This window comes from Brachyistius frenatus, unplaced genomic scaffold, assembly GCF_029030835.1.
Source record: "Brachyistius frenatus isolate BFR_SWC_R1_liver_20210118 unplaced genomic scaffold, ASM2903083v1 Contig_1, whole genome shotgun sequence".
Taxonomy (NCBI): domain Eukaryota; kingdom Metazoa; phylum Chordata; class Actinopteri; family Embiotocidae; genus Brachyistius; species Brachyistius frenatus.
The window spans coordinates 8,871,751-9,015,929 of record NW_027210600.1 but is presented as its reverse complement, the minus strand read 5'-3'; the positions used below and the strand labels follow the sequence as shown (position 1 = coordinate 9,015,929).

At 40.9% G+C, this 144,179-nt stretch overlaps 4 protein-coding genes across 5 annotated transcripts; 1 reads left to right on the top strand and 3 right to left on the bottom strand.

Moving 5' to 3' along the window:
- Window positions 1–10,447: 10,447 nt before the first annotated feature.
- Window positions 10,448–19,981, top strand: fzd4 (frizzled class receptor 4). The gene is made up of 6 exons (XM_069688894.1): window positions 10,448–11,068; window positions 14,372–14,509; window positions 14,713–15,099; window positions 15,228–15,373; window positions 15,994–16,241; window positions 16,457–19,981. The coding sequence occupies exons 1-6, from the start codon at window positions 10,805–10,807 to the stop codon at window positions 16,873–16,875; spliced, it is 1,602 nt and encodes a 533-aa protein (XP_069544995.1). The 5' UTR covers window positions 10,448–10,804; the 3' UTR covers window positions 16,876–19,981.
- Window positions 19,982–46,649: 26,668 nt separating this feature from the next.
- On the bottom strand, window positions 46,650–54,065 carry rab38a (RAB38a, member RAS oncogene family). Its single transcript, XM_069689149.1, has 3 exons — window positions 53,728–54,065; window positions 50,091–50,371; window positions 46,650–46,945 (listed from the first exon to the last, which is right to left on the bottom strand). Exons 1-3 carry the CDS (start codon window positions 53,927–53,929, stop codon window positions 46,790–46,792), a joined length of 639 nt encoding a protein of 212 aa, XP_069545250.1. The 5' UTR covers window positions 53,930–54,065; the 3' UTR covers window positions 46,650–46,789.
- Window positions 54,066–54,825: 760 nt separating this feature from the next.
- On the bottom strand, window positions 54,826–64,590 carry ctsc (cathepsin C). Its single transcript, XM_069688879.1, has 8 exons — window positions 63,949–64,590; window positions 63,223–63,368; window positions 62,388–62,542; window positions 60,546–60,701; window positions 59,960–60,078; window positions 57,987–58,118; window positions 57,356–57,588; window positions 54,826–56,614 (listed from the first exon to the last, which is right to left on the bottom strand). Exons 1-8 carry the CDS (start codon window positions 64,106–64,108, stop codon window positions 56,348–56,350), a joined length of 1,368 nt encoding a protein of 455 aa, XP_069544980.1. The 5' UTR covers window positions 64,109–64,590; the 3' UTR covers window positions 54,826–56,347.
- Window positions 64,591–76,899: 12,309 nt separating this feature from the next.
- Window positions 76,900–139,562, bottom strand: grm5b (glutamate receptor, metabotropic 5b). Of its 2 annotated transcripts, none has more exons than XM_069688977.1 (18): window positions 139,445–139,562; window positions 132,387–132,774; window positions 131,237–131,674; window positions 130,923–131,037; window positions 121,346–121,420; window positions 120,601–120,775; window positions 94,399–94,634; window positions 93,545–93,666; window positions 92,031–92,155; window positions 91,732–91,900; window positions 90,940–91,066; window positions 87,638–87,755; window positions 87,262–87,448; window positions 86,530–86,688; window positions 85,324–85,449; window positions 84,473–84,655; window positions 83,138–83,304; window positions 76,900–81,122 (listed from the first exon to the last, which is right to left on the bottom strand). In XM_069688977.1, exons 2-18 carry the CDS (start codon window positions 132,540–132,542, stop codon window positions 80,057–80,059), a joined length of 3,744 nt encoding a protein of 1,247 aa, XP_069545078.1. In that variant the 5' UTR covers window positions 132,543–132,774; window positions 139,445–139,562; the 3' UTR covers window positions 76,900–80,056. The 2 variants fall into 2 exon arrangements, with proteins under 2 accessions (XP_069545078.1, XP_069545087.1); XM_069688986.1 differs by lacking the exon at window positions 139,445–139,562 and adding an exon at window positions 137,183–137,350.
- Between the last annotated feature and the right edge of the window lie 4,617 nt (window positions 139,563–144,179).

The following is a 144,179-nucleotide window of genomic DNA, read 5'->3' as shown; positions in this document are numbered from 1 at the left end:
AACAGACATGCATCTTTTACCAGCTTCACTATCATACTTTAGTAAAGTAAAATCATGGTAGTGTCCACTACATGTGAAATGAAGTAACTAAAAATGTTCTTGGTGTGACTGTTAAAGTGTGGCTACGATGGTGGGATAATTTTCCAAGGGTTTGTGCATGCATGTGCATTCTTTTGAGGCTATTCTTGTCCAGAAGCTCTGAATGAGCGGCAAGAAAACAGGAATCTGAGTGTTGAATGAAAAGTGTTTGTGTGTATGTGAGAGCAGCAAAAAAAAAAAAGGGAGGGGACTGTGTCTAACAGACACACAACAGTGTGTGTGTGTGTGTGTGTGTGTGTGTGTGTGTGTGTGTGTGTGTGTGTGTGTGTGTGTGTGTGTGTGTGTGTGTGTGTGTGTGTGTGTGTGTGTGTGTGTGTGTGTGTGTGTGTGTGTGATTCTGGTCATGCATATATAAGACAAATGCCTGCTCTAAGCAGTTAAAACAGTGCATTCAAATACACTACACACTGTTGGACATATTCACTTTGACATTTACAATAATGTAGAACGCTTATAGTGAACATCAACAATCACCCTGATGGAAAATATAAAACCCATTTATTTTGGACTGGTTTCTCTGGATTTATGGACCTGCTTGCTCTCTGAGTGTTTTCATTGGACGCCATGCAGGCTGCTGGTTCAGTTCTCACGAGCTCTGAACAGCTCCTGCTAATGGACCCTGCAGGCTAGTCTGGGCTGGCATGACCTGATTGGCTGAACATGAACACTAACCTTAATATGAATTTCTTTTACACTTATTTTATACGAATCCTACCAAATTTCATGATAATCATGTCATCCTGGATATCATTCCATTTTAATTTGTAGATAATAATTATACATTATATTGTGGTCCGTTCATAACAAAGCACTCAATGGAAAAAAAAAATAACTTACACATACATTTTTATTTTTGCTTTTAAGATTTTACGTTTAATGCAGAAATTATCAGGGAGAGCAGTTTTAGACCAGCTGTATTAAACCAGCTGATTCTGAGCCCCATTCAATGAAGGCATTGTCTTTTTAATTGCCCGCAGACTTTGCATTTATGGCTCTGAGCTGTGTTGGGCCTTAGTATACCTGCTTGCAAGTTTGGTTTTAAGGAGTGACAAATCTCAACAATAATACAACAAAACCACTAAGGCTCCAGTACCAAGTATAATATCTACCTGTCGTATTTTTAATCTGACAGAAACACACTTAATGTTACACTGGTTATGCAGGTTACTTTAACTTAATTGTGTTGACTTTAAGGACTGCAGGATTTGTTCTGAGGCATGAGCTGAATTTGTGTTGCTTTAATCGGTTCAGGCCATTTAATCAGATTTCTGTCTTTTCATAGATTGCCACATCTGAATATTAATCAACTCTGAAAGATGAATATTTTTCAATAACATCAGCTAAAGACAGGCCCCAGACTTGTCCTCTGTGGTCACAAGTCCAGTATATTACTATAGAGATATGTGTGCGTGCGTGCGCCTGTGTGCGTGTGGGCGTGTGGGTGTGTGTGTGTGTGTGTGTGTGTGTGTGTGTGTGTGTGTGTGTGTGTGTGTGTGTGTGTGTGTGTGTGTGTGTGTGTGTGTGTGTGTGTGTGTCTGTGCTGGTCTATATTCCCACGGCAGGGCCAGTGTTTACTCTTCCTCTGGAGACATGAATTCTATTTAAGGGAGTGGAGCAACAAGACGGGGAAGAGACAGGTGCCAAGGAAGTCAGCACAGAGGTCTACGAATACCAAACTGAAGGAGAATCAGATGATGGTGTGTTTGCAATGGAAAGCAAAACACTAAGCGCACCCAACAAGGAAAACAATGATTCATTTTTGACTTTGTGACAGTTTCTCTTTCAGACAGTTCAAATAAGAAAGTATTCACTCTTCTTTTCTCCTGTAGTCTATCTTTGAGTGAACAGTCCCATCCCTTTACAACTTTATGTCTCTTTCCTCTCCACATATCTCTCACTGTATCGGAAAAAAACAAGTGCCCACCTCCCTTTTCTAAGTACAGTAAATCATTCTCTCCCTTGCTCTCTCTCTCTTTCTCTCTCCTTCCTGATGCACAGCTGCATGTTGGATGTCAGCCCTTCACATTTTCAACACAGCAGTTGACAGAACATTTCCACCTCATTGTCAGAAAGCACACGCATGCACTCGCACTTATAACATATTTTTCCCAACTTCTGTGCATGCGTGAGCCGAGAGCATTTAAACCACTCACTATTCCCTCAATGAAAAATGTCAATATTCAGGCTGAAAACAACACGTGCACGAATTAAACACACAAATTGTTATACATTCATAATGTGTATGTATGTGCTCCAACAAGCAGCTCCAAATTCTCATCTTATGGATAACATGGTGGTTCTGCAGAGCACACTCATGTTCAACTGGTTCCCAGACATTGTGTGTCAAGTGATGATCTTACTCGTCAAGTATACACACTTAAATGATAAGGTTTAGTATCCTGGCTTTGTGTGATGCACAGAGAAAACTTGGATTGTAGAAACAAATAGTGACGGCTAAAATTGTCAAAAAATGCCATACGATTAAAATGATCATTTTGGGGTGGGTAATATGGCCCTAAAAAAGTGTCACAACAACAACATTCTTGAGGACAAAATACAGAAAATGTTTGACTATTAATTTTTTATCAAATACAACTTAAGTAGTATAAAATAAGTCTCATAGTTTCATGTGCCAGCATACAGAAACAGTTTGCCTTCAAATATTCAGATAAACTAAACAAAATGATCATGAAAGATTTTCTTTAGTTTGTAAACAACAACTAACTCAGTGAAAAGTCGTACAATTACGGTGCGTAACGGTATGATGTCATTACGTGAGCAGGTCGGAGTATTGCCATTATCACAGATATTAATTTTTGTATCATGTTTAAGCATTTACATAACAAGAACTGTAGCAACAAAATGTAGCAATTGCACATCTTCATTTTAACTCTACTACTATAAAAACTATATAAATGCTGCAGGTACTTTTATTGATCAGATGTGTGCTTTTTGAGGTGTCCCCCTAATCCCTCTCAGGCAACACTGAAGGCTACAATTAAATAATTTACATTAACAAATCCACACTGCTCAGTGCCCTGAAAGGCATGCGCTCATATATCAAATACCGTACTCAGATAGCGAATGCATGCACACCCACCCACCCACATGCAAATACAGCAGGCAGGGATATAAATCAGTCTGTGAGCAGGGCTTCAGAGATCCATATTATGTGGTTACTTAGTTACAGCACATTAATAAAACTCGTCCCAGTCACCAGTCAACGGAGAGGAGAAACAGCTGTCGGCAGAAGGTCAGGAGGAGGAGGTGGACTACTTCCTAATTCTCAGTGAGCATGAATATGTGTGTATGTGTGAATTAAGCTTTTACACAATACATATCCCCTCTGATTAATTGTGATTAATGACCGCAGAGCCACACAGTAATAGCACAAAGAAACACATTCAGCAGCTCCAACAGCTCTAATATACTTAATTGGTTTGCCCAGACTTCTTTGACCTCAGTACGTTCTGCTCCCATATAGCTTTTCATCCATTAAACATGACATTTCTATAATGACAGGAAGCTGCCTTCAGCTGCTGGTGCAGATGTTCGAAGGATGGGAGGCGATTTTATTTTGCTATTTTGTCTTTTGTGAGCCAACTTCTCACCCACGCAGTCATATGCAGCAATGGGGACATTTTTACGCAGCGAGCACATCCGTCCGCCTCTCGACTGGACCGCTACCACCTGCTCATCAGATTTCTGGGAAAAGCTCATCAGCTGCCCTGGGCTGTGAGAGAGGAGTCTGCTGTTACAGACGAGCAGGGTTACAGGGGTTAACTCTCCAACAAGAGGCCGATTTACAGCCACAGACAGGAACCATCTATCAGCACTCTGTTGCCTGTCACCAAACAGGCCAGTGAGAGCCGCCTTGGGCCAAAGTCACCACTCGAAAAAGTGCCTTATAGAATTAAAAATGAATAGACTGGTGCACGGTGCTATCCTGCCAATGACAGCAAACTAATCATGCTAAAGTTATTGAAGGTATTATCTGTGGGATGTTAATCATGCTGACAAGACAATTTTGGGAGATTTCTTTCATTAGGCTGTTAAAAATCAACAACAACTAAATTTCAAGATTTCATCAAGTTATTCTTTCAGAGAACTTCAATCTGCAGATCACTGAACTTTCATGTTGTGTTAAGTGGTGTACAACAACCTAGTCTGGCTCCACCGGACTGTTGCTCACAGCTTTAGTTTTGTGCTGTGATTATAGTCTGGAAACGCTACTCATATTAGTGTTTGCTCAGAGAGGTGGACCAATCAGCGATCAGTGTTAGTGGTTAAGCTTGTTTGTCCCACCCCTCCTTTACTGTGATTGGAGGGCTGGGTAAAAATGTACAGTGACAAGTGCAGCCTTTTACCCAAAGTTGAAAATTTTTAAACTTTAGGTGACCAGAAAAAAAAACCCTGAATGCTCCGCGCACAATAAATGCTCAACACCTCGTCACACTGCAGCCATTTGGAGAAAAAAAAAAAAAAAAAACGGCACTCAAATTAACAAGCATTTAGAAAATACACTGTCTACAAGTGTTGGCCCTGTGATAGACTGGCGACCTGTCCAGGGTGTACCCTTCACCCAAAGTGAGCTGGGATAGGCTCCAGCCCCCCCCCGTGACCCTGTTCAGGATAAAGCAGCTATAGATAATGGATGGATGGATGGATGGATGGATGGACTTTGGTGGATACAGGTACTTGCAGTGGTGGCAGAGTTTTGGCCGGTTTTGGTGCATGCTGACTGGTTAATTAACCAGAGGTTGTGTGAATTTATGGGTCTGGGTATGCCAGGCTAGCAACAACTCAAAAGCAGAGTGGTTAGGGCACATCACATGGGCACAAATGCGAACAACAGTGTGTGCCCAGTTTCATTCCCAACCGCTGGGACCTTTACTGCATGTCATTGTCCTGCATGTCATTGCCCTGCTCTCTTCCCCCACTCTGTCTATACTTCTCTGTGGAAATAAATGTAAAAAAAGCCCCTAAAAAAAGTTATCGATAATGATTATCCGCTGTTTGTGGCTGGGAGAGGCAGTTAGAAACAAGGCCAAACACAATGGAAGCCAGGAGAGTAAAGGGTCTCTAGACAATAATAAAATAAAAAGTAATATTTACAGTACTTTATAAATACAAAGGGACCAAACAGTCATACTGGTTGACTATTGCTTCATTACAATGAACTTGGCCACTGTTCATAAGCTTCACTTCATTCATTATAATTAATTAATTATGTGATGTGGAACTAAGAGTAGCACTGACAATGAACATTAAACATTAAACCCATTGGTATCTGGCTGAGCTTATTTCTGGTGAACAGGCATGAGTAACAGCAAGCGGTCCCGGTGTTTAAAAAAGCAGAAATAAGAGATTGTTAAGGGCAGAGGTTTATAGATTTTTGAAAAGGAGTGAGGGGAAGAGGAGGAGGCCAGAGGTCCTGAAGAGAGGGCAAGTTTAAAGTTGAAGAAATGTATAGTGACACTAACATTCTTGTGGTGATATGGATTTCTTGCCACAAGAAGAAATACAACTTCAGTTCAGCCAGTTATCATGTCAGAGAACTCTTTTAAAGTGTTGCAGCAGAACTACACTGCTAACATTTTTTGAGGTACCTCAACATCTACGCCCTAACCTCTGCAATATCTGGTTGTTTATGTCACGGTTTGTTTAAAAAAGAATTCTAATTAGCAGTACAAAAATTGGATTGGCACTAGTTCACTCCATCCATGTAATGTGCTTAATATCAAAAATATTTGAGTGAACATTTTGATGTATGAACTGCTCATATTAACATCACCTATCAACAAAATGTCTACATTTAAGCAACAACTTTTGTGAAAAGTTAAAGCATCCCTGAGCATCTGAAATTTCTGAGATTCAAATCCTGAGATTTATTTTAGTTGCAGTTTGGACTCTGTAAGCTGCACAACTGCATTGAGTGAAACACGAGAAGCAGATGATTGACAGCTCAAAAAGGAGGCTGGGAGTGGCAATGAGGGAGTGAAAGTAAAGTAGACAAGAGATGGGAGTCAGAGAGCAGACGGTGACAGAGGAGAGTTAAAGAAAGAGAGTGTGAGGAGGTGGAGTAATGTGAGCCAACTGTCCCACAGGGGACAGATCACCTGTAGAAACCTTCCAACCCCACAATGACATCAGCTCTTACTCCCACTCAAGCACATTCAACCCCACAAACACCTATCCTACACCCACATTTGCATGCAGAGAAGTTCAAAACACCAAATTCAAGAAAGTAAAAGCCACACAGCGTTAGAAACACAGATGTATGCAAACCATTCACAGTTATGCACACTCACACCATTCCAAGGAATTGGCAGGCCTATTAATACCGCACTTCAAGGACTCAGGGATTGGGCATCGAGCCATAAGATGCTATCTGGTGACAGATACACACTTGTGTCTCCCTTTCTGTCCTCAGGGTACTGCCTTTCACTCTGCCTGCCAAGCTGAAAGGTTAGAATGGTTACATTCCCACAGCAATACCGAGTTGGACTTAGCAGTGCAGCGTCCAAACTAACACGTTTATTACTCATTTAAAGAAGAGGCAGTGAACTCAACATGAAAGACATCCATGTGCTCTGAATAAGGAGTTGCACGATGACAGCGTCCCTTAAAAGCATCATAATTCAGCAGAGAGTGAGTTTTGTGGTGTTTTAAAAAAAGTTTAATATGATATTGTTGCACATCTTTCGGCAAAATTAAATTAAGAGAAGGTTTTTTTATGACAAAACCACCATACAAAATGTATGTGTCAAAATCAACAGTACTTCCACCACTAGAGGAAATAAAAAAAATGAAAAAAAAAAAAATCTAAATTAATTCTGAGCAGCTGGTATGAAATCATTAAGGACAGATGCAGGTGCCCTGCCCACTCTAGTACTGCAGCTGATTTTAGCAGCTGTCTGCCCAAGTGAGGCTACATTATTAATAATCGTAAATCAACTCCTCCACATTGGTGTGTTCATTTTGAACCAGCAGTCATGCCAACAGAAGCTGAAGAGACTGAACTCTGTCAGGACATAAATTTCTTTAACTTGCCCCTTTGCGCCAAATCCTCCCTTCCTAGCTGAAGACTAAAACTGAATTAAACAATAAAGGTGGTGTTCGCTTATTATATTTGTCCAGCCAGTCTACCTCATGTGGTACCTATAATTCTGCACATGTATTATTTGTCACTGTGGAAGTAACAAAGGTGGCAGTGGTGCAGAGTAGGGATTAGGGAAGTTAAGACTCTAGTGAGGTTTGAACCCAGGCCAGCCGGGGCACATGTCCTTCCAAACACAGGACTCATAAGCATTAAACCATCAAAATGTTAGCAAGAGTGGGTTTTTTTGGGAAGGAAAACCACACGATTGAGTCTTTTCTGCTGGCATCAACATGCAAAAAGAATCACATGAACGCTGTGTTGCAGAAAACTGTGTGGCATAGATAATTAGAAAGCCCTGACTATTTTTGCTTGGCCTCGAGCAGTGGAAATCAGCACTGCTGGACTGCAAAACAGACTCCCACACAGACCCATGCTACATGTCCTCTATGTTCCAAAATCAATAAGAAAAAAACTAAAATGTACAAACATGCTGTCATTGTACTGCCGCCGTCGGTGACCTGCATGGCTGAAATTCCTCAACCTCTCACCTACACACAATCTTTTTAATACATTTTGGATATACAGTGTCCATGGCCCACCTCTGCAGAGGTCAAAGGCTGTTTTCCATACAGTCACCATCAATTAACTAGTCAATGTAAATGTTTACGTTTTGCTTGAGCTAACCCAAATATTGAAAGCCTGTTTTCCCTCTCCAGCTGATTGCTGGTTTGGTCAGAAAGTGGTCTGTGCATAGAAGTGGGCTGGCCAGAAAAATACCCTCCATGTGGATTCAAGAAAACCACTATCAAAGTACTAAAAATAATGTATCGTGAGCAGCAACAGATGCACAGAACATCTGCGTTCCATGCACTGTATCAGCTTTATTAACATGTGTACATGTGTGACTTTAACTGTGTGTTATGTAGCTACAAACAGATTCGTTCACTTCTCTTTGCTCAGCGGGAAATTGTCAATTCAGCAGTTCCAGTGTTAATGCAGACAGTCTGTTCTCTTATTATGAACTTAGAGGTTGTATGGCTTAAAGAGTAACTGTGGTCATTATGCACTCAGCGTGATGGTCATTAGTCTGTCAATTCCAACACATTGCATGCTCACCCCTGCTATTCACACTCTTCTGTGAAAGTAAACAGAGGGGACCGAGTGGGCTGTGGGCTGCAAGCGTTCTGCTGCAGCTTCTACTGCTTTCACAGGTATTTTAAAATACTCACAAGTCCTTAAATCAAGCTTTGGTCCCAATTTCTCTCCATTTCACATTCCCATCCATTCACTCCTTTCTTTGTCATGCATGTGCGCACGCACACACACACACACACACACACACACACACACACACACACACACACACACACACACACACACACACACACACACACACACACACACACACACACACACACACACACACACACACACACACACACACACACACACACACACACACACACAGACACCACTCCCCTGATAACCATCAGCTCCAAGGCACACTCTATTGTTTCAGCTCAGTGCTAATTACTTCAAGTCTTGACCCCAGTTTCTGCCAAAGAGCAGCAGAGGGGGGATGGTGTGTATGTGAATATGTGCATGAGAGTGTGTGCTGAGAGAAGATTGCGTGTTGGGGGTTGGGGGTGGCTTGGTGGATAGGTCATTGCTGCTGCCAATCAATTGTCACAGTGGATTTGCCTAAACATCACAGTGTAATCCTGGAGGGAGAACACAGCAGCACAATGAGCCCGGCCAACTGATGTGTTCATGTTTGAAACATTTAGAAAACTCTCTTATCAACAACAACTCCCATTAAAAAAAAAAAAAAAAAAAAAAAAAAAAAAAAAATCCTGATAGAAACATGCCAGGAGACAGAAGGCTGGGTACTTGCTCCAAATTATTTGTAGTTCAGTTGATTTTTACAACCCAACTTTGCCAACTTTTTCTTGACCATTTTTAGGTTTTAATTACAGAAGAAGAATCACTATTAAGTCACATAGAAACGATGTTGCTGTCTGCCTCTGTATTGGTTCGGTATGTCTGTCTGCTTTGTGTCAGCAGATAACAGATCGGGTTTGAGATTAAATAGGCACATATTTTTGGGGTCGGGATGAACTTCTATGTCTGAGAATGACGGAGTGCATATTCAGTGATTTCGACAGGTCAAACACTTTAGTAAATGATGCTTGGTGTTTGGATAAATGGAATCATTTCAGAATGATACAGAGAAGTAATTAAACACAGGAATCTCTTCACATGCGTCTCTCTGTTGGTCTGAGACCGCATCTCATTTGAAACTCGGGCAAAGTAACATCTAAATATGGGTTCAGGTATTTGTATTGCGTGGAGTTCTTCAGTTGAGTCTGATTACACCTGGCAGATGTTTTAAGAGTCTCAGAATTGTACAAATTACATGGAGGAAAACACAAATCAAGTGTTCCTTTAGCTGTCTTCCTCCCAAAATATTTGCAACAAAATCAAGTACTTTCTCACCCAAGTCCACTTACAACACTGAAAAGCCAAAACAACACTCTTCACTGCAAGTTTCATGCTGTGAAAAAGAAACCTTCTCCCAGGGTGTCACCGGCAAACAAAACCTGTCCAGTATGAGCATTCATTGCAATGCAAAACAGATTTCCAATGCTTCAGCATCACTTAAGGCCCTACTTTCAATTACAATGTCACGAGCACTTAGAGCTGACGGGCCTTTAGAGAAGGGGAGTGGAACCTGTGGTGAAGTTCCAGGCGGCCTTAAAAGACCATTAGGGACTTTAAATTTAAAATAAAAACACACTCCCACACACAAATACTCACTGCATAATCCACTTCTTTCAGATGTGAATTTTTCTGAAAATACAGCCAATGAAAATAAACACGAGCCACATTAGCTGGTGTAAATACAGGTTCTGGATATTGTCAGAATTAGTTGGGGAATGGTTACTGATTTTCTTTGCAGAAGGAGGGGAGGGGAGGGCAAAAAGGATGAAAAAGGAAAAGGTAAAATGCTGAAGGAGAGGGGAGAAGGGGAGAGAGAACAGGGGGGGTGAGGGGTGTAGATGAGACTCCCAAGTCTATTTTTCTCTTGGATCCCGCCCTCCTGGCCTGGGGTTGGTCAGGGAAACCCAACTCCCGTGCATGGATTGGTCGGCTCTTCCCTGGACGGGGAAAATAGTCTCTCCTCACAGACACAATAAAGTTTAGAGCTGGAAGCTTGCAGGCAGTAGGCGCAAAACCAGACCTGCAATACATCTCGTCGCTGCGTTGGAGTTACAAACGGGAACCAACACAAGAAGGCGTTCAGGATTTATCAAAATGTTGGATTTTTTTTTTTAACGGCAGATGCACACATTACTTTGATTGAGAAAACGCTTTTAATTACGCACAGATCTCGCAACGCTTCACTGCTGCTTTCTGGATATTTGAAATCATTGAATGGCTCAGAGTGGGATACTGTGAACGTACGGGACTACACGCGCTCCACCTTTGCGGGACTATAAACACGCGCTGCGGTTTCCAGGGCGACCTAACCAAACTGTGGTTAAGGAGATAATTACGGTGGCAACATTTACAGAGGGCAGCCGCTCACTAATCAGGGTGACCATGCCCGGGACGGTGTTGTCGCTCACCGGGGCAGCCTTGCTGCTCTTGTCCGGATTGATCGGTCCGCTCTGCGTGGTGGAGGCTTTCGGCGATGAGGTGGAGGAAATGACCTGCGACCCGATCCGGATCAGCATGTGCCAGGGTCTCGGTTACAACGTCACCAAGATGCCCAATCTGGTCGGCAACGTGCTGCAGTCGGACGCAGAGCTGCAGCTGACCACGTTCACACCGCTCATACAGTACGGCTGCTCCAGTCAACTCAAGGTAACTGGACCTGTGTGGTAGGCAGCCAGCACATACCGGCATTACATTAGAGTAGAATAGCCGGTATGTTATTAAAAGTACACACTGAAGGTGTTACGCACATGCGCAAATTTAGCAGCGGTCCCGGTCCTAAAAAAAGCACTGCTGGATCTAGAAAGTCTGCTATATCTGTTAGTGTGTGTGTGTGCGTGCGTGCGTGCGTGCGTGTGTGTGTGTGCGTGCGTAAAGAGAGTCAGAGGAGCAGTGTGGTCCCAGAGCACATGACAGGGAGCTACTAGCAAAGACGGGACTATTCAGTGAGCTGTTCAGACTGATGGTGCCAGTGATAATGAGGAGCAGAATATATAGGTTGATTCCCATGGAGAGTTAAAATAAGTGAAGGGCTCCCTGCCTTCCCTCCCTCCTTCCTGTTGTGTCAGTCTGTCATGCTAATTTCATTGAAAATGCCGCCTCTGTCTGTTGACATTCGGAGTTCATGCCCCACACAGCAACAGCTGAATCTTCAGTGCTATATGCTGTACTGTCCTCCTGTTAACAATGGTGCCCTCAGTGTCCCCGGACAAATGCAGCTTGTTTGACTCCTGCACCATGTAAGAGAAAATAAATTGGTTCTGCGATTTTACTTTAGACCACAATTGGAAAGACTGGTGAAACAACAGAGACGATTTTTTTTTGATTTTTGTTTTGTTTTTTTGTCGGAGACAGAAAACAATGTGGATTAATGGCGTTTACTTTTACAGACGGGAAAACACTTTCTCCAGTGCTCTTCTCAGTCATTCTTTTAAGGAAGTTGTCTTTGCAAGTCCACTATCTTGTCCAGAGTGGTATGTGATTTAAAAAAAATATATATATATATATATATATATATATATATATATATATATATATATATATATATATATATTATAGATACAGTGAATTATTGGTGTGTGTGCAGCTGTTTGAAAAAAGAGGTAAAAATATTTTGACATTATAAATTAATGCAGTGCTTAAGAGACATGTGTGAGACAACCAGATAGAACGATGAGCAACTGCAGCATAAAAACCAAACTGTTCTCCAGTTGTAAATTGTCCTGTAAGTTTAGCTGACATCTCTCTCTCTCTCTCTCTCTCTCTCTCTCTCTCTCTCTCTCACACACACACACACACACACACACACACACACACACACACACACACACACACACACACACACACACACACACACACACACACACACACACACACTAAAGAGGGGGAAAGAGGATCCTATCGCCTAACATTTGCTCTAATGGGAGGCTTCCTGACTTGTAACCGGAGCAGCTTTTAGCAGTGAAGTGACAGCACTCAGGTTACCAACGGTCGGGGAAAACACCCAGTGTGTGTTACATTTTTTTGTCACTGGTCGAGTATGTATAACTCACTGTGTGAAATTTCTGAAATTGTACAGCATGAAATTCAATATCATCTGCCTCTATAAACTTTGATGAAGAGCCGGCACATAAAAGCGACCCACACAACCGTACACAGGTCAACTTTGTTCATTTTTAAATGCTGATTTAATTTCATCAGGTCACAAATTACTCAGGACAACTTGCCTATAGTAAATCTCTGAAACAAAGATTATTTATTTGTGGTGAGAAACTTAATACTGCCTCCAGATCAGGCAGTCTGCTCAGTTTGCAGAGATAAAGCTGCACTGCAATCCAGATATTGATCAGAGAACAGTGTGACACACTGACTTTAAAGGAAGTTCTCTGTGACTCAGACAACTGATTTTGACGTTACATAGTTCCTCACAGTCTGTAACAAGTCGTCTTTTTGCTCACGTTATTGGCCTCTAGGTGTGGAACTGAACAGTAGCTCAGTGATTACATTTATTTGTTGTAGTTGTATTGTTTTTTTTTTTTTTTTTATGTCAAACATAATGTGGTGTACAGGTGCACAACTTTTACCTTGTAAATTAATGCTCACAGACAGTAAGAGTAGTATAACATTTCCGTTTATTTATTTCCCAGCCTTGACACCATCTTGGATTCGGGTTTCATTTGGGCTCCATTCAAGGGCTGATTTCAAGCTGGGAATTTAACTATCGCTGGATCAAAGCTGCAGGCCTATAACATTTATGACCCAATACATAATTTTTTTTGTATTTTTGAAATGAAAAACAGCAGCTAACTCTTGACTCAAACACACTTTTGAGCTATCACAGAGTCCAAAGGCCTGGAGCGTATGTTTGTTCCCTTTATCTCAAGGTAGCTGAGTGAGATGTACTTTCTGCTTCTATGTATTTTCATATCGGGAGCCTTGCACAATTTTACACTCTTGGCTTTGCACAGATTTCACTGTAAATGCATGAAATCGCTTAAAATTGCTACCTCCTGTAACCCCAGAGGACCTTTTCTCTCTCATCACCATTCCAACAGTCAAATGTGATTTCAGACAGTTCACTATCTTTATAACCAATGACCAATGATATCTATTTCAAAACCATTGCCATGGGATAGAGAAAACTGAGCCTTGGATTAGGGGGATTATGCAGCATTACATGGCACATGCCCTCAGTGTTGTTAAATCCACAGATTGTTTTTAAAGATGCAGAGTTGTATGTGTAACCTTGGAGCACGTTAGCGTTGGCTCTGATGTCTTCACTCAAGTTGTGAAGTTTCTTATTAGAAGGGAAAATAAAGCCCTACCAACAGAAGAGGTGATGCAATGTATTGAAAGTTAAGGTGGGGGGAAAAGCAGCAGGATGGTGAGAGGTATATGCAAGTAGATGGAGGAGCCATGTGTGGGAGTGCAGGGCGTAGCCATCTACCAGCTGTAATCCTGTTGTAATATACCGAAAGATTGGCCCACAGGGTGCTCCCAACACTGTTTCCACTGCTTTAACAAGCACGACACCGCCGACACAATTCACCTCCTGCTTCACAGTTTGATTTAACTCAAGCGGATCAAAGTCAATGAAGCACAACATATCATACAACTGTTACTCTCTTTCTACACTTTCAGTGTCTAAACTAAAATTGGTTTTACTATATGGTTATGTTTCGATCCTCTTACATAACTCCTCAGTATGTTTCTTCCTATTATTTGTATATATACACATACACACCACATCTCTTATAATAATTCAACAATCTACGCCAATCTACACTCTTTTTATGATTTTTTTTTAAATTTTTAAAATTTATTTATCAATACATGCTTTAGAGTCACTCTTTACTTTATGCTACAAACTCTCCCCACAGAATGCATAGTTTGCACACTTTTGTTAAACATACTAAGAGCAAAATCTAATTCTTTATGTCCATTTTTCTCCAGTTCTTCCTCTGCTCGGTTTATGTGCCCATGTGCACCGACAAGGTTCCCATCCCCATCGGTCCATGTGGCAGCATGTGTCTGTCTGTCAAGAAGAAATGCCTCCCAGTGCTCATTGAGTTTGGCTTCATATGGCCTGAGGTGAGTCCTATCATCATCATAAAAGCATCCTGTATATACCGACAAACATGACTTCAGGATATGTTAGAGTGACGTAGAAAATGGACAGGATATACGAGAACAAAGTATTATGTCAAAATGTATGTTGAAAATGCTGTCAATAGTATCCATTACTGCCATAGTGAGCAACCAAAATGCCTTTCCCCATCATGTTTCCTCTCCAGGTGCTCAACTGCAGCCTCTTTCCACCTCAAAACGACCACAACCACATGTGTATGGAGGGTCCGGGGGATGAGGACCAGCCCTACCAGCCTGTCCGCATTCCTCCCCACCAGGAGGAGTGTCAGGCCCTTGGTTCTGAACCCGACCAGTACACCTGGCTGAAACAGACTGAGAGCTGCACTCTCCAGTGTGGCTATGACAGCGGGCTCTACCGACGAGGGGCCAAAGTCTTCACGGACGCGTGGATGGCGGTGTGGGCCGTGCTGTGCTTCCTGTCGACCACTCTGACGGTCCTGACCTTTCTCTTGGACTCACAGCGTTTCTCCTATCCTGAAAGGCCCATCATCTTTCTCTCCATGTGCTGTAATCTGTACAGTGTTGCCTACCTGGTGAGTAGAGAATTGAATAATGTTCTGGTTGTAATAAGAAAAAAAGATGATGCTTGTTTTTGTCGTTTTCCGGGTATTAATTCAGCCGCGCATTCTTTCCCTTTTTGTTCTTTTGTGTCATTTTGCAGGTACGACTGACTCTCGGGAGGGAGCGGGTATCCTGTGACCTGGATGCTGCAGCGGTGCCAATCCTCGTACAAGAAGGATTAAAGAGCACCGGCTGTGCCATAGTCTTCCTCCTGCTCTATTTCTTTGGCATGGCCTCCTCACTCTGGTAAGCACAAAGAGACACACACCTTATTCTCATGTCAACCCTTCACCACTTTGTCTCAGTTTGACTATTGTCATCTGTTGTAGTTAATGGCCTTTGCTGGAACAATTGGAACATGAGACTTGCATCCTGTTTTCTTTAAAATCAACTTTCCTGTCTCATAACCTCTGGACTAGTTGGATTAGTTTCCACACATACAAAAGGTAAAAGTGCCACTTTTCAGATATGTGCTGCCCTGAGGTTGCAGTGGAAACACTGCTGTCACAGCTCTTTTTCTTCCTTTTCACTTGGCACATGGTTTCCTGTTCCTCCTCACTCTTCCTCTTTGGAGAAGCAGCAGACCAAGGATTTCTCTCTCCTAAAATATGATCATAACCCTCACTTATGCAACTCATGACTATCTGGTGTCATGATAATCTAATTACAACCGAGTACTGTACGTATCCTTCTGATTGGCAATGAAATAGTTACATGAAAGTCTAAGTTTTGAGAAGGTCTTCCAGTAATCAGTAGCCCAAGGTTTGCCTCGATGTCTTGTTTCCTGGACACACATGAAAGACAACCAAAAAATTGTCACAAGGAGGATTTTCCTCTTATCTCACTTTTCTTGCTTCCTTCTGCAGGTGGGTGATCCTGACCCTCACATGGTTCTTGGCTGCTGGACTGAAGTGGGGCCACGAGGCCATTGAAATGCACAGTTCCTACTTCCACATCGCGGCCTGGGCCATCCCAGCTGTGAAAACCATCGTCATCCTCATTATGAGACTTGTGGATGCAGATGACCTGACTGGGCTGTGTTACGTTGGCAACCAGCAGCAGGAGGCACTCACGGGCTTTGTTGTGGCACCACTGGCCACATATCTTCTCATAGGTAATTACAACCCAGTAATACAATTCATGTATCTATTTATATGGGATTTTTACCACATTCAACTAAGAATAGTGTGCTTATATGTATATTTCATATACACAGATCATTATTTCAACAACAACAATCAGTCAGTTCTTTCATTGCTTTATCACGAACGTGACGTTTTCTGTATCCGATGGTCCTTACATGACAGCTGTTTCGTTTCCGCCCTCCAGGCACTCTGTTCATCTGTGCAGGCCTGGTGGCTCTTTTCAAGATCCGCTCCAATCTGCAGAAGGACGGAGCCAAAACAGACAAGCTGGAGCGTTTAATGGTGAAGATTGGAGTGTTTTCTGTTCTTTACACTGTTCCGGCTTCCACGGTCATCGGCTGTTACCTCTACCAGCTCTCTCACTGGGGGGAGTTCAGGGCCAGCATGCGGGACTCATATGTGGCATCAGAGATGCTTCGAATCTTCATGTCACTGCTTGTGGGCATTACGTCAGGCATGTGGATCTGGTCAGCAAAAACTCTCCACACCTGGCAGCGCTGCTCTGCCCGCCTGCTCAGAGACAGCAGGGCCAGCCGAGGCGGCAAGAGGGCACCGGGCGAGGGCTGGATCAAACCAGGGAAAGGCAACGAGACAGTGGTGTGAGGAGAAAGAAAGAAAGAGAGAAAGAGAGAACAGACATGAACGGAGTTCTACTCACTTTTCTCCCACGTACAGAAACTCGCTCTGCCAAAACGAAGGATGGAGAGGCCAGAGATTCAAGGGAGGAGAGGGAGATAAAAAATGTGACACGTAGCAGGACTTTCTCCAAAAAAAGCCACTGGATGTAACGGCATCTCACAAGCTCCCGGATAGTCCCTGACTCTGTGCCTCTAACTGGGGCGAAAGAGAAATGAGGAGAACTGAATACATAAGTAGCCACAGTAGCCTCTCTACCTCTGTTACACTTCCTTTGCCCCGAGGTGGAGAAAGCAAAACAAATAAGGAAAAAGAGAGACGGAAAAGGCAGAACAGATGCACCAATATGCAGACCCGACAACAGCAATTAAGCTGAACAGCACCACGTCTACCTCTCTGTCTCTCTTTTCTCCAGAGCCTCCAGCACAAGAGACTGAACCTGCTGGATACAGTAAACCCTGATGCCGTTGTGTCTTTTTAGGGTCTTTTGAAGTTTAAAATTTTTACACTGGAGCAGATATACAGATGGAAGCTGAAGTTTCCCCAAAGCATCCGACACCTTGAGAGCCCCTTCTATGTTAAAATGAACAATTAGACAATGAAATAGCAGACCAAATGTAAAGGAAATCTTGAATATTGCCTTATATTTGCAATTTGTTCACATTTGAACTTTATTCTTATTGTACAATATAAAAGAGCAGGTCATGTTGTTGCTCTGGATTTTTGGGAAATAAGCTCTAAGCTGTTATAATGCACTATAATTATACAATATGTGAAGTGTCGGGACAGCAGTGGGGTGACTGATAGCAAATCATTATGCAGCATTCATGCATGCAGAGCGTTTAACAGGGAGAGTTTTGGTTAGTTGCCATTATGAAAACTGCAGACGAAATAATCCCGTTCTTACGACCACTGTTAAGACCACTGTTAAGACAACAGAACGGGAGGTTGTTGTGTTTGAGGTAGTCGCAATGAATTCTGGGAGTACCAACCGTGCCTTTTATTGCCTCATAAAATTTGGAAGCGCTAAGGCTTCTGGGAAATTGAGGTCTTCGTGTTTTACTTCAGCAGTCTATGAGAAACCGAGCTAACCTCCAATGATGTGTGCAGTATTCGTGGAAACCCTGTACTGTATACGCTCTGGAGTTACCATGAAATCCAGGAAATTGAGTTATTCTCTCTACCCTTCTCCAAACATTGGAGCCGAGGCAGGTGAAAGAATTAGAAGTTATTAGACAATCACTCGCCAAGATACACATTTTGAAGCAGCAAGGGGCTGTCACAGGCACACGCATGTGCACATCCAGTACTGTGAAAAAAGTTTTTATATAAAAGTAAAGTGAGGATAAAAAGAATAATGCCACAAATGTTTTTTTTATTTATCACTTGATATAAAGTGCAGTAAACAAAACAAAAACAAAAACATTTGGTGTCCATCTTTAAAACAGCACCAATTCTCTAAACTATACAAACTAAACAGTTTATTTTAAAATTACTTGGCAGGTGTTGGTTCATCTATGGATTTAGACTCAGTTACTTCTGTCTGTTCATATAATCTCAGACTGACTCTGATGTTGATCAGGGCTCTTGTCATTGAAGTTAGTTTGGGGTCACTGTCATGCTGCAGAAGGAATTCCTGACTGTTCAGACAAACTAACCTAAGCTGATATTGTGTGATGGAAATGAATCTGAACACCAAACGTGCCTGAAACTTTTGCACAGTACTGTAAACGCACATATGCACTGGTTTCCACAAACGTCCTCCACCAGCTCATCTATGACCTCATCAGGAGTAAAACAAACACCAATAATATCAGAGCATAACTATCAAACTTTAGTTGTCCGCATGTATATGTATTTTATTCCCACTCAGGCCATCACAGAAGCAGCACACTAAAATCAGCGCTAGTTTTCGTGTCTGTCTGATGCTCTCCGTTGTCCCCTGCCAGCCTGTGTCTTTTCAACCTTGTCTGATACATCACGGCTCATTTCTCAGACAATCAAGTCCTACCTGGAAGAGATTTTTTTTGTTGTATATTACGTTTTTAAAATTTCACAAATGAAAGAGAAAAGATTTAAATTAATTGTCTCTAACCGTTGGCTTTGAAGAAGTTTCCGGTCGTGACTCATCCCGTCTTACTGCTGCATTCACCAAATTCTGAGACTGCTCCTGTGTACCGTATATTTGCCTGACAATCTATCTCCCAAAGCTCTTGCGTTTCTGTGATGTTTTGTCCGTGTAATACATGTGGTGTGTCAGATTACGCCTTCTATATCTGAGTAGAATAATGAATACTCTGGTTTTGGGCTATTGGAATGTATAAGAGCTTGAATGACGCAGAGCTTTGTCCTTCCATGTGTCCTCTGTAACCAGAGAGTGTCTCAAACAGCCTGTCACATCTCGTTTTTAGCTTCATGTTTAGAAAGGGACTGAAAATCATTTTGGAGCTGCCTTTTCTCTGAAATATGTTATACACAAGCCTTTTTGAATTCAGATGTACTTTTGGTTTTTTTTTTTTTTTTTTGTGAAACCTAGAACCCCGAGAAAAAAACCCACGGTTTCTTAACCCAGCATACCTTGGCACACTTATTACATTTCCAAAGTCAAACAAACATTACATTCACTTTAAGTGAATTAAATTAACCTCTGACCACCTCCCCTCTGAGCTAATGTAGTTTCCCCTCTTAAGTTGTCTTAATGTTTTGGCTTTCTCCTCTTGTATGACCACACTGAGCTTCAGGTGACATTTCCAAACAATCAACAAAATGTGCCTTGAAACCCAGTGAGTGTTTGTGCCACGCAGAGTGAAGGCTGAGAACCACTGGTGATGCAGATTTGTAAATGCTTTTGAGAAACCCAGATAGGAATCATTGCTGGGGTCAGTTCACCAACACTGATTGCAGCCTTCATGGTCTCCACTGCTCCCTTGTGTAGAAAACGTATTGTCTTGACAATGTCATCAGTGTATTATAAAGAAATTGCTAATTTATCCTTGTAAAAAAAAGTGACAAATTTTAAAACTTTTTGTTATTTAAAAACACTTTTGTATCAGAAGATGAATAAAAACTTTTTGGTTTCCAATATGTAGGTGCAGTTATACGTTTGTTTATGTACTTTACATATGTGCATGTTTGTGTGTGTGTGTGTGTGTGTGTGTGTGTGTGTGTGTGTGTGTGTGAGAGAGTGTGGCAAAGCAGGGCTAAAGCTAAATGATTATTTTCATCTTTTTTAGTTAATTGTTCAATGATTATTCTTTAGGTCTATAGAACATCAGAAAATAGTATAAAATACCATTTAAACCCGAGGTAAGATCTCTGAATGTCTTGTTTAGCCCCCAAAGATTATTTATTAAATAAGAAAGAAGTAAATTGTCACATCTGAAAAGCTTTAACTAGAGAATGTTTTGATTTTATTTATTTGATCGATCAGCAAAATTTGTCACTTTGGAATCGAATCAACATGTACAATAACACAATGTCATATATTCAGAGCAGCCGATTTAAGGTGAAATAAGCATCACTGTGTCATGTATTAGTCATTTTCAAAAAGACCTTTCAGGTAAGTTAAGATCAGCATGAATGAACAAATGAATGAAAGTTCGGTTCTGGGTGCAGGCAGTAAAACGTCTTTGCACATCCTCAGAGCTGTGTTCACTTACTGGGTTGAACAATGCTGCCACCTCTTGTCTATGAGACTAATTAAGTTGTATTTCTTGATCAGCCTCAAGTGCGTTCAAACAACTGTTCGCAGCCTGTTAGCTCGACAAGTCCACACAGCAGTGTCTCTGTTTGGATCTCTTTCACATTTCATTTTACCAGTTACTCTGGGTTAGGATAAGAAATGCTCTATAACCACAAAATTTGTTTTGAATCCACAGTGGAAACACGGTGATTATACTGTGTAAACATTTCTGTGACATCAATCCCATCTCATCAGCTACGAAGTCGCAACCCACACATTACACGCACACACAGACAAAATTAGAGGTCACACAGAAACATTTGCAGAAGCACACACCAACTCTCACTTCAAAATTAGATGTAATTTGGTTTTGCAATTACACCGAATACAAGTTAGGCTGTAATTTACCAGTGCAACGATAAAATTGCATCTGGAGAAACTGATTAATTCTGGGCATGTTTGTGTGTGTGTGTGTGTGTGTGTGTGTGTGTGTGTGTGTGTGTGTGTGTGTGTGTGTGTGTGTGTCAACAAAGACAGAGTCCAAATATCTAAGTCTGCAGCTCAGATTGCCTTCCTGTAATTTACTGTGAGTGAATTGAGTGTTTGTTTAAGAACACACTCAAAAGCCTGAGGTAAAGGGAAAGTGACAGCATCTACCACTCTATTGTTTCCAGATGTGGCTCCACTAACACACACATGCAGACACACTCCAAGAAAGTACATGCACAAGCAAGCATGTTCACAAACTGACATGCACATTCACACAAACGCAGGCCAAGAGGGGAAGAGGTATGCTCTCAAATTTATACCCTAAATGGTGGTTTTAGTGTCGTGAGTTTGTGTATTTACTTGTCTTGAGTGTACGTTCAAGCACACAACACAGCTACTGTAGTTGTGCTTTTAGGTTTTCTACAACCTCCCAGTTTGTTTTTTCCATGAATGCCACAGGTCATTTAATCTCCGGGCTTCTCCGTCTCTCGGCATCGATTTCCACGTTTCTGCGGTTGTTTAGAGATGCAGTAACTTGACAGACACACATACTAATCTCCAACAGCTGACAGCTCAACCTAAACGCGGATTTTCCGACCTTAAATAAAAAAAAATAAAAAAACGACACTTCTTTAATTCTTTCTCACAAATGACAGCTTTACAGTTTAACCTCTGCATATCCGCTCTTGTGGTGACATTTGGACACAACCAGTGTAAATACACTCGCATACATGCGCACGGAGAAACACACAGTTGCACATTGTTCGCGAACAGCACGTTCGTATTTTTTTTTTAAAGCTGAAATGTAAAAAAAAAAAAGGCCCCATTCAAATTCCTCACTGATATTCTTGGTAATGTATTTTCAGAGTTGTGTGTGTGTGTGTGTGTGTGTGTGTGTGTGTGTGTGTGTGTGTGTGTGTGTGTGTGTGTGTGTGTGTGTGTGTGTGTGTAAAGTGGGTGCTCAGAGGTTGGAATAAAAACTAAGATACATAGAGAGAGAATGATTGGAAGAAAGGCCCCAGAAAATCAGGTAAAAGACAAGAAGACGAAAGAAAAACAAAACAAAAGGGGAAAAAAAGGACAGGAGAGAGTGAAATGAAAGGGACTGAGTAAGAGGAAGAGTGAGAAGGAAATCTGTCATCGTCCAGCAGCAGAACGCCGCAGCTGTTCCCTCTCGGCAATGTTGAAATCATTTTCCCATTCTGCTCGCCGTCTATGTTGTATGAATAGTTTTGAGTAATGGCCACCACTGGGGATTCTGGGTGACGTAGTTGACCTGGCCCCAGAGCCAATTCAGTGCTAGAAGGATTTGTAAATCCTGGTTCTCAGGCCAAACCTGCTAATGAGTTGAGACTGAAATCCTAAAGCCTGGCCAAGAGAGCGATTGGAGAATAATTCGCCATCAAGCTGAAACAGAGAGCTCTTTGTACATGGCAGGAAGTGTGAAGGATTGAATCTAGTTTATGGCAGGCAAAGATTTACATTTAAGGTCAGGTCAGATGTCTGAAAACACGCTATTGTAATGTTGAAGAGTAACCTGTAAATGTAACCGTCTATAACTTAGAACAGTATATCAAGTGTTGTATTTTGATATGACGGGACAAGATTAGAACCGCACTGACCTTAAAGAACATCTTGAAAAGCTATGCATCACTTGTATTTACACCATTCGGGTCCCTCACTGGATTTACAAAGAAAGGCCTTTCTCAAGGATTTTAATGTTTCCTACTTTTGGAAAACAAAATGTACTCATTTTCACAGTGTAACCTTATATATTCTTGACAAAGTCATAATGTGTCATAACCCTCAAGTCCTTGAAACAGCTGACACTGCACTGAACTATAAAACAATTCATAAAATCTGTACTTTACACGTGAAGTTAACGTATCAACTGTGCAGCTGGTAATCATGTAACACCACTGTATAAAAGTACCTTCTCTCTTTCTCACCACTAGATGTCACTCTTTGGTCAGACCACTCCATTTTGTCACACCACCTCCTGTGGTAGCTACTTTTTGTTTCTCTGACTGTGTGGCTCATGGGTGACTTAAAGTGATGTGTCAATTTATTCTAATTATCTACAAGAATTACTAGAAAGCACGTGGTACCTATATCTTCATAACCCTGACCCTGTTGGGGCTGAAACAGTCAATTTAATGTCTATTATCAGGAAAATAACTGGCAAATACTTGGATGTTCCATACATTCTTCAAAGCAAAAATAATGAAAAATACAAACAAAATCTAGTTTTGGCTTTTCAAATGATAAAAGTTGCAGTTTTTGTGTTGGACAAAATCAATATTTAGTTTTGGACAATAGACTGAAGAAAAAAACAAACACATTTGAGATTGTGAACTTGGTGTTTAGCAGTTATAATATAAATGTCTTCACTCCTTTTTTTTTATGATTCATAGACAACAATCAATTGAAAAAAAAATCATCATAATTTAATTGAAAGTCATTGTTACCTTAGATTAAATTGCAACAGTGGTAATAATAAAACCAATGTTTTAGTACTTTACTTTTTGAAATTGTAACCCTTTCAATTGAGAATTTGTTTTAAATAAAAGATAGTCACTGATTAGCATTTTGGAGGTTGGTGAAAGAATGAAGTATATCTACCGCTCATTAAGAGCTAGTTAAGGAGGTCATGCAGTCGAATTCTTTCACTGGTCCTTGAATGAATGGAGGATTGAGACAGAAGGTGGTGGTGGTGTTGTTGAGTGCCATCAGAGAGAAAGATGGAGGGAAAAAAAAAAAAAATCGAACAAGCAGAACACAATAGATGACTCCATTGTTTTCCCCAATCAGAAAACCAGTTTGGTTAACCAAATAACTGGAAATGACTCATACAAACATAATCTATGTCCGAGAGCCTGTCTGGGTTTGTTTCCTATTAGTTTTCCCTGTGCATCTGCGCCCACAGAGTACAGACATTTTTCTCCATGTTTTGCTGATTTTTGGTCAAAGTAGAAACAGTTCAGTAGGGGTCATCTCCGCCATCGAGTCCACTTGCTTTACACCAGGTATGTTTCCCATGATTACAAAGTTAAACCACTAAAGTATCAAATTGTATTGTCTTAACCAACACTAAACACAAAATTGAGGATGATGTGGATGTCATTATTTTTGCATGTATTCAGTCATAAACCAAAGTATTGGACAAAACTTGAAGTTAGACCCCATGATGGCACCAGAGGCAAAATCAAAATCCTTTATACCATAGCGTTGAAAAGATATTTGACTAAAATCCATAAAATTCTAAAACTGACATTTGAGGAAAAGTCAAGGGATCAGCGAGGATACATATTCTGGGGAAAATGAATATCTGAACAAACTTCATTTCTAAAGTCACAACACATGCTTGGCTAATAAGTCCAGTTGCTTTTACTTATTCACACTTGAATGACTTAGAGGAGTCATTATACGTGAACAAACAGAGCAACCAAGCTTAGGCCAAATTTTAATTAGCCTGGACTATATTGTACTACAACTAAACCCTAAATGCAAGTGAATTTATATGAACTGTTTTGTGTTTTTCAAAGTATTTTTCTCATGTGCCTTTATGCCTGTGCCGGCAATTGCCGGGGCTATCACGTGTTCAGGTTGTCAGAATTTCTTCATACTTGGCTCACATGTTCACTTATATACTCATTACATTTTGGGGGTTAGATGTCAAGGTCACTGTCACCTAGCAATGACCCATTCTTATGAATGCAATATCTCAGGAAAGCTTGGCTGGAACTTATTCAAATTTGTCACAAAAGTTGACTTGGCCACAACGATAAACTGTTGAGATTTGGGTTTGTCAAAGTTCAAGATCACACACAAAATGATAAAGTTATGACATTTTATATCCAAAAAGTCAAAGATCAGCTTCACGGAGACATCATTGTGTTGTGCAAAAACACTTTTCTGTCTATTATGCAACACCATAACTCAGAAGCAGAAAGCAAGATTGTGACCATATTCCAAATTATATCAGATACTGAATTGGTGACACTACTCCTGGGTGTCCATCTAGGAACTGTAGTGATTGTATAAATCTGCTGTGCTGTTAGGATTGAAGATGCGTGTGAAGCGTTTTAGAATTTAGCTTCTTTGCAGCAACATCCACATTTGATGCTTTGTCTACTGTCAGTCATCTTTATTATCCAAACATGTGAACACATCAGGATTTCTTCAAAGTTTTAATTACATGTGCCATATAAGCTTGGCCAGATATGGATGTGAACTACCACTAAAATTGTTTTTGGAGGCAAACAACTGCAAGACGGTAATTCTACATATTCTTCAGTCATGTTTGGATGGCTTGGATGTGTTGCGTTGCGTTGCCATGTTATGTACTTGACAGTATTTATAGACATGTATGTATTTTTGTTCAGTCATGGGTCAGCCACTTTGGGCTTTGTTGGTTGCCTGAATAGCAATGATACAATTTGCTAAAGCCTATGATCCACATTTCACCGTGCCCCTCTTATTAGAGCTGGTCCAACACACCTCAGCTTTATCCCTGTCACACTGACATGGAAATGAAGTAGCATGCACATGCACAACACCACACACAGTAACAAAACCAAATGTCATCAGATAAGAAACATGAAAGCAGGAAGAATACAAGGAAAGAGACAGAGTGTAGAGGAGGAGAGGACTGCAGGGTAAATAGTCCTACTATTTAATTTTGTTTTATGGAAATGAAGTAGCATGCACATGCACAACACCACACACAGTAACAAAACCAAATGTCATCAGATAAGAAACAGGAAAGCAGGAAGAATACAAGGAAAGAGACAGAGTGTAGAGGAGGAGAGGACTGCAGGGTAAATAGTCCTACTATTTAATTTTGTTTTATGTGCTATCATCCACATGACTAATATACACATGGTGTTTCCAGGAATTGGTATTCTATAAAAAAGGACACATCCCGTGATAATTCTTCAAATTACTGACTTTATCTTTCATTTTAAGCACAGAGTGCATAAGGAACTTAATTTGAGCAAAAGCAATAAAAAAAAAAAAAAAAACATGATAATGTAATTGTAAATGTTGGTCCAGTATGGGTATTGTGGCATTCAGTGTTAGGGGGAGACAATTCTGCTGCAACATGAATAATTATCCTAAACTGCAGTCACTATCAATACTGCATCAGTTTTGTTCTTCTACTGTGGTTGAGAGACCTTTTACCATTGTGCTACTTGTGTGACCTCTTAGTGTAGGGCAGATCAAATTCACTTGGTTTGGAAGATGACTATTAAACCCATCGATTTATCGAATAAGGATTTGCAAATGCATTAGTATAGAACTGAACTGATAAAATGAAATCCTCTCAATGCCCAGCTCCAAATCTAACCACATGGGATATTCTTAAAACTCAACACACCAACAGCAAATGAAATATAGGTTTAGGATTGGGGACATTTGTAAGACTTATTTTTAATCTGTGGCACATATCCAAGAGACCATTTTGTTAAGTATGTCACAAAAACTGCCTCAGGAAATTCAGTCAGTGTATTATTGGCAGTTTTCATTTGAAAACTGGGTAAAATGAAGAAAAATTAAAATTTAACTGAACTTATGTGAAGGACATTGTTTGCAGTTTTCCATGGCTTTGACTGTGTCCTAGAGAGGTTTTTGAGGATACTATAGACACATTTAAAGCTGTTTGGAGTCGTTTAGTTCTGAAAGAAAATACAAATATTTGACATAACTTTGATGAAATAGTAAATCCCAGGATGTTAATGAATGTCAATGTCACCATGACACAGTGGTGTTCACTTGTACCATGCAATGAAAGAAAAAGATTAAAGCTATATGAGATTTCATGAAAGATCATGTTTTAAATTCAAATATAGATACACAATATGTAAAACACATGCAACTTTTCAATTAAATCGGCCTATTTTAGTCTGTTAGTATTTTAGGTGCAAATGAGTGGTGTTTTTTTCTAGTTCTCACATTGCTGCTAGTTATTCCTTCATTGGACACAGACAGGGCTTAAGTTAGACTATATATATATATCCATACTTGAGTGAGTACATGCGACATAACAATGATGCCAGCAAGCTGTTTCGTCTTAGGAATTTACCCAAAGCTGCAGGTATTAAATAAACGATCTGAGTGTAGTGTTGTAGTTGTCTATTTTCTCTATGCTTCATGTGACAGCCAAACAAGGCAATTAAACAAGCTGAAATTAATGTATGCTGTTTGACTGCAAGATAAAAAGTGCCAACCCAAGCTCTACAAGTTGAACTCACATCAGGTGCAAGCATATGTGAGGCAGACTCAGAAACTACCTCGTTTCCCTTACATGGAGTGAATTCTCCGCATTGAAAAAAACAATAACCAAACACTTTGGTCGACAATATGTCATTTTAAATTGAAGATTGTTCATAAAATGCTTGAGAGAGCGACTAGAGCGGAGGAAAGTAGTCAAAGATTGACGAGGCTGATCATTTTCCATTAATGAGGCACACATAGATATATGTAAATAATAGTTTTAATTGATAAATACTTGGAACCGCAGAGCAGACACAAAAGTAAAATCAAGTAATGGGACGATTTCAGTTAGTTGACATACACTTCTGCCGTATTCAGTAAATGTCAAACCAAACTTGCGGACAGATGATTACAGAACATCCTCACACAATCCTGATTATTATTTCTTAATCCTTTATCTAACCATGTAAATATCTCAATGAGGTGGAGAGAGAAAGAAAAAGAACAAGAAAAAAAGAGAATCTCTTTTTCATGAGTGACCTGCACAAGAGAGCAGCTTTGTGTGTTCTTAGTCGTGATTATGTTTGATCAAATTTGTGGTATTATGACTGTAGCAGACCGCTTTCCTACAAACATCACATCTGGGCACATTCTTATTAGCAGGCTGGAAAAGAAAGATTTATAATATTTTACATTTTCAGCCAAAAACCAGCCGAGCCAGTGGCCGAGTAATGGCTGATCTCTTTTACTTTCAGCGGCGATAATGGTGTGATGGTCACAGTTGCTAGTAAATGGAAGAAGAATGCTTTTATTTTGAGCTAAATATAGAGAAAGGAGACTACAGTGATAATATCTGGCTACAGAATTACAGTTAAAGGTTGAGGGGTTCAGGCAGTGTGTGCACAAACTGGACCATAATTATGTTGCCCCCAAAAGGCACATCGACGTCCAGCACTGAATGTGTATGTGTGCTTGGATAAAGTGGAGGAAATGTTCAACATTTTCACTGGATGATCAATAACAAAAGTCACATGCATAATGACAGATGCTCCTACAAATATGAAACCGGCATTGTACATGCACTGATTTTTTGATCATTTTTGTTTTTCTTAATCAGATAAGCAGTAAAGATACTGTATTTGTTTTATTAACATTATAATCCTTAAGGGTAGCAAATATCATTTACTTTGATAAGATTACTAAGTATTAGTCAGTCTGCCAACCATTTGGTCTATGAAATGTCTGATTCTTCATAAATGTCTATAGAATTTTGTTCTATAGAATAGTAAAATCAGAGTAGAAGATTACATATCTAAATGGCTTGTTTTGTTTGGCCAACAGTCTAAAACTAAAAAAGATTCAGTTTACTACCACAGGAGACTAAAATACAGCAAATATTTAAGTCTGAAGCTGGAACTTGTGAATTTTAGGCCTTTTTGCTAAAAAGGTTACTAAAATGATTAATCCCTTCACAGAATTGTTCCTGCTTAATTTGCTTCATCAGCTAATGAAGCAATTATAATTCTATTCTAATAAGCATTTGTATGTATTTGCTTTGACAGAAATATTTCCCCCTAAGGATAAACAGTCCATCGCACCCTCTCCTTCTCCTGCCTTGCCCAATGCAATCTCTGAGTAAAAACATGTGCTTGCGGTAGAAGAACAAGTCTGATGATAACAGCCAACTAATCCTTCTTCAACATACTGAGGACACTTTTTAAGCCAATAAAGCCACTGGCTCAGCCCTGGTGTGACTACTAACACTGTCCCCCTGAGCATATAGGAATAATACAGGTGAGTGCCACAGTGTGCTGTCATCCTTCAATGATGCCACCACGGAGCTGTCAGAGGAGGAGGGTTTCTGGCTCAAAGGCAACGCCACCATTAAAATGACCGAGTAGTCTGTCCTGCAAAGAGACTCCTATTGTGACCACTGCAGTCCAACTGCTGGAGAAAACCTGAGACTGCTCAGTCTCAAATCACAGCCAAGTGTCAATGACAACAATGCAGGACAAAGACTTAAGTGTGTTTATTTCAAGCACAACACGGAACGTAACAGAAGGTAACATACTGATATGACAAAAAAAAAAAAAAAAGATCTTCTCATGATCATGTGTTTTCACTGCCGACATAATTATATGCATCATCATATTAAAATGATCATGGAAAATATTGAGAGGATACCTTTCTGCAGCATTCACAGTCTGTCAACATTTCAGTGGTGCCATCTGGTTGGATATTTGGAGCGTAGCAGGAGAAGACTGTAACTGCTGATGCAACAATGCAATGAAATGACACCTGGTAAAATACCTTTACCCATAACGAAGGGAAAGAAATAGAGGATAAAGGTTTTTGTTATTTTTGTTGCACAGGCATCCCTTCCTACCCATCCTCTATTTTCTGTTGGGTGTCATAGTCATTGTGCTCACGTCTCCTTCCACATTTTTAGGGACAGATAAGATCGTATGACTCATTTGTGTTGGCTCCATTTTCTCTCACAATTAAATGACATAGGTTTCTTTTGAACTTCTCTTATGTCTACATAAGGTATGAATCATCTGCACAGGTAAAATACTACAGGACTGCCTCTCAGATGAGTGGACACAGAAAGCAACAAAGCCAGTCATGTTTAGTATCTGTTGGTTTCTTGATCAGCGCATCCTCTTTTTATTCCTTCCTCTTTTGAGTAGCATGTGATCGAAATAAAATGCAGTGGACAGCTCTCTGGTAAAGACTAGCAGGCTATATCCTCTAATAGAGGCTGACACTGCAAAATGTGTCGCTACATTTTAGTTATTGCTCAAGGGTAACAACAGAAAAATCGACCAAAGCAAGCACCAATAAAAAAAAAAATCAATGAGCATACTGTATGGGTATTGAATCACATGATATAAAAGCTGGTTGTATGCCACTGTTTAATTTTCAACAGGCTATGTGAAGTATTTGATTTATTTGACCTACATCTAATAAGCCAGGTCTATAAAACTAGAAAGAAAAAAGAAAAAAAGACAAATTAGCACCTTTCAGAAGTATAGTATCAGTGGAGGAATAAATCCCAGACATTGAAACACTCATTACCTCTAAGATCGAGGCTGTTTGAATTGATTCACCACCAGAGGGTCATCAGTGGGCAGCGCTGCACATTTTTTTACAATGATCCATGTCCGTGTTCAGAACATGGGGCTTCAGGTCTCGTTAAACAACCGCAAACTTAAATCACCAGCTCAAGTAGCTTTGGCACTAATTGCATTTATAAACCAGCAGTGATCTGTAGTCCAGCAGCGGCACACTGAGCGTGACATTCTGAATGTCACCACTTAACATCCCACTCCACTCATGGCTCTCTTTACCCCTCACAATTAATAGTGTATACCACATTCCCTGAACCTGTTCATGCTGTCACGTTCTACATCACTTCTGCTTGATCTGAGGCTGCTCTGCTCGAGCCCTGCAGGTATTGTCCTCATTCTTGACCTTGCAAGTGAGCAAATATTGTCTTTTCTTCCTCTACTAGGATGCTTCTAGATGAAACTGGGGAATTTAGGGAGGCTTTGCAGGATCCAGCACAACAAGAGGTGTGGATATCACTTCTTCACTGGTATGTTCTCCACACAGGGATTTAAAATGACTGCTACCACACAGTCAAATACAACACAAGAAGCTAAGGTGAACGGACACAGGCAGTAAAATCCCTCACATGCGGACACTCATGCATCTGAAGCGGCCCTCTTGAAGAATACAAAATTAGTCTGAAGCATGCGAGAGCGAGCGCACACATCGAGGAGGGTGATCAGTCTTATCGTACGGCAACGAGTGAGCGGTCTCGAAAATCAATGTGAAATTTAAATGTCAGACAAGTCTTTAATGTCAGTATAACTAAAATGTCAAAAAATCCACATTCACTGTCACCTCCCAGGTGAAGGCACACGTGGACTCGCACGCACAGACACACATTGATGCATCTGTTTAAAGGCACATCATGCGAATACCGTTCTTCATTTTCATCTCACTTCTCCTCTTGTATCCTACTTGACTGAGGAAAAAGATGGCGATGTCAGTTGATCAGTCATCTCTCTGTCCTTCAGTCCATGACAAGAAATCAGATTCATTATCCTCATTCTTAAACATTATGGCATTTTTTCCCCCCCTTGTTACTCACTTGGTCTTTAAATGTCAGGGAAGTGAGACTCCAGACTGTTTAATATTAAGGTTACATTTCTCTTGAGGGAATTATGATGGGTGAACATGTCAATGTTCTTTTGGATCATGAATGTCAGATTGCCTGATCCATTAGTTATCCTGTTTTCCAAAATTAGCATTGGACATGGGGGTAGAAGTTGTGCTAAACCCACAAAATTTGATCTTGGTCAGAATGCGCTCATAAAATATTTGGTCCTAACAGCCCAAAAAAATTAAAATAAATAAATGAATAAATAAATCAGTTTTATAAGAATAAAAAACAAACACAAATACAGTTTCTGCTGGGAAAATTACTATTTGTCAATTATCACACTAGATAATGACTGATACAATTTTCTGTTGATCAACTAATTCATAAAATGTGGCAAAGCTTCGAGAGGAAGATTGCTAATCTTTTTGGTGACCTTCCCACCTTTCCTGGAGTAGGATCGCTGAACCAAAAATGTCCACCTGTACGTAAAAAAAAGCACAAGGGGGGTAGATGGTAGTGAAATTCGTTCATGATGACATCTCTGGTTCTGCAACATCAGTTGTGATGTTTTCTTTAACTCCATTATAAGTCTGACGATGTTAGAGGAATACAATACTATATTAGTGAAGCATTCTATGAACCATTGAGTTTTAATGGCTGCATGGCCTCTATAATACTGGTAGTGCTACAGGATACGGTTATCCGCCAGTCCAACTCTTTGGCATCACAAGGCTTTAGACCATCTGCGTTCTTCCCTCATTTCTATTTTCCTCTCGTTCTCTCCCCCTTCCTACAACAATTTTACAGGAATCCGCCCCAGTTTATTCATCACTTTCTCACCTTCCCTCATCTCTCCCCTACTTAAATATCACATCCCAGTTCCCAGACCTTCATCCTCCCACATGTACTCATCCTCTTTCCACTTAGCCTCATTCCCTGTCATCCCTTCCATCCCTGCTCTCTTCCCGTCTTCCTATCGAGCGTCGCTTAAGGCCATAATCTGTCTTCGAGTGTTCGCTACTGATTGGGTCCACAGGGAAACTGCAGCAGGAGACAGGTGGAGCGACAGGACAAAGGGGCAGCAGTGACTGATTGATTGATTGTGTGTGTGTGTGTGTGTGTGTGTGTGTGTGTGTGTGTGTGTGTGTGTGTGAGAGAGAGAGACAGAGAGCATGAGAAGGAGCAGAAGAGCATCTGAACATGCAAGAGAGATATCTGGCCCTCATTTAAGGCAGGGGAAACTTTTCCCTTTTGTTATGCCGCATGTTTCTGTCAAACAGGCACACACACTCTCTCTTTCTCCAATAACCAGACTGCAGGTGCATGCATTATGTATGAATGTAGAAAAGTGTGTGTGTGTGTGTGTGTGTGTGTGTGTGTGTGTGTGTGTGTGTGTGTGTGTGTGTGTGTGTGTGTGTGTGTGTGTGTGTGTGTGTGTGTGTCTCTGAGCTCGTGTTAGGGCAGCGCAGCATGACGGACTGGTTGTGCACTCCCAGTCTAAATCCTCTTTTTCGACAGGTACAAGGCTTCGATCGATTGTGGAGAGATACAAGAGATGTGTGTGCTCATGCCCATCCATGTTCCTCTCTTATTGTCCGCCTGCCTAATAAATCTGCGTCTGCTGGTAAATATGTGTGTTTGTTCCTCTGTTGTAGGTTTGTGGTGGCATTTATTCAAACAACCTTTAGAGCAGGAGAATTCATTCACAGGGTGAATATGTGGTTATCGTCACACATCTGCTACAGATATATGGACGAGTAGGGCCTTCTACACCTAAAAGTAGGTGCAATTGCAATTTGTACAGTGGATTCAGTAGGCCTCTGCCGCACATAAATTTGTGATGCGAGATGATAACAACCTATTGAAAAGTCTGATAACAGATCAGGTGGCTCATTGCAGTCCTGCAAAGGACTAAAGGAGAAGAGTTGATTTAAACATAAAGTAACTGCACTGAGACATCTTATGCCGCCTAAATTCATCTTCTATCTGGGTACAACTCCAGCCTGAACATACATCAGACGAAACTACCAGCTACAACCAGAAGACAAAGCCCAAGCAACAGTACATCAATGGCCAACATGAACTTACAAAACCACCAACACCACCACAGCAGGTGCAACACGCACTGCCACATGTATCAAATGAGGCTACCTGACAGTTCAATCAAAAGCATGGCGCACCAGGACATGATGCCACCATAACACCACAGGCTGCAGGCCACAACGCTGACACTCAGGAGCCTCCCCGGTGTTTGGACATCACGCAGCGCGCTAACACACGCAGCTCCCTTGTTATTACTCACCCGTATGAATGGCCGCTTGTTTCCTGTAACCGATACACTTTGCTTCTCTCGATCCGTCGCACTCCCGACATGACTTTCATTGATAATACTTCGTCTGAAATGGGCGCTAAGTTTTCACAGCTGTAAAGGGCCTTGTGGAAAATAGCAGAACTGAAAGATCCGCAGCTGGACCCGTCATGCAGCTGTAGGCTGCAGGAACACTGGAGGTGTGCTCGATTTGTGGCACTTGACGTGCTCGCCCGGTGGTGCATTAAATCTATGATTAATTAACGGAGTTGCAAACTTTTTAAACAATTCAAGATATTATAAAGTCAACCTTAAACTATAACACATACTATTGTACACGTTTTTACTTTCACTACTGAGGCTCATTCTGGTCACACAGGACACTACACTCCCTGACACTCTGCCTGTGTTTATGAGCAAATTTAATGCAACTCATATGTGACAGCGAACCCACGAAGAGCTTCAGAAATTCACCACTTCCACCTGCAGACTGCCTTACAAGTCTACTTGAAAAGCCTGAATTCCTGAACAAAACCACAAAACTATGAAGTGTTCCCTCCATCTGACACTAAAGCCTGCTCTTTTGTATTTTCATCAGCAATTTGTAAAATTGTCTTTCACTTCAAAGCAGGAAGAACAAAAAGGGCTTTAATTCTAAAAGGCCCTGAAACTTGACGTTGATATATTCGATCAATGTGGAAAGGGCTCTGCTGTCAAGCTCTGTTGCAGCTTTGCAGAAAGTATTGATTTAATGCCCTGTACTACATTTAGTTAGTAAACCATATGACAACAAAAAACATGAATAAAGAAGACCCGTTGTTTTAAAGTAAAATGCTTATAAATGTTTTTCAGAAGTGACTGTTATAACATAGATTTTTCTTTTAGGTTTGATGGTCTTAATGCTGCTGGGAATCAATATGTAATGCTACCTTCACAATCACCAAGACCAAGTATAATATGGATGTGTATTGTGTGCTGATGTTCAGTCATTCATGCCCATTCATACATCTAAAGGTGAGGTCATAATGAAGGCACTTCGCAGATCTCGAGGAATCTGAATATTTTAAGGCATATCTAAACTTTGTAATGTCAGCTTTGGCCATATTCAATTTATGATATTCCAAACAGCAAATCTATCTCTGCTCAGTGGGCATCTGTGTGTGTGTGTGTGTGTGTGTGTGTGTGTGTGTGTGTGTGTGTGTGTGTGTGTGTGTGTGTGTGTGTGTGTGTGTGTGTGTGTGTGTGTGTGTGTGTGTGTGTGTGTGTGTGTGTGTCAATGTGAGCTGGTTTGTACAGGACAGTTGCGGAAGGAGACAGTGTGCCCATAAAGCCATGGAGCAGGAACGCCTGCCAGCCTCTGGCACTCCATCAAAGACAACGAGAAGGGGGACAGAAAGAGAAAAAGACATGAAAGCGAGACAGGGGGATGGAGACGAGAGAGGGCTTGTGTTACGGGGCATATGGCCTGTGTGAGGAGACAGATGTTTCTGTTTGGAGGGGAGAGGTGAGCACACAGACGCCCTGTTGCATCTGCTATTGCAAGGCCCACATGGGGATGAAGAGGCAGATGTGTGGAGAGACTGTACTGACACGCTGGGACTCTCAGAGCTCAACCAACCCCCTTCTAATGATATTCTCTCTTCTCCTATCCACCTATGGTAGCTTCATCATCTCCTTTTCATGTCCTTATCACGAAGCCATAGTTTAGCATCTTAGATCATAGCCTTTTTTGATATTACTCTACAGTTTAGTTTGTGGAAAATGAGACAGCCTGTTTGAAAATTGGTGCAATTTTCAGGTAGAGTGACCCTGAGGCTTGAATAAGCAACTCCTATCATCTTAATCCAAAGTATTTTACCTCAAATGCAATTCTTGGAAACTGTGATTTTCTCATAGTAGATCTCATTAGAAACGTTGACATATTTTATATTTATCTCTTTGTGCCCTTGTGTTTTCTGTGTTTTCTCTCATTCCTCTCTGTAAATATGGACAGATGAGTGCGGTGTCACGTCTCAGGTGGTCTCGTGCATTTGTCCTGTTTATTCACATATCCCCACTCCCAGGGACAAAGCTCATCGCTCATACAGCCATAAATCACATTGTATCTTGTTTGTGTGCGTATAAGAGAGAGAAGGGGGAAGATATGATTAAGGAGCAGAAAGTGAAGACATACCAGAGACAAGGCAGGAGGGGACGAGATGGGGACAGAAACAGAGGCTACACATTCAGTTCTGCTCTGCAACATTTTAGAAGATGTCAGGAGGTAATCAATTACCTCAATATTGACGTATGACACAATTTACAGTTCCATTTTCCAGAGAAATTTACTTGTTTGGCTGTGATGGCACATTTACTAACAAAAAAATATATTTTTTGTCATATGCTATGTATAATTAACAATAATAAATTCTAACAAGAATTTATTGTGTCACTATACCATTGTGGAAATGTACCAACAGAAACCTCTCTACAGACATATTCTTGTACATGCAAGACAAATCTGGTTTCTTATTCAATTGCAGGACATAAATGTGTTGTATTATGTTGGAGGAGAATAGTTGTTGCTCATATGGGGCTGTGCATTGTCCATTAATGTAATTAATTAATTAATGTAATAATTAACCCCCCATACTCTAATGTGTATCCAGTGTTTGGAGAAAAGAAGGTTGAACTGAAGTGACTTGTAAGTGAATACGATGTAAATCCAAAAAGGTGATCTGAAAATGACTTGAATAATCACAACAGTACAAATCCTACCATCTATTATCATTTTTCCATTATTTATAATATGGCCTCTTTAGTGCACCTGTTATAAGATTAATAGATGAAAAATCTGCCTGGTTAAAGACTTCCTGTTTGCACGGTTTCACTTGTGTGATAATAAATAGACATTATGATATACAAACCTCTTTGTGTGTGATTAGCTTCTGTGATGTTTATCATCAGCACCTTCGATGGAATGCACTGATATACACAGAGCATTATTTTATTCTTGCTGTATGTTTGCACTGTTGTGAGAGGCCATGTGAAGACACGTAAAGTTTTCACATCCAGTTAATCTTGCTGAAAATAAATTAGCAATTTTTCTTACAAGATTGAGATCGGGATAAAAGAGTCAGCTGTGTTACAGATAGGACATCGGAGAGAGCTCATATGTCTGAGCTGATGCGGGTCACATTCCTTGACTTTGCATGTGATATGTAGCATTGATAACAATGTCCTAATCCCATCTCAGTGCTGCTGGTGTTACTATTACCAGGAGCAGGGGGTCATGACTGTTTTAGTCTCAGGCAGAAAAACACATCATGTGCATGCATTTTCCAAAAAGCCAAACAACCACAGTCAGTAAACACATTAGGTGGACTCTGGGCTGATACTCTCAGTGTGTATTCTGCTATATATGTGATATTATAATCAAATGATGGGATTTTTCTGGCTCCATGGAGGCAACAGAATGAGCTGTACTACAGCTGCAAATTTACTTATCCAGCAGACGCAGAAAATCATTCGATTTCAGCCATGACTTCATCAACCTGATGAACAGAAGTTCTGCCAATATTGAACCGATGTCCTTTAAGATGTGTCTTCTGTCTTTCTCTCATGTGACCCTACAAGGGGCATATTTGATCCATTGTTCATAAAAATAGGAAATAGAACAGCTTTAAATCTGATTCCAAAAATCTATTTGACAAGAGGGTGTTATTTCATAACGTTTTAAGACATTTCCGTCTTATGCACATGTTAATGTTATGGAGGATTTACCAAAGTATGTGGATGTTTTGTTGCTTTTTAAAAGGTTGTTGATGTCATTTATTTAGCTTTGAAACCCCTTCGAGGGCCGATGGGATACTAGAAATGCCTGAGGGTCACACGTCTGATAGAGTTAAGCGGCCGCAGTGCTGTAAAGCAGTAAAGCTGTGAATTAATGGGCAGTGTGCATGTACCATGTAAGGCAGAGAGATGGGGGGTATGGAGAGTTACAGCTCCCTGTGTGGGGATACCTCACCAGTCTGTACAGTTCATTAGAGCGAAAATCTAAACACACATCCATACACATAAATATACACCCTGGCAGCTTCACTGCGATTTATTACCTCTATTTATATCTGCTATAGCTATGCAATAGAGGAGTGAGAGAGAGTGGGAGGAGGACTGGAGAATGCAGGGAAATGGGGCAAGAGGTTGAGAGAAAAGGATACAGAGAAAGGCAGGAAAAAAAGGAGAAGGAGAAAGTGCAGAGTGGGTGTGTTGGTAAAAAACGAAAACAGTACATGGGAACAGGAGAAATAAACTGAGAAAGACCGAGGCAGATGAGAGAAGAGAGGTCTGTCGGATTCTGGGACAGCTGAGATCTTGCGGAACAAGACGACATCCTCTGTTGCCATGACAACTGCCTCCATGTGAGCCATCACTCGGTCCCATGCTCGCTCACCCACACAGAGAGGAGACACACACACAGACACACACACACACACACACACACACACACACACACACACACACACACACACACACACACACACACACACACACACACACACACACACACACACACACACACACACACACACACACACACACACACACACACACACACGTAGAAACAACTCTTGAACATGCCCTCAAACTCCCACGCTGCCTGGCAACTTACCTCCTATCATCCACCCACCTCCCTCCTCCCACTCTCCGTCCATCCAATCAGTCCATCCTTAACACATCAACATCTGTGCTTCCTTGCACTCTGTCTGTCACCCTTATCCAGGAAATCATTTACCTGCTGTAGGAATTTAGCACACAAGTAAACCCAGTCTTAAAAGTTTAAGTGCCATTTTTCCTGATGGTGTAATGCATTTTTGTCATGCAAAATTTGTAGACACAGACTTTGAATTTAAAGGAGCATAACTTTTTCTATCTTCAGTTGAACTTGTTCATGTGGTTTCTTGTGAATCTCTGTGTTTGTGTGGTTAGGTTGTGTGTGTGTGCAATCAGAGAGTGCAATGACAGGAGGGTGTGCTCGTTGGTATGCAGTGTGTGTGCAATGCTACACATGCACTGCTAAATAGCGCTGTAAGGCACCACAGAGAGGATCGCAGCTGTTGAACTTAATCCACACACATTCACAGCGACCCCAGAGTACAAATTTATACATTGTTTTTCATCCGAGTAAAATCTGTGGACAGACACACACAGAGCACAAAGCAGAATTTGTCGGCCTTTCGATAATTGGGAGGATAGATCACACTCAGCACAAGGTCACATCAATGTGGAGGTTCTGTCCACATGCTGTTCTGTACACATCCGCCAGAGGAGACACACTTGGCACCGAGGGGAAGGGCACTGCTGACCAATTTTCCATGTAGCCTTTTCTCTGCCAAGGCAAAGAGTGCCAGCAAACACTTTGCAGCTACACACTCCCACAAACACACAATGACACATGCGGTGGCCTTGGCCAAAATATCCAGCCCGGGGACACACACCACACACTGCAGCAGCAATCAAGTTCATGAGCAGCGAGACACTTCATATAAAGAGGAACTCATTAATATATACTGACATAAATTATACTGCCGCTTCCTCCCTCTTTTTTTCTGGCTGAATAGACGGAGGATTAACTGCTCATATTGGGTGTAATTGTACGACAATGTGACAAAAATAACGCTATTGTTTCTCCAGATGATACTGTAGCATCATGCACCGAGCAGATAAAATCACTGCATGAAAAACTGACAGTGTAATAAATGTTGTACCGCAAACACACTGCCACATTTTAACATTTGCACCAGAGTGTGTCACGATCACTGTCCAAGGTGCTGAACTGAGAGGACGAGGGATTCAGAGAAGTCCACGTCATAACCGATACTCTGACAGTGGTCTGAGTAGTAAATACTGTGGCACAGAAGCTGTGTAACAGGTAGGGGGTATCCCTCAGGGAAGACATAATGTACATATTTTTGCACATCATTGATGCCTCTTAAATTGCTTTTATGGGATTTATGCACGATAATACATCCTGCAGTAGGCTACAAGACACATCATACACATGTCATCACTCCTCTAGTGCACTTCCTATGAGAGACAAGTGGCCTTGAATGTTTTCTTTTCTCCAATGCCCCTTTGTGTTTTGCAGAAAACACTGGGAGGAAGGCAAACAAACACCCTGAAAATGTCAGTAATCTTCAAAGGACACAAAGACTTGAACACAAACCTGTGGGCAGTATGGAGTACCGATTGTACCTGACTTTGATATCAGTGGAGTTTTGGAGGAAAGTGGAGCACTAAAGGGAAACCTAAGTGGAAACAGGAGGACAAAGTTGACAGTGCTAATCTCTGAGCTACCGTGTCACCTCCTTCACAGACAGACAGTCTGTTTAAATAAAAAGGCTCTGTCTGTCCCTCTGATGATCTGTGTGGCGGGATGGATAAGAAACAGAATTTAAACTTTGGGTAACGTTGTCAGCTTTCCAAACCAGGCAGTGATCCAGTTGCCTAACTGTCTGTGAAGAGGTCAGCGCAAAATTAATATTTTTGTTTTAAGCCACAGAATCAGAAGGTGCTGATGTATATGAGATAGTGATGTTGCTCTCTATCTGCGTGAGCCTCAAAGAATTTAACCACCCGCTGTGTGCTTCATGTAAATTAAAAGTGTCCATTTTTTCCTAAAAGCACACAAAAATGTTGGACAAGTTTCAAGAAAAATAAAGTCAAACTAACGTTGCCTGAAAGGAAACTACACATCAATAATCCACTAAACTGCTCAGGGCAATTTCTTTTTATCTTTTGCTGTCATAACAGATGACAGTATGTGTCTCCTTTCCCTTTCATAGAGTTTCATATTAAAACACAAAAAGGCAGTTCTTGTAGTCTTGGACTAGTCGGAGGATCTGAGAGCTGTTTTTTTCTCAAAAGTTCAAAAATGTGTTTTATTTCAATGACTTCAGCATTTCTTTAGTGTGACAAAAATTCAAATTAAGTACAAATATGACTGCTTGTCTTTCTTAATTAGCAATTCTGTGATCTAAAACTTACTAATGTTACAGTTTCAACAGTTTAAAAAGGAGGACGACCCAAAACGCTCAACACTGAGGCAGGTAGTCAAAGCTAAAGTGAGCTTTACTTACAACTGCAGGTTCAGCCACAAACAAAAAGTCAGAGTGGAGAGTGCAGATGGGCTCATGAAACGCAGGTGAGCACAAGAACTGTCAGGAACAAAAAACAAGCGCAGGAAGTCAAACAAAACAGACATAAGAGATGAGTGATTTCAAAGTAAAACAGGGAACCCAACAAACATGAAGGCTGTTTTTTTTTTGCCCAGCTGGCAGTAAATTACATCAGTGAAGGCAATTAGAGGGCAAATAAAATACAAAATAGGAATGATAATTTCCTCTAGTAACTCGAGTTGAGATTGTGTGCATAGTCCTCTAACTGGCCTTTTTTTTCTGGTCCTCAGTGAAGGCACTAATCCAGAGTCCAAAATTTCATGCAATATGCTGACATGTGACTGGGTGGTGTAACAATTTGTATCAGGATACTAAGGCGAAGCAATAACGGGATTGCCCAACAAGTAAGCTACATACATTGCTCCAGACATAGAAGTGGAATTCCTCTCGGTAATCACCATTTCATCCGGTATGCTGACACAAGCTTCCTCCTCAACCGCTTAACTCATTTTGTGGTTTCAGTCTAATTTCACCACTTTACAGGAATCACATCTGGGCCCTAATTGGTACACAAATTATAATTTTCTAAGGGAACATCAACAAATTTTCCCTGACATATGAGTGGCCTTATTCCAAACAAACAAAACACTCCTTGATAGAACAAGCTTGTAATTGCTATTAAATCTAAAAACACCAAAATGAGTATAGGCAGAAGAAAAATGTAGAAACAATACACGAATGTGTCAGATTGTAACTTCTGCAAGTGTAAACAAATCCTCAAGTGTAATCAATAGTGTGTGTGTGTGTGTGTGTGTGTGTGTGTGTGTGTGTGTGTGTGTGTGTGTGTGTGTGTGTGTGTGTGTGTGTGTGTGTGTGTGTGTGTGTGTGTGTGTGTGTGTGTGTGTGTGTGTGTGTGTGTGTGTGTGTGTGTGTGTCTGGTGTTGAACTGGATTCGCTCTCTGGCCGAGCTGGTTGTGAATGATGAGTCATTCAGAGTAAGCCTTTGATATTCCACATATCACTCCATTTAAAACTCACGGAAACTTCTGCTGCTGCGAGGTCACACACACATGCACACACACTCTTATCGATCAAAGTTGGAGGTGCAGCCGCTATTTTCATTCATCCAGAGTTTCTCCTGGGACCTGCTATTGATTCTCTTTTACTGTGTGTTTAATTCACAGCCAGAGTCAGCCTCCACGTCCCGCACCTCTCCCAGTGTTTATCGACCATATAGTAGCACTACATCTGAGCTCAGTGCCTGTATTTTCACTGTGGCTGTTTTATTGCAGAAGTCATAATATTTTATTATTCATACTTATGTATCACAGCTACAAGATGAATATATATATATATATATATATATTTTTTTTTTTATCTCTAAAGGGTGATTTTTCACTTGAGAGCAAGCTGCTGAATTACAGTGGATGCCTGTACATTTTCAGGGACCTCCAGAGGATTATCTGAAAGTGTCTTGCAAGCAAAGTTTGTGAGAATAAATCTTCCCAAACTCCAGCTGAAGAGTACTGCAAACATTAAACAAAAATTACAACACAATAATTGTGACTGCACTGGCAGGTGAAAACTGTGTGAGTATATAGTGGTGTGTAAACGGAGTGTGTGTCTTTGAGTCAGTGAGTGTGTGTGAGAGGGAGAAACAAGGGGGGAAAAAAGAGACTTTAAGTCATCCTGAAATCACGTGCAGCTTATTTCCTCTTTATCCTCTGTGACTGAGAAGTCTTGTGATTGCACTCCCTTGTTATGGTATGTCTCTCTCTCTCTCTCTCTCTCTCTCTCTCTCTCTCTCTCTCTCTCTCTCTCTCTCTCTCTCTCTCTCTCTCTCTCTCTCTCTCTCTCTCTCTCTCTCTCTCTCTCTGTCATATGAGAAAGGAAATCAAGGAGAACTACAAGAACAGGGCCTGTAAGTAAAGAGAAACAAAAGCATCACTCTCCCAGCAGCTTGTTGCCTTAGAGACCAGCCAAGAGCAAGAGATAAAGCTGTGAAATCATCTGATCATCAGTGTGTGTATGCTTGTGTCCATTTGACTGTGTGTGTGTGTGTGTGTGTGTGTGTGTGTGTGTGTGTGTGTGTGTGTGTGTGTGTGTGTGTGTGTGTGTGTGTGTGTGTGTGTGTGTGTGTGTGTGTGTGTGTGTGTGTGTGTGTGTGTGTGTGTGTGTGTGTGTGTGTGTGTGTGTGTATGTGTGAGAGTTAGATGACAGTGTGTGTGTGGGTGTACAGAGAAGGGGGTCTGCTTCGGTGGAGGAAAATAGGCATATAACACTTGTCCGTGCCTCTCGTCTCTCCCCACCACCTCTGCCCTGTGTTTTCCTTTTGAAATTGTTGAATCAATGCTGAAAATCAGATCCAATCATTACAAATTAGAGAGTGACACAGGCTTCCTCCAGCGTGCACACTAACCTCCGACTCTGCCAGACAATAGATTGCATCTTTGTCTCTCGGGGATGAAAATAAATCATGGTGTTAAACGAGGCACAACATGTTATCTTAAGAGGGAAATGATTAGACGGCAAGTGTCTGTCTGAAGCAGATTATAAACTGTTGACAGGTTAATTCATGGATAATGGTGCAGCTGTTCAATGTCAGACCGCGGTTTACTTTTGTTGTCCTCTTTTTTTACTTGACAGTTTTGGTCAATAAATTCTTCACACAGTGGCTATGTGGTGATCTTCACTGCCTTTTAAAGGAGTGTATTTTTAGATACGATTGAAGACTATAACAGTAGGTAGGTATGAAGGTAAAGACGGAGCAGACTTCCGTGCGTACTGCCTGGCTGCAGTCACATGGTAGGTCAGAGGCCGGTCACTGGAAGAAAAAAGACTCAACAAATAGAATTAAAGAAGAATTAAAGTGGAATTTGAACCTTTTACTCAGTGAAATCGGATTTCCAGCATATTAGAGGGAATGACTGGTGAAAAAAACACTCCTGAGAGGAATGTTTGTTCTCACCCATAAAGAGATACAGCATGAACAACATTTTAAAGTTCATTTCCAATATGTTTGAATGGGATCAATTTGGTTTTGTTATCCTGACAATAAATCTTAAAATGATGTTATGGTTTCTGAATTTAGCAACCGCCTTTGAAAAATAACTAAAATCATATATACTGTTATTCTACTGTAGTAATAATTAATAATAATAATAAACTTTATTTGTATAGTACCTTTCATACAAGAAATGCTGCTCAAAGTGCTTCTCAGCAAAATAATTACATACAGTGTTTCACATAAAAACAGATATAAAGGAACAATTAAAAATATAGAAAATAAATTATATAAAACTGATAAAATACACAAGAAACAGACAAAAGCATAAGAAAAGGATAAAATGCATTAAAAGGAATACAAGTAGAAAATAGAAAATTGAGCAATATGCATTTCAAGGCGTGGTAGTTCAAGTGCATTGCAGGTGTAAGAGAGCTTCAAGAGTAGCTAGTTAAAAATATGTTTTGAGATTTCTTTTGAAAGTATTAACTGAGCTAGCTTCCCTGATATCTAACAGGTAGTTTGTTCCACAGCTTCGGAGCGTAGCTGACAGAAGCTGAATCCCCAATTTTCTTTCGGCTGTTGCTGGGAACCTCCAATAAACCAGCAGCCGATGATCTCAGTGTTCTGGAAGGCTCATAGTTAACCAGAGTTAGATATGTAACTCTGTCTGAGCCCATGAAGAGCTTTGTACGTGAGTAAGTAACTTTGAGCACAAATCAGGTTTCTTAACCGAGATGTTTTTTCTCCTCGGATGACCCAGAACTAATTTAATTGGCCCGTTGCCCTGATCCAAGCACTAACCCTCAAATAAAGTAACAACCAATGATGAGTGTATGCAAGCTGAACTAGGGCATTTAGCTCCTCCCTAATGGCGGGACATTCAGCCACCATCCTGGGCAAAAATGTGTCATGCACAGTTTTGTAACAATTTCAGGGTTCAACGTATAGACTGCATATAAAAGTGGACGTAGCTTCTGGGTCTGAAAAATGAGGGCGATGCAGAAGAGCCTCAAGGTGCAATACCACCGAGTGCCACTAGACTCCCATTCAACTTCTCTCATCAAATACAAAGTCAATACAATGTCTCCACCAGTTATCTCGGTGTTGTTAGCTAAAGTCGCTCCTTCTTATTAGTCTTCTGAAGGTCCATTTGAAAATAATCCGTCATTAATTAGAAAATAAACTTAAAAAAGATGTGTTTTTGGGGGCGTGTCTGTTTGATTGACAGGCCTGTGGTGCAGGCAGGTTACGGCTATCAGTGGGCGGGACGTAGCATCGTCAGGTTTTTAATCAGATTGAATCAGATCCACCGCTGGCTCCTCCCTCAGTTCGTCCAAATATGGTCACTTCCTGCTCCAAACCGCTAGCAAGATCAAACCAACGGGTGATGTCACTGTTGGTTGCCGCCTGGTTGAGTGACATGTTTCCTCAAAATGCTGTGGTATGTTGTGCAGCGGACTTTCCTCCCGTTTGGTGGTTGTATCAGAGGTGTTAATGTAACCTTACTGCATTAAAAGAGGTTGTGCATTTCTGTAACATAACAGGGTGGTAGTTGTGGATGGAGCAGAGGCAGGCCAAATAAAGCCTGGAAACATACAGGCAGCTAGACAGCTGTCAGGACACCCACCTGTAACTGCCTTAAAGGGGGCAACCAAACAAATGAAAGCCAGCCAGTCAGTAAAGCGATGCTTTATTCATATGAACATTTTTGAAAAGTGGATACATCTTTGGTTCTATAATCTGTCTTAGTTTTCTGCATATAATATGTACATAGTTACATACATATTTGCATTTATCCCATAATTACAAATATTACAAATATTTCACAGTGGTACAGAAATTTCATTAAAAAAAACCCCACTGGATTAAAACAAATACATTATATTATCCTTGCTTCAACACAGCGTTCTTTAATTCACATACGTTTATCATAAAGTCTTGAATGGGTTGCCATGGAAATAAGTTGCACTCTATTTCAGTGACGAAAAGAAAGAAAAAAAAAGTGCACTTTTTAAGAGCACTTATAAATAAGATATATAGTGAATATATCTATTAGAGGCATTAAATACAATGGGCTGTGTTAGAAAAGGCACTTTATTTACATCCATATAATCTGCTAAAATGACATTGTTGGAGCCAGTGGATGTACATAAAGACGGACACCTCACAAAACAGTGCCATAGAAATGGGGGTATATAATAAAATGAGATCTAAATAAACCATTTAATGTGGTTGTGGTCTTATCGAACTGAGATTGCTTTGGATAGTTGGAGAAAAACAAAATCTAAATTAGCTGTTTGCCTTCTCATTAGCCCCAGAATGATGTGAAAAACTAAAAGGGGTGCGTCAAAGAGGAAAAAACAAGCCAGAGGGAAAAAGAAAGGATGGGAGACAACTGCAAAGAGGGAGAAAGAGAGACAGCGACCGTGGTGTGTATGTAGTGATTACCTCTGTAGACTTTTAGCACAGAAATACTGTGATTTGCTGCAACCTCTGTACATGTCTTCATTAACGGTGTCTCCATGGTAACCGAAGTGGTAGTGTCAAAGCTTGAAGTCGCCCAGAGGGTGACCTTGCCTTTGACAAGCGCGCTGCAGCTGCACACATCAATCTTTCTCCCTCTCTTTCTGTCTCTGCTTCAATCCATCCATTTCTTGAGCCAGCTGCCTCCATGTCATCCCCCCCCCACCCACCCACCCACCTGAGCTACCAGACAGGAAACGATTTGGCACCCATACCCTCTTCCTCACAAACAAGCCACAGTAGTTCTTCTTCTGCCTCTTGCTCACACACAAACTCGACTCTGTGCTCAATGAGATATAAAAGGACGTCCACCTGTCGGGTGTTACTGTTACTGGGATTTGAAGCAGGAGGAGCATGTCCCGCCTTTGTCATTCTCTAACTGAGGGGTGATGGTGTCTGGGACTTCTGACTGGAGCATGTCATTCTCATTGGCAATGATGTGTTTCACCAGGCAGTTGGCTGCTTCATCGATGTTGATGTTTTCCTGAGGAAAGAAGGGGAAAAAGAGAGAGCGAGAGATGGAAAGGTAGATAAATGATGAATGAAAACATTGTTACGAGGTACTGAACAAGATGGCAAAAAAAAGTGTGCAGACGGAAAATCCTGCGAGAGCAGGCGAGTGTATCAAATGGACCATAACTAAACTGAACAGATAAATAAAGCACCAGTCAGCAGCCACGATATGAACACAGTGAAAAGGGACTTCTGCACACATGTATTCACAGTGGCTGCCAGCGGTCTAAGACAGTGACAAAAGACATGACGACCTCAACATCCTTTACACACGTGCACACGACAGAGGAAAAAACAGCCAAAACAAACCAAGAAAAAATAATAATGTGATGACTGATCACTAAAATGTGGGAAATATCTGAACTGTTGATTTGCACAATAGTAATGGTCCATTTACACGGGTGAGAAATACCTGCAATGGATTCAAGACCAAATTATACCTTTTCGATTTGGTGATTTGTCAGTGCCTCTTACAAACAAATTCATCCGAAATTATTCTCAGCGGGTTGAATAATGACTGCGTGAATAGTGAGTGTGTCTGCTGTTTTGGGGAAAACGTACCTTAACTTTTTAGAGGAAACAAAGTTCATGACATCTGCATCACACACAATGTGACATGAATGTAATATGAAAGAGCTAAATGATAATTCTTCTTCTTACATTCTCTAACCATCAAAATAAAACACTCATACATCCTTACAAAAGTCTCGGGAGCTGAGTGAACTCGATAAAAAAAAGCCAAAGGTGTTCAAGTAAAGTTTATGTGAAGAGAGCACGACCAGCAATCACTGATGAAAAAGAAGCACACACACACACACACACACACACACACACACACACACACACACACACACACACACACACACACACACACACACACACACACACACACACACACACACACACACACACACACACACACACACACACACACACACACACACACACACTTTTCTAACACATGAAGTTTACTGCAGCAGCAGTGGATGGACTGAATATTCATAAGATCAGTGTGCAGCACAACACAAGCCTGCGTGCTACGATCTGTCTTTAGGGGTATTACTGCTAGAACAAAACATTCTTCCAAATCCAAATCAAAACACAACAACACACACATACCCTACTCTCTGCCAGCTTCACTTCCTTCCCTGCACTCCTGTGCATGCAGAGCTTATCCAGAGCTGCACAGGATAAAAGTTTTGAATAATTCTTCTGGCAGGTTATCGAGGCAAAGAGCTCAGAATATAATGGAGACAAACTCCTTCAGCTCAATGGCAAATTGCATACGTTCTTGTACACAACGCATTTGAGGCATTTAGACGCACATTATTTAACATTCATGGCATTTTGCATTTTAGAGTTAGACATATGATTCGAAATGGAAACACGCTGCAGCTGAAAAAACTGTTTTTTATGAAAACAAAGGAAAGCGCTTCATGGGTGTACACCAGGTCTGCGGAGCAATAGTCTGTCACATGACTACTTTTCAGCCTGTTGGTCCTTTAGAACGGTTTACTGCCTTGGTTTCAGCAGCTTGAATACTCAATTTATTTCATAGTTATTTCACTGCAGCAATTAAGGTTGGTCACCATTATTTCCAATTACCTCATCAACATGTTTGTTGGTCTGTTTCTTTGTTTGTTGTTTGGGACAAACTCTTGGAAACTTTTGAACACCTCTCATTGTACTTATTGAACAAGCATAAATGCCTTTCTCAGCTCAAATGTGCAGAGGACCGTGCTGCCTTGGCGAGGGAACAGTCTGAGTGCTTTCTATTTGTTTGTGGCACCTCAAGGCAATGGTGTAAAGACACAAAACAAAAAGCATGAATAAACAGTGAAGTAATTGAGTGTTTCAGTTTCGGTCAGGTTTTATTGTATGTTTCATACTGTAGGCTATATGGATGTGTTGTGTTGTGTTGTGTTGTGTTGTGTTGTGTTGTGTGTGTGTGTGTGTGTGTGTGTGTGTGTGTGTGTGTGTGTGTGTGTGTGTGTGTGTGTGTGTGTGTGTGTGTGTGTGTGTGTGTGTGTGTGTGTGTGTGTGTGTGTGTGTGCTCAAATTTCTATTTTCCTTGCTTACCATCGAGCTGTGAGATTTCTTACAGCCACACTCAGGGCTTCTGATGAGCGTCTGTGTTACTCACCTTACAGTCAGAAGCCACTCACCTCGTTCTTTCATCACTGTGTGCACAAGTTAGTTCTTGAAGAATACTGTACTTTTACTGTAGTTTGTATACTACAGTTTGATATTTTAATTGATATTGTAATATTTTCTCTATTTTTTGTCTGTTTATATATGTATATTGTTGCTATGCCATTATAAACATTGTGTTGTCTGTTATATGGGCTTTAAACAGACTGTAATGTAGGCTACACATAAATAAATAGTAACATACGTTGAAAATCTGAAAAAAAAAAAACTATTAGATCAAAGTTACATTTTGGATCAAATCATGAATTTTTAAATGACATCCAACTCTGAGCATGAAACCAAATTTCAAAGACAATATTTCCCCCAAATCTACTCCTTCATGATTAATTCCGGTCAGTGGAAAACAGTGGAAGTGATATATTCCGTCAACATTCCTGGACATCCTGTCTGGATGACCGAACACCTGATGCAAGTGCAGCTGACCTGGAATAACAGAGGGAACCTCTGCTGGGAGCCTCTGTGAAAAAGCAGCAGAGCTCAGTGATTGAGGTTTTATTCATATGCAAATAGTGAATAGAATGAGACTCTGTTAAATGCAGCACATTTAAAAGATCTCTTCACATCCTGAAAGAGGCTCTGCGGTGGCGTCTCTACAGGATAATCAGGTGCTGGGTATGACAGTGTCGAGGAATCAGTCACCTCTCAAGGACATTTGAACAGAAAGGACACACCTGCTGACACACGGACTCGGACCTCAGAGCTCCTGTTGAAGGCTGGTATATTACTGCTGAGAGTGAGTGAGTGAGTGAGTGAGTGAGTGAGTGAGTGAGTGTGTGTGTGTGTGTGTGTGTGTGTGTGTGTGTGTGTGTGTGTGTGTGTGTGTGTGTGTGTGTGTGTGTGTGTGTGTGTGTGTGTGTGTGTGTGTGTGTGTGTGTGTGTGTGTGTGTGTGTTCCATCTTTCTCACCTTAGCAGACGTCTCAAACCATCCCACAAAGCCATTCTCCTGGCAGAACTGCTCCATCTTTATTCCATTATTGGTCAGTACGTCCCGACCCTGGTCACATTTATTGGCCAAAAGCACAGTGGCTACATGTTTCCCATTGGCAAGTGTCAGTTTGGAATCCAAGTCCTCCTTCCATTTCGTGACGGCCTCAAAGGAGGCGGGTCGTGTGACATCGAACACGATGAAGGCACCCATGGCTTCGCGGTAATACACACGAGTCATGTTTCCAAACCTCTCCTGACCTGGAAGACACGCACAGACAAAGACACACATGCACACACACACACACACACACACACACACACACACACACACACACACACACACACACACACACACACACACACACACACACACACACACACACACACACACACACACACACCGTTTACTACTTAGATAAGATGCAGACACGGATAAAGGCAGAGTGGGAGGAGAAGAGATGTGTCTCTTGTGTCTCGTGTGTGTGTGTGTGTGTGTGTGTGTGTGTGTGTGTGTGTGTGTGTGTGTGTGTGTGTGTGTGTGTGTGTGTGTGTGTGTGTGTGTGCGTGCGTGTGTGCGTGTGTGCGTGCGTGCGTGCATGTGTGTGTGTGTGCTTGCATGTGAGATTGTCTGTACAAATTCCTGAGGGTAAAATTAATTTGATAAGCTCTGTTGGAATGTTGTGTCCACACAGATTTTCCCATCCATAACTTCTACTGGAGCACCGTCAGCTTCAGCTGCAGAGTTACACAATACAATGAGTTATGAGCAAGACATTTTGAAAGCTAAACTGGTCTGTTTTACTTCTCAGCATGGTGGCCAAGATAAGATGCAAGTGAAATAAAAAAACGTTTATATTTATTCATTTTTCTCTTTGTTCAGTCCCACAGGCGTGTTTCCTCACCTGAACAGGTGGATCAGAGCACAGGGTCAGCTGCACAACAGCTGGGAGGATGAACGTTTTGCTCAAGGACATATCAGAGGGGCAGATGGTTGTTGGAACAGGTCTTGATACTTTTATCTGACATTATAGTCAAGCAGAAAATTATGCCCCCAGCTTTCTCAAACTGTATTTTCTGCTGTTTATGCCTTACTACAAAAAGTAAAGGATTTCTCTGAAAGTCTCATGAATAAATACAAATTTGTTTTTATTTAAAGCTCAGAAAAAGGTGACAAATTCCACGAAAGTGCTTCATTAGAAATCTGTGTGTGGTTTGATCCGATTTGACTGAAAAGTTAAAACTGGAAAAACATTTTCATTCCATTGTTGTTCAGGTTTAATAGGTGCACAGACACACACACACAGACAAAACCAGCAATATAAAAGACTTAAGGCAACTAAAATGGTTGTGAATTGTGCAATAAAGTAGGACCCCATTACTCAAAATATGACCGTTAAATGTATTCAGAGCCTTTACATTTATCTTAAGATGTTAAGACCTCAACAGCTCAACATAATCTCTGTAAATTCAGAAGGTAGAACATATAAAAACCTCTGCTATAAAGTTTCCAACCTGTCTCACTTATATGTACATGCTACAGGACTGTGAAGCCTGTCCTGTCACCCTGGTCAGCCCAGGCAACTGAAAAATAGCAGACCGAAATAGAACAGTTAGAGTTGTTTATCTTGGGATATGCACAGAAACAGCAAGTGATTTATTACATCTGTAGCATGAGAAAACTTTAGTCCATCATTAAATCCCCCCAAACAGACCTGCGGTTGTGTAAAATACAAAACAAGAAAGATATTTTTTGAATGTGACTTAAATGTCAGATGCAAAAATATCAATATCAAATAGGTGTTCAATTGATATAAACTAAATCCAAAGTAAATGGAAAATCCATATAATAATTTGTAAAGTTCTGCTGTAAGGACTTTAATGTGTTTAGTGCCATGAAATAACCTGTGTTGTGATTTGGCACTATGTAAATCAAATTGAATTGAATTGAATTGAATATTGTAATGGCAGCGCTCATCCTAAATTACACAGAAAAAAGGATAATAATTTAGTCCTCCCCACCTGAGGGCTTATCAGTTTTCGGTGAGCGTAGGGAGCCCATAGATTACAGTACACGACCTACAGCAGTTTTCTCTGAAGGAGACACTCATCTTTAGTTCATAATAAAAGCTTTCTGTATACGAGAGCTTGGGCCTTAAATCTCCCTCACATGAGTTTTAGACACATGACTGCTTGCGCTTACAGGAGAGAGCGCACAGGAGGGGAGAGAACAGCAGGTCAGAGGATTCTTCTAAACCTCAGCCGACACTCATGTGACATGAGACCGCTGTAGCCTTTAGGTTTGTCATCTTACCCAATAGCATCCCACTCAAAAGCCTGTATTATTTCTCATTCCTGTGGTTGTCAAGGGCGATCAAAGCGTTAAATTGTAAGAAAATATATTATGGTTCCTCATTATCATGGCTTTTTAAAAAAAAATAATTAAGCAGAGCCTTTAACTTCTAAGATCTGAGAGAGTAACATCCACATATCTATGTATGTCTTAAATTAAAGTCGGATAGTAATATATAATACAAAATACAAATACAAAGCGGGTAAGAGAGTATCATATGGGTGACGAATGCCACTGAATACACAGAACATTAATGCAGAGAAGTGAGACGGCATTATTGATGATATATATATATATATATATATATATTGATGATATATATATACACACACACCAAATTACCAGCTTATGCTTATACTAAAGACCTGAAACACATAGAAAGTGGAAGGCATGGATCATTTGTGCTGTTATATCATGTGGTATCGTGATGCACCATTCTTGATGACCCCAAGGCCCCTTTTACAGGAAGTATAAATGGTATGAACCTCAGCTTTTCAACATGTGACTTCAGACGTGCATAGCCAAGTGATTTGAAGTCATTCCAACTGGTCAGCTGGTAAACATTAAGCCTGGATAACTCTTATTCCATCCTTTTATGAAAAGGGTTAAATAACCGCTAAATAAAATGGTCACGTCTGGTCTAGTGTCTTTTCATCTCTAGCCTCAAACTGTTTATCTGAAATAGACCATATTTGAGGCCTCACACTCTGATTTGAGATGTTGCCTTTCCAGAGGGGAACTAGTCTATAATTTAAATTTTTAGCAGCAATCTCTGATAAACGTTTGATTCATTATTTGGAAATATTTGTCTCTAATATATATATATATAAAAAAAAAAGCAGGCACTTAAGAGGGGGAAATGACTTGTATAACAGCCATTTTAATTGCAAAGCAGATTCATTCAAACTGTTTGATGTTTGATAAAAGAAAAAAAAAAAGTAATTATAAACATGACTACCTCCATGAACATATTTGGCAACTGACATTAATTAATTTTCAAATGTAGCCTTGAGGTAGTTTCACTTAAAAGACAATTTCACTTGGGTAAGTGCAAACATTTAGTTTGTCTCGGTCTCTGTATTTTCCGTTGTCAGCTTTTCTGAAAACATAGAATTGTAACTAATAAACTAACCTTGTCTGCTTCTTACATATCTATTAAGATAATCACTTCACAAACCTGTCAAAAGAAAATAAGTAATTTGTATGTTTGTCCTCCTGTAAACCTGCTAGTTCATGTGAGCTGTGCGTAAAAGTTGGACCGTACCTGCGATGTCCCACAGCTGCAGGCGCACCGTCTCCTGGTCCCAGTTGAGGACTTTGAGAGCGAAGTCCACCCCGATGGTAGCTCGGTAGTTGGGGCTGAAGTTGTGATGGACATACCGCTTGATGACGCTGGTCTTTCCGACCCCGAGGTCTCCTATGACAAGAATCTTATAGAGATGCTCCTTGTGGTGGTTGTTCTGCATGGCGACCGAGGAGGAGGGCGAGAGCTGCGCATGAATCCACCGTCATGGAGGGGGCCTGTCGATGAAAGGGGAGAAGCGCAGGACAGCGCGGAGTGAGGTGAAGAGAGTTGGGAATGAGAAGGGGAGGCACGGTACGCCCTGGTCCACGGAGGGAAGCTGAGCAGAGACGTGTGGACCTTGTGACTCACGCAGGGCAGCTGCCAGGGAGTGCCGGGGTGGATTTAAATCCTCTGAGCTGCAGGGGACAAACACATGTTTGATATTAGGCATGTCAACAGTGGTGGAAAAAGTGTTTCCATTACTCCCAGTGATAAGTATTGTCAGAAAAATGTAGCCTCACCTATAAGTATCGACAGTGTTCAATCTGCAGCAGAACAGTCCCTGTCATTATGTTATGTATTCAGATATTGCTTACTGATGCATTTACATAAGTAACATTAGGTGGAGCTGTTTGAACTACAGTGTTGGTAGTTCAATCGATAGAAGCATGCTTTATATTTGAAAGTAAAAAGTATTTCCCTCTGAAATGAAGACTAGATGTACACAGTACCATTAAATGGAAATACTCAAGTACCCCCCCCCCCCCACCCACACACACACACACACACACACAAGCTGTACAGAAGCAATGTGCTTGAGTAAAAAGACTTTAGCTCCTCTTAAGTCAGAGTGGCAGCAATGAGAAAAACCACATAATTTGTCCACACAAAGAGCATCATTCATCCGTTCATACATCAACACATTTTACCTCGTGTGGTTTGTAGAAATCTCATTTCATGCAGTTTCGTTTGAACTGTGCCAAACAGAAAACTTCTGAGAAGCCCGACCAAACATAAAGATGAAAATGAGATTTAAAATAGTGTTCCATCTTCTTACACACGAAACAAAACAAAACATTGATTCAAAAAGCTTTTATTCCAGGCAGGCAGAATAAAAGGCACTACAATCAGTTGCATCCCTTTATTAATTCATCCAGAAATCCCTTTTACATTTCTCTGAAGGGAACTTTAACAAGTTTTTCCTACAGAGGAACATGGCAGTCGCGGCTTCAATTTGATGCAAGGACAGAAAATATGCCAACTCTCCACTGTGCTTCCCTGAGACAGAGAAAGACTTAAAATGTCCTGCACCTGACGAGCAAACACAAAGACTGACTCCTCAGATCCTATTAAATGTCCCAGCTGGAATTTACTTCCTGTCACAGTATGCACAATTTAATCTTCTTGGATTCGTGGTTTGTGTTGGCAGTCACAGCTGTAAGTTACTTGTCCATAGGAAGCTAATCAGTGATTGCTGAAATCAACAAACAATACAAAAAAAGAAGATAAAAAATGTTGCTGCATGATCGACTGACACAGAAAATTCAAGTTTTTATACGCTATCAAGAAAAACATGGTATCTTCACGAAAGCAGTATTACTGTTTCCATATAATCAAAATACATTTTAGGAGCTATGAACACACATTACGTGGAAATAAAGCGTTTAAGGTTTAATCTCTGGTGGTTGAAACTTCTTGTAGTTTCAGGAAACCCAAATATCTGAAACAGAAACTCCATGGAAGGAGATAAAATGAAGCAATACACTATAAAATGCCTTTCAATTCTGAAAGTTAACCTCCCTTTCAGGGTGTATTTATACCCATACAAAAGTTGTAATATTTTCAAATAAATATATTTCTCACGGGACAGCAGCACTTCTCAAAGTCGTAACACTGAGGGCCTCTGTTATGACTTTTTACTCCTTCAAGCGGAGCCTCAATCCATCGTATCTTTACGATCTTGGTTGTTTATGGCCACTACTTTTGAAGATGGCAGTGTGTACACAGCCGGAGACAGACAACGAACTATTACTTTCAGACTAGAGACTATTTATAAGCGGCCTGTTAAAACACTGCCCTATACTCCCTAAAAAAAAGAAAAAGGAAAGACTCCAACTAGTGGTTGTATGTTAAAGGTTTTTACACGATTAGTCACTGCCCAACAAAATTATTTGGATTCACTACTGTTAAAACTTGAGCACTTCCCAGTCGACAAATGATTAAAAATAATTAAATATCTGGTTCGAGGCTCATAAAATGTTAAAATTTCCACTTTGATTGAAGAAACTTTGATTATCATTCAAGTTTTGGTTTGATTTCCCTTTTAAAATATGTTTTATCGTCGTTAGAAATTTTGGCATTAAAGCTGAAATCCATAACTCTTTATGTCAACGTGCAATGTTCAGGCACGTTATCATTCTAACTCCGCTTGTTAGATGAGGGAGGAAGAAGAGTGAAAAGTTGCAGGTTTTAGCTTAAAATTTTTCGACCTCCTGAGCGCACGTTGAGAAGCTACAGAGGGAGCATATCCAAGTCGCACAATAGAGACTCAACAATCATTTTGAACCCTATCCTTCCTCCCGTCTTCAGTTTCTGGCTTCTACAGTTTGGGGATCGGTTTGGCTGCCACTGCGATGCTTTCGATGGCACACTCGTCACTTCCGCGGCGAATTCGGAAGTAGCCGCTCTCGCCCCAGTTAGCGCCCCAGCTGTTCTTGACAATCCAGTACTTCTGTCCGGTCACGTGGCAGCGCCCATAACCCACTAACAGCACAGCGTGGTTGGTCAGCTCGAAGGGATTGAAAGGGTCTGCGAGGGCCGTGTGGTGGTAGATGCCCTCCTTGTAGTGCATGAAGTCAGGATAGACCTGTGGACAGAGACGGATCATTTACTTTTTCACTTTCTAAAGCAAAAAGCTCGACCGAGTTGGAAAATGTTAAATTGACAAATAAATGCATCAAATAGAATTCCTTCATTGTTGGGGTTGTTGCTTTGACCGTAAGCCTTTTGCTACTTTAGCTGTGGTTTGGGGTTAACGGGACAATTTAAACCTTAAGACTGATGTTTATATAATGCAATATATGGTGAATATATGGTGATTTACAACTACTGCGAGAGAAGTAGCTTCATGATATATTGCAGGTTTTCCACTCAGTGTTTTACCGCTGCAGTGAGCCACCGTCCCTGACGCAACGTCACATCCTGTAACATCAGATCAATGACCGCACTTCTGAAATAATACATGGACCTTTAACGCCACCAGAAACCTGACTTAAAGCTAAAAGGTAAAACGGTACAGTCTAACACAAGGGTCTCCAACCTTTTTTTCCTCTGAGATCCTTGATCTGTCGGGTTGATCTACTGGTTGGAGACCCCTGGTCTAACATGAGTGAATAGAAAGTATTAATACTTAAATTATATCTTTCGCATGGATTTCAAAAACATTCTGCTAGCTTGTCAAAGTTCATGACCCAAATATCTTGTGCTTAAATAGATGCTTAAAAAAACAAAACATCTTTTCAGTTTGTGCAGAGGGTTTGACAGTTATTCAGGTGAATACAAAATGTATCTATAGCAATAGCAGTTAAACAGTGGATAGCTGTTGTACCTCCAGGGCCACTGCCATTGGTCCATTCTTGACCAGCTCCAACATCATGGCCATCTCACTGCAGCCGCCATAAAACCCACCAACATAGCTGTATTCTGCTGTGTAAATGCGGCCGCAGTTTTGAGGAACGCCACACGGGGAGTTCTTTGCAATATATGGAAAGCATGACTCGTCCACGAGGCCGAAATCCTGAATGTACTTTCCAATCAGGTATGGGAACCCACCATCACAACCTTACGGAGGAGAGAAAAATGTGGTTTGTTAATTTTTCTTTTTTCCAGGGTAAAATCTATTGTGTGGTCCTAGATGTAAAAAAAATAAATTGATATTTTGAAGGACACTTCAACACAATTATTGAAAATGCACAAATCAGTTATCAAATGCTTGACTTTGTAAAAGCAGTAAGGATACACTTTCCAAAAAACTCTTCAGCGCTACTTGTTCAAATTAAGAGTGGAAAGGCAGCCCCGAGTTTTCTACATACAGCAGCGACACCTTTGTCCATTTTCATTACGTCTCGCCATATCGATACGTCACGTAGATTTCCTAACTCCTGCCGCAACTATCTTCATACAAAGTGAAATGCTCAGGTCAAGAAACAACGTGGATTGTCGAGGGAGAGTTGGTTTACCTTGAGAGTATTCAGAACAGGAGACCACTTGCTGAGGGCTGAGGATGGGAGTGTCGCTGTTGTTGGTGAGGATTCGAACACGAGCTTCCAGCATTCCCATGCAGGCAAAGGAGTAGCAGCTCCCACACGTTGCTGAAAGAGTCCATGAGGAGATTTACACCAAGAAAAGAAACGCCTCGATAAATCAGAAATTTGCAAAGTTTGTAAGGTTCAGTTCAAATCATTTATGCCAATTTCTGAGGCTGTAATTCGTGGTGGTGTTGTACTACGTAGCATTATATTAAGCGGTACCTCTAATTTTCTGTCCTAAAGTTCGTGCAGAAAGTGTCCAAAAATACTGTAGCTACTAGTACACACCCTGATGAAACCCGATACGACAAAAAGTTGGTAACTGTGCACTTTAAGAGGACATTTAAACCAGAATGTATTAAAACCACTCAGCACTAAATGTTTTTGTAATGTTCCTGCCCCAGTATACTTATCTGCCATAGCTATGCCATAATAATGGAGCGAGGCATAGAGACAGATACACTGATTAAAAGAAACTGGTTACCATACGCAGTGTGAGACACCGGGTTCTTAATAAGATGCTCTGCAGAAACAAATTAGGCCGGGGAACAGAGGCTGCGGGGAGTAGCAGGGTGGTTTAATTGTAGCAATGATTCAAGTCAAGGTGACACCGGGGAGAACAGTTTTCATTCGGGTCCAAGACGTCATGTTTCTTCAGAATGATAAGATATAATCCCCATCTTCATTTAGATCAAAGATCTACGAGAGCGGGAAACTTTTGCTAATGCAGTTTCTGAGATGATTCGATGTGATGAGAAACATTTGTCATGTTTGACCCTCAAGACACACAGCTGAAGGTCTCTCACAGGAGTTCATGGCGCTTTAATCTGCTGAAATGACAGTCGCACCTACATCTTCTGTAGTAAGTCAAAACTTGGTTTAAAGCAACATTAAGAAACAGCTAAGTTCTGACATGAGCCCATTACACATAGTAGTCATGTGCACATCCACCGCAACGCAGTGGGACAGGTGCTGGTTACACAAAACTAAATTAACCGCATTGCAAGAACCTGCCCACTGAATCAGAGCTCCAGTCACGTTTATATACTTCAGGTATTCCTCAGGCAAATAGTGGAAAATGAGGAATACACTTTGTATACACAGTATATACATTCACAAGCATCTACACTGTCTTGTTAAAAGGTAAATACAAACATTTATATGAAAAGGCACGTGTGTGTGCGTGAGCACACACATAATAAAGCACTTTGTGAAAATGTTCAATAACAAGTAATGTAATATTAAATACACATTTCACATAAGTAATCAGATGTCTGCTAATTTGTCGAAACATTAAAGTAATAAAAGTAATAGTAGCTCTGATTCAGTGTGCGGGTACTTCTTGCATCGCAGCCAATGTAAGACCAGCCAGACCAATTGATGCTCCATCCTACCAAGTTTTGTGAACTGACGTGGGACCTTAAAAAAAAAAAAAAAATCCACCTTACTCGCAACACTGAAGCAAAATAAGATGGAAAGCCCCGCACAGTGGCTTAGAGGGCTCCTACTGAACCACTTCAGCCCTCTCCAGACCCTTAAACCTCACCCTACTGAGGCCCTCGCAGACACTCAAAGTACTCAGCACACATAATCTCCCCACTCACACACTAGGCAGTGCAGAAACACAGGAGGAGAGCGGAAAGCAGACGCAGACCTGCACAGAGTGAAGCAAAGCAGCTGACGAGCTCCAGTTCACAGCATGTCTCAGGGACAGCTGGTCAAATGTAAAGCCAGGCCTCTCCTCCTGCAAGTCTCCTCAAGTATATTTGCATCAAGGCATTACATTTCTAATATAACAGGCATCACAGGTAAAATACAGTTATCGTTCAGTGCCTTTCAAGTTAATTAAATTACTTTATACGTCACCGCAGTGAGGCTTCTATGGGAAAGCAACTAAAAGTCACCTTGATTTCTCACAGGACTGACAAAGTTAACAGTATTAACGTTTCTCCAGTCCCAGTGTTCAGGCAGAGCTGCCGCCATCTTGGCCACATCAGCTGTGACAGACGCAGGGCGAACACGCCTACAGTAAAAAGAGAGAATCACATTTGAAGGACATTCTCTGTCAGACATTTGCATTGTGAAGCAGTTTTAAAGACCATCTAATAACTGTGGAAATGAAATGTGCAGGATGAAAGTCCACCTTCAGTAAGAATCTAATATTTGAATGTTTTAAGCAGTTTTTGTATTGTCGGTAAAGTGTGTGTATATTTTCCACCCGACGGATTTTATTTCATGCCAAATGAGGGGCTGCGTTATATTATTTGATAATGAAAACTAATAAGAAATCCTCATAGGGAAGACGTGCAACCATCCTGCTTATTTAAGTGGTGATGAAGTACTAGTAATGTATATGAGCAGTTTTAACTTCTCACCAAATAAATAGAACAAAGCATTAAAAATCAGCACCATTCACATTTTTTTTTTTTTTACTTCATGCCACTTGACAGGCTCCGTAGTATAACATGGGAAAGGCAAGTAAACACTCACACGGGGATGCGGGAGGCAAACCCTCCTGCTCTGTAGTGCAGCTCCTGTAGAGTGTACATCTCGTGCTCCGGATAGGACGCGGCCTTCCAGGATCTCTGAACAGAGTTGATCGCATCAAGGAAGTCCAGGTTGTGTTTGTACGGCCTCTGGAGCAGCCTGCAGGGGGAATAATATCACGTGAGGAGGATTTCTTTTTTTTTTTAAAGGGGTTCGTCTGCCTCACAAACAGAGACACTGTCACAGTATGCAACCAATTTTACAAAATACACACATTTTACAATTCGATAAAATTATACAATAGTAACAAATCCACTTTCGTTGGTTCAGTAGCCGAATGGTTAAGATGTTTTTAACACCTCGAAGACACACCGTTGTTTATCTTTCTCCTCGTTTTTTGTTTGTCTCAATATTATCACTTGTTAGATAAAGTTGCAATGCCAAAAAGGAAAGAAAACTACCTTTGTGAAGCTTGTACTTTTTTTTTTTTATTATTGATGAAGTTTTGACATTTTTGTTGCGCTTCACTGCATTATACAGAAACAGGTTTCCACTTTCTGTGAAGTTCTTTCACCAACTTCTGTTGAGTGCCGTTTGGGATGTCCAAATGCAAATCTCATATGTTCTTATTAATTGCCTACCTCCTGTTCAACAATATTCAGTGAAACATTGTGTGCCACAAACAGATAATTCAAAATGTTTTGGTGTATAAATTAAGCAGTCAGCAGGTATGGTTTGTTACTTTACGCTGATTTTACTGTAACATGAATTGTTTTTCCTAAAGCTGGTAAAACAGCTAAATTGTTTTCATCAGGGACGATGACGAGGCAGACCTGCAGACACGCAGAAAAGATTATGGCAGGTAGTGAAAGTCCAAGAAAAAGACAGCAACTGCCGTTTGTATAAAGTTTTTCATTTCATACTGGAAGAATTAGTATCAATCTGTGGCTAATAACCAAGTCTAAACTTTTCAGCTTGCCACTGTGACGTTCCTGTATGTGAGGAAAAGACAGCATGAAACAGTTTTAGGTGTCAAAGTGTGGAAAGGTTTCAACTATTTCTGAGTTAGTGACTTTCGCAGTTTTAACGGCACACTGCCCAAACAACACTTACCATGCATCCTACTATTGCTTGCAATGTGTGGAAAAGGTCTCTTTTTATCCATGTTAATAAATGAGCAAAAAAAGTGCACTAAATGTTTGTAAGGACTTTCTGAAGTCTATTAATAACCCAAACATACCGTAAACATGAAAGACAGCCTTACATGCTGTTATAATAACTTGGATTCTTCACTTCTGTTCGTATGATGTAATTGTATTTGAGTAATATCATTCTACAATCTGAAAAAAATATTGTATTAGTTTATGAGATAACCATCTTTGGTGGATATCGCGGACATCTGGACAACACAATCACTTAGATTAAATCCCTCCAATACTATGAGAGACAATATTTTGTATAATATTATCGTCATGGTTTGAATTACAAATAAACTTGACATAATGACCAAGTTGAAAATCCAACTGCAGCTGAAGAGATCAGGAAGCAGCTTTATTCTGCGAGAAACTGAATCCATTTTTGTTATCGCCTGCTCAGCAATGATTGTGCTTGAATAACAGATTTGTCAGATGCAGGCTCGTTTCCAGCTCTCACTGAGGGTGAGGAAGACTCACTCAGTTCACTTCAGATCAGGGGAACAATAGGGGAGGAAAAGTGGAGATTGAAGCAAAAATGCCAGCACAGCAGCTTTCCTCATGTGCCAGTGGGTGTTTTCATTCTGAGTTTGTGTTCGTTTACTTCGCATTTTGGGGGTTGTATAGTACCTCGCTGTAATAATATACATACCTGCGGCTGAAGACTGGCTGGTATTCTGTTTTGGGTGGGACTGCGTTTACCCTCTTCCCAACAAAACAGGCCCAGTTGCGTCCCAGGACATCGTGGACCCACCCCGGCATGGTCTGGTCACAGTAACTGGTCAACTTAGGGCCATTCTCACTGTACTGGAAGTGTGGGGAAACAAATTTATAGGCAAATCAGTTTAATTTTATGCAAATATGAAGACTCAGGTTATTAAAGAAAACAACTGAATGAACCTCATATTATTACATTTCGTAAAAGGTAATCTATTGTCTGTAAATTCTTTCGATAATCACTGAGTCATAACTTCTCTGAAATTATTCCTCACTTCTCACATCAAGTTAAATCAAGACCCAGACGATGGGGAAGTTGAAACAGACGTGGCTAAATCACAACATGGGCTGGAAGACAAGGCGGCTAAGATACCTCCCACGACTCAGTGTCACAAGACTGGTAAGAAATAACACATAACTGCAAAGTTGACCCAGAATCTGCTATTTTTAAAAGGTGCATAGTTCACAGAAACTGTCTGATTAGATTAAAACTGAGTTGTAGGTGAAACCAAACCTTTATTGTCAAGGGCTGCTTAAATAATAGAAACTAGATTTAAATAATAGAAACCAGATAACCGTTAACCCACAGTGAAACTTCCTCTCAATGCCAATTGCAACCAACAAAATTCTCATTGAATAGAAGGACAACTTTGACGACATCAGTACGCATTTTAAGTGAAAACTTGATGTAGATGTTTTTTGAAGCTTTACCACAGCAAAATACTGAAAATAGCACTCAGTTACATGCATTGTGTCTTTTCATCTCTTACCTTGAAGAAAGCGAACCATTTGTACCCATTGATGACCACCTCGAAGCCCTGATTGTAAATGAGGGTGAAGAAGCCCATGTTGCCCAGCTCGTCTGTGGCCACGGACAGTTTCTCCAGAGTCACAGTCACCGTTCTCTCACCTGTAGCTGAGGAGGAACGTCACCAACATACAGTGTAAGGCAGGGAAGGTCTCAACCACCAAACATGAACCCAGAGCAGCAAAAATATTCAGAATAATATCATTACAATCTGAAATAATGTTAATTTAATATTAGTGTAATGTCTGAGTGTTGACAGCTTGGGAAAGTCCAGTTCTTTGTAGGCACAAATATGTATATATATATATATATACAGACTTCACACATGTTTAGAAGAAAGTTAGAGGACACGAAAAGGAAATGTCTACAAAGAGCCCATGTTAAGGAGCCAAGAGTGTTGAATATTTGTTTGTGTACTTGTAAACAGAAGAAACAAGTAATTAGATCCCAACATGTTCAGTGTATTACAGAGTTATATGGATATATTTGGCGATTGTGCATTTGCTGTAGTCTGCCCATGTTAGCCTAAAGCTAATTTACATCAACACACTACTAAAAACAAGACAAGACAAAGCAGGAAGTGGAAACAGGCCTCAGCATGTCACATGCTTTCTTCCAAAAGACATTTCTAAAACTATAATTTCCGTGCGATCAGGCTTCACTGCGTGTTTTGCGGCGGGCTCTTTACCTTCGGCGGAGCAGTTGACGGTCCTGTCGTGTCCCCCTTTGGACACCTGAAACACCCATGTCCCCAGCAGGTCCTCGTAGGTGCAGTTGGCCGGCGTGTCCCCCCGAGACCCTTCGACCCAGAGCAGTAACACGCACAGGAGCACGCTGCACGACCTCATCTTCACACACACACACACGCAGCGAGCAAACAAAACAAAAAAAACCCTCGACCGCACAAACGTCCGAAAAACTCTTCACACTTCGTCTGATAAAAACACTCAAAGTTTGTCCCCTGTTTGTCCACCAACCTGCTCCGCTCACTTCCCAGCGGCCCCGTCCTCTGACAGCTATTTATGCAAACTCAAACTTTTTGCACACATGACCCCACAAGACCCACATGTCAAGTCAAGATAGTTCACTGCAGCGCGACAGCGCGCCGCGCATGCGCGAGTAGACGAAAGAGTACTTTTTTTGAAAATAGCACTAATTTAAGAGGATTTACAAAACATCAGCTGACACCTTATCGATTCAACGACAAGCACACTGGCTGTAAGCATTGTTATGTGTACCCTGTCGAGACTTGGGACGATTCTAATCTGTCTAGTTTTAACGAACAAGGAACCACAGTCCGGGAACAGTCTCGCTCTCAGCGCTCCTTTGTTCCTCCTTCTGTTTTTTGGTTTCGATTTCCTCGTCACATGACCCAGCAGCTGAGCGCATGCGCATTAGACGTAGAAAGATTCTGTTGTTTTTTTAAATTAGATTAATAAAAAAAAAAAATAATAATAAAAAATAATAATAAAAAAGCGTTTTGTGACATTTTACAGTAGCAAATGGTCTTTGATGTGACGATGATATTTAAGTTGCATAAAAAAAATTACATTTGGAAAACAGTGACAACATAAATAATTAATAAGTAATGAAACACAAATATGGCAGGTATGTTTTGCCTATTTACATATATATTATCACACTCAATAGGCGGTTTGAGTAGATATGCCTCCCCCCCCTTCGTACCCTGCCATCCCCCCTTTACATCCTCAAGCAGTGAGAGGGCAGGGGCAGATGGGTTGTTTACTTGAACATATTCATCTTGTCTGCCTGACTAAATGATCTTTTATCTGACCTGTACAGGTCAGGATCTATGCCTTGACCATGCAAGCCTCTTAATCAAGTCATTTTGGATTTAGCCAAACTGTCTGTCATGAAAAAAGCAGATTGGTTAAATTTTATAGTTTCAACAAGTGGAGCAAGTCTGCTCAACAACATTGTGTTTTATGACTGCACATGTGCTTCCAGCTATGCACCGCAGTTAAAACATCAACAGGGCCTGTGATGCCTTGTGTGATGAGCCAGAAAGACTAAATGACATCTCGTTATAGGAGCTTGCAGCGAGTGGAGCGGCAGCGAATTGTCCTCGACACAGAGAGGCTCAGAGATCACCCGAGGTGATTTGAGGTCACTCCTGGAGGTGCCATTTATGACCGTGCATTGATCAACAAAAGTGACTTTTTCCATCAATTTGTATAAGAAAATAATATGTTTTCTTTTTCCTATTTTCTTCATTTGATTCAGTTGTTTAGCTCTTGTTTGCCACTTTGTTGTGGGCGTAATGTTATATTCTAACAATCCCTGTGGGGAAATTTTCTTTTCACTTGACTCCGGCGAGATAAGGTCAGAGAGTCAGCTTGCCGGTTCATATGTTTATGTGCAGGTTTCACCCGTTTCCTGATAGGTCTGTATAGTCAAACGGGTTAAAGAGCTTATTTTAGCTGGCGGGCATTTAAGGGAAGTGCTGGAAGCTTTGATCACCATAGTAACCATGACACAGACTGACTCATCTCCTTGACAGACCATAATAAGCACTCATCTGAAGAAGGGAATGAAGAGGTATTAGTCACGCAGTCTCATTAGTGCCATTACACTGTGTTTGTGTGGAAGTGTGTGTGTGTGTGTGTGTGTGTGTGTGTGTGTGTGTGTGTGTGTGTGTGTGTGTGTGTGTGTGTGTGTGTGTGTGTGTGTGTGTGTGTGTGTGTGTGTGTGTGAGCGTTAGTGTGGGCACATGTGTATGTCACTGCATTTATGTGACTATGTGTGTACATATAAGTGTGTATATGAGTATGTATGCAGTAATGCAAATAGAAGGAGCAGAGAGACGGAGAGACGGAGGGACGATGCTACGAATGTTAACAGCCTGAACCCACTGAGCTCCCTCTAAGAGTGACTCACTGAAAGTCGTGTTTCAATCTTGATATTGTTCTCGCTTCCACTGGCAGGAAATTAAAAACTCAAGTGATTTTCAGCTCTGCTTTATTGGCAGCCACAGATCTGCTCCCTGCTAGCTTGGTGTCCGCTCTCCCTCCATCACATTTCTTCCTCTTCTACGTCTTTTGGTTTCCCTACTCTCCTCTCAGTCTGTCGTCTCCTCGCTGTTGCTCTCCATACTTCCTGCATGTGTTATTTCATTTCTTTTGCATGCCTCTCCGACACACACATACACACTCACAAGTTAGGGGTCTGCGACATATGCGACAAGGGAACCTACATGTACTTTCTTGTTAAACTGCTTTATTTTTGGCCGTGAAATGTCAAAGACATTTAATTATTTAATGGTTAATCAACTAGCCTGTAAAATGTAGCCTGCATGCAGTTACTCGTGAGTGTGTGCATTTACAGGTGCGCAATTTTTATGAGCAGAGACCTCCCTCCATCTGTATTACCTTCTTTGTATCCACTGCACAGTTCCTCACTCCCTGCTAAACTCTTTTGAAATCCCGATCAGCCCTGTATTTTGTAGAAGTTAGTATATTTATACAAATACAAGCTGTGGAGGAAATACTGAAATTTAGGTGTACACACAACGATGGTAATTTATAGAACTGTTTGCTCCAGTCGTCAGTTAAAACTGGTTGAGACATGTTAGAAGTCGGTAAATATCTGATGAGATGTGACTTAATTCCCCTCATTTAACATCCTCTTTGAAAGCCATTCGATTTCTCATGTTAGTATTGTTCTAGTTCCACTTGATGGGAGCTTTACGATAATTTGAGCAGCTAGGAAGGTTTTACCGGATCATGTCTAACAACATCTCTTGGCAGCATTACTTCCCTTTTCTGCTTTGTCTGTGCTTTGTTACCCACACCGATCGGTCAGTAAAAGGACGCAAGAGCATTATTTCATTCAGTTGGAGGTGTAGGCGGAGCCTCTCCATCACAGAGTGGGGTTGGCCACTTGAGCTCCCTTGGTGTTAATGTTACATCCTTCACATTTAAATTAAGTCCTCTGTAGTTGCTCCATGGTCAGTTACCTCAGCCATTATGCATACACCTACACACAAAGCAGCGAGCGGTGTGGAGTGAACCGTTTTCACCGTCTTGGTACATATGTTTATGCCCACACATATATGCTGTGCATATCCACACAGAAAATATATGTCTACGCGCGCACACACACACGCACGCACGCACGCACGCACGCACGCACACACACACACACACACACACACACACACGCACACGCACACACACACACACAAAGCCTGACACTCACTGTTAACCGCATGCTGTCATGACACTCCCCTGCCCACACAGATTTTATATACCAGACCCTTCTGACTACACTGAACCCACAATATGCGATTTACATACTGAAAACTCTGATTACAGGAAATGTATGCTGGAGGAGTTGGCTGTAGGTCACTCACTGTGGTACCTGGTTTTATTCTCTTGATTCCTTATTTTAATGTAAAAAAAAAAAATGGCATTAATTTTTAAAGTAATGCCAAAAGTCAATTTGACCCTTTTACATTCTGAGTGTTGCGTCAGTATTCTCTGCAAAGAGTCAAACACATTTCCAGTGGGTTGTCCCCCGTCACCAATCCTGTTTGTGATTTTCATGGAGAAAATCTCCAGGTGCTGCTGGCGGGAGGAGTGCGCCTGATCTGGGGGGGTTTTGAGTATTTCTGGGTCTTATCAATGGGTAAGGCTAGGAATAAGCGTGAGGCTGACAGGCGGATCGCTGCAGCATTGACTGTAAAACAGCCACTGTGCCTAATTGTTTTGATGAAGAGGAGCTGAGGTGTAGGGTGAAGCTTTCGATTTATTAGTCAACCTATGTTCTGACACTCACCCAGTTTATGAGCTTTGGGTAGTGACCAAAAGACTGAGATCGCCGATACGAGTGGCTGAAATGAGCTTTCTCTGCAGGGTGTCTGGGAGATCTTAACTGCTGCTCCTTTGTGTTGAAAAGAGCCATTTGAGGTGGCAACTGAATATAATGCCTTCTGGGCGCCTTCCATTGGAGGCTTTCTAGGCACATCCAACTGGTGGGAGACCCGAGGACAGACCAAGTACACGCTGGAGGGGTTATACAAATAATAATGTGAAAATGCTGCCTCTCATCTGAAGAGAGTGATTATTGATGTGATTGATTGATTGTGATGTTCCCAGGTTTTCAAGCCTGGGATGTAGAGTCGACTGCGGTTGTCTTTGAGCACTAAATCAATACGTATTTATCTGGAGACAAACACACACAAGAGACTATTGAAGACAATATTGATGCAATCATGATACTTGAATAAACCCATCAATGACTGAGCAGAGCACATGAATGTGTTTGTGAACATATTACATGTGTCTCTGCCCAAATTGCCTCCTTTGTAACAAACCTGCTGGTTTTTATTTATATATTTTTTTTACATTCATGCCATTTGCTTATTGCCTTTTCATCCTTTCCATTTACTTCAATAGTGGGCCATTTGCAACAATTGGAGGATTTCATTTTCAAGAGAGCAATTTCTGTAGTGAGAGGCGAAGAGAGAAATAAGGAAAAGGAATGTGAAGAGGAGTGACAGAGGGAATGAAAAGAGGTTGAATTGGGCAGGTCTGGTGGAGATTGATACAGAGAATGAAAGATGGCAGGGTAATTTCATTGTCTTGACCCGTATGACTTCAGTTAAATGAACGAAATGTTTTCGGGGGCTGATTCATAACGGAGACGTGTCACTCTGCCGTGCAGGCCAACATGTGACACTGAAGGATATTGAGGGGGAAGCAAATATCGCAGAAGCTGTCAAGGTGCTGTCAAGCAGCTTTCACTAACTGGGTTCAACACGCAGGGCCAGACACTCACAGGCTGCTCAGTTCATTCATTGTGGGCGAGAAAACTGGGACATTGTCCAACCACTGTATGTAATATCAGCAAAGTAGACTGGAAACAGAGGTGTAAAAAACCTTTCTTTCTCAAGAGCTGAGCCATAACGATGGTCTGTTTCATTTCTACAAATTTATTTATGACGCTGTGGTAAAATACTAGATCCCATGAAAGCAGTGCTTTGAACACTTGGAATTCACCAAGAGCCGAGGCTGCCTGAGCCACATGTAACAAGGTGTGAGGCAGTGATCCAACAACACTGCTCCATTTCCCCTCACATTTCAAAATGAAAACCTCATTGCAAGGAACTTATTTGCGTTTTTTTGTGTACGACATAAGGTCAGGGACAACTGTGGCCCTCTGGAACCGAATACACTGTGACTGAAAGCAGAAACACCTGTTATTAGAACGATATTAACAGAAAAGACACTGTCTTGTGGGTTGATTGTTTCATGGCTGATACCCGATACGCTTAATAAGGTCAGAATCTACACTGATACCAATCATATCGCCTCAATGCATCTTTAATAACAGGAGTATTATTCTGTATCCATTTATTGTAAATTTGTCGCCCAGTAGTTTATATTGCTGCATTTTTGCTGTGTGAAGTCAAAAGCACAAGAGGGAAGAGTGTTTTGTTCATTCTTTTTACAATTTAAAAAAATATGCTTCCACCAACCAATCAAGTTGTAGTTCACATCCACATCTGTTGAGACTCATATATGTAGTGAAAAGTTTAAATAAAGCTCAGTGATATGGCACAAAGTGACGGTAGACAATGCTTCAAGTATGGATGTTGCTGCAAACAAGCTATAATTGCTAAAATGTGGATTCACACCAGCAACCTATCAGCACAGGAGATCTATACAATCAGCACAGTTTGAAGGTGGACGCCCAAGATTAGTGTAGCCCTAACAGAGAACATTAAAGGAAATCTCATCATAAAACCATCATTTTCAAAAGGGAATCAGAGATTCAAACTGACAGCAAGACAGTGAAAAAAACAAAACAAAGGACAGAAATGCAGCATTTAAAACTTTTTGGAGGAGGAACGAAGCATCTGATATAAATGTGAAATATTGTCACAATCTCCCTTTCTGTTCTTGAGTTGAATAATGGCGATATGAATTATATATTTAGGATATAAAATGTCACAGTTAGACATTTTTGTGAAATGTTGTCATAATTAGCGAATTCATTCTTGAGTTATGGCTACAAGTGTGTTCTGTGAGGTCACATTGACCTTGACCTTTGACCAACGACATCCAATCAGTTCATCCCGGTGTGAATGTTTGTAACAAATTTGAATAAATCCCCTCCAGGCCTTACTGAGATATTTTGTTCACAATATTGACATGAAAGAAGTACATATGGACGAATGGGCAGACATGTGGAGGACCAGAACTGCAAAAATAAGAAATTAATTGAGAAAAAAAGTAAAGAGCATTTCTTGTTCAATTGGGATCCAAAATTTTTATTTTAGATCAAAGCAGATTAAAAGTTTGTTGTCACTGTAAATTTCACGTCACCTGCATTTTACCCGGTCTGACTTTGGCAGAGCATCCCAAAAAAGTTGTGTTTTCTGAAAATGATATGCTCATTTAGAATTTGATGCCAGCAACATGTCTGAAAAAGTTGGGATAGGGGCATGTTTACTGGGGCACTGTGTTGCATCACCTCTTCTTTGAACAACACTGTAAACGTTTGGTAACTGAGGAGACCCGTTGTTCATTAATTCCAAAAAGAATTTCACATTTTGATGTTTCAGACCTCAGGACAGTTTTCCACTTCACGACCTCGAGTTGTGCTGCTGATTACAGCATGATCATTGCACAGGTGTGCCTTGTGCTGGTCACAATAAAAAAAAAAAAGTGGAGTTTAATCATGTAACACAATGCCACAGATGTTACAAGTTGTGAGAGAGCCTGCACTTGGCATGCTGACTGCATTGGATGTTCATTTCACAACCGTAAGCCTTCATCAGAGAATGTGGATGTACATCTAACCGGCCTCACAACCACAGACCGCGCATAAACACGCTAACCCAGGACCACTACATCCAGTGGCTTCACCTGCAAGATGTTCTGAGACCAGAATCCCGGACAGCTGATGCAACAGCTGGTTTTCACGACCAAAAAATGTCTGTACAAACTGTCAGAAACCGTCTCAGAGAAGCTCTGACTGCAGTTCGTCAACGTAATCGCCTTGAGTGGGCAAATGCTCATGGCCCATGTTGCGAAGGATCTGTAAACAATTCCTGGAAGCTGAAAGCATTACAGTTCCTGCATGTCCTGCATACACATGTTTTAACACCTGCTAATATGCAGCAACTCCACACAGCCATTGAAGAGGAGTGGGCCGCAATCGATCACCTGATCAACTCTATGTGAAGGAGATGTGTCACACAGCAGACACTGGATTTCCATAAATGAAGATAAAAAAGCTGAAGCAATAAAAAAAAGATGAAGATAAAACTGCACATTTTAGAGTGCCCTTTTATTGTGACCAGTCCAAGGTGCAATAATCATAGTTGAATCTGCATCTTGATGTGCCACATTAAAATACTCCCGTATTTTAACTCAAGAAAAATGGGAGCACAAACAAGTGTTGTATTTATATTTTTGTTGAGTTTCTAAAAAAAATTGACAAAAAAAAACACTGAAAGACAAGCAGGTCCATTATATATTTTTTTAATAACAATTTCAATTATGATTCAAAGGTACTTTGTAGTACACTTACACAATGATTATCAATGGCAAAAATGAAAAAAAAAAGAAAACCCTGTTTTGTTTTTTGTTTTTTCCCTCATTATATTCCATCTCCTGTCCGACTCCACAGCACTGCTGCATGATGGTCACGCTGTCAAGAATACTTATGTTACATTCCACTGAAAAAAACAACAACCCACATGTCATCATGATTCTGAACTGCAAGTTAAAAAGTGCTCTGTGACTTTTTTTCTACTTCAAGTGGGCTACTGTTGTCTTTCCTTGGTGCCCAGCAGATGAGCGTTTGACTGCAGTGAGTCAAACTATCCACCTGTGGACCACGGAAATCCACCTGTTAATACCAAAGTACTGTGGCAGCAGAGTGTTTGTACTGAGAGGAGACACGCTTAAAAAAGACTGAATCTATATGTTCCCTTGCCCAATACAGTTACAAAATCACAGAGTAACCTTTCAGGTATGTGCATGAGCAGCGATCTACAGCGACTTCATGATCATCTTACATCTGATGCTCACCGTTCTTCCTTTTGCACAGGCTTCTGGAGGCTAATCTGCATTTCTTGCCTTTCATCTCATCTTTGTTCATCAGCTCTTCCCATTTATCACACTTGGGAGAGAAGTAAGGATGAGATCCAAGGACAGAGGAAGTAGCACAATGTGGTATTTGTCACATGGGAGAAACAGGGCAACAAAATATGCATTCTGAAAACACTGTTCACCGACAATATGAACATATTTTTTTTAGGTGTTTATGGATTTGTTGAATTATAGTAAAGATAACTAAATTGATTTGTCGGCTAATTCTTTAATTGTACAGTGTTAGATGTGCTACAAAACAGCAGAAAACACGTCCACTTTGGATTTTTCTTTAAAACTTTGCTCCTGGCTCTTCTAAAAAGCTCCTTTATCCTAATTTGCTAGTGTCATCTGTTAAATAAAAACACTGTTGTTTCATTAAAAATACAAGAAGCCTATTACTAACACTCCCACTCTCCCGTGCTCTTTCCTTTTCCCAGTGGCCACAGATCAGCCCAGAGAAGGCCTTTCATGAGGGTAACTGCAGGCCAATTTGAAAGCTGTGATAAAGATTCATTAATTGGGAGATGAGAGGAACTCTGTTTTGGCCTAATCCTCCAAAAAGCCTGTGAACAAGGTTCCAGTGTCAGCAACAAACAGACTGGGAATCCAGTCCCACAAACCTTTGTGGTTGTCTGAGGCTAGTCTAAAACAAATCTCTGGGCATGATCAGTAATAAAATGTCAACTAATATAACCTTTGTCTGCATGTACAAACGCCTCACCTCATCAAACCCCTGCTAAAAAGCCACTTAGAAACATACTATATTTTCCAAACAGCTAGAGCCATATATTCTCATATTGGACACTTTACAAAGCTGAGTGAAAATATTGTTAGATAATCAAATATTCAAATATAAAACCTTCTTCCTTCACACCAATATATAGCATTAAATTACATTCAACAGTTCAGAACATCAGGAAAAAGCAACAACAAAACAGCAAAGCTTTTAAATAATAAAAAAAGTCATGGTAATAAAAAGTAATTCACTACCAATCAAATGTCCCTGTGGAAGGATAAACACAACCACATTTCCTTTAGAAGACAGCTGATTTAAGCCATCTTTAAAACATTTATAAGATATTGGTACTGTTAAACAGCTTCTAAAAAAGATATGTAAATCAAAATTTTCACGACAGAAGCTCCTGCACATGTAATGGCTGTTTAGTCACATTTTTGTAGTGTTTATCCACCCTTGCTCAAAAATGTAGAAGCACTTAAAATAAAAAAGATGGGAGAAAGTTGGCACCCGAGTGGAGGAGCTTATGTTAATAACAGTGTGATGAAACACAATCGGAGTCTGGGGATACGCTGCAATTTAAGCCTGACTTTACTTTTTTAAACAAATAAGTAGTATACATTTATAATAAATTTTCATTTCAGTTATAGTCATTTTCTGGAGAGAATAAATACTTCTAGATGATTATAGAAAAAAAATATATTAAACAATTTTACAGTCACAGTATAGGGGAACTCCACTTGCATTTAATTGCGTTTATGGAAACGCATCATAATTTTCTTTTTATCAAAATGAAGCCCAAAGTAGCCGCTCCAGTGAGCTCGGCTAAATTAAGGTTTCGATAAAACTAGGGTTGTAAAGAAACTGGAACACAACACAGGGCCTTCCTTAATTTATATGCAGATGAGCTACCTTTATCGAGAATGAGGGAAATTTGTGAAAACACAAAACGTGTACATTTGCTTACAAAATGTCACGACTAATGAAGTCAGCAATTAAACAAGATAAAGTCTTGATTATCTCAAGTACGAATGTAAACATCACTTCTATAGGCAACATTCATCTCCTACTTACGTCGCTAACACTCTACTGTTAAACACTCTGCAATAGAATCTCATCAGAAGCTAAAGTCGGGGTATTAATGAGGATTTTGCTTGTGTTTGTGTCCACAGCGGCGATCCAACAAGATGATTTCAGTATGAGGAGTACAAAAAGGAAATACCAGGAAATCATCCACACACCTTCACGCCCTGCAAGCATACCTCTGTGCCACATGGTGCAATATAACACTTAAATTCTCTTTAGACAAAGATGGGAGAAGTACTAAGTATATTTTACTAATCATCAAGACACAATACTGGAAATCCTGCCACTTGCTGCTCTGCACATGAAACAATAATGCCCTAAAAACAACGCAAACCTGCTCAAATCCTGAAGCCAGATAAGTAAATAATACACAACCTCCCCCCTTATTTTGAATTATTATAATACACAAACTAACTTGCTATTATGCAGTTTCTCTTCCTCTCTCCTCTACAGTACACAAACCAAGCTGACAACCGAACGGCCATTGACTCTACTGGCTGAGCAAACAATCACATATTAAAACACATGCTCGCTATAAAAAGCAACATTCAAATCAGCAGCTTCAAACAAACGTACAAAAATACTGTCGATGATTTTTAGGACGTCTAGTTGTCACCATCAAGGCCTTGAGTTTCATTAAACTTACTGCAGCAAAAAGTGGATTCATCCCCACACACACACACACACACACACACACACACACACACACACACACACACACACACACACACACACACACACACACACACCCCTCCAAGAATTCAACATTCAGGAATGTGATATGCTTCTTGTTATGTTGTATACAGCACAGCTTAAAGTCTAAATGCCTCTAGTTGAACCTGAAAATGCAGCCTGTTCTATAAAATAGACTTTTAATTGAGTTGGTCAGTTTAGACATAACTGGTTCAGTCATTTATAGAGAAAGAATTTATCACTTTCAGTATTGTCCCAAAATGATTAATATCAGTTCCTTTATATAGGCTACTGCTTCTTAAAACATAAATCAACCAAACTCTTAAATAAACCATCATTACCAATGAGGCATTTACTTATTTCAGTTTTTTCGCTGCCTTGCAGAAAGCGGACACAGGGCATCATTGATCTCAACATCAAAGTACACCAAGTCCCAAACTACACCTCCCTTCTGTTTGCATCTTGTGATTAATTTCATTTTTGTTAAAAGTTAAGAAAGAATTTGTGAGGTCAACCAAATTGCTCATCACTTTCCATTATTTATAATAATTTCATGTGATAGTCTGTGATTGTGGATTTACAAAACAAACGCCCAGCCATATGTCTAAGTGGGGTTTACACAGTAAACATGGTTATATATATATATATTTTTTTTGGTATCAAACTGAAAAACAAATAATCTGGCCAAGGTCTATCACACACAGCACTCCCAGATAAAATGTATAGTCCTTTCTTGCTGCCACTACGGCACCAAAAACACCCGAAATGTGATGGCAGCAGGCGAACATACATGTAACTCTGAACCAAAGTTAAAAGGTTGAAAAATAAAAAAGAGGGACCCTTTCATAGCCAGTGGACTTTTATATTTGTATACGAAACATATCAAATCAATGACCTTGTGTCTTTTGTTGCCCCCGATCAGCAGATGAGCACCTCGGGATTAAAAGTATTTTTGAACACAGATTATCAGTCTAATTCTTTAGAGTGCATTTATGATTATAAGTCAGCCAACACCCCCCCCCCCCCCCCCCCCCCCCCCCCCCCCCCCCCCCCCCCCCCCCCCCCCCCCCCCCCCCCCCCCCCCCCCCCCCCCCCCCCCCCCCCCCCCCCCCCCCCCCCCCCCCCCCCCCCCCCCCCCCCCCCCCCCCCCCCCCCCCCCCCCCCCCCCCCCCCCCCCCCCCCCCCCCCCCCCCCCCCCCCCCCCCCCCCCCCCCCCCCCCCCACATCATCAAGAGATATTCGCAGTGACCAAAACATTTTACTAAAACATCATCATCACAATTTCCTGTCGTTTCGTGATTATCACAATGTACTCATGCAACCTGTATTTTAGAGGATATTTGATATCGATTAGATGTAAATGCAATATGATTTCACACAAAGAGAGTAAGACAGCAATAGATGCAAGCACTCATCCTGTCTTTTTCTGCAGAGGCAGCACACAACTGTCGAGCTTCACCCAGGGGGCTGATAACAGCCAGCTGACGTGCTGAAGCAAGCTCCTCGTTACTCTCGCAGCATGTCGGAAACACTGTCAGTGACAGCAGCACATGAAGCCCCTTGATCCCCATTTGGGATTAAGAGGTTTATTCTCTTGCTTTGTGCTGCATGGACGTACCACATTGAGGACACGACAACAGGATTTCATCTTGATTAGCCCGCGTAACACGAAAAGCAGCAAATAATAAAAGCAAAACAACAAATAATGGCATACATAACTCCTCTCCTCAACTATCTAACACTGCAGCTATGTCACCAGTAGATCGGACTTACTAAATGTTCAGATTAGAGACTGAACCAGAAATACACAGTGAGAAAAGTGGAACTTCAACCCCAAAGTAAGTGACAAGATAACGATGCAAAAATAGGGAATCACACCTTTGTAACTAGAAATCACTAAATATCTCCCTTTCATTAAATATAGATTTGGACAAAATGCAAAGAAACATGTCAACTTATCCACCATCATCCTAGTTGAATTGTCTTCAGTTAAAAATAATTTTTAGGATTTAAAAAAAAAAACAGATGCGCACCATATATACGTATGAATGATATTGCTTTTACACTGGAAAATGTGGAATATTTATATAGAAAATATCCAAAACAATAGAAACAGTTTAACATTTAATTTTTTTCTTTTTTTATATGAAACCACGTATCTACCCACAACCTAGTGGGCGAGACCCTCCCTCACCCCTTTGGCACAGTAATCATATTAATATTATCATTATTATATTGTTGAATTACAAGACAATTTGAATAGGAATGGTCACTCACACATTCAGAGTAGTAACACAGTTTCTGTAGTCGTAACACATATTGGTACTGTATGTTATAACATAGCTCAAAAACATCTTTTTTTTCTTCTTTCTTTTTTTTTTTTTTTACCTTTGTTGATATGTAAATAAATGTACTTTTATCTGAAACAAAACAGAACTGTCTTTGCATGCCCTTATTATTTACAGAATCACTTTGTCTGAGTTTGTTCTTGCTGGCTACTGTAGAGCACAAATACTAAACTCAAGAGGAGAAATTGGACTGTGGACCTGCATCAGCAGACCAATGCACACGCTGCAGAAAGGATGGACATCATGATGGGCAACAATACACAGGCAACAATTTGAAGCAACTGGTTTTTGTTGTGATACCAACTCTCCAATTACCTTTAATGTGCTAACATGTATAGCAGATAACATAATAAAAATGCTTTTGCGCATCTCAATCTTGAGACTATATATTTTTGTGTTTGCTCTTTGCTTTGCTGAGAGTTTTCCTCTGTGAAGGGAGCTGACACAAAGCCAAGGCCCTATTTCTCAAAAGCATTTTAGTGAATGCAATCATCGGCACATTTTATCTCTCGGTACAACTCGGAGCGCTCGAGTGTTGGCACATAGAAGTACATTCCATTCAAAGGCATACCCATATCGTAAATAGCCAAATGTAATATTTTACGTTTTTTAAATTCTATTCACCCTCAATGACAAATATTTATCAATATCTGACAGCTAATTCTCCCTTTAAACCAACCCCCGTCTCCTACAAAGAGCATTTATATATACTACTGCTGCCAAACACCTTTGAGAGAAACTGTCATTATGGATTCGATTATGTTTACTCACACATTTTTCCCCAATCCAGAAAGCATAACACAAATCCAGACCTCATTTTAAAGCAATGAGATTATATATTGGCAATTTGCTGATTTGCTTTCTTGCTGAGAGTATTGATAACACTAATGCCCGTCCAACCAATAAGAAGTTACCAACCAGCATAAAGACTTGAAACAAAAGGAACAATGAACCTAGCGGTGTCCAAAATCTGCCCGCCAGCAAATCTACAACTCAGAAATTGAAATGTTAAAATGTCAAAAAGTCTCCTTGAAGTTTTATAGTGGGTTATGTGCCAGACTTTTTGTTTGGACATGATGTCCTGAAGTATTGTCATAACCATGAGGTTGCCAGGCAACATTCAGACATTTCATATATTACCTGACAGAAATGAGAGTGGTATCGATTGCCTTGTCTACCTGTCAACAAGACAGCAAATTTACCAAAATAAAGATGTTTTTTTTCTTTAAGTCAATATAACTGGAAGTCTGGGTAATTTTCATGTCTGTATTTTTTCTGGTTCTGCTTCACTAACATTTTGACTGGCTGTTCTGGATGTCAGTCATCATCTGCCGTCTACTAGGGTGGTCTCGTGAGACGAACAGTAATCGGGCGTCAATATAAAATAAACTCCTCAAAAAAAGGTTTACTTAATGCTCAATTTAAAATTTTCCATTGACATGTTTGGTTGTTTTGGCCTGCTTTTTCTAAAAAAAAAAAAAACAGAGGAGGACTCTGAAAAAAACTTTTAGCAACTATGCAACAGATGACTCTCATAGAGGCTGAGGAAGAGGCTCTCTGAGCTTCAATTCAGTTTGTGTCCACTAAAATCAGAGATGACTTTTAATTAATTAATCCCATTTAAATCACTGTCTTGATGTCCTGCTGACACATTGCACAAAGAAAATGTCATGACTGGGATCCAGCTAAGCCTTACAAAATGCAGTTAAATGTCACACGCTAACAATGGCCCGTCTGTCAATAATCCACCTGAACAAGATTTGAATGACTAAGATGTTCATGGTTCCTGGTCTTGTCAATCCCTCCTCTCCCTCTTTCTCGAGTCACAGACAGAAAGCTACAAAAGGTTTGGTCCCAACTGCTTTAGGAATCATGTAGAAAATATACATTCAAACTTCTGAAGAAAACAAACACTGAAACACTGGCAGGGTAAAAGAAAAGCTGCGAGAGAGAGAGAGAGAGAGAGAGAGAGGGACTGAGGACCAGAAAGCTGTGTGGTGGGAGCAGATGGAAGAGCGGATTAAACAAAAAAGATGCTTTTGTCAGAAAGCTCTTCAGAGTAACATCCTGTCATAGTTTGTTAAACACTGTTAACGCAATGCACTTTTGTCAGAAGCATGTTGGATTTCATCGAAGAAAAATCCATCACCTCTCATGTATTTACAGTGTTTTCCCTTACATTGTGTCTGTATGGGTGTGCTCACACTTGTTTATAAGTGTGTGTGTGTCTATTAGCAAAGATACTGTGTGTGCCCTTGATAGCCTCTGTGTAGTTCTTGCAGGCTGGAGGAGTCTTATCTCATCAACAGCTTTTTGCTATCGTGTTGCCGTCACCTCTAATTAACTAAGATACTGCAAAAAAGACACTCATGCACACTAGTGTGCACACACAATCACACTCACATTCACAATCTCTAATTAGTTAATAGCCGAGTTACCTTAAGGCCACTACCCACACCTAAATGATACACACTGTAACTTCAGACCTTCAGGAATGATTTCTGGCCTTACTGACGCCACGACACCTCAAAGTTATGGTGGCCATGTTTCCAGTTTTCAAACCTCATTTGTGAGAGACAGCAAGAAAACACAACATTGGCAAGCTTCTCCTACTCTCATCTCACCGCAATTATGTAAACACAAACACAGTTTGGTGTCTTCACCAACCAGCCCTCCATGAATACTTCACTTCAGGTCTTTGTTCCACACAGAGATGAATGGTTTCCTGTCCTCGTTTCTCTTCATGACCAGCGTTGTTTCTGAGTGCTCCTCTTCATTTCTGCATTTTCCTAACTTAACATCTCCGCCTCACAGTGAGGACGAACTCTGGCTGTAGTTTCTGAGTGTCAGTGTGCTGAACAAAGGGGGGGAGGGGGGAGGATGGGAGGGGGCCGGGGGGAGATACAGACCTGTCTCTGAGACAGGTGAGCCACTGCTGGATGCCAGAGAGTCACGGAAAGGTGACGGAGGAGTCAAAGCAATTAGCTCCTCTTCCAACTCCACCCTCCTCAGCGGGGAGTCGGTGAGGCAGGTGACCAGGCCTCCTCGCATGGGGGAGAGAGACGGGGAGGTCTGGGAGTGAGGGGGTGGCAGGGGGTAAGGCGAATGAGGGATGGGGTGAGTGAGACAGCCCCCCTGGCTGGACTCGACAGGGGGCAGGGGCTGGACATCAGCGTAGGTGGTGAGGGTCGGGGGCATCTGGAGATCATGGGGTAACAGATAGGGGTCGGCGGGGTGGGGAGAGGGAGGCGTGTGTTTGTGCGTGTGTGTCGGAGAGGGCGAAAGCATCATGCTGTTGAGCTCGGTGATGTTGGCGGTGAAGCGGTTAACCACACAGCTGATCTGATCCATCAGTGAACTCTGGCCACGTACTGGCTGATCGTCCACGGCGACCAAACGACAGTCACTCCCAGCTACAACGGAGCCACTGCTGGGGGGTCCACAACTGCTGCCGCTGCCGCTGCCGCCGCTGCAAATGCTGCTCTGGTACTTTGGAATACCGGCCATCTGAGGCTCCTCCCCGAAACCAATTCCTATTCTCTGGCTGACAGTGCTGATCGGGGAAGGCGTCTGCGGCCGGTACGTGATAGAGTAGCACTCCTCTGCTTCCGAGAGCTCGTACAGCGTCTTGTCGGTGCCGGTGTCAGGATGGGTGGGCAGGGAGGACATGGAGGGGAGGGAGGGCAGAGGGACGTGTGGGGGCAGGTCTGCCCCACCGCAGTACCGCTCCTCAGAGGTTTTGGAGAAGGGCTTGATCACAGCAGTCTGGTTGTTCTCCTTCTTCTTGATGTGGAAGGACAGCCGCTGCCACAGGTGGTTGCCACGTGAACTGCTGCGCTCTGTCTGCGCCCAAGACACTGATTTACCGTTGGAGCTGCAGAACAGTAAGGAAGGAAAGACAAGGAAGGGGGTGGTGGGGGTTAGACTGTGGAGGTAGATTTACCCACTTTCTTTGTCAGTTTGATGTTGAATTTTTTCAGTTTAGATACAGCAGAAAGGGAATCAAGAGATTGGTTGTTTTGTCGTGTCTCGATCCAGACTTTTTATGGAAAGAAAAAGAGAACTGAACAATAGACTAAAAATTTATTTCACTTCCTCAAACTGTCGACTCTATTTTCTGCCTGTCAGCTGAATGTGGTTACTGTAAACACACTTTGCACTTTCTTTCAAATAATATATACAGCTTTTTTTTGTTAATATTCTACTCAGCGGATTCGTCATACCACTTTTTCTATCACATTGCTATGACATTTGAAATATAGATATGTTGTTTCTTCCTATAACATCATATACCTTGCTTTACTTGTATAGCTTGTAAAATCAGTATTATAAGATTATTTTCAAAACCTGTTTCTACAATGAATGTCAATCTAAATGTATTATGTTCTTCATTACTTATATAAGTGAATCTAGTTATCGTGACGAGTAATGCCAATTAATAGACACAAACAAATTCAAATGGAGCCTTGAGTTGGACCTCATACGCTGAGTAATTTTACTGCAATTTATTTTCTGTCCTAATTTTACCCAAAAGTCTGTTTTTCATTTTTCTTTGGCAGATTCTCTCATCATTTTACCATTTCTCCTTAAAATTTTTTTTACACTTTTCTCTGCTTCACGTCAGTCACAGTGCTACGTGCCCCCCCCCCCCCCCCCTTTGTCAGGTTAATTAGTGTGATTAATCTAGAGTGGAACTCCTGATTAAACCTCACACCACCGTGGCTGCGGGTGAAATTAACTCAAATCACCCTGGAGACACACACATAGATTATGTGAGACACAGGCTCAGACATACGCACACATTGCATGTCCACACACACATAACATGTAAATATTGCTTTGATCTACTCATTTGATCCCATAGGATGAGTCTTGTACAGCAGGCTTTGGCACAAGCTGGACAAATACAAATCTGCTACTGGTAGAAACACATGTTGCACATGCAAAAGTGCTTTTTGAAAAAACTTATCTTACATACACTGTATCCAGCTCAGGCTGGTTTAAATGTCTGTTAAAGGTAAACCAAGCACTCTTCACTAGTTCAAACATTTGGTTGAAACATCAGTCAAATATTTCTTCTTTTCTGTCTGGTCTGCTGGATTCATGTCCGTCTGAGTCTGTTCAGTCTGCACAATGACAGCATCTCAAAGGCTATAACTTCCAGCGCTGCTCTGAGGAGACCTGCCAATTACCACCTCCCACAGAGGACAACAGGACCAAAAGAGACGGAGAGGGGAAGAGAGGAATAAAGGGAACGAAGATGGAAACACTCCTGACATTTCTTATAACAGTGTGATTGAAATCTTGCTTGCCAAGCGGGGTGAGCTGCAGTAACCTGCTGACAAACGAAAATGTATTCTCTATTTTTCTCCTTTCATATTTTGGGCAAGTGATGGCACATCACTCCCTTTGTGTTCTTTGATCGGTTTTCTTGTCACTGTAGATGACTTGTGGATGGCCTTAAGCTGGGTGTGAAAGCTATTATATCCTTCCTTTCCACACTACACCTGCAGCCTTCTCTTGTCTTTCTTTTTTCATCTCTTCTGCTCCTCATCTCTCTCTCTATCTATTTTGTTCCTCCACTTTTATGTCTCTTTTCAATCTTCTCATGCTCCCTTCCTCAGTTCATTCCTGTCTCTGTCCTTCTTCCCTCTCCATTTCTCCATTCGGCAATTGTCTGCGGTTCATGTTGGGGTCAGAAGAAGACTCAGGGGAGTTCAGAGAATCAATCTAAGTGAGCTCAAACACACACACATGCACCATAAATAGTCTCAGAGTGGGGCCATTACCGAAATGGTGGCTTAGACTGCAATTGACGAGTATGACCTGGCATTAACCTGGCCAACAAGCCTCTAGTGAGCACACAGGTCCACACACATACAGATATACCTGAGAGTCTCTCCGGTAGAGCCTGTGCGTTTCCACAGGTTAACCAGGCTGGAAGAGCGGCTGGCAGCTGACGACGATTTGCCGTCGCCCACATGCATGCGCACCACTGTGCTCGTGGTAAAGGCACTGCGCACATTACGCTCTGGTTTGGCCAGAATGATGTACACCTGATAGGAAAAAGAAAAACAAAGCTCATGTGATTTAAACTTGGCCAAACAGTTGCATAAAAAACAGCAAAGACATACAGTACTGTGTGGATTTCTGGACACACTGTGTTGCTATTTGTCTTTACAAAACCCTCTTTTTATAAGGAGAGTCATGAAGTCCCTTATTATTAATGTAAAACTATAGGAAAATGACAAATCTCAATTGAAGCACAAGCTATGTACTTTTGACTGATTGCATTTATGCTCAGGCTTTCCACAGGAATATGTAGCTATTGTAAGTGTAGAAAATATGATGCGTGATAATAAAAAAAATCTCTTGGATGCACGTAAGTGGTGAAAATGTAACTCAAGTTTCTAAGTATTTATTCAAATGAACAGGGACTGCTGCTTGTGCATCACCGCTGTAATGACTGGGACTCTTTCAGACTGTCAACTTGGCCACAAGCAACAAAAAAGAGGTACTTAATTTTTTTAGATTTTAGATTTTATACACTTTATTAATCCCCGAGGGGAAATTTCTTCACTACAGCAGGGGGGCTCTCAGGGGGGAGATGCTGCAGCAGGCTGCCACGACCGCGGCGCCAGGTAACCTGACCTGAAGTGCATGTTTTTGGATGATGGGAGGAAGCCGGAGAACCCGGAGAGAACCCACGCAAGCACAGGGAGAACATGCAAACTCCGCACAGAAAGGCCCAGGACCGGATTCGAACCCAGAACCTTTTTGCTGTGAGGCGACAGTGCTAACCACTGCACCACCGTGCCGCCCTTACCATGCCACATGCATCAAAACAAATTGTGTTGTCTCGTGTGCAAAACACAACTGAAGGAAAGATGTCACCCCGGCAGGAAAATAGATGTGCCCGGTGATAAAATAGTACTGCTTTCTAAATCGTGAGAGTAACAATAAATATTCACAAACTGGGACAGAGGGGCCTGCAGTTATTGGAATAACACAGCTTTAAAGCACAGTGCTGTTGCAATGGCTAGTTTTGATTCATATAACAACCAGATTGGTTGAGATTTCCTGATATGAACTATCCATGAACACCTGACAACCAATCAGAAACAGGTCATTTTGGTGGCTTGTCGAAGAGACTGAAAAGCATGAGGAAATAAAGAGATCAAAGCAGTAAGAAGGCGAAACAGTGGACGTTAGCTTCAACCTTACCTTGGGTACAAACATGCAGCACAGAGCCACGGTGGCACTGAGGCTGACACTGAAGCACATGGTGATTATTTTGTAGTTGGAACCAAAGTAGATGGGTACGAACGCCAGCCAGATAATACAGGTGGTGTACATGGTGAAGGCAATGTATTTAGCCTCATTGAAATTAGCTGGGACGTTGCGGGTCTTGAAGAGAGAGAGAGGGAAAGAGAGACAGAGAGAGAGACCAAATTGAAGCAATTATTATCGCATGTCTTTATTGGTGTTGAATCCTTCCGTGTATTCTGCCATAATTTAGGAAAATAAAAAAAAAAGTTAAACACTGCATGGGGGTCACAACCCCAAATCCACATTGGTTTGCCCAGCTGCTGTGCTCCTAAATGGTTCATTTATTTGCTTGAGGTGAAGCGTATTTCTGCCTTTGTTTCTCTTTACAATTCTGCTCTCACACTCCACAGAAAATGGATGGCTGCAGGCCACCGATAATCAAACATTGACTTTATAATGTGCTTGGTGTAACAGAATTTCATTTACTGCTTGCTGAAAGGTTTTAAAGCAGAAAACATCAACAGTGGTTCATTCATTTCTTTTCCCATTATTGCTTTTCACATATAGCAGCTTGTAGAAAGACAAGACGTACTCTGCATACTACTAATAGGACAGCTGTAGTATGAGTATTTCTGCACTTAATAACCTCTGGCTTTGGATTTTTAACACCCAATAGTTGCCAATTTTGCCAATTGCGATGTTGCCATTTAGATCAATTTCAATACTGTGCTCCAGAGCAAAATACCAAGTCACCACAAACGTTTGATGTTCAGGTAGTAATGACAAATATTCACAAACGCCGGTACCTTGAAGGCATAAAAGGTGCAGCTGAGGATGAGCAGGCCGTTGTATCCCAGCGGGGCAACCACTCCGAGGTTAGTGGTGTTGCAGATGAGGTTGACCTGGCGGATGCTGGGATAGTCATGGATCACCTGTAAACACGCAGGAGGGAATTGATTCAAAACCTAACATGGCTGTTGCTAAAAACATCTTTTCTATGCTTCTTTAAGAAAAAGGGCAACGCTGGCTACGATTATGTAACAAGAGAAGCATGTCTAATAAAGACTGGGAAAGCAATACAAATAAACTGACTTTCCATTCATTACACTGCCAACTTTGTATGAATAACATTTGAAGTCTGCTGGCATAGAATTTAATGCCAGCACAGTCTTAAAGCAGGATTGTTCAGCAGCCACTGAAAACTGCGGTGTTTTGGATTAGACCAACAAACATACTGCAGCAGTCTCTAAAGGTATGACACTGTTGAAATACAAATACATTTGCTACTGTCTTTGTCAAATTGTCTTAAAACATCAGTGATATACAAAGAAACAGATGCTTAGAGATCAGAGGCCAAATTCTATTATTATGTAATTTTATGTCTCTGTGTCGTCCATCCATCTGTCCGTCCAGTTCTTGTGAACACGATATCTCAAGGATTGCCTTGGGGGAATTTCTTCAAACTTGGCAAAGACATTCACCTAATGTGAAGGATGAACTGATTATATATTTGGGGGCAAAAGTCAAAGTTCAAGGTCATTGTAACTTCAATTCGACACACGTGAACATGATATCTCTGGAACGCCTGGATGGAATTTCTTCAAATGTGGTACAAACGGTCACTTGGCCTCAAAGATGAACTGATTCAAGTTTGACAGTCAAAGTTCAAAGTTTAAGGTCACAGGAAGTTCACATCCATGTCCCACTATAAACAAGATATCTCAGGATCGCCTTGAGGAAATCTGAACAAATGTGGCACATGTATGTACATGAACTTGAGTGGTTAGCGTAGGCATACAACCACCAGGCGGTAATTGTAGTTTCTGATTTAACTCTTTCTTCTTTATGTTTCCGTTTACCTGCTCACACTCACTCACTCACTCACTCACTCACTCACTCACTCACTCACTCACTCACTCACTCACTCACTCACTCACTCACTCACTCACTCACTCACTCACTCACTCACTCACTCACTCACTCACTCACTCACTCACTCACACAAAGCCTACCTCAGGTGGCTCCATGAGGAAGAGAGCTACAATGATGCCCAGCTGTAGCAGTATAAGGAGGAAGGCAATGATGAGCTGAGCACAGGCCGACATGAAGCGAGGTTTCTTTGTACAGATCTTCTTCTTGCTTCCTGCCAGGATCCGAGCAATGCGGTTCGTCTGGGGTCACATCCCAAACATCATCAGGACATGTAGTATATACTGATCATACTGTATCTATATTCTAGCCATCTGCTCTCTTTATTGCTACCCTGCAGCAGCTGTTATTCTGCAGACATATCAATGGAAAGAAAGTAGCGCTGTGAGCTCACAGTCACTTCCGATGGGAGGTTCTTTCTGTTTCAGTTATTTCAACCTTCCTATTCCCTCATCCTCTGGTCCCAAAGCCCAAGGGGAAAGGGCCAGGACAGACCTATGGCCTCCTACTGATGTTATGGTACATCCTCTCAGTCTATGGTAATCTGCAGTGTCAGGGGACTACGTCCCCAGCCTGTTTCCCTGTTTCTTTATGATAAAGTCCACTGTTTTCCTTCTACCCGCAGCTGTATCCCTCCTGTTGATTCCCTGGCATCTGAAGCTTTTCTTTGGCTATTCCCTACAGAACAATGAAGACTAAGGCACCTTAGACTGCAGAATATCTAATGTCAGGGGTATTTCAAATCTTTGGAGTTAATTACTTTAATCTTACTGCAATCTCGTAATTGTTTCACGAATCTTTAACCCGGTCCTTACCTTGGTGACAAGCGCAGAGTAGCTCATGGCAGGTGACAGGCCTATTCCCAGCCGCTGGAGGTAGCAGTGGATGACATGGGGTTTGGTTATGAGGCTGAAGGTACACAGGTATCCCAGGCAGATCCCTGCCAGTATTATGTAACAAAGCTCTCTACTGGAAGATTTCACCACTGGTGTGTCCCGGAACCTGAACACACATATTCAGACAAACATGTTTTTAAGCGAAGACGTATACACATATGCAGACAAGAATTTGAACAAGCAGGAAAAGTGTGACAAAGTAAAAACATTTAAAAAAGGGTTTGTCCATCCAGTCTAGCACTAATTGTATTCTTTACCTCATTTCATATATTTTTTAAGTTAGGAGATTTGTTACCTAATGAAGACTGCAGTGACAAAGAGTGTGGCCATGAGACCGAGGCAGGCAAAGACCACAGCAGCAATGGGTTCTGGGTCTCCCCAGCGGAGGTACTCTACTGGTATTGGGTCACAGCCTGGGGAGGGTGGACACAAGTATGAGAAGTGGTATTTATTAAGACAAAATTATTAAAAGCCTTTTATTTGATATGTGAGAAGCCTAGAAAATAAATCATCAGTTTTTGTTAAGACTGCCACACTGGTTGAAGATTTAACTGCATATTTATTCTTCACACTCGCTTTCTCATTTGCCTTTTGCCTCCGTCACAGCATTTTACATTGAGTTTTGAACTAATCTGATTTAAGATAACCTTCATTGCACAAGGGATGGGATGTCCTTAACAGATCAAGGTTGGAGCGACCTTCAGGCCTCCAGGTGGGAAAGGCTTTACAATTATCCATCTGCTCAGCTTCGCCTGCAGTCAAAGCCTGCAACTTGTGTAAACAGCTTGCTATGGGTCTGACCAAATATCAAATACATGATAAGAAAACAGGAAAATGTGACACAGGCGAGTTCATATTTAGTTATGATTAATCTATAACCAATCCACGGAATGGATTGTACCAATTACTCAGTATGACTCCTTCATTATCCACTGTTGCACTCCAAATTTTCCTTTTTCTCTCATACACATTGTTCTTTCTTTCTCTGCAATGTTTCAGCTTGTTTATGCAATGCTACTACTAATACCACTAATGCTCTGCTGCTATTTCTTTGGAGTCCACTCTTTCAATTGTCTCCCTTATTTTTTTTCTCCTCCTCTTCCTCTTTCCCTGCCATTCAGTATTTCTTTTCCCCGTCACTTCCTTTTTTCTTCGTAATAACCATCCATCACAAGCCCTTTTTTATTTCCCTTAATATCTCTCTTATCTCTCCACATCCTCATCCCTCCCAGCTTGTTCCCTAATTTTATCGCTCCATCTCTGTCTTCATCATAAGCAAGGAGATAAAGTGTCATTAATTAAGAGGACAGTTCTAATTACATTCCGTCTTAATGCTGGCTGAAATGATCCAGTTGGCCGGTCTCGGTGTACTGCAGAAGCTCAGACTTTCTGCCCTTATACATTTCCTTCCTTTCTCTCTTTCTGCAGGCACATACATGTAAACGTACATGTACATGTACACACAACACACAACTGCACTGCAGCCTTGTAAATTATAGACAAACAGGAAGAGAAGGAAGAGTCATTTAAAAAGACTCAAGTAATTTAATAACTTGGTCTTTAACACAGTCAATAGAGTTGATTAAATCCATGATGTGGTTAGGTCTAGGGGCATAAGCAACAGCCTTATTGCTGAATGGGAGCCAAGAGAACGTTAACAAAAAAAAAAAAAAAAAACTCGTTCTGCATGTGGTTCACCTCCTGGTTTACAGTATATCATTGAGAAAATAACACTGATATAATCTATGTAAATCATAATCTCAGGTGTCAGGTGTTCAATCCCATGCAGTACATGTGAAACAGTCAGTCTGATGGTTTTATTTAAAGACTGAAAAGAAACCATAAATATGAAAAAAAGAGCAACTTCACAACAAAATCACAGATATAAATCTATTAGTTTCTAATTTTAAGAAAGCTGGTACTTAGATAATCATTTCACCTAATACAGATCATGTTTTTGTTACTACTGAAGCACAGCGCTTTTGTGATAAATAGGGACTACAGTATACTGCCTGGTGATGAGGTATAAAGACCACCCACCCATGAAAATGTAAGGTGGGAGGAAACTAAGGAACTCGCAGATAATTTAGCTCCAATTAATCCTGCCCACATAAATAAAGATGCCAGGATGAAAATCCCAGATCTGTGTTTTCCTCATGGGCTTTCAAAGAGCAGTCCAAAAGCATTGGCTATGTCAGCAACGTAATACTTAAATAGCTCACTGAACCTGCAGGAAATTGTGTTGTTTGACTATAAGCCAAACCTGGGCATTAAGGGGAGAGGGGCCACTTGGAGGGTTCTGCCAACATTTCAAGGCGACCTCCTTCAAACGTTCTCAGACTCAGACTGTGGAACTTTCCCGATCAGTGGAGAGGCTCAATTTCCAAAAGCTAATCCTCCCTTTTTCTGCTCCTTTCGCTTTCACTGGCTACTGCTTGTGTCAGAGTCTCTATTCTTCTCCATCTCTCCAGCTCTCCCTCTCTCTTTCACACTCACTTTTACCGTCACTTTATGTTTCTAAGTCACTTTTCTTGCAGTCTTTTTGTCTTTGCTGTGTAGCTTTCTAAGGTTTTCACACCCACTTTGTCCCTGTCAGTTGAGACCTTGCTCTACCTTCATCTATTCTCTCTGCCTCTTTATCTTTCCCTCCTTTCATTTCTTGCACTTTTACTCTCCTTTCTTTTGGACCGAGGGAGAGAGATCAAAATGTCTGCTGGTGGAATAGAGCAAGCAGTTTGTTTACACCTCATTATTACTGTTCCATATAGCCCCACAGGGGGACAAACAGCACTTATTGTTGATGAAATCACACACACACACACACACACACACACACACACACACACACACACACACACACACACACACACACACACACACACACACACACACACACACACACACACACACACAAACATACACACAAACTAATAGACAAATAACCCCGATCTTCAATTCTTTTATCTCATTCTTTCTCCACTGTCAACTTTCGATGGAAAATTTATATTTTAGTCTAAGATGCTTCTGTCTCTGGCAGTGGAGCTCCATCTGAATTTCCAGCAGGGCTCGATTCATGTTTTAATCATTGAGCATGGTGAGGAGCTAGCATGGAGTATAATGAGCAGCTGAAAGCACAACAAGGCAATGTCCAAACGCTTCAAACACATTGGAGGGGAAATACATTTTCATTGCGACTGAAAAGCATTTGCACTGATAGCTTGTCTTGATGCAGACTAATTAAAAACACTAGTGATCATGTTGGTAACAAATTAAAGAGCTGAGCGATAGGGAGGGGATGGGAGGGAAGGGAGGGGGAGGAGAGGGAAAGCGGAGGGGAGGGTCAACTGCTGGCTCTGTATAATAACAATATACATTAATAACACACTGGATCAAGAAAAAAAAAAGTCATTCTCCTCCTTTATCTTTCCTATGATCCCACACATAGAAATGCACATGCACACTGTTTTTCCTCAATTAAGATCACTTCTACAGTATTACAGTAATACTGCAGCGTTTCTATTCAGGTATTTTCTTGTCTCTGAGAAAGCAGTCAAAGGCTATAAATAAACATGCAAACATTAGCATAGAAATACTGACCTGTGAGGTCGTCAGTGGGCCAGGAGCCCAGTTCACAGGCTCGGCAGGTGTACTCGTCAAACACAAATTCATTTTCTTTACAGGGAGTGCACGTCCAGCAGCAGCTCACCTCACCTTTACGGATCACCTGGAAGAGACAGAATATTTCTTCGTACTTATTACTTTATTCATTGCTTTGTGTTTGTATTTCTATGTCTCTGTGAATCCCTTTGGTTGCCTTGTGTCTGAATAGTTTCATAGATTTGTGGTCATGTCAGCGGTGGGCATGTGGATTATTTGTCTATATGCCACCTCACATACTTGTACCACTGTACTTGTGTAAGGCTTTCATTTTAGTCAAATCAAAAGAAGAGAAGAGAAGATCTGACAGTGAGGGGAAAACTGTGACACAGTCTGGTGGCAGCACGAGAAAAAAGCTCAGTCATATTTGGATATTGACTGTGAACGAGGAACAGAGAGAACTATCAGAGGGTCTGAGGTGTCTGGATGTAGAATATGGGCGCAGGAGATCTGAGGTGAAGGATGGTGCCAAACCATGCAGAGCTTTATAAAGTAATTTAATCAGGTCGCGATGAAAAGGAAAATTCCCCAAGAACCCTTCTCGCTCAATATTTCAATCCATTGTCTAATCTAATGTATTAAAATGTATAAACACTCTTTGTGACTGATTTTCGTTTTGTCCATTCAGAGACACATATTATTTTATACAGATATATTTTATAAAGTGCAGCATGTAAATAATTAAAAAATACTTTGTGGAAGCAGATATCTTTATCTGTACTGTGATTTTACCTTAATCTGTCCTTTGTCACAGGGTTCACTGCAGACCGACTTAATGAATGCTTCTTTGTTGGGCCAGATTTCATCATCATCTATCTTCAAGCCACGGTTGTCCCAACTGCCAACATTAATGTAGTCGTAGTAGTCCTTCCCCATCTTTTTAAAGTTCATTATTTCATACCTGTAATAAATAAAAGGGAAACATAGAGTGGACATTACACACGCTAAACAACACATAGTGTTGCTTCTATAAACCAACAGATCTACAAAAAAAGACTCCAGTGACATCTCTGCCCAGTTATTGTGCCTACCTGCCAGGTGAGTCCCCATTTACATCAAATAAGATTCCCTCCCCTGAAACACCGGTGAAGTTGGTTTTCATCAGGAAGTTCAGCAGTGTAGCACCATCTATAGGTCGCATGGCATCGCACAGGCCCTTAAAATACATGAACAATAACGTCATGTCCAACCAAAAAGTTCTGTACTTTTATGTGAGGAAATGGTGGTCAATAGTCATTCAAACGATTGAATACAAAAGCTTATGAATGGTAAAATATTCCTTCAGTTTAACCTAACCTTTATTCATATTCAAAACATGTTTATTATACTGTGGAACTAACGTAATATAAAGATAAACTTTACCCTAATAAAACATGATGGTGTCAGACCTTCTAAGTTATAAGAAATGTCAGATGTACAGTGTAACAGGTTTTGTTTTTCTATCCCGCAACAGTCCCATTCAGGACAATCACTGTGACATTTTGTACATCCATCTCATGAAGTTTAGACAGAATTGAAAGCCTGTGCCCAAAATATTATATTTCAATTTACATGTTTGTAAGAATCATGTTTGAAGTCATTGTCACAAAGTTAAAACCAATGAGTCTAAGACCATAAAAATTAAGCAGCACTGATGTGTTTTTGATCCTGATGTTACAGAAGAAAAATAAGCTGCGGGTGGAGGCACTGAATTTCTAAATATTAACTGCAGGATCAGCATGTCAGCAATAAAACAGAGGGGTGTATGCAATGAGAGCAACAAGAGAAAGAATGACCCTACAGGTTATCAAACTAACAGTGAAATGTGGTGGTGGGAATATTCAAGTGTGCAGGTGTTTTGCTACTCTGGAGTTGGACACCCGCAATAAATTGACTCCACCCTGACTCTGTGGTTAACATCTTTAAGATGTGGGATTCACACTGCAGAAGGAAAACGGGCCCAAACACTCCTGAAAGCTTTCCAAGAACAATTTGAAAAACAAAAAAGACCAAGGAGGGCTGACGGTCGTTGACTTTCTTCCACAGTTACCCGACCTCAACCTCACTGAAGATTTATGGAAGGCCAAACGTTCCTCACATAACCATTAGTCCTTTTGAAAATTGTCCAATCATGCTGGAATGAAGTGGGTTATCAGGTTTTGCCCTTGTGGAGTCCGTGCAAGTCAAGTGCAGCTGTCATTAAAGCAAAAGGAAGACGCACCAAACACGAAGACATTCTTAAATTTGTACACATTTGTCATAGATTCAACTTTTTTCTTTTCACTCATTTGCAATGGATATAGTTGCATTAAATATGAAGCAAATACAAACTAGCAGTATTTTCATTAGTGGTCTTGAGACTTTTAGACCCTCACTGTATGTATTTTGACAATAAATCAATAAGGAGCCACATGGCAACAAAGTCTACTGTAACATGGCAGCAATACCCAGACTGGTGTACACTTCTGGTCTCAATATTCCCCTTTTCCAGCCCTTCATCTCACTTGTCTATCTCCTTGGTTTCTCCTACTATGTCTATCCATTTAACCATCAGAGCAGCACGTACCTGATAGCCTGGGCAGAGTGCCCGCTGCATGTTATGCAGGCCATATGCCATCGAGTAGATGGCATTAATGACAAACCCCATCTTAGTGTCCTGTGCATACTGCTGCCGAAGGGACTCTCGCTCTGCAGAGTGGATGGACAACGGGGGGGAGGGGGATTGGACAGGTAGAAGGGAAAAGGCAGGTATATCAGATACTCTCAATTTTCTTTCTTGTTTTATGAAAAACAACGCTCCTTTTTCCCCCCCTAACATCAAAGACAACTCTCTATCCTCTTCCTCGGTTACTTTCCACCTCCACATCTCATTTCCTTCCATCTTTTTATGTGTCCTGTTCATTTGTATTTCACGTCCCATTTCATTAAAATACACGAGACATGACTACCTTTGATGCGTCGCTCACACACTGTTTTGCCTATGAATGGAGGGAACGAAACAGAAAGGGAGGGCTGGGGGGAGATGAATACAGAGATGAAATGAAAGGAGGGTTCAGTCACAGCCACAAGAGATATCTCCAGATGAACGAGGAGGCTGTGTGTATCCATATGGTCTGTGTGGAGGTGTGTGGGTGTGCTCAGCCGGTCTGTTTGTATATTATTTGCATTAATAATGACCATTGTCAAAGCCTGTCAATAAAAAAAATGCAGATTGGTACGGTAGCCTGTTATGTTATTCCAAAACAATGCAGTCGCTCTCTTTTCCTGTACCCCAGTACAGTACATCTGTAAATGTTGGGTCTCATCCCAATAAGTCTCACAGGATGTGGACAATCAACAGAATCTAACCTACATAAATCTGGTAATAAAACAATGTTCCATTTCTATTTTGCTGGTGTTGTTATTTGTGTGTGCTCTTACTGCCACAGGTGCGATTGTACTTGCTGCTCTCCTGCGGGTGACCTTTCAGTCGACAGTGAAAACGATGCTGCCAGAACTCTGGGAACCAGGGGTTCCTGAGGTTGTTTTCAGGATGAAGTTTAAGGTAGTATTCATCAAACCATTTCACGTCAGCTGACTGGAGCTTGATGGTAATCCCGCCGGCTGCCTCCTTAACATAGCCGTCTGTCACGTCATACCTGTCCGCCCATCCGTCACTGCAAAGAAACACACAAAAACACACGCAAGAAACGTTTGACAAACTCCAACACCCCGTCAATTGATCAGTGAAGATAAAAATACCTGCTCCACTGTTTCACATCCAAACTAAACTTCTGAATATGTGGTGGAGTCATTTGGTCGGTTCAAATTACTTATGGTGATTATGCTGCAGAGGCTTTTGGAATAATACAAATCAACAACAAAGGGGAGGGCTGGCATCCACCTATTATGAATAGAGGTTCAAATGACATGGCGTTGAATCGTAAGTGGTCTGCACTTCTATTGCACCTTTTTACTTTAGCGGACTCAAAGTGCTTCACAATTTGCCTCCCATTCACACACACATTCACACCCCGATGGCAGCAGAGTTGCCGTACACAGTGCTGGCCTGCCATCGAGAGCAACTAGGGGTTCAAGTGTCTTGCCCAAGGACACTTCGGTATGTGTACAGGAGGGGATGGAGATCAAACTGCCAACCATTCAATTAGTGGGAAACCTCCTGTTCCATCTGAGCCACAGCCACCCCAATGATACAGGGAGGAACTGTTTTGTTGAAAGATTTTGGTGTGTTTTCTGTCTGCATGTCTTCATCTAAATAAAAGGAAACCTGCACCGAGCTGTGATACACATGTCCATGGTTGGCTACAGTCCAGAGGACACTGTTATCTACAACCAGAAGACAACAAGTCACAGACAGAGGTAGCCTGTTAGTAGCTGTTACAATCACATCACGTGGTGTTAATTCATTCCCGAAGACGTAACAACAAATCATTTTTCCAGTGCTGTCACTCTGAGAACTGCAGGGATTAAGTCAGAGCCAAGTGTTGTTGTTTTGTTTTGTTTTTTTTTTTTTTATCTCAGCTGGTCTCCATTAAAGGAGACACATCAAGCACATTTCCATGTGTATAGTTTTAATCGAGGGCTGTCCTAGCATATCAAAATCATCCTCATTTATCTTTCTTAGCCCTTTATTCAGCCCCTCAGTTCATCCTCTGTCTGAAACAGGCCATCTCTTTAAGGGCCCACTCTGTTCTCATTGGCCAGCTTCCAAAAACTCTGCAGACTTCCACCAGCACCAGAGTCTACAGTATAAAAACTAAATGCAGTAGTACACATCTTCTTGTTCTTTACTCAGACTGCCAACTTATTTAACACATCCGTACATGTTTCAGTCTGAATCTAGTTGGATTCATGCAACCGTACATACAGCCTTAGCAACAACCTTAGCAACTGACTTTGACAGAAATAACTAACTAAAAGTTAAAAGAAACAAATCTGATTAGCTGACTGTGTAAAAAATATTGACTCATAATGAAATGCTGGGGCACCAATGTGTGACTGTAACAAATAGACCCTATATCACATATACAACTGTAGAAACTTTGGAAGACATCTACTTTGGTGAGTGCTACAGTTTCTTTGCAGGAATGGGCCGACAAAAGAAAAAAACACTGTTGAAAGAGGCACAAACAGAATGATTGTCAGAGAGTCAGCGGATATGTGGGAGGGAGCTATTACATCATTATGGGCAATGTCAAAATTTCATCATATTGCTGGGAAATAGGCATAACAACCATGCACAGGCAGTCAGGCGCACGCACGCACGCACGCACACACACACACACACACACACACACACACACACACACACACACCAGCTGGGTGCTGAGATGATCTAGGTCAAACGGAGTATTTTGGCTGCAGCTCAGCAGCCATCCTCCGTCAGACACCAGCAAGACGAATGTAACTACCTCACAATGCACGCGCACACACACACACACACACACACACACACACACACACACACACACACACACACACACACACACACACACACACACACACACACACACACACACACACACACACACACATCAACTGTTGGGACATATCGCTGTCGTTTAATTTTTGTTTTGGAGGAAATTTGGGTTTAATGCTCCTCAAGGAAGAACAGATTGCTAAGTGAGAGTGTTTGTATGTGAGAGAGAGCCAGATAAAGAGAAAGAAGTGGTTGTGAATGACAAATCTTCTCTCGTCCTTTTACAACTATACTGCCAACACGGCCTCAAGCAAGACAATGATCCTCCGCTCTTCCAGTGGAAATTAGTTTCTTTCGGTCTTTTTTTCTGTATCTCTGTCTTCCTTCTTCTCTTTCTGTCTTTCTATCTTGTTTCTGTCCTTCTCTCTCTCTGTCACTCTGAGCCTCCTGGGAACAAAACTCATTTTCTCCTACAGCAAGACTTGCTGCCTCAGTCTAATTGGAGATCCAATGTGTTGCTGGGAGTTTCTGTGTGTGTGTGTGTGTGTGTGTGTGTGTGTGTGTGTGTGTGTGTGTGTGTGTGTGTGTGTGTGTGTGTGTGTGTGTGTGTGTGTGTGTGTGTGTGTGTGTGTGTGTGTGTGTGTGTGTGTGTGTGTGTCTCAGTGTGTGCGTGTGTGCATACTGCCTTGTCTGTCTTCCAGAGTGTGTCTTCTCTTTCTTTCTGTCATTGTTGTCATCACCCTCTGCCTCTGAGCTGTGGTAATACATCACAGTGGAAGCATTTCTAGATCGCTATCCATTACCTGTAACCATTCAAATAAATGTGCACAAGGATGTAATGTGCATAAATAAAGGGTGTCATATTTGCATGGGTGTGAAACGGCTGGGAGTTGATTGGGGGAGGGGTGGGGGGTGCACGATGCTTCTGCTGCCTAAGATTGTTTGGCTTGTTTTAATAGGTAAGCCAAGATATACTCCTTCAGTGGTCCTTATGACTGGTTAAGAAGTGTGTTTCTATTAGGTATTGTTTTGGTTATACGGACATGAAAAAAATATACATGAACTCTGGACTGAAGGCCAAAATGACCAACCCAAATTTAGAAAGAGAGAAAGATGGAAAGACTTTGCATAACAACATTTTTTTTCCCATAACTTAAAGGTGCAGTGTTCAGGGTTTAGGGGGATCTATTGGCAGAAATCAAATACAAGTCATAACTATGTTTTCCATCAGTGTATAATCACCTGTAACTAATATTTCCATTACCTTAGAGTGAGCCCTTCATTTGCCACTAAATTCTACACACTGCTCCTTCAATGGGGGGCAGGTCCTCTTCCACAGAGTGCACCATGCTGCAGCGCCACGTTTCTACAGTAGTCCAGTTGTGAAAAGCCAAACATTGACCCTTGAGAGGGCCTTTCAGCTGCCTTATCCACTCGAAAGAGGAGGATGAGGCGAGGGGTGTTCAGTTGGTTGAAACCGGCAATGCTAAATGCCACTCAACTCTACACACTGCTCCTTTAATTCTCTGGGCTCACAGGGCAAGAAGACCAACTGGCTTAACTGGTACATGAGTTTATATCACATTCCAAAAAGTAAAATTATTTTAGGTAAACAACTTAGATGCATATCACAATAATAATGATGCTACAGCCTATTTCTTAGCAATACGCTATCACGGAGGCTCCAGACTTGTATCACTCTTCAGATCACAGTACTGAATTTGGTATAATACTTTTCATTCAACCGACTGGATGAGTCTTTGCACATATTGTTCGACATTTTGCTTCACGCTGATTACAATTATATTTCTGTAAAATGAGTCTTGTCTGTAAAAAGTAAAAGTCAATGGAGCTTGAAATAGTTTTGACCGCTGACTGCTGTAACTTTTAAGAGTTTTTGTCTCTGGTGTCATGCAGAGGACGACAGATCGATCAGAAGCTCCCCTGAGGCAAGAAATAATAGGATTTTGGATATTGATGTGAGAATTTGGTCTCGTCTGTGTTTTACACAATGTTATACTGAAATTATGAGACACAGCGGGTGGAAGAATGAGGAAGAAAGAAAGAGAAAACGTTTTAAAAAACAAAGAGATTGACAGGCAGATGGAGTGAAAACAGATGGAGACGTAAACAATCAATGATCATTAATCAGTCTGCTCATTCAATAGGTTTCTCTTTTTTTCCCTGACAGGTTTTTTTTTTCCATTTGTCTCTTTGTCCTCTCTCATTAACACCTTTAGCTTTCCTTTGAGCCCCTTCGCTCTGTTTTTCTATCCTGCTTTTCCTTTCTATCCTCCAACTCTGTAACATTTCACTGCTCCCACTATTTATTTATTTGACTTGTTTTTAGCTTTCATAATATCACATGATATCTCTACACATGCAGGGTATGCCTTGTCTCATTAATGCTGCATCTGTTTCTTCCTTATTTCCTCTTTCATTTGTGCTGCTTCATTTCTCTCACTCATCCGTTTCTTTCTTTGGCTTGTCACCTCTTTGGCAAGCTTCCCAGCAGGTCACACCTGCAGCTCCTCACAGGACATGCAACAATGGCTACATATACACAAACACGCTCACAACCACTCTTTCATTAATCACCCACTGGAAGTAAACACTTTTCCAGAGAGTTCTCCATATTTCCAAAAAGAAACGCTGCTTGTGCTGCTGGCAATTTGGACCAAATCTGTGACCTTGCTCATTCTCATTCAACCTCCCCATATTGCTTTACTTCCTTGTTACTGTACTGTCAATGATAAAATAGCAAAGAAATACAAATAAATAAAGACACTTATGGCTGCAGGAGAAAAAGATCTGCGATATTCTATCAGTAAATTTGTAATTGGCCCTTCAGGAAATAATGTGTTGACTTATCTCTCCAGTATAATCACAGCAAATCATATTTGCTCTGTTCTGTCTTGCACAAATGATTAATACATAAATAATTTCCTGGTTAGCACAATGACTCCCACATGTGTTGGAAAATGGAAGTTGTAAATAACACATTTTCATCTGAATCCCACATATTCATTTTTAATGGAAACATTTTGATGATTGTTCAAATGCATATCAACAAATGGCCTTAGGTGGTCTAAGGTTTGCCTCTGAGCTCTGCTGTGCTTACTTGTTTGTAGGTGATAGGAAGGGGGCACAGTAGGGGTTGAATGTTTCTGTCTTTCAAACAGAAAACTGTAATTTTGTTGTCAAGGCTGAGCACAATGGTTGGAATAAGCCCTTTTTTAATAACTGTACCACAAACTTTAATTGCACGTGGGTAATACATGCAGAATCTCTCTGTTTCAAATGCAAACCACCATCAATATGCAGAATATCTGTGGTGTCGTGGTTTTCCAATTTGTGTGAGTTGCATATAGCTTCAAGTCTGCACCTCATGAACAAGAATATCAGTATCCTCTTTGGTGACTGGGCTTTGTTCAGTTACAACGTGTCTGTAATACACTGCATAGAGCACGCTGGTTTTTTTTTTATAAGGGATGAAAGGAGCTGGTATGACTGTGATTATTGACACTGGCTTCTACCACATCCATTAATGACATATGGTAATTGCTTCCTCTCAGTTCCACCTGATTTTAAAGTGCACAACAGGGGACCTATGTGCCCCAAAGCACAAAAATACCAAAGGTGGCCCTGTGAATAAACGTGCATCTAAGGAAGCTTTGCACTCTTACAAAGTCTGTGAGCTGTAAGGATTTTGAACCGGACATAAGAAACACACACAAAAGTACGCAGATGCCTATAGATCAACACTTAAGATATGCAACTGTGTGGGCGATGTTGCCACCACGAGAGGAGGGCTTTAGAGGAAGCCTTTGGGGAATATGTACTGTATACATGTACTGTGTGAGACTCTAAACTGATGGTGTATGTCCCTAAAGTATGCGTGTGTGCAATCACACATTAGGCTGATCAATCGCCCATTCTATTATTGATCACAATAACTGTTTTAAATGACATCCTGGCTCTTTCTGTGTCTCCCTCCACATGTCGAGGAGACCAAGGCCGTTGCCATGGTTTCCAGCCCACGCTCATCCTGCTGTCTGTACTTTGTTTCTCATTAGAAGCACTGGATTTTGACTGTATGCACACACACACACACACACACACACACACACACACACACACACACACACACACACACACACACACACACACACACACACACACACACACACACACACACACACACACTTTTCTATTCACTATTCAATTAACATTAGGCGCCCTGTCTCTACCATTATTGGAAATGCTATTTGCATAATAGTACACTATGCCAGTGTTGTAGGCCACTGCACTACCTTAAGGAGAACTTTTAACAAACCAATTCCACATATTGAGGCCTGGGGCAATTGCCTTTCCATTCTGTTCACTCAGAGTATATAAATAGAATCTGGAACTCATTTGCGAATGATTATTAATTTTTAGTCGACTCTTTCTTGGTTGTGAAATCCATCTCAAGCCAGAGGTTTGTCACTCTTTGAGCTCCAGCAAAGGTTTTGCCAGGTGGATTTGGTAACAAGGACACTGAATGCATTGAGAAAATGCATTTTTGATGCAACTTCATAATAGATTTTACAGCATCTACTCCTTCTTCACCAGTCGTAATAGAGCGTGCAACCAGCTTCTATTACAATTGAACAAGGGTATTAGCAAAATATTGTGGCACAATTTTTTGCAATGTAATAATGTAGCTATATACGTCACAGAGCTGAAAAACAGATCACACTATCAATGGCTTCTGTGAGAATAGAAGCAGAGTGCAGAGTCTCTTTCCTCAAGATAACAGAAACTCAGTTTTCTCTAACTATTTTGCAGATTCCTTTCTGTCTTTTGTCTCTGTTACGCAGTGTCACAAAAATCACTTCATATTCAGTCCAGTTTTATGTCAAAGGATCTGCTTGTAAGACAGAGTTATGTTTTTGTGCCTTTAAAGCCGGGGCAGGTACAGCCCAGTCTGGACCGATTTTATCCCTCAATTGGTTGGTTTAGTTAGAACGAGGTGAATTTCTGCCAGATCAGTTGTTGTTTGACATGTGGTCTGAGGGGATGCCTAATTAATCACATGAAAGATCAACAGTTTGGCTCTTGAACTATTGGATGGATCAGAAATTTTGGTCAGCTGTCTTGCAGTGTGAGCATTTCCACAGTCTTATTTCCCTCGTGGCTGCTGTTACAAGAGGCATAATAAACTGTAGTAATTATATATCCTTGGAGAAGTAGTCTACATGTTGTGTTTAAAACTGCGGTCTTGAGACAGATGTGATGTGATACAGTCCGAATGCTGCCTTTCTCTGTTTTTGTCAACACTAGCTGGTTGATTGATCCTGTAAAGTGTGAGCAGAGAAGTCACAGGTTCTGGCAGCGCAAGAAGGTGGAATAAAACATGTAGTGTACGGTAACACAAACAGACAAGATCAATACCATAGTACAGTGTCTGCCAAGCTTCAGAGTGTACATACAAAACACAGAGGAACGGTGAAAATGAAAACAGTCTGTTTTTGAAACGAATAGGCTGTATGGTTGCTGAAGTCAACACGGTGGACCTGGTAAAGTTCACAGCTAAAGGTGCTGTGCCTGTATTAAAACATCGACTCTGTCTTGTAAATCAAATCATGAACTGACTCCAACCCCCACAGCTGAACAAAGCTATCCCTGTGAACATTTTATCTAAATTGAAATGAGTTGATGATCAGTGAATAAAACCGTTTGAGAATGCACAGCTTAAACTGAATGTTCATTTGTGTTATTGTTTTACTTTGACCTCAATCATGCTGTGCTTAATCACAATAAAGTTGCAGATCCTTTGGCGAACAAGCGTTGAACATTGTATGATGAGAGTGGAGGCATGCATTTCATTTTCAGCGCGGTAACATTGAGGTACAAATTTGGATTGTTCTGCAATCACTGTAGTAAATTGGGTTTAGCTTGAGATAACAGGGCCTCAGATTTGGTTTTGGCAAAATATTTGAATATGATCTGAACTGTGTTGCCAATAGGTTATTTTAGTAATTAATGTCTGAGTTCAGTAATAACATGCCACCCAACCCCAACTCATCCACTCTCTAGCTGCCATGGCAACTTGGCAAAGATTCTAGAAGAGCATCTGCTGCTTACAACCATAAAGACTGCACACACACACACACACACACACACACACACACACACACACACACACACACACACACACACACACACACACACACACACACACACACACACACACACACACACACACACACACACACACACACACACACACATAAACACCAGCAATTCAGCAACAAAATCTGACGGCATTAGTTAGCTGGACAGTTGACACGAGTAGGGGAAGTGAACACCGAACACACACAGACACTGTAGACGGTTGCAATCGGACGGTGTGGAAAAAAAATGAAAGAAAAGAAAGAACGTAAGACTCTTTGCATGTCTGTTAACATTAACATCGAAAACTTCAGTGTTGACAACCCAACAGCTGTGTATTCATATGCTGTCAGACATTTAAACCATGGCAACGAAACAATAAGCAAAGACTGATGTTGTCAAAAGGATTGGCTAAATGTGATTGTTTAATCTCTTCAAAATGCTGATGTGGATGAGCCAGCAGTTTAAGTCATGGTAACTGAAGGCTCCCCAAGCACCAGCAACAAGTTGCAGTTTATGTCGGTACACAAAGTAATCTGCACAAGTCTAATTCAAACAAATAATAATAAATTAAAAAAAGCATAAAGTAGCAGCTATTTCACACTTTGGACACAGTTTCTGTGAGAACTTCAATGGCAGCTGCAAAACAGTTGTAACTCAAGTTTGATAGTGGTGGGATACTTACAGCTTAGGATGGCAATCACAGCACTATTATGATGTATTAGACAAAAAGACTCAAAGAGAAAATCAATCACTGTTTTGCAAACTGTATAATATTTATATTTAAGTCCTGTCAATGGAAACAATAAAGAATTGTAACCAAGAAAATCCTGCACTAATACTGCACTGACAATTCAAAAATCCTAAGCAGTGCAGCTGTCTCACATTATTTAGTGAACTCAAAATCTGACGTGTGCATTTTGGTAAACTGCAGGAGTGTGTGAATTACATATACTACCAACATAAGCTCTCCCTTGGTTAAGTCCCACTTTGCATTTCTTATTGTGACAGTAACGCTAAACTAACGCTATGTGTGTGTGTGTGTATGTGTGTGCGCGCACACAGTCCTTGCATCTCTATTTCAATGTTACACACACACACACACACACACACACACACACACACACACACACACACACACACACACACACACACACACACACACACACACACACACACACACACACACACACACACACACACAAGCAGCAGAACAGACAGCGCCTGCTTACATTGGCAGCAGGTTCACTTTTACTCATCCATCGATGTCACACTTCATTACCCTCTGTCTCTGTTTCTCAAGCTCTCTCTCACGTATCATCATTTTCCTGTTTGTCTTTTTCTCCGCATCTGGATCTGTTTTTCTCAAAACTCCTAACTATCTGCTCGCGATAAATTTCTCTCTGTTGCTCACGGTTTCTATTTATTTGAAAATCTATTACTTCATCTTTTACAAAAACAGGACTAAATTGATAGAACATGCCAGATGTTTGGTCACCTAAATGCTTCGAAATAAGGTTGGAAAAGTTTAAACAAAGTCTGATACACACAGACAGACAGAAACACAAACTATTCATATTTGGAAACTTCAAAAATGGTATATTTCAACAAAATAAGTATTTAATCCTTAGGCTGAAATAAAAAAAAATTAACTTGCTGGAAGACTGGGAGCATTTTCACCTCATGGTCTAGTATCTGGCAATGGTATCAAAATGTAACACTTCTAAGTGTTAGATTACTTTTCAGTGATTATTTGCAATTGTTTGCCGAGACTTTACATTAACCTTAAATCCTAAAGCTAAAAATCAACAACATGCACTGACCCGAGACACACCCTCACTTCCTCAACTGTCTACCAGGATAAGTAACAGATAGAAGTACACACTCCCCTCTTTCTTTGTTCAGGCTAGTGGAGACATATAGAGTGCAATGCAGATTTTGCCAACTCTTCGTATCTCATCTGGACTTTGGACAACAGATTTGATATGTGACAGGGAGAGAGAAACAAATCTGATAGACAAAAAATGTAACTGATGGAAACTAACAGAAAGCTATGTCCTTAAAAAAAAAAAGACAATTTTCAGCATGCTAACTTCAGCAATGTGTATTGACCATCAGGGTCTATTGAAACTCACTCCATCACTGTTTATTATTGGAAATTATGTCAAAAGTAATGGGGAAGAATTGTTTCTTCACAGAAACTGTTGCAAGACATTACTAGGAGACAAGAGTGTGGCTTAAGACCTTTATGTAAAGTCCACAAGGAGGTACTGTATCTGAGCTAATGCTATTGATGGAGGCAACACATCAGAAAATGTCCCTTTCTATTTGCTTTCATAACTGAACAAGGAAAGCAAAACTATCAAATAATTTGACACTTTGATCATAAGGCACCTGGAAATGTCTGGTACTATGAGCCCAAAAATAATTTTCACCGTGTGAGCTCAAATCCACAGTTTTCTGACTCTGAGTAAATGTCTTTGTTGACAATAAAAACGGAAATCAAATGGCACCGTTAACACTGCTCTGTTGCAAAAACATGAAAATAAAACCGAATAGTAGTATTTAATACTGTGATTACATCAAATGACATTTCCAATTTGATTTCATTTATTGTACTTTCCAGGGTTGTGTTGTAAACAACATGCAAACATGAAAATAAGTGAATCGTGTATTGTACTTAAAACATTGGCAGGCAGTCTTCATACCGACAGTAAGCTTGGAACAAGTTCGCTTTTTGCATTTCAGTTTAAATTATGTTTTGAGTTTTGTGCATGTTGAGTGAGAGCAAATCACAACTGTCCATTTGAATTTCCATTTAAATAACAGCAAGCTTCCCCCTCTTCACTCTGGAGGGAGAATGATGCAGAGGAGAGTATAAGCTAAGAAAGAGGATGGATGAGTGCAGATAACAGACATTATTCCCCTCCAGCTGGGGTCTTTGTGTGGACGCAGTCATGTATGAGAGCAGTGCACAAACGAACACACACACACACACACACACACACACACACACACACACACACACACACACACACACACACACACACACACAGAATGAGAAGACACACACATACAGTACATTGGCTCACTAAATATCTCCTCTGCTGTTGAAAGGTGTGTGTGAGTGGGACTAAAGGTGAAAAAGACTCTGAGAGCACGTATGGAGCGTGCTCTCAGAGTCTCAGAGTCTAGTGTGACTCATGACTTTTGTACATCTCAATATTTAGGGTCATCAGATGGACTTTGTACTTCTTCATCGACTTTTATTGCCAAACAAACCTTATTGGTTAAGGATGGGATATGAAAACAACAACAAAAAAAGAAACTGATTTAGAGTGGATGATTAAAGGATTGGAAAAAAGACCAAATGGCAAGCGAGGGAAAATGAAACCTCCGAGTAGAAGCTTAAAGAGCAAAATCCAGAGATAAGTCAGGACAGAGAGGATGAGGTGACACAGATATGATCTCTGGGGGAGGAATGGAGTGATGGCTGCAGAAAAAAAGAGGATCTAAAAGGAGGCAGCAGTGTTCTGTAAGGTTGGATAAGTATGGGTGCTTGAAAAAGAAGATGAGCAATAATGTTTGATTAGGTTGATCAGTAGAGAAAGACACACACACACGCAACGCACGCACGCACGCACACACACACACACACACACACACACACACACACACACACACACACACACACACACACACACACACACACACACACACACACAGAAAGAGATGGAGGAATGATGTCAGCGGGAAAAAAAGAGTTCGAGAAAGAAAGAGGCTGTATATTCTGCCTATTCCTCCTGGCCTCGCCTCATCCCTTTTTATTGCTTCACACATAAAAGTGTCATCTCTCATATTCAGCACAGGAGACACTGTAATATCACCTGCTGAGGTAATACACCACCAGTGCTACATTACTCTCTCTCCCCCAGTCTTTCTTATTTCTGCTTCGTCTTTATCACCATCGTGGCCTTTTGGTCATTTGCGCCCTCATTCTCTCTCCGTCTTTTCCAACCGCTTCGCTCTCATTTTGATTTTCTCTCAACACTCCCTCAGTTTTCTCAGTCTCTTACATGCAAAGCCCTCTGCGCCAAAGCAAAGTCTTTTAACTGACTTTCACAAGCCGTGTCCCAGCCCGGGACCAGACTGTGAGGTGAAATTGAAAAGGATCATTATTTGGAAAAGCCTTTCACATTTCAGACCAGCCAAAGGAGTTAACAGTTAAAGCATAATATCAATAGAATATTTCAACCACTATATGTAAGTTGAGTTCCTTGTTGTTGGACGAGACACGAGGAATTACAATGATTACAATGAGCCATGACTCATTCGACTCGAAAACATCCTCACATGTCATTTGGGGACTATTAAACAACGCTGACAACTAAAAGTAGTCTAAAATTAAAGTACTCATACTGCACTAATATTCTTTAAATTTACTTCCATAGTCACAGGCAATCAACATTTGAGACATAATATAAAATGCCAAGTCACTGATTTCTGTATATAAACACGCACACGCACACACACACACACGCACACACACACACACACACACACACACACACACACACACACACACACACACACACACACACACACACACACACACACACACACAACCATTAGTGGACCATCTTGTGCAACCTAATGATGGGTCCGTTGCTTGAAGCAGCAGTTACAGCTATTCCCTGCTTTACACGATGGCAATAATTACTGGTTGAGCCGGCACATTTGTGCATGCGCACACACACACACACGCACGCACGCACGCACGCACGCACGCACGCACGCACGCACGCACGCACACACACACACACACACACACACACACACACACACACACACACACACACACACAACCAGTCTGTTTGACAGCAGGGATTAGCAAGAAGAGTTGCAGCTAATGCCCAGTAACGAGACATCCAGCTCATCGCCCACAGAATCCTGTGTGCGTCTGTGTGTGTGTATCAGAGAGCGTACCAGACGGATCTACAGTAAATTAGCAGCAAGTTATTCTGGACTTTAATGACTTCCTCTCATCACATTGGTGCCACATGCCTCAACTAACGCTCTTCTCCTTTTTGCTCATTCATTCTCTCTCCTTAAAATACAAATTTTACGTGTTTTTTGCATCGGAGTTCGCCGCTGTTGCAAAAACGACGACACGGTTTACAAATCAACATAACAATTCTGACCAACCTAATAATAGACCATTATTACCCATCTTCAGGGAACACATTATATTTCTCTCAAATGTTTATATTCACAGCAGGAGAGCTAAAATGCTGCTTGGTCACTTCAAATCCTAATTAACAATGTTATCAAATTCTGGTCTTTGAGCAGCCATGTTTTGCCATGGCAGCCAGTCACTGTGACCAGATCCTGTCTATCTCGGTTGTGCAAGCTTAAGAATTATTTGTTTCTTTAATTAATAAAGGCCAGTATTAATTTAAATTTAAAGGTAAATTTGTTTGGGTGTGGTGCTGAAGATGGTTGTTGCTGGGAGTGAGCTTTGGCTTCTGTAGTTCCCATATTAAAGTTTTATGCTGCACTGATAAGAGTCTCCATCACTTTAGGACAAGTATGGAGACTTTTATGGCACGCTTTTGTATTTGCGGTATCAACAGATATATTTGTCTTTGTTCTCTGGAGCCAGGGTTTGTCGTCTCGGAGGATGTTTTTGGTTCTCTTAGGCACCACTCCTTTTGTTTTGTTTGTATTTATTGATAATCCCAAGCCTTGCAGTAATTCTTGAGCAAAGACAGGTTTTGCTGCATTCTTTGTGCTATTGAAAAAGTATGACAAGGTTGTTCCGTAGTGAGAGAGCATTTGAATTATTAGTCCTCTGGCTGCCAAGGTGATATACAATAAATATGTAATGATACCTTTGGCATAGACTATATTCCTATCTGTTCTCACCTCACCTCTGCTTAAAGATGTGTATTATCAGTTTTAACATGGACCTGGTAATGATTGACAAAACGTTGCTCTGCTTTGAGGAAATCTTAAGCACACTCGTACCATGTAAAATATGTTAAAGAGTCCAAATCAGTAAAACAAGGAAGTATTTTGTCCATTCTTTATATTGAACATGTCTTTGTATAAGGGAGGTGAAGTGAATACATATATTTTGTGTATGTAATCGCTGAGTCAGAGGGTGTCTTCTTTCATGTTTCTTCAACATGAGTTGTTGTGTTTGTTGACACCTCGTCCAAATAATTCACTTTTCACATTGCTATACGCACTTGACATATCTGTAGCATGACCTGCTGATGAGCAGGTTTTTTTGTGCCTTTGGATTACAGCAGTTGAAATAATAGTAGTGCCGGCTATATTAACAGCAGTCACAGTTGTTATATTTAATTGAAGTATTGGTCAGGCAGCTTTTCTTTTGGTTCTGTGTTGGTTGGTACGTTCTCACTTTGATGACACATGACATTTGTCTCTTTGAATCTTTCGTGGTCACATTGCCTCCTCCTACTGCTATTTTACTGCTATTTTATTGCTTTTCTATTGTTCTATTATTATCTTATTGCTTCTGTATGCTGCTGTAGCGAAAAAAATTTCCCCTCGGGGATTAATAAAGTAACTACCTAACCTAACCTATCCTCACAATACATAACTTTGCCCGTGAGCTGTCACCTGTGGGATCTTTCATTCTAGAAATGGGACACAGGAGGAGTCATGTGTATAGTACACGAGTAGACATCTTGATCCCTCTCTTGCAAACTTTCTTTCACACACTCCATCGCTGTCTTTCTATAATTTTCTTGTCTCTGTCTCCTTCGTTGCTATGGTAACAAGCTGTGCGGGGGCTGTGATGCTTCACACATCACACCCGTCTCATTGAGTTCACCGGAAAAGAGGGAAAGCCAAGGAGACAGAGACAAATGGGTGCCAGAGTTTTGTATGCGTGTTTGCAGTTTGGGGAGGAAAGCCTAAGCGTAACGTTCGGTGTCATTTCATACCAGATTGAAGAAAATCCAACCCACCAATTCAAACATTTTAATGTTTTAATTAATAGTTCATAATCGCATACAGCATTGTTATCTGTCATTTTCTTGGTTTGATGCTAATCCTGGCCGCCACCTGCAGATTGCTGTCTGTCAAAAGCCTGCTGGTGTTGAAAATAATTACATATTAAGCCAATCATATAATCTGACACTTTCATAAAGTCACCCAACACAAGCTCAATTGTTAGTTATACTTACACAGATCAACTTTGTGTTGATCACAGTCTTTACCAGTCTGTACGCTGTCAGTATTTGATGATATTCTAAACAGAGAGATAAGTGGATACTGTAGAGTGGAATCGATGAATACAGAGGCAGGCATAAACAAAAGCTTCCACTACGTTTCAATTATAGTGCCAATTTGCTGCATGTATGAAAACTGTTCAACAAATCAGAAAATAAAATGACCGCTGACGGAGGATTGGTGTCTCATTAAAACACAATAAAAGGTTGCGAACAATTCAGCAAAATGGCCCCGCATCTTCTTTATCCTTCTGTGAACGACCTCCCCAGAGCAGACAGCAGTCACACGCCTACAGTGTAGCGGGCCTCAGTTTAACATTATACAGCAGCAGTGCCATTTTATAGCCATATTTCTGTACATAAAGACAATACTCCCTCTCTACAGTAAATTCAGATACAGATATTGTCAGCTCATTCATTTAGCGACTCAATGCTGCCCAACAACGTTCACATCACCTCTTTCTTTTTGTTTCCGAGGCCTGATCTCAGTTATTAACTCAAGACTGAGCCGCTCCACCAAAAAAGGTCGGACGAAAATATGATTCAAAAGCCTAACTAACATTTGATTGTAAATATAATAATCATGCTAAAGTTAAAACCAAGAACAATAGAATTTTTTTTTTTTTTAAATAGAAGGCTACCACATCACACGTCTATTGAAAATTGCACAATTATATGATTCGTTTTTTTTGTACATAATCATACAATGAAGCTTCTTTAATTAATACAACTTGTGTAATTGTCTATGCAGAGGTTATGGTGACAGCGCTTACTGAATGCACATTGAAAAATCTACCTTTTCAGTATTTCTCCGCATGAATGATCTTTGGTTAGTTTATTTCAACTAAACAATGTCTTGTTGGAACCCAGTATTAGTCCATTTCCTCAAAAGAATTGTGAGACTCTGCCAAGGCAGTTAATGTTTCATTTAATTTGATGGCCCATTTCTTGCTGCGACCTATTAACACATTAGGCAACCGAACAAATTGCTTGATGTGATAATGGCATCGATGGGAGCATTTGTTTTACTGAAGTCAGGAAGAACCGAGTACTTTAAAACCGAATTATAAGAGAAAGAAAAGCAATTAATGAAATACTGGCGATGAGCTCGGACTGTCATGTAATCCTATTTCTTCAATCGACTCCATTTTCAGTGCTCTTCACACAAAAGCACAACAACAGTTTTAAAATACGGCATCAGACAGAAAACTTGGCAGCTTCAGTTTCTTCATATTCACATCCTTTGTTTTCTCTGGGGGTCTGAGGTCATTTCTCAGAGGTATCACGGTTTCACATTTCTCTTAATTACCTTTGTCTGGTTCGGAGTCAGAGCTAAATTAAGGGCCAATTCATTTCCTGTCAGGACACAGCAGGACAATTCTTTACAGATCGCCTTTCTAATGGATGATGGATGAAAAGCACCGAGGAGAAGATAGAAAGAGGCTAAAAAGGTGCGGCTAATGAAGGAGATAAAGTAGAGAGACATGAAAAGTCAAGTGCAGAACTGGAAACAATCGGAGGGAATGACGAGTACTCAGAGGTTATTTGTGTCCTGTTGAGATCTTTGTTGTTGTTAATTCATATAAACGTCATAGCAGTGCTAGAAATGTACAGGTAAATGAATGTTCAGAACATTATCATACCTCAAAAAGGAAACTGAAAAACATAAAGGAAACTCTAGATTCCGATGTGGGTTGCTGTCACAAACCCCTAAAAAGGATTATTTTATGTGTATTGGTGTGTATGTTTGCACCACTGGGCTGACGTAACAGTCGGTTTAATCCCTCGGTGTGAATCGCAAAGAATGAGCAGCAAAATAGCAAACTGAGAGCCCACCACAGCTTAACAGCATCAACAACATAGCTTGTTGTACCCACACTCAGATTCATAGACGTAGATTTAGTCTACCGCCCTTTCCGACTATCACTGTCTCTTCTGTCTGTCCGTCTGTGTCTTCTGTCTGTCTGCCTGTCTGTCTGCTGTCTGCCTGTCTGTCTTCCCCTCCTATCCTTTTTAATTCCCAGCACTTATCCCATTGGAGTGCTGTAAGAGGATAAGGCCATTCCTGGGAGAGCAATAAGAGGATGAATATGTGCGTAGGTGTGTTTGTGTGTCTGCCCCTGCCCAAGTGTGTGTGACTATATACACTTGTATTTGTTTGTAAGTTGCACATGTTGTCCAGTCAATGTAGAACTGAATACAGGTGTGTTTATGAGTATAGTTGTGTATGCATGTGAAAACGCATCAGTGTCTCCATTATGCTGGCTGTGTGTGTGTGTGTGTGTGTGTGTGTGTGTGTGTGTGTGTGTGTGTGTGTGTGTGTGTGTGTGTGTGTGTGTGTGTGTGTGTGTGTGTGTGTGTGTGTGTGTGTGTGTGTGTGTGTGTGTGTGTGTGTAAACATGGATTCGCCCTTCATATGGAAAAACCTCTTAATTCCTTGTAAAGGGACTTCAGGAATACCAATAGAAATTCCGATGTGTTCTTTTGCTCTTGAATCCCTCAACGTTTTTCTCCTTTCTAACTGCAGAGTGATCGAGCATCATTAATCAGACTGTTTCTTACAGGCAGACAAAAGATGAAGACGATGTGCAGCAGAACCATCTAATGATTTGAGTTTTGGAAATTTTGTTGAAGTAGTCAATGACATGATGTAATCAACCTGGACTGCCATTTCAACCAAACATGCCGTCTATGGATCCATGTAGCAACACCACTAAACTGTTATTTCCTTGTGAATTTAAAGATGCTCAACACCTTTTTTTCCAGCAGGAATTATTACAAATGAGAGTTATGGTCACTACATATTCACTAACAATATTTTTTTTTGTCAAATATATGGTTTTAATTTAAAAGAAGTTACACTTTGAAGAATTATGACTTTCATAGGAAGAGAGAAAAGAAACTGCTCAAATTCACAGTTTTCCCCTGAATTTAATAATGAACAGTCAAGAGAAAAAGGTTTTACTCAACGATTACTTGATTTAAACCTGTAATGCAGAACTTTTGTTTCCCTCTTTTGCCTGTGAGAGTAATTACAAAAGCACTGTGGAACTAAGTTTACTTCATAGGCTTCAGTGGAGTCTACTGCGTCCCTACGGTTGCAGACGTAAAATAGTGGTCAAAATTGTTTTGAGCGTCTCAACTCCTGCAAAAGGACAAATTTCACAATCAGAATTTACATTAATTCTCTCTAATAATATTTGAAAAGTCTAAAAGAGCCGCTCGATCAAATTATTTTATGCCTAAGGACAGGGCAAAAACCTAAGTTAGCTTCGGTTACTTACTAGTTAATCACTCTCATTTGGCCAGCGCCGCACACCAGGAAGTATATATTTACACAGAAATTAACTAAATACAATTTGTAAACAGTTTCTATCGAATGCTCACAGGTGCTGACAGACTACCAGGTACATTTGATGAGCAAACTATTATTACATTACTATTATTATGTTAAACTAGTAGTAGTAAAGTGGGGCCCGTATTAACAAACCCCCATTGCTGCTGTTGCTGGAAGGTTACTTGTCACTTTACCCGTTGTACCCCACTGGTGGTGGAGTTTAATTTTGTTGCTAAAAAATAACCTACTCCCTAAATGCCATTAACCAGGTTTTGGTAATATGTGATGTAATGCTATTTCACGAGACTCAGCATCCAATAAAGAAGAATTCACAGTAAGAATCTGACTGCAGGCTCTCATTATTAACAGTTGCTTTTGTTATTGTGGTAATCCCTGGTACAACCATAACACAAACCAACCTTCATATGCTTGCATGGTGTTACACTGTTCGATAGAAAGATACAGAATGTGCACACTGCTATGAGACACTAGTCCTTTTTACAAAAAGATCCTGCAGTACTGCTGTCAAGGAGGCCCTTGGTTATACTAGCATTTCTTTTTTACACTAAATAAAAGGAAACAGAAGGGCAAGAGAAAGAGATGGGTAGTGACAGACAGTGAAAGGGAGGTAAAAACCTGTGAGCTGAATAAAGAATTTTTTGATATTGGGTAGTTTCAGTTCAGCAGCCTTTTGATTGGTTGTCTCAGAGGATTTCACCCAAACTGACAACAGAAAATGAAAGTCAAGGTGGAGTTTATTGGAGTTTAAATTGTGAAGACATAAACCTTCAGACGGAGTTCTTTGATATATGGTTGACATTTTTGACACACAAGAAGGAGATCCAAAGCACTTGGCTCCATAAAGGGCTTGATGCGGTTCAAAAGAAAAATGACAATAACATTGATAAAAATTACGTTTTATAAAAAAAAAAAAAAAAAAAAACATAAATATCAAAACTAATGAAAGGTGGTGGCCCCTTGTCTGACACATTGCTACAAATTTTGATATTTGTCGGAAACCATAAAGTTTGGATTCAACATGTGTTGCTTGTTCTGTTTTTTTGCAGCCTTTAATACCATTTTCTTATTCCGCAGAACTAAACCATCACAAGTCAGAGGTCACGGATCAAAGGATGAGGTGAGTCCATGAGCAAGATGAGGGGTCACGACTAGTTTAAACATGGTTTGTAATAACAGCATGACAAATTGGACCAGATGGAGGCCTTGACTGTCGTTTGTTTTTACACTAACGCAGTAATACAATAGTTGTTTAACTTTGTCAACATCCTAAAGGTTTCAATTTCTAACAGCAAGCTATGAAGTAATGCCAGTTTGTCAGATGGAAAGGCAGTGAAAGACGCTACTCTGATCACAGCTTCGAGACTTTGGTTTTCAGATCAGCTGTCAGTATTTTCTACAAAAGCAAACTAGTGGAATCTGAGACTTCGCCAAAGTTGTCACAACCGATTGGAACAGAAATATTTTTTTTATCACCATTAAGTGTGGGATAGGTGAGTGTTTAGACTTCCAATGCATGCAGGTGAGAAACCTCCAGAGAGAAGCCACAGAATGCAGATCGCACAATCTTTGCATATGAAACTATAGAGAGATCCCTCATTGACTACAAGGCAGAGTCAGTCACACACACCTGTGACAATTGCCTTAACTAACATACACAAGCTGCAGGAAAACAAACACTGATGGTGAATTCACACACGCACTGATGCACATGCACAAGTTTCTCTTGATCTTTTCCCTCCCTCGCTTTTTATCCATCCATCATTTATTACAACCTATTCCCCTGTGTTTAATTAATAGCAGTCTTTTATTGCAGAGCTATGAAAAGAAAGCAGAATTAATTTCCATCATTTCACCAATTAAATGACATGAAACAGCACTTGTTTTAATCTACTATGTTAATAGTAGAAAACAATACAGAGCTTAATTTCCACTCACAGGACGGGAATAGGCCCTGTATGTGTGTTCACCTACGCCTATAGAAATGTGTGTATTTGCGAATGCAAATACATCCCAAATGCAGCAGTGATGCGTAAATTACACTCCAACTGTGAGATTTGCTTTTCATGTCTGACAAGAAATATTTTTTTGCCATAACATATGAATGCTAAGCACACACGCGCACACACACACACGCACACACACACACACACACACACACACACACACACACACACACACACACACACACACACACACACACACACACACACACACACACACACACACACACACACACACACACACACACACACACACACACACACACACTTGTCTTATGTGCTCTCTGCTTTGCCTTTCAAACTGCAAATCTTTTCTCTCTTCAATCACCTCCTCCCTTCTTTCCCATTGCTCTTCTTTTTGAATCGCTGCTTTCCTCCTCACTCTACTTCCCCGCTCTGCCTTCACCTTGTGTTTGATCTCGTCTCACTACCATACAGGTGTACAATCCACAAAAAAAAAATCCATTTTAAAGACAGGCTACAGGCTGCCACTCAGGTGTTTTACCATGAGAGGCCTCCTTCAAATTTCTCTCAATTTAGAAGCGCAAGAAAGTGCCGCCTAAACACACAGCTGCGGTGTGAAGTGGGACACTGCAGGAGTCTGACCTCAGTTAAATGATCTGCTCAAGGTCTCTATAATAAATCACACTCTTACACTCTGACAAAACGCAAGCAGCTGGATTCAAACACGGACACAGAGACAGAGTGAGAGATGACAAGATAAAGTCACAAATGAGTGGGGTGGGGGGTAAGAGACGATAAGGAAAGAGCGTATGAAAAGATGTACAGGGAGGGACAAAGATAAAAGATGTGCGGGGCCGAAAAATATAAATTTTGCTGAAATGGCGATTAGCAAGCCCTTTTTCTAACTGTGCTCACTGCGGTAACACACATTGTCAATACGACTGTTTGGCTACAGAAAAAGACAGCATACAGGGCACGTTTACTGACACACACATACATAGATGCACCCACGCATGCACATAGCCATTCACATAAACACATGCGCATGCGCCACATATCACCCCAGCTGCTATGCTGGATTCATCCAAATATGGTAGGGAATATTTCCATGGCAACAGCAGGCAGAAAGGGTGCAGACTTGCACGGGATGATCTCCGGAGAGAGTCTGCTTTTTGACTTTTGATTGAAACTATTCTCTTCCAATTCAATCAACAGTTTAGTCGTTCCTGTGGCCGAATCAGAATATCTGCCTCTTATGGAAATACAGACAATCGAACCTTGTTTACATATTGGCTGCCATGGCAATCCAATCACACTGCTTTCACTGCAAAGCTGCAAAATCAACATCCATTGATTCTAACCCATTCCGTAGAAGCAGCTGTAGTGTTTGTACTTTCTAAATAATGTTGTCTTTTTTTAACAACTTAAATCTCATCATCAAGAATATGAACTTTAAAGATGCCATTTCTTCGAAATGGGGTTCAAAGCAGCTGAAAATGAGAAAACAAATCATTCATAAAAATCCCTGATGGAGTGAGCATGCAGTAACAGGTACAAGATACAGAAGCGCATGAAGGGAAACATATATCAAACTGTAATAACCCACCATTAAATACTGAGATGTTGCTGCAAAGTCACCCAATGATAAGTCTTAGCTGTTATCCGTGGCTGCTCTGCATCTTATGTATGGCGGCAAGATATGGGAGGAGGGAATCTTACACTTTATCCAACAGGCAGCTGAAAATTATTTATTTATGTCTGTCATTGGTCAGACCTCATCTGAATTTGAGAAAGAAGAGGATGTTCTGCTTGAAGACAAATGAAAGAGGTTATTACATCGATTCAAAGAAAAACTAATTTAATGAAAGAATGTGCGTTTGAGTCGTGTGTGTGTGTAGAGTGTGTAAATGTAAGTGTGTGTGTGTGTGTGTGTGTGTGTGTGTGTGTGTGTGTGTGTGTGTGTGTGTGTGTGTGTGTGTGTGTGTGTGTGTGTGTGTGTGTGTGTGTGTGTGTGTGTGTGTGTGTGGTGGGGGTTGGGGCGGTATCTACCATATGTGTCCCATGTGGCTATAGATATTTATCTCAGTCCAGCTATTCATTAATGGGTCTGTAGCCTTCTGGCACCATGAGGAATTATAGGATAGAAGCAATCAATATATTCAGGCAGAAGGGTGTTTCTGTGTGTCTACATTATATTAGCGGGGTGTATGTGTGTGTGCATGTGTGTAACACAGTTATCTTGTGATGTGGTAGTTAGCCCCAGGACCTGATGTGGGTTTTTAGGATTATTTCTAGGATGAAGGAAACCATAAAAAAATATATATACATATAATATCAGAAGCACATTTTACAAAATGTAGAAGGAGGAATTTAAGACTGAGCGGGAAAGAGGTTTCTATAATGTTTAAAATAATGTTGTATCTACTGTACAATAAACACATACCAGGAGCAGGATGACAAGCCATTTTAGGGACACCCATTCTGACTAATAACATAAGTGGGTTTATACTGTGTCAGTGCATCAGTCCTATCTATGTTTCTCAAATTGAATTCATAATTACGAGTATGGAGGATTTTTTACAAACACAATGTGATTTGACCAGCTAAAAAAAAAGAATTAATGAGCCAGAAGCACTAACACAGAGGGGCATATTATTTATTATGACAATCAGTTTGTTAATACTGAATTTCCGTATGCCGTATGTGGCACAATCAAGTCGTAAAAATATATTTTTGAGATCCAGAGAACTTTTGGTATTCCATCGTTATCTGCCAAAGGTAACTGGGAAATCTGCTTCATCATCATGTGTGTGCTCCTCCAATAATGTAATTATCCTGGTGCCAGACAAGTGTCTGCCCAACTGGGCTAATCAGAAGTTCCTTCCACAGACCTGCAGTGAGCAAAGCACCCACCTGTGACCGTCTCCAATTTACAGCTTCAGTCCATTTATGATACTGATGCTAACGAAGGTTGATATTCACTTAACCAACCTAATCAAAACAGACTTTCCAGATACAGAAGACTACAAGATGTAGTGCGAAAAATATCCATTTTAACAAGCCATTAAGTTCTGTATTCAGCTGGGGAAAACTATTTTCTTCTCACAACTGGACAGCCAAAGGGTGAGCGAGCTACAGTTGATTCAAATGCTTCATCAAGTGTCCAAACAGTATGAATCTATGAGTCTGGTCTGCAGGTATCAAGGGAGTGAAGGATCATCAAAGAAAATTAAAGGAACAAGTTTATCTGATTTGGCAACATTTATATTATATTATATAAGCGAACATTCCTGGATAACCTCACATGTTGAATACATAATTATTTGGTTGTCGGTGTTAAAAGTTTACATGCTTTCAGGCTTAAGTCTCTTTTTTTGTATGGTGGAAGTTTTCCATCAAACTTTTGTTATCATAGATAGTCACAGCTTAAAAAAAAACACATTAGATAATAACATTTAAAAAAATAACAATATATAAAAGTTATGACTGATCCACTCATTTACCTCGACAAGGACACAACATTTGTCCCTGTTTGATGATTATTTTTTTTTAATGATATGATTTAGTACGGTTTTAGACTTTACCTCACTCCCAGACGGACATTGACGACAACGACGACGATGATGATGATGTTGATGAGGATAAAGATGAGTAAGATGATAATGAGCGCCATGGTGTCGGTGACAAGAAAAAAGATGCTGGCTACGATGATTTAGATACACGGCACAGATCGCTGGGGGAGAACAGAATTCAAAATAATTATGGTGGTGGCATTTTACTCGTAATCACAAGACATTGTTTCCGATTCATCCAAAATCTATTTTGTTCTCTGCATATTGGCTGGAATAAGTGCTAAAGTCATTATTCATATTATGGTAATTTTACAGTTGGCATGGCAACAAAAACTCAAGAGTAAGCCACTCATACACACTGAAACAACTTTCCTACACACACACACACACACACACACACACACACACACACACACACACACACACACACACACACACACACACACACACACACACACACACACACACACACACACACACACACACACACACACAGATATCCATTTGGAGGGTTATTTTTGTGAGTGAATTATAGGAGGAATTTATCAAACTGAGAACAGACCTTAATGTGAAAAACTCCCTCCAAAATCCAAATCAGTCTGTGAGTGTTTTTGTGAATGTATAAACAGCAGCAATGTCTCCTTTTTTGTATGGTTTGGATACACAGTCCATTCAGTAGGTTTCTCTGTTTCATTGATACAAAGACTCCTTTTACACCACTTTGAAGAGACATTGCAATTTACAGCTTTTCCAAGAAACTCGTTTTTTTGTTTTGTTCAAAATCAATTATTACCTTCATAAAGAGTTTTTTTTTTTTTTTAAACAAATGTCGAGTGTTAGAAACTTCCTGGCTATTACTGTATACTCTAGGGTCTCCTGCAGCCTTCTGTAGTAGAAGCCGATCATCTCCACTGAATTCATTACTTTCTCTACTTGCATGAAAAGAAATGACAGCACATTTATGCAATAAACAATTATCCAATAACTCATTTGATAAAAAAAAATAAAGAAATGTCTGTCTGTGTAAAACTGAGCGGAGCTAATTACAGTGGGTGGTCCATTAAGCTCATGCATTTGCGTCACTGTAATTCATAAAAAACAATATATCACAAATCAGGAAACAACATTTGTCAATTTACTTAATGTTTGAGACAAATGGCTCAATTAGGATGTGTGCATTGCAGCACTGCTGGTCAAACACCAGGTTGATGTTATTTTGAGTGTAATAAACATCAGCAGGATGCACATTTTATACAAAGGCTGGGCAGAAACTAGTTTGAAGAATATATTGACCAGCAGGGTTCTTGTTTTAAAGTTAATAGCTCTAGGGCAGCAATGCTTATTGTAGTTTTCAGTTAAATCTGGTGACATTAGAAAACAGTGATAAATGCAAAGCAGGATGTCTTTGAATGTCCTGCTCATAACTTACAGTATGTTATTATATAGGATCAGAAAATGCAGTAATTTCTCAAATTTAACCAAATAAAACCATATGATTTTGGGCTTGTCTTTCTTAAGAATTACTTAAATGAATACTGCAAGAATTTCAATACTTGCAGATTAAGTAAAAAAAACATTAAGCAATTGATTAATTGACTAATCGTGGCCGATCTAAATAACCGTCAATGGCTCAAAGGCTTATTTTATAGAAGAGCACCAAGCCACAGCATCTGCCCTCCCAAACACAACTTTGTTTACAAAATGATTGTTTCCGACTGATTGCTGCTGTTTGTATTGATCCAGTTATACTGAATCATCATAGATTGTAGAGGAAATGAAGGATCCATCGGTACACAGTCACATCTACGAGACACACCAGTTTTCATGGGAGCAACCTTGTAATGCTGACATCTTTCAACACAACACAAATGCACTTCATAGCCCCACTGACCTGCCGATGAGGAGGAACTCTCCAACCAGGCCCTGGCGTCTCATAGCCATCAGGATATTGCGGACAGTCATGCCCTCACAGAAACATGCCACAACTCTAGCCTTGGGCAGGTGGGCCCTCAGTCTCTCCAGCAGCCGATCAAAGCTCTGCTCTCCAGCATTGCTCCAGATTTTGCCTGCGGAAAACATGTCAGACAAATGAAAACACAAGTGTTTGACCCTCTTGAGGAGTTTGGTTCTTTGTCTCTTCAACTGAGGTGTTAACGCTCAGTCTTTTCTTTTGTTGTCGTTTGTTTCATTTTGCTCAAATGTCAACCACCTGACACCCATAGTGTGAAATGGCAGTCTTAAAAATAGAACCCTAAAAACATGTCATCTGACAACTTCCCCTTCACTATAAAATACGCTTTCTAATTTTGCGCATGTCGGCAAGTTGAGACTGCAGTAAATTTCAAATTATGCTCAACACCCTGCTGTGTGTTGACAACATTAAGTGGAAGAGGTAGTAAATGGGCACAAACTATAGCTGACAGCAGTGCTCTTCCTAATGCTAAACAGCGCTTCGGGTGTGGGTGCAAAAACCAATGTCAGTTCAACTTCTGCTTCACCGTGTTTTTGTTTGAATCAACACTGAAATATAAACCAACTGAAATTCTATTCAGTTTTCACACGACCATAAATATTTATAATGTTTTGCATTTGATATTGTTGACCTAACTGTGGTCGTCTTGACCTGTGTCTCTTACCCGAGTGGGCAATGCAGATGCCCTCCTTGGCTGCCATGTCCTTAAACGCTTCCATCCCACTTTCACCGTAGTTGCCTAGAAAGCCACAGAAAGGGTTCGAGTGGGAAGGGTTTTAATTAGATCAGTTTAGTAGTAAAACAGGTGCTTAAAAAAAAGGAGAGGCATGTGGACGGATAAGGGTACGTACAGACAGACAGACAGACAAATCCCCGCTAGACAACAATTTTCATTAAACCTCAAATATATGTCAGAGAAAGCATCTCCCCACTGTGGCACCCCTTTCTTTGCCAGAGAAATTGGGTGACCTGGAATTTATGCTAATGAAGGGTTGTACACACTGGCAACGAATATGATAGGATTCCCCTTTCTAATTCCTCTTCCTCTCCCTTTTCATCTCCTTCCCTTCTCTGTGTTGACTGAAGTAAAGATCAAAACTCTCTCTTTTAACCCTTTTTAAAACTCTTAACATTTGCTTCTAATATGTTTGTTTCTGTTGTTCCTGTGTACGTTGCACCCTAATTAGGTGTCACTGATCTCGACATAAACTGATGAGGACGACAAAGAAGAGGTCAATGGAGAAGAACGCAAAGGAATACAGGGATGAAAGGATAGAGATGAGGGAAAGGAATGAAGAGATCAAATCGTGTTGGGAAAGAAGAGGACGGAGAGGAAAGGAGGAAAAAGAGGCAGAGGAAATGTTCACAGTCGAAGAGGTCCCACAATCCCTGACTACTGTACATCTCTCTCTCTCTCTGTGTGTGTGTGTGTGTGTGTGTGTGTGTGTGTGTGTGTGTGTGTGTGTGTGTGTGTGTGTGTGTGTGTGTGTGTGTGTGTGTGTGTGTGTGTGTGTGTGTGTGTGTGTGTGTGTGTGTGTGTGTGTGTGAGTGAGTGAGATCAGGCCAGTGATGAGTGTGCTGGAGTGAAGTGTAAAGTCCTGTAATTAGTGTCTCAGTGAGAGAAGTGGGAGACAGATGGTACAGCCTATCCTTCCCCTGTGCTTTTTGTGCACACGTGCACATGTGCACACACACACACACACACACACACACACACACACACACACACACACACACACACACACACACACACACACACACACACACACACACACACACACAGTTACCCTCATCAAAATCGATAAAGCTTGTAACCTACTTCATTCTGGATTCAACTGGGATTTATGTGCGAGACGTTTCTTTCTCTCTCTTCCAGTACTGTTTCTGTCTCTCAGGCTCTCAGAGTAAACGCACTCTCTCTATGCTACTCAACATGACCAGCACATTGTCACACAAACACTCTTACGCACCCACCCCTCCCAAACAAAAGCCCACCTACACACAAACACATTCATCATTGCGAGGTGGGCTCCAACCAAACAGAAGACAGTATAAATCAGTCCGTCCTCACGACTGCATCCCAGATTAACTCAATTTTACAGGACACTGGCATCAATGTTTATTTCATTTTCACTTATTTGACAATGGTAGGATTGAATAATCAACAAAGTAAATTCCATCTTTTGTCCCTGGCCAGTTGGCTGGCTAAAATCTGAATAAAACATAACATTTGTGACACAGACTAAATCAACAACAATCCAGACTAAACTAGTACGAAAGGAAAATTACCGCCTGGCGGTTGTATGCCTCTGCCAACTTGTCAAGTTGCAGTTTACATCCATAATTTATGATTAGCGATATATAAATAAAATAGATTTGACTTGACTTTGTTAAGCTCTATTTTTCTTGCTCTGCTGAATTAGTGTGTAAATTTGGACACAATAATTGGTCAATAAAGCTGATTCTAACAACAACAAAAAAAAGTTGCAGCCATGACAACAGGTAATGAATTGAAAACTTGAAGAAATCTGAGGCTAATGCTTCAAACATGGATATTGCTGCAAAGCGGCTTTTAAAACGTGGACACTTAATACACATCATGAATCGTGACAGCACAGAAAATATATACAACGCTCACAGTTTCAAGGTGGACACCCAAGATTAGTGTCATCAATTCAGTATCTGACAGAATATGAAATATGCTCAATCCCTCCGTCTCTTCCTGAGTTATGGTGTTGAATGACGGACAAAAACATGTTTTTACAGAAAATTATGTTGTCATAGGGCAGTTGATCTTTGAACTTTTGGGTATAACATGTCATCGTTTCATCATTCAACCCTATCGAACCTTTGTGTGAAATTTTGTCATGATGAGCGAATTCATTCTTGAGTTACGGACACACGTGTTTTGTGAGGTCACAATGACCTTTGTCCACAAAAATGGAATCAGTTCATGCCAAAGTTCAAGTGAGCATTTGTCTCGAGATGTAATGAAATTCCCTCCTGAACTTCCTGATACATGTTGTTTGTGAGAATGGGATGTTGGGACGTACGTAGGAGCAGACAGACAACCCCGAAAACATGATGCCTCTGACTGTCGCCGGCATTGGGCCAAAAAAGGGAAGGAAGAGGTCAAGTAAAAGAATAGCAGGTGATTCATAAAATATGGCATATTACACGACATCAGAATAAAAAGGTAATTAGTATTCTGATGTTCACATGAGTGATTGTTTGTGAGCCACAGCTTCAACTGACCAGTAAAAGAACATCTGATAAATTTGACGAATACTGAAGAACAAAACCCCGTTGGATGGTTGAAAATGAAACACACATCAGTGAACGTGTACTGAGACCCAACGCGGTACACAAAATGAACATGAATTCAATGATGCCTTAATAGCTAGTTATTACAGCATTCAAAACAAAACCACAGAAACTCTCAGTTCAGTTGTACAACTCACCTCACTCACACACTTCCTATTGCCTCAATCATGCCTCTTATCTGCTCACTTCACCCTGTTGCTGTTGTCTCCTGGTGCCATCTCTCTTCGTTTTTATTTTCACTTTGTTTCTCTCCAGTATAAACGAAGATCAGTCTCGCACACAAGCGCAAAATGGGGACCAGCACATTTTGGAGCAAAACACCTTACGCAAAGGACATTAATCTCAAATTTCACGTGGTACTTCCTCTGTTTCATCACTTTCCAGAAACAAAACAAAACAAAAAAAACAGCGATCACACTTTAACAGCTGTTCTCTGTTATACTTCTTCCATCAGTGCTCTGTTTCTTTCATGTCTATATAAAACATAGAATTCCCATAATTGAAACAAAAAAACAACATAAAAAGCTTAAAAAAAAAAAGAAACTTGTGAAAAACATTAAAGACAAAAAACCCTTTTCACTGTGCTCTCCCTTTTGTGCTCCTCCACCCTCTTCTTTGATCTCTCCTCCTCGTGGAACATATCTTGTAAGTTACAATACATTGCAACATACAAGCCCTTTGTGAAGCTCCCTCTGCTCCACATAAAGCTATTTGCTTTTCAGCAGCAGCAAAACAGGCAGTAAAATTACAATAGAGAGGCAGGTGGCTCTTTCTTTTCTCCCCTCATTTCCTTCCCGTTCCTCTCAACCATCTTCCATCCTTGTCAATTACCATCCTCATCCTCGTGTCACTCTTCTCAGGTCTATTACATGCAATTACATGTTTCCTCTCATTCCCCCACTCTGCCTTGCTCATCTGTTTCCTCATTCCCTCCTGTCAAAAGCTTCACCCACAGAAAAACAACATTCAGTAAGAATGGAAATATTATTAAGTAAACGGCAACTGCCTGTCCTCTCCACCTTTTTCTTCATGATCTCTCATGTTTCCCCAGTTCTCCTCAAACCCTGTATCACATCTGGATCGTTTGAGACGGCGTTCTTTTTCACACAGACGTGCACAGATTCGCAAACTCTCACATATTTATGTCTGTATCAGTACACGTTGCTATTACGAAGGAATTATTAGGTAGGTGTGAAGTTAATGGCACAAAATTATCTCTAATGTAATCATTTGAAGTTAATTTGTAATATACATATTGACCTGCTGTGGGTGTAATCGCTATAATATTGTTACACTTTTCATCTCATTTCATTTCATAGCACCGGACACTTTTTTCCATTTATCCCAAACTGTTTTTATTTATTTCTATTTAATTCATTTTTTGGTGTATATAGTCTGTGTTTGTGTATTTATTCTAAAATAATAATGTTTTTTATCTGTTATTTCTTATATCTTATACGTATTTGTAAATCTTTTCATATTGTGTGCACTTTTTGGTTTTCGGTTTTCTTTGCTGCTGTGGCGACCAAATTTCCCCACTGTGGTATTAACAAAGTCAAATTTAATCTAATCTAAATGTTTTGTTCAACAAAATTACTCAATAAGTGATCCTAATCGATTCAGCATCTTACAGATGGGCCAGTCTTCACTTTCCAAGCCTGGTAAAACTACAGCATTCTCACTGGAGCGTAAATAAACGAGAAAAAAATAAAAAATATATATATATACACACACACACATATATATATTTTACTTCTGACCCTCATAGTCATACTACAGGGCTCTGATATAAGTTATTAACTCAGCTCAAACAACCAACTGTTAGTTTAAGTGTGTTAGAGAGTGTTATCAGGAATAAAAAAAACTAAAGAGCTAAAGGCGTCACCAACAATTAGAGCATTTAGACTCTTAGTCTCGTTTAAAATCAGCTGTTGTAAATATTTTCATGAATTTTTATAGCATGTTATCCTATTCGTGACGATGAAAATTGTTTCAGGCTCCAGAAAAGTTGCAGACAGCAGCTTTATAACCATAACCATGGTTTTCTCCGCAGGTTCACTTGTGCTACGCTTTCAGTCTACTGAACAAAATCTGGGTCTAAAAATATAACATGTCTGTTCCCAGAAATCTCGCTTTGTGGGCTTCAAACCGACAAGCAGAAATTCTCCATTAGTCATTTTAATGTCTAACAAGTATTCGGCAATTGAGTTCAGGTTGTAATAAAAAAAGAAAGTGACGCAACAGTTAAATGAGAAAAATCCTTGTTCAAGTTGGGTTCTTAAATCAAACACCAAGAAAGCACCTGTACTTCTTATTTCAGTAAAGACAGTCAACTCAGTGCGCAGCTTGTGTGCTTGTAGAGGGAATCTTCTTAGAAACGCACATATACACAAAATGATAGTCACAATATAAATCACAGCATATATCATGTGCGAATGCACTTGTATGCATGCTATTGCATACCAGGTATAATAAACCATTATATCCTCCACTATTGTACATTGCAACAGCTTGGAAATGTTTCCCATCTTATGGCATCTAACATCTATATCAGCAGGAGATCTCCAGTTGATACTCCCTCGGTGTAAATAGAGCAGCAGGACCATCTACATTAAATGTATTCGCAGAACATAAGTTCTGAAACTTGAAGCCAACCCCGTTTGAGTAGATGTAGTTCTGTGACCCACGCTCATTAAAACACAGAAACATTCTTGTTATATGGGGACCCACCAGAAACTGGCCCATGACCCACTTTTAATCTTCACCCTCAGGCAACACTACCAGATGACGATAAAAATGTGAGCATATTCAGTCACTCTCTTCTTCCCCATTCATTATGCCTTTCTCTACACTGCTCTCCTCAACACATCCCACCTTCCTCTTCCTCCAACATGCCATGGCCGCGGTAGTTAAATAAAGAGGGATGATGGGAAGAGAAAGGGTGAGAAAACCGATGACAGCATGGGGGGAGGTGCAGGATCTTAAGAGACAATAAAAACAAACAGGTGGAAGAAATGAGAAAAAGTGAGAAATACTAAAAGAGAGTGTGAGTAAAGAGGAAGATGTAGAAGAAAGGTTGACATCTTGATGTATTGAGAGATACATGAATTTCTGATAGAGCGCGATTGGGTGACACGTGCCAGATTGTATGTCAACAAAACTAAAAGCTATATTGAATTGAGCTGAGCAGAGAAACAGAGAAATGAGAGAGGAAGGCGGCAGGGAAAGATAAAGGTTAAACTCAGTGTAATTGTACAATTGTACATTCTCTTCAATGTAACAAATACTGAACACTGGAACCACTAATAGCTTGTTTTATGATCAGACTAACAATAGTCAGTGATCAAAACACGAGATTGTACAGAATATGTATGATCTATACAGTGGATACACCAATAAGTCATGATAGAAATGAAAGAAGGTGGATTGATAAAAAATGCAGACAAAGAAGAACGGACAGCACCTCCCTTTTTCTCTTCAAAGAGCTTAGAGAAGCAGTTGAACATCTTCTGCTCCAGGCTGGTCCCCCCACGGTGCTCTACAAAGGCTTCACTCCAAGAACTACCAGACTTCTCCTCTGTAGGTATCACAGTGTTTCTGCTGCTACACCTTGACTTAAAACTGATGATGTCCCACATGCGTGCAGCTCAATGAGAAATTCATGTAGCATTTTGTTATTGCCAATACAACTGACCTTCTTTTTCCCCTCGACACTCTTTTAAAGCTGTTTTTCATCACGTTTCACGTAACAGTTCATCTGAGTCGCCGTGCTGCACCGCGTAGTTTCCATCCATCCATCGTCTATCCCGGCTGACTGTAAATCAATGTTTCTCAGTGGAAGTTTGTTGTGAAAAAGTGGTTGCCATCTTTTTGGGAATGGACATTAACGTATTCACAAAGAACGCTCACATTCAACTTGACTTAAAGAGAGTCCCTGTTACTGTGTATTTGGGGTTGTAAGAAATTACTCAATCCCCCAGAAACAGCACTGAGCTTTGCATCAATTTTAACGTTGCAATTACAACGGTTAAGAAATACTCTCTCGCCCTAAGATACGTCTCTGTGTCACACGACCACTGTAAAAGAAACGCTTATGAAATCCACACATTACATCATATTTAGGCCTGTATGATATATCCTCCCAGTGACACTGGCAATATTCCCCACTCCTATTATAGTAGTTCATTACTTTTGTGTAATTACTCTGCTGATATTGCATGTATTATTCAGTCTCTTGCACATCAGTTTGCTTCCTCTTTTGCCTCCAGATGCAAAATGTTAATGCAGAGACTTAATGAGACTCTATACCCCCCACACCCACACCCACACCCACACACACACACACACACACACACACACACACACACACACACACGCACACACCTCTCTTTGAATCTGCAGCTCCTGTATGCTCTCTTATCTCTGCCAAGCACTTCACATCCATGCGCGCACACATGCACACAAACGCAAACCGTGTTCTGTTGTTTTTTAGCATCATGATCATTGGTTCCTCCATTCTCTCTTCATCTCTTGTTCCTCATCCTCACTTTTTCTACCTCCTTTTTTTTCTCAATACGCCCTTCATTACTCTCTCTCTCTCTCTCTCTCTCTCTCTCTCTCTCTCTCTCTCTCTCTCTACCTCTTTCTTTCTCTCATCTCTGTGCCACCCTCCCTCTCTTGTTCTTGGTGTCCAAGAGGGATTTTGTTTGAGAAGGCAGTTACCGACCTTGAAGACCAGTGCCAAGGTCAAACCCGCCCGCCTGAATTTGTACAAAGACCAACACTTTCCTGACAAACACACACATTTGCACACATAGCGACAAACACTCTGAAACACAAATTCTGATACACGTGCATGCTCCCTGTCTTGTTGCTAAGATTACATGGCAAGCTCTCTCTTTCTCTCTCTCTCTCTCTCTCTCTCTCTCTCTCTCTCACTCACGCACGCCCGCACACACACTCATATGGACAAAAGACAAATGTTATTTCTGACACCAAATTATAATAAACAGTCAGGGTGATTTGTCTGTAACTCTTCATTTACATAAACAAATTCAGACAGATTTATAAATGTGTCTTGTCATCAGTGAATAAATCCCATTTAATTTTAATTTGGGAGAATTAAGGCCAATAACAATATCATTTCAAAAGGTTTAGCATCCACACACCCCCCCCCCTCCCTCCCCCCCAAAAAATAAAAAAATCCTTGTGACGGGGGAGGCGGGGGTCGCTAAGCTACTTGTCGGGGGAGGGGGCTCTGGGCTGGACTGCTAGCTTGACTAGCAGCAGAGTTGCCAACATTGGCATGCTTCCTTTTTCAGTAGATACAGGTACGGCGACATCCTGGTCTGGTACTGCAGCAGCTCGAGGTCGAGGTTTGTCCATTGACAGCTTAACTTTTAGGCTTTTATTGCACGTTTTTTTACAGTCACGTGATGAGTGTAGTTCATCCGCCCTTCATGAAACACAGGTTGGCGGAGCAGCCCGCCATGCCAATACAAACTGGATGGTTACATATACAGAGTTGGACACCAGCTGCTGCATCACATGAAATGTTTTGCCTCATTATAAACTCTATACACTCTCCCTCCTCCTTCAATGCATTCTCAATACACAGCACCAAACAAACATTCACGTGTGTACAAACCCAGTATCCACGTATAATATAATATGACTTACTTCACACACACCCTTTACACCTCAGTTTAAATGCTGTTGTAATGCCCCCAGGCAGAGCCAGAGGCCAGGATCAATGGTCCTCAATCGTGTGTGTGTGTGTGTGTGTGTGTGTGTGTGTGTGTGTGTGTGTGTGTGTGTGTGTGTGTGTGTGTGTGTGTGTGTGTGTGTGTGTGTGTGTGTGTGTGTGTGTGTGTGTGTGTGTGTGTGTGTGTGTGTGTGTGTGTGTGTGTGTGTGTGTGTGTGTGTGTGTGTGTGTGTGTGTGTGTGTGTGTGTGTGTGTGTGTGTGTGTGTGTGTGTGTGTGTGTGTGTGTGTGTTCTTATCACTCGTTATCCAACACTTTCTGGTTCAACAACCCTTTTCTCTGTGGACACACAGACACAGACACAGTTGCTGCATTGTCTTCCAGTTCAGGTTGCTGTCAGACTATCTGCAACGTCTCCCACGGTAACCCAAGTGACTCAACTCACTACTAACTCCAGCATGAGGGTGAATGAATGAGTAATACCTATTGAAACATGTTTTCTTTCCCTCCAGACATTATTCTCTCTGTCTCTAATGCACGGACCTCCTCTGTGTCTGCCTGTGTTTCTGCCTTGTCGTTTTTTTATTGAGGATTTAGACATTTATTTTGAGAAGTACTTTGAAATCAGTGCTACCTGACATTCAAATATTATTTTGCTCTCTGGCATCACTATGTTCTGGTGACCCTATTGCTCCCGCTTTCATCCAGCCATTAACCGCTGATCTACTCCCCTAATTTCGGATACTACCGCTCCATCAGCTTCTTGGCATATACCTAGCTTCAACCCGGAGACAGTAATTCCATTTTTCTCACATTTCCGTTTATAAGCAGAAAACTCATCTCTTTAAAAAACACTTCTGTCTCCATCTCTGCTGCAGTGCTGCTACATCGATCTTTCTTGTCCTTGCACTGATAAAATACTCCTGTCTTGTTTGAAAGGAAGCATTTCTGCTATTTCTCCTGGGCTCGGATTTCTCAAAGATTTCCCTATCTTGAGGCGTCACACATTTCTTCACAATTAAGACATTTGAGGGCAATCAAGGTCCTTCTGCTTGGACATTCTTGCATTTAAAAGACATTCAGTTAAATACATGTAATGAAGAGCCGAGAACGCAGTATGATGAGGCAGACAACGAAAAAGACAAGAGCCTGTGTGTGCAAATCTGGGCATGGAAGAGGAGTTTAAAAGTTAGACAGTGTGTGAGTGATTGTACCTTCAGTGTGTATAGCAGACACGTAGCTCCAGTTGTATCTCTTGACAATGTCCACCATAGCTCTTGCCTGCTGGGCATCTGAAGGCACCACCCGCATAAAGTATTTATAAAGGCTCTAAAACAGAGCAAACAAAATGAATGGCAAGCAGTTATTCATCCAGAACATTCAATTAGGTGGATGATGGATAATTTAGCATATTTCAGTTACATTAAAGTAGCACTAATAGATTTTCTCTATAATTGGTTCTCTTAATATTTATGTGCCTGCATCTGTACAGCTTCAATAAAATTTGTCTTCAGGTAAATAGATTCACCTTATCGCTGAGGTCCATACTGGTGGCAGAGTAGGCAATCTGTGGTATGTTGAATAGTTGGAGCAGGTTCTGGACCTGGATGGCCACTGAGCTCGAGCCTGGTCCAATCAAACCCACGATGGGTTTCTTTCCCCGCATTGGAGTGGCGGAGGGGTCTGCACACTTGATCGTCGGTCCCCCGCCTCCTCCACCTCCCCAAGGGCCTCCTCCACCCCACTCCTCAGCATCATCAGAGGACACCAGCGAATCTCGGATGAACTCGATGCTCTGCTCGAGAGCCACAGCCGAGTGCCAACACGAGTCCCGGATCTCACAGCCCAGGCTGATGTTGGGAAGGATGTGCTGGTCGGAGTTAATGCGGTCCAGTGTGTACATCATGGCCTCCACCCTCTGGATGCCATACTGCTCTCGCACCGCCCCGCACTTGCGCTCATGTACCTGAGCAGACAGGGTGGAGGAAGAAATTAAAGCAAGTCAAACTGAACTGACATTCAGTGTCGTCGTCATCCACAATTATTCAGACCCTATATTTTATACATAGTTTTAGCAAATTGGATGAACACATTTTTAAGGAGATATTTCTTACTCTTTGCAATTATCTATAATGACATGGAAAAATTAAATGTCAGTGGGTGACCACTGGTTTCTGGGGGAGCTAATGGTGCTTGAATGTTCATGGACCCACAGAGGTACCATTTTACAAATTGAATGTGTTCTTTGGGTCTTAATAAGCAGAGTAACATTATGAGTCACGGATCAATAGATGGTCAAAAATTATAACAACATTTTTTTCTGTCCATGACTAATTTCTGCAACATTTTCTTTTGATCTTTTTAACTTTTGATCAAATGGGGTGGCTGTGGCTCAGATGGTACAATTGCCCACTAATCATAAGATTGGCGGTTCAATACCCGGTGAATACCTTGCACAGAAGCTTCGTCATCATTGGTGTGTGAGTGCGTGTGTGGTGGTTGAACTGGAAACACTGTGAAAGCGCTTTTGGACAGCTAAGGTAAAAGGCGCTTTATAAGTACGGACCATTTACCATTTGTCAAATCCTGACAGGATTACAGTTGAAGTCACAAAAGCTGACCTATAATTCTATAAAACTCAACCCAGGTTGCGGACAGACACAAAAACACAAATTTACCTTGTCAGCAGGAGGCTGATGATGGACAGAGAACAACGCTCCAATGATGATGTCACCAGGAATGTGTGCTACAACTCGCCGTTCGTTGGAGTGGGCTGAGTCAGCGTGATCGGGTACCACCCAAATGGACAGAACTAGCAGCAGCCAAAGAATCATCTTGGTCCGTGAAGGTAACAAAGGAGATGTCAGACTGGTTGTGTAGAGCCGTCACAGGAAACTACTTGCTCGAGGAACACTGTCCCTGGCCATGGCAGGAGCTGGTGGTGCAGAGGAGTTTCGGAAAATTGATGATTTCAGTATATTCCTTTCTTCTGAAGGATCTTTCTTTCCTTTGGATTTCAAGGTAGGACCATCACTGCAACAGCTGAGACAGGTGCAGCAGTGCAACCTGGGAAATTCAAAAGAATATCTGATGTAAGTCTCATTGGCTGAAATAGCTCTAGACTCCCCCAATTATGAGGCAGAGTTGGTCTCCACAGTGACAGACAGACATATTCACATAAACCTGTGTGCAGAAAAGACTTTGTTAGAATTTGAGCATTTTAGCTGGTGCTGGATTTCACAAGAACACCAACCACACAGGCTTATCTAATAGCTTAATCTCTTTATTTTCAAATTACTAACGATAATGGGCCTCATGTGTATTCAGATGAACCGACATGTTGGCAGATCACATCCACTTTTGGTTAAATAAAATCAGATTAAAATTAAATCCAAACACATGATACAAATGAAGGTCAGTGACTTTTCTCAAAAACCCAAATCCACTGACATCATGTTTTTGTCAGCTGCTCTTTAGAAAGTGGGGGAAATTATCGATTAAAGCCTGAGCTCCTTTGTGGATGTAAACCGAGCAAATGAAAACAATATATTAACCAATGCATTGGCTGTTATTGGTACCAAAATAATGAGCAGCCACATTTTGCTCTTAACGAAGCTTAATGTGCTGACTAGAGTACTGGCTGTAGACCGGGACTCTTCATATCTGAACCGAGTGGCCAAGCTTTCCTGCTTTGCCCTGTTCTTCTTGAGGAGTAGGTTTAAATAACTGTCACTGAGCATAGTCACCATGGTCACCACTGTGTCAACATGAGATCAGTAACACAAGTGCAACATCGTATCACACCTCACAGCCGCTGTGAGTAATTGTTGCCTGACAAATTATATACAGCACTCACTTGTAAAGCGATGACACCAACAAGTTCACATAAAACCACTAGCGCTCCCATTTTTCTTTCTAATGCCGTTTCGTTTTGGTCCTCGAAGATTAACTCCACTGTTGAAAAGCCGTGATGAGAACAAAAGAAAATTCATCAGCATACCATAAGTCAATCCTCAAGTGTCTGCCCCTCGACTCTAACCAAATTAAAACGTATGGGTATGTTATATCTAATTTTCCCACTGCTTTCATGGTCTTACTATAATAGTGCATTTCGGGTGTTTTTCTGTAAGCTGTGCCTCCTTGCATCATCACAATTTAAATTGTTTTCAAGACTTAGCAGAGACTGCTATACATCCTTTGGCAAAAAACTGTACGTGCATTCTTCTGTTCGAGGAAAGAAGGTAGACTAAAAGCGTCTAGTTATTATAAATAATAGAATGGTTCCCTTTAATGAAGTGCAAACAGGGGCGATGCAACAGAAGAAATCCTTTGCAAAATGTGGGCAAGTGGATGATTCAAACGGTGACACAGGCTACAAAAGATACAAAAGATCCACCAAGTGTCCTGTGTTTAACAGTCAGCTGAATAGGGGGGACATCAGCTTCATCCCCGAGTAAACTTTCACGTAGCCATTCCTCTGCATTAATGGGCAAGTCTTATAATTTGCTTGATGTTGGAGCTGTACAAATACTTTTACTTCACACTGCAATGGAGCCATTTAATTGACCATAAACAGCAGGGGAGCTGGGACGGTTCAAACAGCAGAGGATGGCATCCACTGATTATGCAAAACAAGATCAAGGTCGTGACAGGGATGTTGGTGGTTAGCTGAGTCGTGGAAGGGGAAAGATAGGGATGGGATAGAGAGAAATAAAGGGGGAGTCAAGTGAAATATGAAAATAAAGGATGAAAGGGGCACAGAGAAAAGAAAGAAAGCACAGGCTGTTAGATGAAAAGACATGGAGGGAAAGGTGGAGGGGGAGGGGGGCAGAGGAAGACAGAGAAGGAGATAAGAAAAGAAACAGATGAGGCCGGCAAGAGCGATAAAAAAAAGGCATCAAAGGACAGAGAGTCTCACTGAATGTAATTAATGTGACAGTGTCAGGACGGCAACAGAGCTAACTGCTGCGTCAATACCGAACAACTAGAAATTCTGACTCCTGTTATCCGCTGGCACATTAGTTTAACGATTCAAACATCATTTTAACTCTTCTCACTAAAAATTGAACTGCCAATTACATCCACAGACACATTTTCCACTCCCCAAAATTGTTTCACCACATGTTTTATCTCTCCCTCCAAGAAGCCGGTGTTTCATTTGCAATGCACACTCTGTCACATACAAGCTGTGTCTCGCTGACATGCTCCCCCTCTGTGTCGCTTCCTTGTTGCGGAGGCCTAACGGTAGCTGAAAGGAAAAGAAAAGAAAATCCTCATTCCCTAAACAAACATCCAACACACGCCATTAGGCATTTATATCTTTAGTTCTATCTAAACCACGCACAAGGGCATTATAAAAACCTTCCCTATCAACAGACAAACAGACACTCAACTCAGGCAGAAACAAACATCCTCTCTTACTTTAAATCAGTAAATTTCACTTTTACTTACAAACTGCTTTATGCGTTGAGAAAGCAATTAATTTACTGCACATTAAACAGGGACTTAACAATTACACTCGATTTAGAAGCATCCTCTGTACACAAATACATCTATTTTCGCGACCTTTTTCCATATATTGCACAAACACTTGTGCTTGTCATTATTAATGGAGCTGGAGGTGGCGCCTGAACTTTTCAAAATAGATTGCAGTTGCTCTTTTCATCAACTGACCAGTTTGTCTTGGACTGCAGTAACTCCACTGACTGCACATATTAACTGGTTAAATGAGTGGCGAAGGAAGAATCCCAAGAAAAATCTACATCAGTGAGCTGACTTGCACTGATTCACAGCACACATGTTCATACACATACACATATAAATATAATGGAAAAAGCACGGACGCCTTGTACACCATTCACAAATGAATGCAATCGCCCACATCAATTCAAAAGTGAGGAGGACTGTTCTTTTATCACCCTCCTAATGTGTGTACTTCTCTCATGTGCCAGCATATCAGCATAAGAGTCTTAACAAGTACAAGATATACACATCTCTAGATAATGGAGTATTTCCGTGTCTTTCTGTGAGTATATGGTATAATGTCTTCCGGTCATAGTTGAATCCTCAAGGGCATGAATATTCAAGGGGAAACACACTAACAATTAATGACATCAAAGGGCTCCTCAAATTATTTGCTAGTAAATAAAATGGGTCATACTGCCTTTTTTTGTTGTTGTTGTTGCCATTCAGGAAAGGTTTTTGTTGAGTGGGTTTGTGACAATGTGTCTCCATCTTGTTCCCAAGTGGACAGACACTATTTTTTGCACCAGCCCCAGGAAACAACATGATCGAGCATGTTTTCGAGATGATGACATCCAACACACACGTTCAGATTTGTACCTTCATTTTTGTGTGCGTGTGTGTTGCTTTATAACGGTTTGCTACAGCCCGTTACAATTTTCTCAGTCCATCTAGTTACTGTAAACAAGTTAGTACATAAATAACATAGTGAATGACCTTTTCAAGCGTCATAAAATACTGTCTGAATCCAACGATAGTAATCAAGCCAATACCTACAACAGATAGCCAAGAAGTAGGTCGGTGTAAGCCTGCGGTTGGGTACTGATGACTATAGGCTCCCCGTGATAGTGTTACACCCCATGTGATGCACGGATATTCATTGTCATCAGGGAGTGCTAACACAATAACGACTTTACCTGCTGCAGCGACATCACACAAGGTGTGACAGCAGCCTTTCATAACTCCCTTCAAACATGCTGTGACCTTAAATCACTTATCCTGCAACGTTGTCACAGGGACTTGCAGCCAGCACTGGTTGCGTTCTATCAGCGACCTCATTGTACTTTACTTTTTTTTTTTGTTGTTGTTGTTGTTTTTTTTGTTAATCTAATGTGGTTTCAGTCCCAATCCTACAACATCCATTTAAAGTCATCAATTTACTGATGTGGCAATTTGCAAGCCTCTAATTAATCCCTGATGTACAGCGTCTGGTCAAACTGCCTCTCTCCAAGGAGAAATTAAATAAATAAATAAATAAATAAAAAACACCAGAGACGGCAACAATGACTGGCGCAGCGCTGCATCCGTCAACCGCAAAAGGAGAGAAATCATTTGCACCGAACCAAACGCACACGATTTATCCAGAGCGGACGATCACGAGATGACAGAGACAACGTCTGAAATGAACACGGCTACAGCATGCGCCGATGAACAACGGCTTCGCTGATCCTTTTCTGTCTTATTGACATGACGGTATCTCCAATAACATCAGCGCAACCGGCTGCTTCCTATAAACTAGATGACGGCATGTCACCTTATAACATAATTCAAGGAGAACGAGCCCAGATGTTCACTGGAAGTAAGTCCCTTCGGGAATATTGCAAGAACAGTAAAGTGCGACAAAAATCCCCCTGAGCAGAATGCAGAGTGGGGGAGACGGAATAAATCTCCAATGAAGGGATTAAGGTGGTCTTTCATTCACGGTTCATTTCTGCGAAACAGTACGCCTTACCTTATGGGGGACCTGTGTGTGTCTCGGACGTCGCGGGAGTTAATTATGGTGCAAGTTGCTGCCGAGCAGAAACGCCACCGCCGACGGCGTGTAGTCCAATGTCAAACACCCCAAAGCTGCCTCTGATCGCTGTGCAGCTTCCTCCGTTTTCCAGTCACGCACACCTGAAGCCTCTCTCCAAACACCTCTCTGCTTCATCCACCCCTTTTCCTCCCCTCAGCCCCTTTCTCTCTTCGTTGCCCATCTCCTGCTCTCCATCTTTATACATGTATGCAGCATTTGTCTCTACTTTCCCCTTCTTTCCAATTTCCTTCCAATCTACCCCGACTCCTCTCCCTTTCCATCCCGTCACTGCTCCATTATGATTAAGACAATGTGCCTGTGGGTCATTCAGTTTTTGTTGTTGTTGTTGTTGTTGTTGTTGTTTTTGGAGCATTTCCTGCACCTCATTCATCTCGCCTTATCCTCCTATACCTACTTTATGTGATGACAAAAAAAATTTAAACACACTTGAAAAACCTTGCTGGAAGAATCTAAAAGCAGCCAGACAGGAGTCTGAACCTAATGGACAACAGGTTTATTGTGTGTCCAGTCGGCTCGCCTTTCCTTTAGCCTGGCCTATTTCTGAGTTTGATATCATAAACGATGGAGCAACGAAGTTTATCTGTAAAGGTTGTTTTTTTTTGTTATAAATAATAAATCCATGCGTGTTAAATTGATTCGCTTCGTTTACATGCTACACTGCTGGTTGCACATTTATCAACGAGCATAAAGAGGCTCCCTGTGCAGAAGTTAGACGCTACTGCGCACAACGCAATAATTTCGGTGAAGTGTGTTTCTCCCTTTCCTCTGACCTAAAACGTCTCACCTTCAGTTTCTCGCCAACTAGGCTACGTAACCCCTTTACAGGGTCCGAGCGTGATTCACCCAATGAGAGCAGGCGACGTCACGCTATTTCCTGTTGTCGATTCAAATATCTAAATAGCCCGGGAGAGTCACTTGTTGATATGACCAATGTTAGGTATGTATCACCAAAGCTGTTGTACGCGATTTAAGCGGACAATACTAAGTCCCACCAGCAGAGGGACTAACAGAGCGAAACAACATACACAGCGAACAAAACACTGTGGTGGTCAAGATGTATTGATTTGTGTGTCCAGCCTCTAACTTTCTGTCTTCTCTCTGTCTCACACGCACTCTTCGTCCGATGTCCCCTGGTGTCCATCTCTCTTTCTGTCCTTCTATTCTCTTACCTCCTGCACTCTCAGGTGCCTGTAAATTCCCTTTTTAAAAAAAAATATATCAGAAACAGATGCAAATCCCACAAATTGAAAACACACTGTATTAGTAGTCCTTAACATGTAGGTTGAAGGTGGACGATCTGCACCTCTTCCCTCTCTCTGATCAAATAAACATCAGAGGTGACACTGTGGGCTGGGATAACGATGCACTGGAGGAGGTCGATAACATTCATTTTAAGTTTCATAGCGGTCACAGGAGTAAAGAGCCATTAACCTATACAGTCTCGCCTGGGTGGCGCCCACTCAAAAGAGTCACTGAGATCCAATCAATAAAGATAAAAAAAAAATCAATACAAATCTAATGAAAACATCATGCTGCACTGAGAACGTCTCCAGCCATGTAACAGGGGCAGTGACTGCGACTACCAGCAACGATGGGGTATTTTATTTTAGGTCTTGCAAGAAAAATGACTGGATTCTGTATTATTAATTGTATTTTGTTATTTAGCTTAATTTAAATCAAGTGCGTAATTCTTTTCATTTGATCTTAAAAAAAAAATGCAGCCTGTATAATGATAGGGTATTATTTCATAGGATACACTTGTCAACCGTACAGTTACACTCAAAACATGTTGAATCTTATGAAAACCTCTCTTTCCATCTTTTTTGGGCTTCTCTCAACCCTGGGGACAATGGAAATGTGACTTATAGCAGCAGATGCAAATGGAGATTAAAATAAATAATAATAACGTGCTATTAGGTCCTAATTATCTCCTTGTTTCTCATCAGAGTAAGGTGTTAAAAATGTTTTTGGTTGGTTGGTTTACACCCTTAAATGGGCTTTTAAGACGCAACGGGGTTATCCGCGGAAGTGTCTTACTTTGAGACGCATGCTTATACACGAGCTCCAGTGGCTTTGGAAAAATAAATGCATGAGAAATTTGAAATCCGATCATGTCAGTGCATGAATTCCCCTCCCAGAATGCAAAAGAATTGAAGTTGGAGTCACACGGGAGCCTACCTTTGCTTGCAGGACAGGTGACTGCTACTAGAGAAGCACAGCATCCCTCACGCGTCCATCAGGGCATCATGCTCGCGGTGGTTAATCCACTTTTTCACTATGGCAACAAATGAACACCCCCTCTCTCCCCTCTCTCTCTCTCTCTCTCTCTCTCTGCCGCGCCACACGCTCCAATGAGAAGGCTCTGTTCGCGTCACAGGTCATCCACCCTCTCTATCTCTCTCTGTCTGTTTCTCTCTCCCTCTCTCTCTCTCTACATCACACCTAGCCCCAAGATACCATCTGGAGATAGAAACTGATAGAGAGAAGCCTGGGAAGGATGAGGGATCCAGGTGGGGGGACAGGGAGTTGGGAGTATGGGATAGAAGCGGGTTTAGAGCTTGGCGATGACAAGGCTTGGATTAATTTGCCAGCCAAACGCATTTGGGATTAGTAGACCATAAAAAGAGCATAGACATACATAAGTATACACACACACACACACACACACACACACACACACACACACACACACACACACACACACACACACACACACACACACACATTCACACGATGATTTCCATACACACACATACAGGCTGGACGCAGCTGACGCAGTGATAGCCTTACTAACCCTGACCTCTATCTCTCGCAGCCTCTTCAATTTTCGGAGATTATTTTGACAGAAGCACATGGGTTGACAAGCAAACATAAGCGTTCACATGGACACATAAACAGACTCAGGCACTCACACAATGTTATAAATGATATGTGTGTGAGCACGTGTGATAGTCTGTGTTTCTTTTAGAGACAACGTTGTATATTCCACTTTTTAGGTCTTCAAGGGCCACAAACAACAAAACTGAATCACCAAAGAGCAATGTGGACAACCGACCCTGGGCCCGACATTCTCAAGGGCGCCAGAGAGACCCCAGGCCGAGTTTGTGGCAATTCATTTTTTATTTTCAATAAACTGGTCAGTATAAACCTTGTAATATAATGTCATTCCACTACTTGAAGAATGCCAATCCTATAGCTATATATATGTATACAATACAAAATAAAACTGAGTACATCCCCATGTAAAGTCACTAAAATGGTAAATCTTCCAAAACTGCATAATCTTTTTTTGATTTTTCTTTGATTTTTTTCCCCAATCTTTATGCTTATGTAGAGTCATAAATAATCAGGTTAGAAAGACTACATTTAAAACATGCGCCCCAAAAGACAACCTCAGTGCAACAAAACTGAGATCACCTTGAGACCATTGCAACTAATGCTAGATGATGAGAAACTGCCTGAACATGCAAGAAGCCTGATTGTGAGACTTCATAGGTTAGGTTAGGTTAGGTTAGGTTAGGTTAGGTTAGGTTAGGTTAGGTTAGGTTAGGTTAGGTTAGGTTAGGTTAGGTTAGGTTAGGTTAGGTTAGGTTAGGTTAGGTAGTTACTTTATTAATCCCCGAGGGGAATTTTTTTTTTCGCTACAGCAGCATACAGAAGCAGTAAGATAATAAATAGTTATAGTGGCAGCAATGGAGGAAAGGCAACAATCACGCAACCAATAAGAGAAGGTGAAGTAGCTGTCCTTGAAAAATGACACACAATACGCACTCTTGTATTAATATACAGATGGTTAGTGCTTCTGATTATGAAAAGGGCATTGTATGAAGTTAACCTTCATGTACGGTCGCAAAGAGAAAACCTTTGTTCGCAAAGTGGTGCAAACTGGGACATTAAGCTTTGCCAAAGAACATGAAAAGAAGGCTAAAGAATATTGATGCAACAATCTTTGGCCAGATGAAACCTGCATAAATTAGTTTGGATCTGATGAGGTCCAGGAATTGTCAGCCATGAAAAAGGGAGGTGGTGGGCACTGATTGAGTGCAAAAGGAGTAAATTAAATTCATTCATGGTTCTCTGAGTGCACATTTGTATGCCCAAAAACTGAATGAAAATGAAATCACGACTATCGGTTTCAAGAAGCTTGTCAGGAGAAAGCTTTTTTCCAAATGACATTGATCCCAAACCCACCGCAACAATCACACAACCAGAGTTTTTAAAGACAAAAAAAAAAAAAAGGCAAACAGTTTTACTTGATCCCAGTTGAAGCCCTTTGGAGTATTTTAAAGTGAAAGACAGAACAACGTAGCCCCTACAGGAAAGAGAAGCCAGAAAGAATCGTCTGTGAAAAATGGCAGAACATCTCTCCACAGATTTGTGCGAGGCTGGTATCATGCATGCCCAGGAGGATCGAATCTGTCACCAAAGAAAAAGGCAGACACGCCAACTATTAAGAGATAAAACAAGAGAATCGTACTACTGAAGGGTGTAATCACTTCTTGTTGCTCTTGGTTCTTAAATGTAGACCTCCCACTGTAGATTCATCAGTCAACATTTTGTCTCAATTCTTCTTGAGCTTTGGCTAAAAACGAATAAAATTGCATTAAATAAACAACAGCTGGATTATTTAACATTTAAGGGGTATTGATCTGGGGGTTTAATCAATTATATTGCATGTAATTTCCACTTGTGTGTAAAGTTCTTTCGTTAACATCATAATCTGGCTGCAAATAAGAACACTAGAATTTACCAGTATTTCCATCTTGCAGGGATCTTTTTTCCTTGATCCCGGTTATGTCATGTATTTACCAATGACCGATGACCATATGCACAAGTGTAACACACACACACACACACACACACAACATGGTTGACAGTCACTTGAATGCTCCCTTACAAAAAATGACTGCCCCACAATGGATTATAGGACACAAATGGCGATAATATTTTACCAGATGTGCTGCAGATTAAGCTAAAAGAAACAGACGCTTTTGGATATTTTTATTATTTTTTTATTTTGGAGGCTCCAAACTCTGAACTTGGATGTACTATGATCCTTTATCTGTTCATCATATAACCCATCTTAAATCTAAATTAACACTTGTTAAGATCTCAGAGATTAGTTCAGAGCTCACAGATCCGTCATCTGACAACAGATACATGTTACTTGTAAATTGTGTAACTAAATATCTCACGTAATGTGAAAATTAATCCCTACACGCGCATTTTTAGGTATTTCCTTGATTCCTCACACGGATATCCACAAGGCAAGCAGATGTAAACTCACGGATCTGTTGTCACATCACATGATGTCCTTAATATCCTGAATAAAGCTGTTTAGGAGGGATTAAAATGCCACAATGATCTGAGGTCACATTTCCATGGAAACATCTCACTTTTGTAGTAAAAGAAAAAAACAACAAGCAATCAGTCTCTCTCTCTCTCGCTCGCTCTCTCTCTCTCACACACACACACACACACACACACACACACACACACACACACACACACACACACACACACACACACACACACACACACACACACACACACACACATCCAACTCATTAATCACTAAGAGGGACACTTGAAACTTGATTGATGCAAATGTGGATCAATAAGGGAATTAATATTGATGAAACTGAGACAAATCGACAGCATGTGTTACAGCGAAGTGTGTCGAATGATGGAGAATTGGATTGAGTGACATGATAAATGGAAATCATACAGTTAGCGCGGTGTATGTGCACAGTTTGACACAGACACTGCTGAGTAGAGTTTGTGGGCTGCAGCTGAGTGCATCACAGAGCGATAAGTCCCCTGATTGGAGGAAAATAAAATTACATTGACTCAACAATCGCCAAGAAGAAAGGGCACCCCATGAAACATACCTGCACTCTATATGTGTGGTTGTGTAATCAGTTTGTCACTGTGTGAAAGTCTGCTTCACACGCGATTAACATCCATAGGGTAAAAATCTCTTTTTTACCACACTCCTCCGCATATCACAAGCACAACAGACTCAGCGTCACAGTCGGAAAATCAATTATTCAATGGTATTTAAAAAAAAAACAGTGGATACCCATGGTTGCCATAAACACATAGCTGATTTACAGGGTTGTCACATGTCTGTGATTTTCCCACTCTAAGAAGGACAAATAGAGAAAAAGAAAACCGCTACAACCGCCTAATGCCAACAGAGGAACCAGGACATCAGTGAGGGAACATCCACTCATGTAATGTCATTTCTCCTTCATTCACCAAATGAAGATCGGATCTTCAGGTTACTTTTTGTTTTAAGGTAGTTAAACATCAAGTTTATGATACATATGTGGAAAACATTCAAACTATGGTTTTCTATAGGCCTAACCTTTTGAAAATCTTTCCCAGTTTGTTAAAATTGGGTCACTTGCTGCCATCGAAAAAATATCCATGCGACATTTTGACACAACAGACAGATCTGTCCACATACTTCAACATTATGCAACTCTACTCTGCAAAAATGTTGAAATAAGTTGAAACGCTATTGAAAAACTCACATCCTTGGCAGATATATATCTAATTATAAAATGATTACAAAGAAAATAATGACAGGAATCTCCATCAAAAGACAAGCCTGACAGATGTGGGTTCAGTGTGTAATATATGTATATGTTTTATTTTATTTTTTTCACATTTTATGCAGAGAAATGCAAATTGAAACTTTCAAGAGTTTTAGAGTGTTTGTCCTCAAATCCGCAGGCAGGCTGTTCCAGAGTCTGGGCACATACAAACTAAAAGCAGCCTCAGCGTCGATGTAAACTGTCAGCACAGGTTGACGAGCTGTCACAGCGTTTCTGACTATCAGCGATAGCACACAGGCTGGGGAGGCTGCAGCAGTGTGGGAGCTTCACTCTGCAGAAATGACAAATTT

Coding starts and splice junctions, on each gene's coding strand:
- ctsc (XM_069688879.1), bottom strand. CDS start 64,108: ATGAGGTCGTGCAGCGTGCTCCTGTGCGTGTTACTGCTCTGGGTCGAA. Junction 58,119..59,959: donor CAGTCCTGTGAGAAATCAAG/GTGACTTTTAGT, acceptor GGACTCTTTCAG/CAACGTGTGGGAGCTGCTAC. Junction 56,615..57,355: donor CAATGGCAGTGGCCCTGGAG/GTACAACAGCTA, acceptor CTCTGTCCACAG/GTCTATCCTGACTTCATGCA.
- fzd4 (XM_069688894.1), top strand. CDS start 10,805: ATGCCCGGGACGGTGTTGTCGCTCACCGGGGCAGCCTTGCTGCTCTTG. Junction 14,510..14,712: donor TTGGCTTCATATGGCCTGAG/GTGAGTCCTATC, acceptor TTTCCTCTCCAG/GTGCTCAACTGCAGCCTCTT. Junction 15,100..15,227: donor TGTACAGTGTTGCCTACCTG/GTGAGTAGAGAA, acceptor GTCATTTTGCAG/GTACGACTGACTCTCGGGAG.
- grm5b (XM_069688977.1), bottom strand. CDS start 132,542: ATGATTCTTTGGCTGCTGCTAGTTCTGTCCATTTGGGTGGTACCCGAT. Junction 131,675..132,386: donor ATCAGCCTCCTGCTGACAAG/GTAAATTTGTGT, acceptor CTGTCTGCTCAG/GTACATGAGCGCAAGTGCGG. Junction 83,305..84,472: donor GCTGCATGTTTGTACCCAAG/GTAAGGTTGAAG, acceptor TTTTCCTATCAG/GTGTACATCATTCTGGCCAA.
- rab38a (XM_069689149.1), bottom strand. CDS start 53,929: ATGCAGAACAACCACCACAAGGAGCATCTCTATAAGATTCTTGTCATA. Junction 50,372..53,727: donor GCAGCTGTGGGACATCGCAG/GTACGGTCCAAC, acceptor CGTGTCTTCCAG/GTCAGGAGAGGTTTGGAAAC. Junction 46,946..50,090: donor GGTTTGAGACGTCTGCTAAG/GTGAGAAAGATG, acceptor TTCTTTCCTCAG/GAAAACATCAACATCGATGA.